At 42.7% G+C, this 144,179-nt stretch overlaps 1 protein-coding gene across 6 annotated transcripts; it reads left to right on the top strand.

Moving 5' to 3' along the window:
* Window positions 1–13,907: 13,907 nt before the first annotated feature.
* Window positions 13,908–104,619, top strand: hace1 (HECT domain and ankyrin repeat containing E3 ubiquitin protein ligase 1). Of its 6 annotated transcripts, none has more exons than XM_041188073.1 (24): window positions 13,908–14,116; window positions 23,918–23,972; window positions 25,973–26,062; window positions 28,584–28,688; window positions 30,325–30,400; window positions 34,055–34,186; window positions 37,748–37,830; window positions 47,561–47,657; window positions 55,404–55,505; window positions 58,375–58,481; window positions 59,205–59,451; window positions 62,944–63,290; window positions 66,353–66,421; window positions 66,503–66,590; window positions 68,372–68,483; window positions 71,946–72,043; window positions 73,116–73,203; window positions 73,425–73,574; window positions 76,507–76,703; window positions 80,751–80,882; window positions 86,448–86,546; window positions 88,018–88,088; window positions 94,389–94,502; window positions 100,823–100,931. In XM_041188073.1, the coding sequence occupies exons 1-24, from the start codon at window positions 14,026–14,028 to the stop codon at window positions 100,824–100,826; spliced, it is 2,754 nt and encodes a 917-aa protein (XP_041044007.1). In that variant the 5' UTR covers window positions 13,908–14,025; the 3' UTR covers window positions 100,827–100,931. The 6 variants fall into 6 exon arrangements, with proteins under 6 accessions (XP_041044007.1, XP_041044009.1, XP_041044005.1 ...); XM_041188070.1 differs by lacking the exon at window positions 100,823–100,931 and adding an exon at window positions 103,747–104,619 and having other exon boundaries at window positions 13,910–14,116; XM_041188072.1 differs by lacking the exon at window positions 100,823–100,931 and adding an exon at window positions 103,747–104,619 and having other exon boundaries at window positions 13,911–14,116; window positions 59,205–59,355.
* The last annotated feature ends 39,560 nt before the right edge of the window (window positions 104,620–144,179 follow it).

Raw genomic sequence — 144,179 nt, forward strand, 5'->3', positions numbered from 1 at the left:
TCTACTAGGTACAAGTCAAGAGTGTGATGGAATATTCCCCATTTGCCTGGATAAGTGCAGCTCCCAAAACACTTAAGAAGCTTGACACCATCCAGGACTAAGCAGCCCATTTGCTTGGCACCCAATCTCCAAACATACACTCCCTCCACCACTGACGCACAGTAGCAGCAGTGTGTACCATCTACAAGATGCACTGCAGCAACTCACCAAGGCTCGTTAGACAGCACCTTCCAAACCAATGACCACTATCATTAAGAAGGACAAGAGCAGCAGACACATGGGAGCACTACCACCTGGAAGTTCTCCTCCAAGTCACTCTCCATCCTGACTTGGAAATATATCACCGTTCCTTCACTGTCGCTGGGTCAAAATCCTGGGACTCCAGTCCTAACAGCATTGTGGGTGTAACTACACCACGTGGACTGCAGCGGTTCAAGAAGGCAGCTCACCACCAACTTCTCAAGGGCAACTAGGGACGGACAACAAATGCTGGTCCAGCCAGAAAAGCCCACACCCTGTGAATGAATAAAAAAAAACCTGTTAGGCTGAATGGCGTGTCTCTGTGCTGTAAAGTTCTGTGTAATTCCGTGAATCTTTTCCATCTCATTTGCTGCCTTCCATGGATGTTGGACATTGTGTCACCCTGTCTGGTATTCTCCCCCACTTTCATTTGTTATCAGGGGATATGTGTGCCACATAGGAATGCTACTATCTTTCTACTCTCTAGTTCTCGCATAGTAAAAGTTGTGATTATGTTAGTATAATTTAATACTTACAAGATGCTGAGTTGAATCGCAAAATAGTGCAGCGTAGGAGGAGTCCATCTGGTCCATCTAAATGCAAAGAAAGAGTGAATTAATGATATTAACAGTTGACTATAAATCCATATTCCCTATTTTACATCTGTTACTGTGTGGCAGGAAGCTGTTACATTTCCATGCATTCAAACCTATTTATTACCCCTTTCGACAATAAGTAAACTCAAAAATGTTCTTTAAGGTGCAATCTAAAGTTGAACTATGAAATGCTGCACAAATTATGACATCCACTTCCAGTGGGCACTGTCTTGCTTATATTTCAGAATTTTTAGATACATCTGCATGTTCTTTCCTCAGGTTGAAATACACTGTACTTCCGATTCTCGCAATTGTCATCCTATTCAAAACAGGTAGCATTTCTATTGCAAGTTATTTCCAACCATAATTTGAAATATTCAGTATTGCTTGTTTTGTTTTGCATTGCCTTTTTTACTTAGGCTATTTTGACAAATGCAATTTGAACTATTTTATTCCCTATCATTTCCTTGCAATTTAATCCATTGTTCACTAAATATTTTGGAACAGAAGGATGTAATTAGGTATCAAGAATGGTTTATTTATTTTTAGTCAAAAAATTATCATTTCGAGCAGTTCTGCATTGTGATATGAGTTAAGTTTTCTATGATCAATGCATGGGAAATCCGGGTGTGGAGCAGGTCATAAGATGGGAACTGGTTTGAGGCTAAAGGTCAAGGGAAGGGAGGTTGTTAGCCTGTTAATTGCCACTGGGAGCAAAACTGTTTAGGGTTGAGCTTGGAAGTTGAGAAGATCATGGGCTGACTTTGAGAGCCAGGGCATAAGTTGAGGCCAAAATCAACCCTGGGAAGAATGGTAGGGCCAGGGATATAATTATTTATGTATTTCATTGGTCAACAGAGCTTTCAATGAAATATGTTTTTTTGTTGAGTATGGCTGGTCAACACTTATCCAATCAGTTTCAGGAAAATAAACACATTGGACACAAAAAATGTAATTATATAAGTTCATTGATACATATGTACCTAGAAATTTGGAATGAAAAATGGCCTACCAACCCCATTCATCTAAAATCGTCATATGATTTTTCATAAGGAGTTCCTCATTTGCCCCACTGAACAAAACTGTTGATCTCCAATTCAAGAAATGTTAAAGGGTAATTAATCCACCATTGGGCCCTTTGCACACAACATTTTAGAATGATTGGAACAGAGGGAAGCTTATAGAGAATCTAGTTGATTCAGGTTTGATTTATTATTGGGAAATATTGAATATTAAATATTGTGAAGACTGAACCCATTGTTTTCAATCCCTGCTCCAAACCTTGTTCCCTAACTATCCTCTACCTGACAACAGTCTGAGATTAAGCCACTCTGTTCACAACTTTAGTGTCATATTTGATCCAGAGATGAGCTTCTGACCTCATATTCATGCCATCGCTAAGACCACCTATTTCCGCCTCTGTAACATGGCTCGATTTCTCCCCCATCTCAGCTCATCTGCTGCTGAAACCTTCGTCTATGCCTTCATTACCTCTGGATTCGACCATTCCAATATAATCCTGGCTTGTCTCCCACATTCTACCCTCTGTATACTTGAGGTCATCTAAAACTCTGCTACACGTCTCTTAACTCGCAGCAAGTCCCACTCCCCTGTCACCCCTTGCTGTCCTACATTGGCTCCTGGTTAATGAATTAGGAGCAAGAGCAGACCATTTAGCTATTCAAGCCTTCTCCACCATGGCTGATCTGATTCTGGCCTCTACATTGCTGTTTACTCCCTATACCATTTGACTCCCTTGTCAGTCAAGAATCAATCTAACTCAGCCTTAAAAATAATGAATGACCCAACCTCCAACGCTATCTGGGGAAGTGAATTCCACAGACTAATGACCCTCTGAGAGTGAAAACTTCTCATTCCACCTTACAGAGACATGGTTGCAGAATAACCAAAGCTGGGACCTAAATATTGAAGGGTATTTGACAGTTCGAAAAGATAGGAAGCTAGGAAAAGGTGTTGGGGTAGCTCTGTTAATTAAGGATGTCATTAGTACAGTTGTGCCAGATGACTTTGGTTCGAAAGAGTCCAATAGAAGGCATTTGATAATCGGCCAACTCAGAGGTTACTATAGAAGATAAGGTTATATGCTGTAGGGGGCAACATATTAGCATGGATAAAGGATTGGTTAGCTAACAGGAAGCAGAAAGTAGGAATGGCAAGCTGTAACAAGTGGAATGCCACAGGGATTGGTGCTGGGGCCTCACTATTTACAATCTACATCACTAAACTGGATGAAGGGACTGAATGTATGGTAGCTAAGTTTGCTGATAGCACCAAGATATGTAGGAAACTAAGTTGTCAAGAGGAGCTAGGGAGTCTGCAGAGGGATATAAACCAGAATGGCGGAGACAGAGGAAGAAGGAAGCCAAGCTGGGGCTGCGATTTCTACTCCCCTGTGCAAAAACGTGCCCCCAGTGCGAAAGAACATGTCAATTCAGAATTGGACTCCTCAGTCATCTGAAGTCTCACCAAGTCTGACGGATGTCATCCTCAATTCCAAGGGACCACCAATGATAGGTTAAATAAGTGGACAAAAAATTGGGAGTATAATGTGGGAAAATGTGAACTTGTTCACTTTGGCAGGAAGAATAAAAAAAGTATACTATTTAAATGGGGAGAGATTGTAGAAAAGGAATCTGGGCGTCCTGGTACATGAATCACAGAAAGTTATTATGCAGGTACAGCAAGTGATTAAGAAGGCCAATAGAATGATGGCATTTATTGCAAAGGGAACGGAATATAAAAGTATGGAAGTTTTACTGCAGTTGTATTGGGCCTTGGTGAGACTACACCTGGAATACTGTGTACAGCTTTGGTCTCCCTATTTGAAAAAAAGATACAATTGCATTAGAAGCAGGTACAAAGAAGGGTCACTCAATGCATGAAAGGCTTATTTGATGAAGAAAGGTTGAATAAGTTGGGCTTATACCCACTGGAGTTCAGAAGAATGAGAGGTGATCTTATTGAAACATATAAGACCCTGAAGTAATTTGATAAGGTAGATACTGAGAGGATGTTTCCACTGCGGGAGAGACGAGAACAAGAGAACACTGTTTAAGAATAAGAGGTTTAAGATGGAATTGAGGAGAATTTTTTTCTCTCAAAAGGTTATTAGTATGTGGAATTCTCTTCCCCAGAAAGCAGTGGAGGCTGGGTCATTGAGTTTATTCAAGGCAGAGTTAGATAGATTTTGATGGACAAGGCGGTCAAGGGTTATGGAGGGTAAAGTGGAGTTGACCACAACCAGTTCAGCCATGATCTTATTGAATGGCAGAGTAGGCCCAAAGCGCTGAATATACATAAGTCCTATGTAAATAGGAGATCCCTTATTTTTAATCTGTGCTCCCTAGCTCTCATCTCTCCCATTAGGGCACAAATCCTTTCAGCATCCACCCTGTCAAGTCCCCTTAGGATCTTATATGTATCCAATGGATACATGGAATGGGGGCATTCATGGGATGGGGGTGTCACTGGCTGGGCCAGCATTTATTGCCCATCCCTAGTTTCCCTTGAGAACTGAGTGGCTTGACCCCAGATGCCAACATAAAACAAAATGGTACAACAGTAACATTAATATGTGATTATTAAAGTTTGCACATTAAAGAGAAACACACATCATACACACATGAAAATCTGTGTTTTCAAACTATTTTGTGAAAATGTTATGTGATTACTGTGCCTAACTGTTCAGATCCAGGTTAGAAAAGCACCAAGCTAATGAGGAGCTCTTGAACCTTCTGCACAGGGCTTCTTCCTAGTCCCACCCCCTCACACCAACCCTCCAATTGCAGCATGATCTCTCTCAGCCATTTACTGATCTCCCCATTGATTGATGCGACCCTCTCATGTATGGAGTCACTTGAAGCTTCTCTCTCCTCCCCTCCCAGCGAAATGGGACCAGAAAAATATTGGGTGCGCACATGTGATGGGGCCTCGGACCGATCCCAGCCATGACCCTAATTGCTCATCCCATAGAATGATTTTTCCTAGGTTTTCAGCACTGCCGGTGGCCAATTAGACCATCATGGTACCAGCTCTTTGTGAGAGCATTTCAAACCTAATCCCAGTACCACGATCCGCCCTCAGCTGTGGTTCAGTTGTTATCGCTTTTGTCTCTGAGTTAGAAGGTTGTGCCAACAAGTTTGTTCTCAGTCCAGAAACCTGAGCACAAAATCTAGGCTGACACTTTAGCTTGGAACTGGGGGAGTGCTGCACGGTTGGAGGTACTGTCTATCAAATGGGACATTAGGAGACCCATCTGCCCCTCAGAAGAATACAAATGATCCCAGGAGGGTTTTTTTACATAAGAGGAGTTCTCCCCAGTTTCTTTTCTTTATTCATGGGATATGGGCATTGCTGGCTAGGTCAGCATTTATTGCCCATCCCTAATTGCCCTTGAAAAGGTGGTGGTGAGCTGCCTTCTTGAATTGCTACAGTCCATCTGATATAGCATACCCTCAGTCCCTCAGTGCTGTTAGGGATGGAGTTCCAGGATTTTGACCCAGCGACAGTGAATGAACGGTGATATATTTCCAAGTCAGGATAGTGTGTGGCTTTGAAGGGAACTTCCAGATGGTGGTCTTCCCATGTGTCTGCTGCCCTTGTCCTTTTCGATGACAGCGGTTGTGGATTTGGAAGATGCTGTCTGAGAAGGTTTGGTGAGCTTCTGCAGTGCATCTTGTAGATGGGACATAGTGCTGCCACTGTGTGCACGTGGTGCAGGGAGTGAATGTTTGTGGGTGGGGTGCCAATCAAGCGGACTGTATCGTCCTGGATGGTGCCAAACTTCTTGAGTGTTGTGGGAGTTGCATTCATCCAGGCAAGTGGAGAGTATTCATCACATTCCTGACTTGTGCCTTGTCGATGATGGACAAGGTTTGAGTAGTCAGGAGGTGAGTTACTCACTGCAGGGTTCCTAGCCTCTGACCTAGTGTCCTGGTCAATATTTTCCTCTCAACCAGCATCACTATAAAACAGGTCGTCTGAATTTATTGCATTGCTGTTGGTGGGAACTTGCTGTGTGTATGTTAACTGTTGCATTTCCACAACGGCAAAGTGGAGTTGAGACCACAATGAGGGCCAGGGAGAGAAATCATGGGCCAAAATCAAAAATGCTGGAAAAACTCAGCTGGTCTGACAGCATCTGTGGAAAGAAAGACTGAGTTATTTCCCCTTTCAGGATTCACCAACCAATTCACCAAACAATCACAGAAAGGTCTGAGGAAAATTAAAACACCCATTGTTGGCATCTGGTTATAAATAACATCTGATATATGCAGCAATTTTTTAAATTCATTCACGGTATGTGGGGGTCACTGGCTAGGCCAGCATTTATTGCCCATCCCTAATTGCCTTTGAGAAGAAGGTGTTGAGCTGCCTTTTTGAATTGCTGCAGTCCATGTGGTGTAGGTATATCCACAGTGCTGTTAGGGAAGGAATTCCAGGATTTTGAATCAGTGACAGTGAAGTGACAGTGACAGTCATATATTTCTAAGTCAAGATGATGAGTGGCTTGGAGGGGAGCTTCCAGGTGGTGGTGTTCTCATGTGTCTGATACTATTGTCCTTCTAGATGGTAGCAGTCGTGAGTTTGGAAGGTGCTGTCTCAGGAGCCTTGGTGGGTTCCTGCAGTACATCTTGTAGATAGTACATAGTGCTGCCACTGTGCGTCAGTGGTGGAGGGAGTGAATGTTTATGGAAGGGGTGCCAATCAAGCGAGTTACTTTGTCCTGGATGGTGTCAAGCTTCTTGAATATTGTTGGAGCTGCACTTGTCCAGACAAGTGGAGAGTGTTCCATCATATTCCTGATTTGTGCCTTGTAAATGGTGGGCAGATTTTGGGGAGTCAGGAGGTGAGTTACTCGCTGCAGGATTCCTAACCTCTGACTTGCTTTTGTAGCCACAGTATTTATATGGCTAGTCCAGTTCAGTTTCTGGGTCATTAATATTAAGAACAGCATTGATATAATGCAATGTTACCATAAAGGTGATCCCACCAAGTCTATGCAACAACCAGAGAGTACAAATTTTACTTTAACAACATTGTGCAATATTATTAATTTGACATGAAAATATCCCTTAGTTATTTATAACACTGTGCAGATAATAACACTGATTTCAGTGACTCCCTCAGCCCACATTAATATGTTCCAAACATTGCACCATATGGACACGGTGACAGTAAGTTCATACTTGGGGGAAAAGATTCAATACTTGCAACTCAGATAAATGACACAAGATCTTTTCCATTCTGTCGAAGACTTTCTGGTGCGTGATAATATTCAATGTAATTATTTTATACAAGGGGTGATGTTGGTTTCTATTTTATCAGTAATCTCCCAGGATAAAGATCAAATAATTCCTGAGCAACCAAGTTGAATGATTGAACAGCATTGGTCTTCATTGTCAGTGAGAAGCATTGGCCTTCAGGTGTCAGTGCAACACAACCTTTTAGATGCCAGAGTCAAAGACTGAAGGGTTCACAATTGTATCTATGTTTTCTTGATCACCAAGTCTGAAAGCTCTGCTGATTGCTGCTTCTCACTACAATATATTTTCAATGCACTATGCAACTCAACTTTATCATGATATTTCAACATCTCAAAAACTCATAAAAAGCACCATGATAGAGTGGGATAATAGGTAAGTCGACAGAAGGACAAGACTGAAGTCAATGGAAAGGACTCTTGAGAATCAAGTGCAATATAAAATAGATTACTAATTCATGATGTGCCCATTATGCACTCCTGTACTGTCAATCTCACCCCACAAAGCCTGCTCACAGTAAACTTTCATTAACAACAAAATAAACAGCACTCCAGCCATGATTCCACCCTCTGTTCGCAGGATAATTATGGTTGATAAAGGCCATCCAGCCCAGCTCATCTCTTCCATCCAGAATGACATGTGAACAGACATATTGGGAGTGGGAGGAAGCCTTGAGCCTACTCCGTCATCAGATAACATTGCCTACATAGTACCAGTGACAACAACTCAAAACTACTTAATTGGCTGCAATTTGGACACCATGAGAGGTGCTATATAAATGTAGGTTTTGTCTTTCTTTCATTACATCTGCATGCAGCAATAGTGAAATTGGAAGCCCAATGCTGAGTCTCTAAGGATAATTAATCACAGAGCTGCAACTGATGTTAGGAAAGTGGCAACAAAAAATCACCACATTTACAAAACAATTCAACTCTGTAGCCAACGCAGCTTTACCATTCGACTTCCCTGGCGCCAACCCAACAGATGTTTAAAAAGGGAGTGAATAATTACAGGCCAGGCTGTCTAACCTCAGTAGTGGGCAAATTATTGGAATCAATTCCGAGAGACAGGATAAACTATCACTTAGAAAGGCACAGATTAATCAAGGATTGTCAACGTGGATTTGTTAAGAGATCATGACTGACTAACTTGATTGAATTTTTTGAGTAAGTAACAAGGAGGATTGATGAGGGTAGTGTAGTTGATGTGGTCTACATGGATTTTAGCAGAGTTTTTGGCAAGGTCCCACATGGCAGCCTAGGTTAAAAAAATCTCATAGAATCCAGGAGAATGTAACAAACTGGATACAAAATTGGCTCAGTTGCAGGAAACAAAGAGTAATTGTTGACATGTGTTTATGCAACTGGAAAGCTGTTTCTAGTGGGGTTCTAGAGGACTCAGTACTAGGTCCCCTGCGTCTTGTGGTATATATTAATGATTTGGATATAAATGTAGGGGGCATGATCAAGAAGTTTGCAGATGATACAAAAATTGGCCATGTAGTTTTTTAGCAAGGAGGGTAGCTGTAGACTGCAAGAAGATATCAATGGACTGGTCAGGTGGGCAGAAAAGTGGCAAATGGAATTCAACCTGGAGAAGTATGAGGTGATGCATTTGTGGAGGTCAAACAAGGCAATGGAATACACAATTAATTGGAGAATACTGAGAGGTGTAGAGGAATTGAGAGACCTTGGAGTGAATGTCCACAGGTCCCTGAAGGTTGCAGGACAGGTTGGTAAGGTGGTTAAGAAGGCATATGAAATTCTTTCCTTTATAAGCCAAGTTTTGGAACATAACAGCAGGGAGGTTACTGTTTAAGTCATTAGTGTCATGAAGCAAAAACAGAATTACCTGGAAAAACTCAGCAGGTCTGGCAGCATCGGCGGAGAAGAAGAGTTGACATTTCGAGTCCTCATGACGTGAAGCTATTAATGTATATAATGTTATGGAAATTAATTTTTTTAAAGAGGTTTAGTTTGTGGGTATGTCTTAATTGGATTAAAGCCAGCTAGTCTGGGTGCTTTGATGTATAGTAGTTTTGAGATGTGAGCAGTAAGGTAGAGTGCATTTGCATTTTGTTGAATAGAGCATTCAAGAGTGGGAGTGAAATCTTGCACCCAGCTAGCAGACACCAAGCAATATGTTTATATTACTAATAAAATTGGTACTATGAAAGGGGTTTTATTGTTAGAAGAGGTGGAGTTCAAAGGCACTGATGATACAATGAGAATTTACATTCATAGAGATGTGCTGGGTATAACAGAAAGCAGTTTTGTGTGTGCAGGGCAGAGGCATGTAACATCAAAGCTGTTGTAAGCCTACAACTGTCTGCCAATGAACCAAAGTGAAAGGATCCTCATTTTGAATTTGTACAGTGAAAATGCTTTGCCTGATGTCTGGCTAAAGTCTATGAGTTGTTGTTGCTTTAGTGGAGATTAGTTTGGGAATTTGTTGTGATAGTAGTAATTTGTAGCCATATGTATATGTTTAACTTATGTAAATTAATAAATGTCTCATGTAGTTTGATATAAAAACCTCTTGAGAACTGGTGCTCTTATTCCTGAATTTAGAGTTGCAACTCAAAACATACCACTTGAAAATATAGGTTATGACAGATGTTAAGTTTTCCTCTGGGATTTTAAAAAACAGCGTTTACCAACCGCTGTGTCATAACATTAGTTAGGCAACAACTTGAGTACTGTGTGCAGTTCTTATCACCTCATTATAGAAAGGATGTCATTTCACTAGATATGGTACAGAGAGGATTTACGACGATGTTGCCAGGGCTGGAAAGGCTGGATAGGCTGGGGTTGTTCTCCTTGGAACAGAGGAGGCTGAGGGGAGGTTTGATTGAGATGTGCATAATTGTGAGAGGCCTGGATACGGTACATGGGAAGGGTCTATTTACCGTAGCAGATAGGCCAGTGGCTAGGAGGCAAAGATTTAAAGTGATTGGTAGAAATATTAGAGGAGAGATGAGGAAAACTTTTCAGTCAGAGGGTGGTAGGTGTCTGGAACTAACTGCCTGAAAGGGTAGTAGAGGGAGAAACACAATTCATTTAAAAGGTGTCTTGATATGCACCTCAAGTGCTGTAAACTGCAGGGCAATGGACCAAATGCTGGAAAGTGGGATTAGGCTGGGTGGCTCGTTTTTCAGCCGGCACAGATTGGATGGGCCAAGTGGCCTATTTCTGTGCTGCAAACTTTCTATGATTATAACCCACTATTGTACAATTGTGTTGTCCACTGTGAATTTACAGCCTATCCATTGGTTCCATATGATGTTACATTATATTTGTACTAATAAATGTACAAATAGTATTTTTTTAAATTCTAATTGTTGATTGAGAAACAGGCAAATTAAGTGGAAAAATGTAATTAATTACTAAAAAACTCTAACAGCAAAATGAAGTGTAACAGCAAAATCCTGAGAAAAATAATTTCTAGAAGCACTTAAGTCATAGGATTGGGTTTCTATAATGGCCCCTTATGGTAAAGGCTCTGGGATTTTAATGGATTTTTTTTTGCCAAAGTTAGTGGAAGATTGGGAATCCTCACCCCCAGAGAAATTTTAATCGCACAGTAGACCGCCTTCTGTTAGATTTTAAACAGGATGAGGTGAACCTCGGGTGGAGTAGCGATTTGTAAAACCTTTCTTTAAGCAATCTCTTTGTGACAAATAGGGATTTCATTCCCAGACTTTGCAAGAGTAGTAAAATGAGTGATAATGAGTCAACAGACTGTTTAGCATCACTCCTGGTTTTTTGTTTCTTACATTTATTTTGATTGGCCACAAGATTCTCAAGCCTCTGGTACATCGACACAGGATGTCATCAGAATTGTGTCTACCTTAGGGATAATGAAAATTTAGACTGTTATTTATGTGCTAGTTTAAATCCAAGAGAATTTTGAGAAGTGAACAGTATTTAATTTTTTTAATTCAGTTACGGGATGTGGGCATCACAGGCTAGGCCCATCCCTAATTGCCCTTGAGAAGGTGGTGGTGATCTGCCTTCTTGAACTGCTGCAGTCCCTGTGGCAGAAGTACACTCATAGTGCTGTTAAGGAGGGAGTTCCAGAATTTTAACGCAAGTGAAGGAACGGCGATATGTTTCCAAATCAGGATGATGAGAGGCATGGAGGGGAACTTCCAACTGGTGGTGTTCCCATGTATCTGCTGCCATTGCCCTTCTAGATGGTAGCAGTCGTAGATTTGGAAGGTGCTGCCTAAAGGAGCCTTGTTAAGTTTCTGCATTGCATCTTGTAGATGGTACTCACTGCTGCCAATGTTCATCTGTGGTGGAGGGAGTGTTTGTGGATGGGGTGCCAATCATGCAGGCTGCTTTGACCTGGCTGGTGTCAAGCTTCTTGAGTGTTGTGGGAGCTGCACTCATCCAGGCAAATGGGGAGTATTCCATCACACACCTGACTTGTGCCTTGTAGGTGGTGGACAGACTTTGGGAAGTCAGGAACTGAGTTACTTGCTGCACGTTTCCTAGCCTCTTGTAGCCACAGTATTTATATGGCCAGTCCAGTTCAGTTTCTGGTCAATGGTAACTCCCAGGATGTTGATAGGGGGGTTTCAGCAATGGTAATGCATTGAATGTTAAGGAGCAGTGGTTAGATTCTCTCTTGTTGGAGATGGCCATTGCCTGGCAGTTGTGTGGCACGAATGTTACTTGCCATTTGTCAGCCCAAACCTGGATATTGTTCAGGTCTTGCTGCATTTGGACACACATTGCTTCACTATCTGAGGAGTCATGAATGGTGCTGAAAATTGTGCAATCATCAGTGAACATTCCCACTTCTGACCATATGATGGGAGGTCATTGTCGAAGCAGCTGAAGATGGTCGGGGCTGGGACACTACTCTGAGGAACTCCTGCTCTGTGTCCTGGAACTGAGAATTTGACCCCCAACAACCACAAACATCTTCCTTTGTGCTGGGTATGTGTCTAACCACCAGAGAGCTTTCCCGCTAATTCTCATTGACTCCAGTTTTGCTCGGGCTCCTTGATGCCACACTCAGTCAAATGCTGCCTTGAAGTCAAGGGCAGTCACTCTCACCTCACTTGTGGAGTTCAGCTCTTTTGTCCATGTTTGAATTAAGGCTGTAATGAGGTCAGAAGATGAGTGGCCCTGGCAGAACCCAAACTGAGCATCAGTAAGCAGGTTATTGCCAGGCAAGTGGTGCTGGACAGTACTGTTGATGACCCCTTCCATCAGTTTATTGATGATGGACAGTAGATCGATGGGGTGGTAATTGGCCAGGTTGGATTTGTCCTGCATTTTGTGTACAGAACATATCTGGGCAATCTTCCACATTGCCATGTGGATGTCAGTATTGCAACTGTACTGGGACAGTTTGGTTAGGGGGCGCAGCAAGTTCTGGAGGACAAATCTTCAGTACTATTGCCAGAATATCGTCAGGGCCCATAGTTTTTGCAGTATCTAGTGCCTTCAGCCGTTTCTTGATATCACATGGGGTGAATCAAGTTAGCGAAGACTGGCATCTGTGATGCTGGGGACCTCCAGAGGAGGGCATGATGGATCAAGTCACTCCACACTTCTGGCTGAAGATTGTTGCGAATTCAGCCTTATCTTTAGCACTGATGTGCTGGGCCCCCCAATCACTGAGGATGGGGATACTAAACCTTAAAAGTGACAACCCACCTCCCAAACACCCTCCCCACACAACCGTCCTCCAATCTCCCCACGAACCCTCCCCCGCCAACTTCCCTCCATCACCCTCCAACCTCCCTTCAACTTCCCACCCATACCCCCACTACCACCATTTTTCAGCCAAGAGAACTCTCGTGGTAGTTGCTGCTGTGGACCATTGGGCAGCCTTGTGGTTTTTTTTGGTGCGCTTTTCAAAAAAGATGGGAGCCACGAATCTGCCCGAAGGCTAGAAGCAGGAGCGTAGCAACTCAGTGAAACTGTCCTGAAAGAACGGCTTTATAAAAATCATAACTGTCAGCCTGAGTGTTCCGGTTTTTTTTTAAGCCGGTGCTTCAGGCCTGAAGCACTAGCTGCTCAGGCTGATTGAAGGGAACTCTGTTTAAAACACCAAGCCTGGGTCGCCCCCACAAGCCCAGGGGCCCTAGTGTTTGGCACCATCTGCACCCGCCTCTCCTGGGCCCTGGCCACAACGAGATCAGCGGTGATCTTTTTGAATGGAGGAGCAGGCTCGAAGGGCTGAAAAGCCTACTCCAGCTCCTAAGTCTTATGACAACAATAGTTATATTTTACAAAGTACTTAATTGGTTGTAAAGTGTTTTAGGCCATCCTGAGACAGTGAAAGGTGCTATAGAAATGTAAGGTTTTCCTTCTTTCTGAAATCTACCTCTTTAACAAAGCTGTTGGTCACCTTTCCTCCGGTCTCCTTGTGAGGCTGTCTCAAATTTTGCTAACCCTCCTGTGAAGCGCCTTGGGACATGCAATGATGTTAATAAAGGTGCTTTGCAAATGCGAGTTGAAAATCTTCTGCGGCTCGACATCCATTACAGCACTTTTCCTTAACAAGGAGATAATGGAGGATGAGTTAGATGTGCCAATGGACAAAAATCCTCCTCTTCCCTGCCCTTCCCTTCCCTGGGGACCTGATGTGAAAATGCCAGTACTGCAGCCCCCAGAATGCCACGCGGCACGCTTCCGGTTTAACGTCCTCCAATCGGGTGGGCCGCTCAGGCCGGAAGTGGGTTAGCAGAGGGGAGCCTGGGTAACGGGTTCAACAACAAGGAGTTCGAGTTGTTTTTTGAACCGGTTTGTGGTGGTGGTGGAGGCGGAGGCGGAGGGGCGAGGTGGCGTGATGAGGCGGAACGGGAGGCAGCCGCGGTGAAGGTGAGGGAGGAGGTTCAGGTGCCGGTCGTGTGCGCTTTCCTCTTCCCGGCATCGCTGCGGCTGATGATGGAACGGGCGATGGAGCAGCTGAACGTGCAGCTGAACCGACTGACCCGTTCCTTGAGGCGGGCACGGACTGTAGAGCTACCCGAAGGTGAGTCAGGGAGATGCCCGGGGGGGGCGGGCGGAGAGACTGTCTGGGGGGGTGGGGGGGATCAACTTGTTCCCCGTCCGAAGAAAAGTCCCATTGGACTCCAACCGTTGACTCTGTATCTCTTTCCATAGATGCTGCCGGATCTGCTGAGTTTTCCCAGCGTTTTCTGTTTTTATTTGATTTTCAGCATCTGCAGTATTTTACTTTGATGGCATTGGCACGGTTGGAACCGTGGACAGTTCCTCCGTGTCCAGCGATTCTGGTGAGTCATATGGACTCGAAACGTTAACCGTGCTCCTCTCCTGCTGAGTTTTTCCAGCTATTTTTATTTTTGTTTTTGTTTCGGATTTCCAGCATCCGCAGTTTTTTTTGCTTTTATGCGCCGTGTCCACCTGGTTGTTGCCTTCAAAGAGCTTGAACACTTTTTTTAATCCCATGTTTAAGAAAGTATATACCTGCATTGGAGGCAGTACAGCCAAGGTTCACTAAGTTGGTCCCTGGGATGAGGGAGTTGCCCTGTGATGAGAGGCTGAGTAATTTGGGCCTATATCCTTTGGAGTGTAGAAGAATGAGAAGTGATCTCATTGAAACATACAAGATCCTGAAGGGGCTTGTTAGGCTAGTTGCTGAGATTATTTCCACTGTTCAGGGAATCTAAAACATGGGGCCACAGTCTCAGGATATGGGACTGATGATTTGGGACAGAGAAGGAGAAATTTCTTCACTGAAAGGGTTGTGAATCCTTGGAATTCTCTACCACAACCTGAGGGCTGTGGATGCTCCATTATTGAATGCATTTAACCTTGGATAGGCAGACTTATGGTGTCTCAGGAAATCCAGAGATATGGGGAGTGGGCTGGAAAGTGGTATTGAAGCTCAAGATCAGCCATGAATGTATTGAATACTGCAACAGGCTCGAGGGCCACATGATTTAGTCCTCCTGTTTCTTGTGTATTCCCTGTATTTTTCTGCAGAGTAAATAAACTCAGCTCCTGTATCTCTCTCAGCTGTGCTGTCTGATATCAAGTGAGATGTGAGGTGCCCTTTGCTCCTTGTCTGGTACTATGACATTCTTCCTTCAATATGGTGATCAGAATGGCAGAGTAATCTAGGAAGAAATAAATCCATTGCTGTAATTCCAGTAATTTTTGTTCCATGTACCAAACAGCCCAAGATCATATTTATAAAATCCAATGTACTGCAGATGCTGGAGATTTCAGATGATCCAAGATTATATTTGCTCTGTTTACCATTGTTGTACACAGTAGATTCTGGCTATCACTCTGTCCACCAATATTCCCAATATCCTTTAAACCATGCTGTATTCTATTGACTGGCACTGTTCAGCTTATCGTTCCAATGTTTGTATTTATTAACATTGGATTTCAGTTACGTTTCTCAGCTTAATTTTCCCTTTGCACTCCATCAGCCTGCTGTTAATTGTTTCCATCTTAGTGTTACTGACAAATTTTGGCCTTTTCTACCAATATCTCCTCTAGTGGATTATTGATGTCACTGTGAATAGTAAAGATGCTATTTCTGATTCTTGTGTCCATTGATAGTTTCTAATTCACTTCAACAACTAACCTTTTGTTTCATGTTGTTCTGCAGTAAGACCAATCTCCCATGTAGTCTTGTGTCAGAGTTCTTGCAATCCTGATAAACATTATCCATCCCTTCATCCACAAGCTCTGATATCCACAAAAAAAAATCAGCTGTTTGTTGAGCATGGCCTGCTGATGGACTTCATTTGTTTAATTGGTTTGTGAAGTCCATCTTCAGGACAACTGGTAGTTTAATCCATGACCGATGTTGGGATCATTAGCTTGTATTTTCTAAAGCTGTCTTTTTACCCTTTATATAGATAGCTGCTATGTTCCTTTCTCTCCAACCCTTTTGCCGATTGTCATGGTGCCATAAGGATCCCTACTGAAATCTGAACAATTTTTTACTTCTTTAAATACTTGTGTTTGTGGTTAAGCTGTCTTATCCTCATTCAGTGTCTTCATTATTTCCCTCATTTTAATTTTTTATCTAGCCTGTGATCAAAATTTAATTCCTGTCTATGACAAAATTGGATGGATCAGTTTATGAATACATTGAGTATAGCATGTGCTTCCTATAAATGAGTGTACTGAAATATTCCCTGTCACTTGTTGATAACTGCTCTATTATTCATAATGTACAATATCATGGGAGATGTGTTAGTATGTCTGAGAAAGTGTGATTTCAGTGTACTGATTTGACTTTGGCGTTTAGATAATTATGATTTAAAATAAACAGACTTGCATTTATTTAGTGCTTTTCACATTGTCAGAGCTTCCCAAAGTGCTTCACAAACAGTTAATTACTTTTAAAGTGTAGGCAAAGATTTGCATTATTTTGGACCAGCTAATCTGTTCTTGGTGGTGTTTATCATGCAAAGAATGTCTGTTAGGATATTTGAGAGCTTCTTGCTCTTTCAAAAGTATTGTGGGTCCATTTGAATACAAAATCTAGGCTGACACTTCAGATTGGTGCTGGGGGAGTGCCGCATTGTTGGTGGTACCAACATACCAGCCTCTGTTTGAGCTCACCTAAAACTTGCTTCCCACACCCTAACTTGCACCAAGTCCTCTTTACCTGTTACCCCTTTGCTCAGTTGGCACTCACCAGGGCCTTGCCCTCCTCCCTCTCCCTCTCCCTGTCTCTGTAACCTTCAGCCCTATAACCCGTTAAGATCTCTGCACTCCTTCAACCCTGGCATCTTGCATATCCCTAATTTTTCTTTTAGAATAGCCTAAGAATCCGAAGCAGTACAGTGCCTCAGTTCTCTTTCCAGTGTTAACATGATAGAAATGTCGAGTTTCCTAGTTACTTTTTTAAGATACTAAACTGGAGAGCTATTGAAGTACTTTGTACTGATTATTTTGAAGTTGGTTAATACTGCTCTGTCAAAGTTTTACATTGAGTGAAGGGTCTGTACACTATCGTTTACTTGCTGATCTGTTGATTTCGGCTGAGCCATAGAAATTTCAGCATACAAAGAAGCTGTTTGGCCTATCATGTCTTAAATTGTTTGAAACTGAATTCATTTTTTTTCACCTCTATAACCTTTCTTACTGGTAGTATTTATTTAATTTACTCTTAAGTGCTATGATTGATTTAGTTTTGTGCAACAAAGGGTTTGCAAATTTGGTGATTAATTTATTAGCTACATTAGACAGCAAGATCAAAGTTGCCAAAAATCACCAGTTTGTTACCAAAATCATTGAGATATCTCAACAACAGCTATTCACCCATCAGCCCTTTGCTTGCTGACTTACAATGGCTCCCAGTTGAGCAAAGCCTTGTGATTTTAAAATTCTCAACCTTGTTTACAAATCCCTCAACAATAATAAATTGCAAAATAAAAGCAAAAATACCTGGAAAAACTCAGGTCTGGCAGCATGTACGGAGAGGAGCACAGTTAACGACCCTTCAACAGAACTGAGTAAAAATAGGAATATAAAATAGGAATAATAAATTGCATTTATATTGTGCCTTCAACATAATAAAACCTTGCAAGGCACTTTGCAGGAGTGTTATAACGAAAACATAGACAATGAGCAACAAAAGACAATGTTAGGTGAGGTGGTGAAAAGCTTGATTAAAGAGGTAGATTTGACAAGGAAAGGTGAGATGTAGAGCTGGAGGGCATTAGGGAGGGACTTCAGAGCTTCGGGCTGATGCAACTGAAGGCACGGCCATCAATGCTGGACCAACAAAGATCTGGAATGCTCAGAGTCAGAGGAGCATGGATGGCTCCGAGGATTGTGACTGGAAGAGATCTCGTGGATGAGGGGATGAGACCATGGAGGGTTTAAAAATAAGTTTAAGATCAACCTGTTGCTTAACTGGGTACAGGTCTAGGTCAGTCAGCACAGGGCTAATGGATGAATGGATCTTGGTGTGGACAGCAGAGTACTGGGCGACCTCAAGTTTCTAGAAGATTGTGTGTGGAAGTCTGGTTAGGAATGTGTTGAAATAGTCAAGTTTAGAGTAAACAAAGCCATGAATGAGGGTTTCAGCAGCAAAACAGCAGAGGCAAGGGGCTTGGATTCAGGTAATCAGAGAGAGATGTAGGTAAGTGGTTTTGGTGAGGACACAGGTATGTGGCCAAAAAATTTATCTCAGGACCAAATATTACATCAAAACTTGTGATTTGACAAGTTCAGCTCTAACATTGGTCAAGGAGGGGGCTAGAGCCGATGATGGTCGAACAGTTTGGGTAGCAGGGACTGAAGACAATGGCTTTGGTTTTTCTAATATTTATTGAGAGGAAATTTCTGCTCGTCCAGCACTGGATGTTGGACAAGCAGCCTGATAATTTAGTGAGATTAGAGGAGTCGAGAGAGGTGGTGGTGAGGTAGAGCTGGCATGCATGTGAAAATTGATGCTATGTTTTTAGAAAATGCTGCCTCGGGGCAGCATGCAAATGAGAATCAGAAAGGGGCCAATGAATGATTAATTGGGAGCAACAGAGTTAACAGTGGAAGAAGGAAGAGAAGCTTCCCACAACCAATGGATCAGATTTAAGCTCTGCAGCCCTGCCACATCCAGTCAGGGATGGTGGTGGGCAATTAAACTACTCACTAGTGGAGGAAGCTCTACAAATATCCCCACCCTCAATGATGGGGGAAATCAGCATATCAGTGCAACAGATGAGGCTGAAGTAGTTGAAATAATCTTCTGCCAGAAGTGCTGAGTGGCTAATCCATCTCGGCCACTTCCTCTGGAGGTACCGAGCATCACAGAGGTCAGTATTCAGCCAATCCTGTTCAATCTCATGATATCAAGAAACGGCTAAAGACACTGGGTACAGTGAAGACTATAGGCCTTTGCAATATTCTGACAGAGTACTGAAGACTTGTGTTTCAGAGCTTGCTGCGCCCCTCAACAAGCTGTTCCAGTACATGTGTAACACTGGCATCCACCCGGCAGTGTTGGAAACTGCCCAGGTATGTCCTGTACTGCAAAAAGCAGGACAAATCCAACCTGGCCAATTACTACCCAATCAGTCTACTCTCAATCATCAGTAAGTAATGGAAGGGATCATCAGCGGTGCTATCAAGCAGCATATCTTGCATAGCAATAACCTGCTCACTGATGCTCAGTTTGAGTTTTGCCAGGGTTAGTTAGCTCCTGATCTCAATACAGCTTTGGTTCAAACATGATAAAAGAGCTGAACTACAGAGGTGAGGTGAGAATGACTGCTCTTGATAGCAAGGCAGCAGTTGATCAAATGTGGCATCAAGGAGCCTTGGCAAAATTGCAGTCAATGGGAATTGGTGGAAAACTCTCTGCTGGTAGGGAGGTGGTTGTTGGAGGTCAATCATCTCAGTTCTAGGACATCATTGCAGGAGTTCCTCAGGGTAGTGTCCTTGGCCCAACCATCTTCAGCTGCTTCATCTATACCCTTTCTTCCATCATTAAGGTCAGAAATGGGGATGTTCACTGATGATTGCACAATGTTCAGCAATATTCATGACGATTCAGATGCAGAAGCAGTCCATGTCCAAATGCAGCAAGACCTGGACAATATCCAGGCTTGGGCTGACAAGTAACGTTCATGCCACACAAGTGTCAGGCAATGACCATCTCCAATAAGAGAGAATCTAACCATCACCTCTTGACGTTCAATGGCATCACCATCATTGAATCCCCCATTATCAACATCCTGGAGGTTACCATTGACCAGAAATTGAGTTGGACTAGCCATATAAATACTGTGGCTAGAAGAGAGAAAGAGGCTAGTAATGCTGCAGTGAGTAATTTGCCTCTTGAACACCCCGCATTCTGCCGCCCGCCAAAGCCTGTCTACAATCTATAAGGCACAGGTCAGGAGTGTGACGGAGTACTCCCCACATACCTGGATGAGTGCAGCTCCCACAACACTCGAGAAGCTCCAGGACAAAGCAGCTTGCTTGCTTGGCACCCCACCCTCAAACATTCACTCCATCACCGATGCACAGTAGCAGCAGCGTGTACCATCTACAAGATGCACTGCAGGAATTTGCCAAGACTCCTCAGACAGCACCTTCCAAACTCTCAACCACTACCATCTAGAAAGACAAGGGCAGCAGATAGATGGGAACACCACCACCTGCAATTTCCCTGCCAAGCCACTCATTATCCTGACTTGAAAATATACCGCAGTTTCTTCACTGGCTGGGTCAAAATCCTGGAACTCCATCCCTAAAAGCACTTTAAGTGTACCTTGGACTGCAGCGATTCAAGATGGCAGCTCACCACCACCTTCTCAGGGGCAATTAGGGATGGCCAATAAATGCTTACTAAGCCAGTGATGCCCACATCCCATGAACGAAATAAAAAAAACCTAAATTTAGCTCAGCAGAATGGGTCGACAGGTAGCAAATGGAATTAATATAGAAAATTGTGAGGTGATGCATTTTAGGTGAAGGGACAGGGAGAGGTAGTGTAGACTTATTGGCATAGTCCTAAAGAGTGTGCAGAGGATCCTTGGGGTCCATGTGCATAGATCCTTGACAGTGGCAGGACATACTGTGAGAGTAGAAGATTATACGCGATCTTGGGCTTCATAATGAGAGGCATTGAGTACAAAAACAATGCTGAAGCTTTACAAGTGTCAGCTGTGGCTAAGTTGGTAGCACTGTCACCTTCAATCATAAGGTTCAAATCCCACTGCAGGGCATGAGCGCGAGAGTCGTGGCTGACACTCCTGTGCAATGCTGAGAGAGTGCCCCCTTTCAGATGAGATGTTAAATCATGGCCTCAACTGCATGCTTGGGTGGATGTAAGAGTTCCCACTATTTTGAGGAGCATGGGAGTTATCCTCAGTGTCCTGACCAATATTTATCCCTCAATCAACACCAGAATAAACATATTGGGAGTTAGTGTGTAAATTGGCTGCCGTGTTCTTACGTTATAATAGTGACTTCTTATTTCTTAAAAATGTATTCTTTCATGGGATTTGGGCATCTCCAGTAAGGCCAGCATTTGTTGCCGATTCTTAATTGCCCTAAACCTAAATGGCTTGTGAGGCCAGTTCAGAGTCAACCACATTGCTGAGAGTCTGGAGTCACATGTAGGCCAGATCAGGTAAGGATAGCAGATTTCCCTTCCCAAAAGCGCATTACTGAATCAGATGGATTTTCTACAACAATCAATGATAGTTTCATGGTGACCATGAAACTGAGACTAGCTTTATATTTCAGATTTATTAATTGAATTCAAATTTCACCTGCTGTCATGGAGAGCATTAGCCTGGGCCTTGGGATTTCTCGTCCAGTCTACTATGTCATCACCTCCCCCACTTCATTGGATGTAAGGATATCTGGTTGTCAAGAAATGCACTATATAAATGCAAATTTTTTTTTATATAAAGTCCTGGCTACTCGAACATTTTGTCCAGCTCTGGTCACCACACTTTAGAAGGGATGTGAGGATCCTTGAGAGGGTGCAGAGGAGAATGGGTCTCTAGAGATCTGAGATCTTAGCTACAATGTTAGGTTAGAGAAGCTGGAGTTGTTTTCCTTTGAGCAAAGGAGTTTGAGGGAAGTTTTGATAGAGATTACAAGATTATGGCAGGCTTAGATAAGATAGACAAAGAAAAGCTGTTCCCATTAGCTGCTGGTACAAGGACCACGGGATATAGATTTAAGGTTTTGGGCAAGAGATTCAGAATGAATGTGAGGAATATTTTTCTTTTAATGTTGCGGGTGGTAATCACCTGGAACTCGCAGTCTACGAGGGCGGTGGAAGCATTGATTTCAAAAGAAAATTGAATGGACATAAGAAGGAAATAAACTTGCAGGGCTACGGAGATAAATTGGGGGAATGGGACTGACTGGATTACTCTACAGATTCAGTGGGCAGAATGGCCTTCTATGTCGTTATGGTTCTGTGTACGTACAAGTGGTCTCGGCACCCATTTGATTTTCTTTGCTTTATTTTTCTTGGGTGTTGCGTACATTTCTGTGAGCAGCCCTCTTGCACATTACCCAAGTGAAGGAGTGTGATGGAATACTCTCCACTTGCCTGGATGAATGCAGACCCAACAATACTCTAGAATCTTGACACCATCCAGGACAAAGCAGCCCACTTGATTGGCACCCCTTCCACTAACATTCACTCCCACCATGACTGACGCGCAGTGGCAGCAGTGCATCTACAAGATGCACTGCAGGAACTCAACATGGCTCTCTAGACAGCATCTTCCAAACCCATGACCATTACCATCTAGAAGGACAAGGGCAGCAGACACATGGGAACACCACCACCTGGAAGTTCCCCTCCAAGCCACTTGCTACGCTGACTTGGAACTATATTACCATTACTTCACTTTAGCTGGGTCAAAATCCTCGAACTCCTTCCCTAACAGCATTGTGAGTGTAGCTGCATCCCATGGACTGCAGCAGTACAAGAAGGCAGCTCACCACCACCACCTTCTTGAGGGCAATTAGGAATGGGCAATAAATGTTGACCTAGCCAGCGATGCCCCCAACGCGTAAATGAATAAAAATAAATTTATTCGAAGAACTGAATGAGTGGCCGAAGGCACTTACCCATGGAAAACATTACTACAAAACCTGTTCCAATCTCCCATGCCCACATTTACGTACAAGTAGGAGTTACTAGAGTGATGGGGCTCTGTGTAGAAATGTTAATGATAATTGTGGTGTTGCACTTGTGCTGCATGACTGAACTCAGATTCTTAATTATGAGTCAACGTTGTTTAGTTCGGTTAAATATTTTACCATGTAGGCCATCTATTTGTTAAGGCATGGTTTTAATATTCTATGACTCAGTGTTGCCGGAATAGATATTGAATCAGGAACCAGCAGGTGAATCATTTTGGATTGTTCCAATTACACTGGCTATGTAATTACATTGGCAGAGCCTAGGGAGCACACTATTATTGTATTTTAGGTCAGGAAATAAAGCCAGACTATCATTGGGTGGGGAAGTGGGAAGTCAATTTAGCACTGGGTTTGTACACCCTGTTTCACAAATGTATTTATGAAGCTCTGCAGGCATCCATTTCAATGCAGCAGTTTACAGAACAGATAAATTGTTCAAAAGAAAAATTTCTTCAGCTTCAGTATGGAGATTAGAGCTCAACATCTTGAATGATTTTTAAAAATGTGAGCTTTTTTTATTTTCATTGAACCAGTAGCTCATTTTCTTTCCTCTTCCCTCAATGAAATCTGGCCCAGTTTATTTCGCCAAAATAGTCGAAAGGAATTCTAATTTCATAGAGTGGGCCAAATTGAAAGGAAACTGCTGCTTAACTTCAACACAGTAACCCCACAAACTACTACAAAAATTGTTATTTGCAATTTTACACAGCATTTTGGTAAAAGAAGACAAAGAAAAAGGGCAAATGGTGGAATTCTGAAACAATGTTGGAATTAAACAGCAAGTTTATAAAGAGAAAAGTTACGATGTAATATTTTGGATATGAATCTGTTAAAAGCTGCATGCCCATAAACTTGTCTTTTCTCTTCAATGAAACTGACCTAGCCTATTGTGCACTTCCAGCAGATTGTCTTTTTTCTTGAGTTTTGAAGAGGGTCTGATGGAAAGATATTGGAAATCAAAGAATATTGCTTTGATTAAGTTTTCCTGATAATTGGACCGTTCTACGTGTTTCTAATCAATGGTTTCCTCTTGTTTCTGTCTTATTTAATAATTTTGAGAAAATCGAAATGCACATTTAGCATGCGGCTGGTTGAAGATATTCAGTGGATCATCATAGCCAGGCTAGCAAATCATGTTTTGTTTTTCGTCCTCTTACAGATAATGAGACTGCAGTTTATACGTTGATGCCGATGGTAATGGCTGATCAGCACAGGTAAGCTTTGTTTTCAGTCTCACTTTCCATAAAGAAGTGTTGAAAAGGAAGTATGATTGTGCAATAATCTACTGGTAGGAAATCATAATGCCATTAATGGCAAAAGAATGCTGATTAGGTTTGTACCTCTTCATCTCGGAACAATAGTTCAGTTTTCATTCTACTTGGGGGTTTCATTCTCTTTTAGATTTGGATTTATAGTGAATGTAACTGTTATTGGGATGTAATGATATTGACTTTGGAAGATTAGTTGCATGTCACTATTCTAAAAATTGTTTTATAGGCATTTCAAGCATCCAAGTGAGGCATTTTTTTTTCCATTTGTCTGTGGCATGTTGGCATTGCTGACAAGCCACCATTTGTTACCCATTCCTAATTGCCTTTGAGAGAGTGGTGATGAGCCGCTTTCTTGAGCTCTTGCAGTTTATGAACTGTTATGGAGAGACTTCCAGGATTTTTACTCAGTGAGGATGAAGAAACAGCGATTATATTTCCAAGTCAGGATGGGGTAACTTGGAGTTGAAGATGTTGCTGTGTGCCTGTTGCCTTTGTTCTTCGAGTTGTTTGAGGCTGTGGATTTGGGAGATGCTGTTGAAGCAATTTACCAAAGTTTCTGTAAAGCATTTTGTAAGTGGTACATACTGCAACCACGTTGCACCAGTAATGGAGGGAGTGAATATTTAAGGTTTTGGATGGGATGCCCATCAAATGGGTTGCTTTGTTCTGGATTGCTCAGCTCCTTGAGTGTTGTTTGGGGCAGCAGTTGCCCAGGCAAGTGGGGAATATTCTGCTACACTCCTGAATTTTATCTTGTAGATGATACAAAGTGTTTATGTAGTTAGGAGGTGAATCAAATGCTGCAGAATGTAGAATTTTTGACCTGACTTGTAGCCCTGGTATTGATGTGGTTGGTCTAGTTAAGCTTTTGGTTAGCAGTGACCCCCAGGATGCTAATTGTGGGGCAGTGGGGGAGAGAAATGCAGTGACGCCATTAAACCTAAAAAAGGAAGTGGCTAGAATCTCTTGGAGATTGTCATTGCCTGGCATTGTGTAGTATGAATGTTCTTTGCCTCTTCTCAGATGTAGCCTGAACGTTGCTCAGGTTGAAATCCCTGCTGAGTGCCATCCCTAAACATAGAAACTAGGAGTAGGCCATTGGGCCCTTCGAGCCTGCTCCACCATTCATTATGATTATGGCTGATCATCGAACTCAATAGTCTGCTCCCGCTTTCTCCCCATACCCTTTGATCCCTTTTAGTAACTTGACAAAAATTTCCACTTTTCAGTTATTGGTCTTGATGTAAAAACCTTGAAAAATTTAGATCTTGATGAGGTGTAAGTGGGCTTTTAAAGGCTAACTAAGTTCATAACTACTGCCAAATGTCTTCGCTTGCCCTGAAAACCTAATTTTATATTTGTGGAATGTCATATTACTCCATTATGATTTTAAAAAAACAGATTTTTTAAAATTAGTGTTAACTTTCTAGTTTTCTGTCTGTCAGAATACTTCAATGCAATTGCTAACCTTGTTTGCTGAGATCTCTGTTGCTGGATGCTTGGGTATTTCCATGATTTGGTGCCACTGGAAAATTTAGCCTAGCATCAGGAAAGGGAAAATCCGTGCCACAGAGTTTACTACACCTTTGTGGGTAGCTGTCTTTCAGGTCAGGGTGAGCACCTTTGCTTCACTGCTGACCACAAAACTAGCCCATTGTATATATAGGTTGTGTTTCTTAAGATCCTTTTTTCCCTCCTCCTGATTTAAATTAAAATCCTCTTGGGATGCATGCTCCCAAACATCTATAACTCTACTTGCATTCCTATGGGGTTTGTTATTCTGTTAAACTAAGTTGCCTTTAATTCTATTAACTTCAAAGCTGAAGAGATTCTCAAAATAGAAGAATGAAGAAGTAATGTAAGACTTAATTGTGACTAATAATGAAATGTAATCTTTGAAGTCATTTAATGAAATAAATAATGTGTAATGTATTCCTTTCAAGGTCTGTTTCAGAGTTGCTGACAAATTCCAAGTTTGACGTTAATTACGCTTTTGGTCGTGTCAAGAGAAGCTTACTGCACATTGCAGCAAAGTAAGATTCTGAACAGCTCACTGAACGAGTTATGTGATAGAGGTATAAGCATTAGTCGTGTGATTATAACCACATGTTGTAACTGTCAGTCCCATCTTACATTCTCATTATTAATCATTGAATGTAGCTCACTGGTTTCTTGAGAACCTGTTGGGTTTTCTAGACTAAAGAAAAATAGCCAGGATTGGAGTCCTTGTCATCCTGTTAACTCGTGTTTCCTGGTAAATTCGCTATTTATTTCTGTGGACTTGGACCACCACATATTTCATAAACGAAGATAGAGGGCATGTAAATGCGAAGCGTAACGTGAACGACTTTTTCATTTTTTTAGGATCCTGAAATTTAAAAAAATCTTGGTGACCTTTCTTCTAGTATTTTCCCTTTCTCCCCCTTGGCTACCAAGCTGACATGCGGTCCTTGCAACCTGTGTTACCTTGCTCAAGTGGTCATTCTTTGTGTAAGATGGTGAGTTTGAACAGACCTGTTCAATTTAAAGGCAACATGGTGGATAACTTGATCCTGTTCTCGCCTGATATTCACATATATGTACTTTCTGAAGCAGTTAGCAGCAGGAATGGGAACTATAGTGTGATTTTGATTCTCATCGCCACCCCCTTGCTCCACTCTGCTACCAATGCTAAAATGCTAGTTTGATGACTTATAATGTCTTAAACTAAAAATCTAAACAAAGCTTAGTGTGCCACAAGTACCAATGTGCTGCACTAGAAAATTGTAGGACACGAGTTCTTGCCTGTAGCATTGATTTGGCAAGCCCAAATTGCAGATTTCCACAAGAGTTTCTGATCCTACCTGACACATCGGAGGTAGAGCACTTTCCATGGGATAAGGAGCAACATTTATGGATAACGAGCAATAATTTGTATTTATATGATGTGTGTAATATAAAACAATGTCTTATGTTGGCTCATAGGGTTGAGACAGAAATTGACACCAAGTCCCAAAGAGAGGTTTGTGCAAGTCATCAAAACCTGGTTAAGGAGAGAGATTTTAAAGTGTGCCATGAAGGAGGAGAATAAAGAGCCTGAGAGATTTAAGGAGACAATTCCAGAATCTGTGGCCTACACAGCCCAAAACACGTGTCCAGAAGAGGCCAGAGTTGGAAGAATGCAAAAATCTCAGCGTTGTCAGATGTGGCTCGGTTGGTAGCTCCCAGTGTACTACTGAGAGAGTGTTTCACTGTCAGTGGTGTCGTCTTTCAGATGTAACGCTTAACTGGGCCCTGTCTGCTCTCTCAGTTGGATGTAAAAGATTCCATGGCATTATTTTGAAGAAGAGTAGGGGAATTCTCCCTGGCATCTATCTTTCAGTTAGCATCACTTAAAAGAAACCCAGATTATCTGGATATTATTGCATTACTGTTTGTGGGAGCTTGCTGTGTGTATATTGAGTGTAGCATTTCTTACATTATATCAGTGACCACAATTCAAAAGTACTTCATTGATTGTAAAGAGTCTGGAGGTTGTGAAAAGAATTACGCAACTGCAAGCTGTCCATTGTCTGATCTGGAGAAGGCTGCAAGGATGGGAGAGCAAGGTCATGGAGGAATTTGAACCAAGGTTAAGAATTTTACATTTTGAAGTGTTACTGGACTGGAAGTCACTGCTGGTTATTGAGCAAGGAGGTTGGCGCAAGTTAGAATACAGGCAGCAGAGATTTGGATGAGCTCAAGTTTACAGGAGGAGGAAGATGAGGCGCCCACCAGGAGGGAATTGTTTGTTGTTGTGTTGGTTGAGGGATACATGTTGCCCAGGGCACCTGGGGGACTAAGCTTGAAATGGTGCCTTGGAATTTCTTTTATCCAGTTGAGGGGGGCCAGCTGGACATTGGTTTTAAATTTTACTTGAAAGGTGGCATTTTGGGCAGTGCAGCAATTCCTTAGAACTGCCTAGATTGTGTGCTCAATTCTCTGAGTGCTAATTGTGCCAAGCTTTCAGTTATAGTACAGATCAGCATAGCAGCTTGAAGAAAGTTGTACCCCATGTTTTTTCGTCTTTTGGCTGCTGTTAAAACTTTTGCATCAGATTACAGAAACAGCAAAAATTAATATGATACAGTACATTGCAAATATCAGCTGTTGTGATAGAGCAAATTGAATCATTAAAATTGAGCAGGCTTGGATGATCAATGAGTCTGTGTATTCACTAGTAAAGTTTCATTAATGCCAGGCAATAGTTGCTGGCTGGTGAAAAGCAGAAGTCCTTTGACATCCCAAACTCTCCAGGTTTAGCTGAAATTTAATTTGAGGGAATTTGAATATTAGTTGTGTAAACTATTTTAATTATGCCAAAATTATAAAATTAAAAAAAAAGGTTTTGCCTCCTGATTTAATAAAAGCAAAATACTGTAGATGCAGGAAATTTGAAATAGCAACAAAGTGCTGGAAAAACTTAGCATTCCTGGCAGCCTCTGTGGAGAGAGGGAAACAGAGTTGATGTTTTGAGTCCAATATGACTCTTTCTACTTCTATTGTCAACTGATTTGTTTTCTTTGTCTGGTACAGCTGTGGCTCTGTTGAATGCCTTATTCTACTACTGAAGAAAGGAGCAAATCCAAACTACCAGGATATTTCTGGGTGTACACCCCTTCACTTAGCAGCTAGGAATGGGTGAGTTTGCTAAACCATCTCAATCCTTGAGTTCTTTAAGAAATCACCAGTTTTTCCACATTTCTTAGAACATTTAGAAAATAAATCAGTGCAATTTCCAGATAGTCTCATAATACTCAAGTATGTGGTAATATTTTGTTAAAACAGGTCTTGTCATGGAACAGGTTTTTTTTCATTTTGGAAATCAAAAGAATAATTAACCACTGAATTGGGGACATTTTTCAAATGTTTTCATGCTATTATTTAATACTAAAAATAAATTAGAACACAAGTTTAATCTCAAGTTACTTTTAATCTTAGAATTTGTGAAGACGAGGACTGGCATGCTGATGATGTATTTGCAATGTTTCCAATAACTGAAACCTGAATTCTAATTTAATCCTAAAGTTTGGGATTGAACACTGCAATCTGGCTGTTTAGGCAAATCTTATTCCAACACAAGTGGGCATGGTCTGGAGTGTCAAAGTTATCTTTTGTAATACAGTTGATAGTGATGCAGCACAGAGATTATGCAGTTAGTGTTGGAATAGTTTTGGTAGAGTAATGAGTTGTTTAATAATTTACATTTATATAGAAAGACACTAAATAGTGAAGAAATGAATATTGAACAAGAGGGAAGAGGTAGAACACAAAATTTAAGCTCTGCCAACAGAAAGAAGTTTAGGGTGCTCTTGTGGACAGAAAGTTAGAAATTGAGGCAAAGGAAGTGGAGAGGTCCAGAGGATCGATGCAAAACCATTAATGGAGGTGAGGAGTAAGCCAATATTAGTGAAACAGAGGTTACCAATAACTGCATCACTGATAAGGTTGGAGAAAGAGTTTTAAATGAAAGTATCATTATAGAATTAACTCAGTGGAACCCGAGGGACTTTACAAGGACAACCGATTGGTGAAGAAGTTGATAAGGGCATGAGCTGCAGCAATCTGAATGAGTTATAATTTAGGAAGAATGGAACTCAGTATTTGAGAAAGTGAGCTCCAAGATGATGGGCATGGATTAGGATTTCTACAGCCTGAGAAATATGTAGAGGCAAATGATTTTGTATTGGCGGGAGAAAAATGGTTTTGGTAGCAGTGTATGTGGAGAAGGAAGCTGGCTACAAAGCACAATGCACAGTGCCTGCATCTCGAGACTGAGCTGTCAGTGAGCCAGTTTGATGGATTTGAGATTAGTCGCATGTAGGTGTGAGCAGAAGCTCAAGATGGTTGGATTAGATTTACTGACATTGAGATCAATCTTTTGACAACAAATGGAGACCGTAAAAATGGTCTTTGGATTGATGGGGGAAGTGGAGAGTTAAAGTTTGGTATTATTGTATGTGTGGAAGTTGACCCCATGTGTCAAGTGTAGTGTACTTTTTCTATCAGTAGGTATGTATGATAAACAAACATTGTTAAGGAATGGGGAGAGAGAAACAGTGTTAATGTTTCTAGTCCATATGATCCTTCAGAGCTAAAGAGCTCTCTTTAGCTCTGAAGAAGGGTCATACGGACTCGAATCGTTAACTCTGTTACTCTCCACAGATGCTGTCAGACCTGTTGAGTTTTTCCAACATTTTCTGTTTTTATTTCAGATTTCCAACACCTGTAGTATTTTGCTTTTATCATATTGTTAAGGAATGTATTCTCTTTGCAGGCAGAAAAAGTGCATGGGCAAGCTGTTGGAGTATAGTGCTGATGTGAACATCTGCAACAATGAAGGGCTGACTGCGGTAAGGTTGGAATTTTCATGGTTAAGGTTTTACCTTTGTCTCTATTTTTTGGGCAATATTTAATCTGGAACAATTGAAGTTTGATTACCTTTGTTTATCATCAATTTGTGTATTAAAATCATTTTTATATAGTTCCTTTCATGACCCTCAGGATATTGCAAGGTGCTTTATAGCCAGTTAAGTACCTTTTGAAGCTTAGGCACTGTTGTAAGATCTTAGCTTGTATAAGACAGATTTTAATTCGGGATAAGTCATATTTGATTCAAAATGTTAATTCTATTTCTCTCTCCACAGATGCTGCCAGAGCTGCTGAGTTTTTCTAGCACTTTGTTTTTATTCCAGTTAGCTCCTCGTTTCACTCCAATTTTTCTTATGACAATCTGAAATAAGGTTGCCTGTTTAAATGTATTTCACAATTCTTATTGCTTTTTCTCTTGAATATACAAACATGCATACACTGTTTACTATTTGAATAAATCAGCTTTGAACTTGGTGAGATTTCTTCAATAATAGCTTCTGTAAATAAAATAAAAATTGGGAGCATAAGAACCATGTATCTTAAAAATAAGGAAAATTAGACTTTGACCACCTTGATGATAAATAAAATAAAGGACAGAAGCTTTGAAGCTATTTCAGTTCAATGCTGAGATGGGCTTCTTCCAAGGCTTAACACATTTGAAACCCAACAGAAATTCTCAGGTTTCAAACTAGTCCATTAAGGTAGCTCAGCTCAGTTACAGGAGTGGGAGGGGTGCTCCCTCCAGAACTGCAGTAAATTTACTGAAGAGCAGGCATTCATTTTAACGAGATGCCCAGGATTCAAGCTGAAGCTACCTGATTGCAGGAAAATGTACTGAAGCTACAACTTCTGATGATTAGTAAATATTGCAGATGCTGGCAGTCTGAAAACAATGTGACAAAGCTGGACATACTTGAGTTCATCTGTGGAGAAAAAGGTCAATCTCCAGGGATAGTGTTAGAAATGAAATGTACTGATTGGCTTCAGTTTCTTCACAAATGCTTCCTGAGCGCACACTGTTCTAATTTTGTTTACCATTTCTGAGTCTTACCCAGGATTGTCACTGAGATTTGATAAATCCTTTCTCATTGGCCTCCGAACTCCCTTAGGTTTTTAAGTCCATTCATAGGATGTGGATGATGCTGGTGAAGCCAGCTTTTATTGCCTATCCCTAATTACCATTGAGAAGGTGGTGGTGAGCTGCCTTCTCGAACCACTGCAGTCAATGTGGTGTATGTACACCCACAGTGCTTTTAAGGAGGGAGTTCCAGGATTTTGACCCAGCGACAGTGAAGGAATTTCCAAGTCAGGATGGGGAGAGATTTGGAGGGGAACTTCCAGGTGGTGGTGTTCCCATGTGTCTGCTGCCCTTGTCCTTCTAGATGGTACATGTCGTGGGTTTGGAAGGTGCTGTCTAAGGAGCCTTGGTGAGTTGCTGCAGTGCATCATATAGATGGTACACACTGTTGCCGTTGTGTGTTGGTGATGGAGGGAGTGAATGTTTGGAAGAGGTGCATTCAAGTGGGCTGCTTTATCCTCGATGGTGCCCAGTTTCTTGAGTGTTGTTGGAGCTGTACTCATCCAGGCAGGTGGAGAATATTCCATCATACTCTTGAGCTTGTAGATGGTGGACAGGCTTTGGGGAGATAGCAGGTGAGTTAGTTGCCACAGGATTCCTAGCCTCTGACCTGCTGTCATAGTCACAGTATTCATATGGTTAGTCCAGTTCAGTTTTTGGTCAATAGTAACCCCCAGGATGTTGATAGTGGTGGATGCAGTGGTAGTAATGCCATTGAATGTCAAGTGGAGACTGTTAGATTCTCTCTTAGTGATGATCATTGTCTGGCACTTGGGTGTCGCGAATGTTTTTTGCCACTTGTCAGCCCAAGTCTGAATGTTGTCCAGGTCTTGCTGCATTTGGACATGGACTGCTTCAGCATCTGAGTCGTCGCGAATCTTGCTGAACATTGTGCAATCATCAGCGAACATCCCCACTTCTGGCCTTATTTTGGAAGGGAAGGTCATTGATGAAGTAGCTGAAGATGGTTGGACCTAGGACACTACCCTGTGGAACTCCTGCAGTGATGTCCTGGAACTGAGATGATTGACCTCCAACAATCAGAACTGTTTTCTTATGTGCTAGGTATGACTCCAACCAGTGGACGGTTTTCCCCCTGATTCCCATTGACTCCAATTTTGTTAGTGTGCCTTGATGACACACTCTGTCAACTGCTGCCTAGATGTCAAGGGCAATCACTCTTGCCTCACCTCACCTCGGGATGTCAGCTCTTTTGCCCATATTTGAACCAAGGCTGTAATGAGGTCAGGAGCTGAGTGGCCCTAGTGGAACCCAAGCTGAGAATCAGTAAGCAGGTTATTGCAAAGCAAGTGCCACTTGTTAGCACTGTTGATGACCCCTTCTATCACTTTACTAATGATGGAGAGTGGACTGATGGGGCGATAATTGGCTGGGTTGAATTTGTCCTGCTTTTTGTGCACAGGACATACGTGGGCAGTTTTCCACATAGCTGGGTAGATGCCAGTGTTGTATCTGTACTGGACCAGCTTTGCTAGGGGCTTGGCAATCTCTAGAGCACAAGTCTTCAATATTATTGCCGGAATGTTGTCAGGACCCATAGCCTTTGCAGTATCCAGTGCCTTTAGCTGTTTCTTGATATCATGTGAGTGAATAGAATTGGCTGAAGGCTGGCATTTGTGATGCTGGGGACTTCCGGCGGAGGCCAAGATGGGGCATCCACTTGGCACTTCTGGCTGAAGATTGTCGTGAATGCTTCAGCCTTATCTTTTGCACTGATGTGCTGGGCTCCCCCATCATTGAGGAGGGGATATTTGTGGAAACTCTTCCTCCAGTGAGTTGTTTAATTGTCCCATCAGCATTCTTGACTGGATGTGGCAGGACTGCAAAACTTAGAAATGATTCGCTTGTTGTGGAATTGCTTAGCCCTGTATATCACTTTTTGATTATACTGTTTGGCATGCAATTAGTCCTGTGTTGTAGCTTCAGCAGGTGGACATCTAGTTTTTTTTGTATGTCTGGTGCTGCTTCTGATATGCCCTCCTGCACTCTTCATTGAACCAGGCTTGGGGATCAACTTGAATTAACTTAGTAAACTTATGCCTCAGCCATTTAGACACAATTGCTGAAGTTCTTCCAGTTTTGTACACAGTTTTCAAGATTAGCAGAGTGATCTTCCCATCCGGGGTAACAGCTGTACAGTAAATCAGCGAGATTTTGTTAACAACAAAGCTTGCATTCTAGCAGTACAAAAAGGAAGTTGTCGTCAATTCAAAATGCAGATTGCTTGATTGCATATACTGGAATTGCATCAAAATTGATGCTGGCACTCATTAAAATAATTAGAATTAGCTGAACTTGAGTATATGTGTGCTTAGTTCAGTGAAGCAGGGGGAGCTTGAGGATAAATGTAGTGGTGTCCTGTGTTGCTGCTACAGAAACTATAACTCCAATCGGGAAGGATGTCATGATGACTTTGTTTAATTATCAATGGAAATAATGGTGATGTCGAATAAGCATGCTTATTTCGAAGGAAGGTCTTGCTTTATAGCCAATGACTACAGCTTGCTAACCGTATGAAACAAATCTATTGCTGCAGATTCACTGGTTGGCTGTTAATGGGCGTACTGAGCTTCTTCATGACCTAGTTCAGCATGTTACAAATGTGGATGTCGAAGATGCAATGGGTCAGACTGCTTTACATGTGGCCTGTCAGAATGGGCATAAAACAGTGAGTATATATGGTTTTAAGAAAATGGCTATCAGGCATTCATAACTTTTTTTCTGACCATCTGATAAGTTTTAATAGGCTGTTTAACTTCTTGGACTAAATTAGCATTTGGAGTCATTCTGAAATGCTTTTTAAACCCAAAGAACATGAAGCATTTATATTTGCTGTTTTTTTTTTAAATATGAGTGGAGAGCACATGATGTTCTAAAATTAAACTGGAATTTTTGCATTGGAAATTTTTTCTTGGTACATTTAAAAAAAAATGGCAGATGCATACCCTTTTTAGTTGAAGAGTCTTGTATACCAAACATGTGGTAGAGAACTTATATTAACTTAACACACCAGTATACCAGCCTGAATCTGTCCTAACAGATGGATTTCCATTGTCCTGTAAAAATATCTCTCCTCTATATTTGCTGTTGTGCTCTCGCTCACTCCTACTACAGTATGGCCTTAATTCCACCCTTGGAGTCGGGAGCAGTCTGGAAACAGATTGCCGACCGCGATCGGCCCCCGACTCCAATTTCACACTGGCTGGCCAATTAACAGCCAGCCAGCATGAAATGTGCACTGAAAAGTTGAGTGCTGCCGGGGTTGAGGTGGGAAGAGAGCAGGCGATGATGTCACCGCAGGTGAGTGCCGTGAGAGAACTCCCTGAAGGCAGACAGCTGCCTCAGGGAGCTGCAGACCTTTAAATGATTAAATAAAGATGTAAAAAGCTGCATTACAATCAAGCACCTGAAAGCACACCTCAAAAATACTGTCTACAAATATTTATTTTTATTTATTTCAAAACAGAGATGAGGTTTGATGAAAAATGTAAAGGCCGTCTGGCCGATTCACCCTTCCACCAACTATAATGTTGGACCAGACCACGGAAAATCCCAGACAGTTGCGCTGTTAATGGGACTTAATTGCCTGCTTAACTGTCGGCGGATGCGCATCTGACTTTTGCACACGCCTGCCATGCGAAATATCATGCGTGTGAGTAATGACATCAGGGCGCTTGCTCTATGTAATCTCACATGATTTTATGCCCGCTCGGGTCAAGCATGTGCCCATCCACAGGACGTAAATGCTGCCCTATATGTTTTGATCGCTCTTACTTTCAGCATTAGTAGGAATGCCACAGCCACTCCTCACATTGTTTCTTTGTCTTTCTCACTGCCTTCTGTAATGTGTGCTATGGCCATAGATCTCTTTCCAATTGCAAACACTGGTCCTCAGGAGAGAATGTCAACTGCTTAACTTGTATTTGCTGGAGGCAATAAAGTTGATAAATCAGTTTTAGTTTTTATTGTTAATATGGAAGACAGGGAAAAGTTTTGAAAAGATGCCAGTTGCATCAGCTCCCACCTTTCCTGTTCAATTTTTTTGATCGTGGCATTTTTACGGTTTTTACTCCAGATGGTTTTCTCTGGTTCGGTATTTCAACCGACATCTTTAGGATGCCTTTATGTATCTAGTATCTAGATCATTTGTAGGCAATCAGGGCTCAAAAAGAAAATCGTATTGTTCTGTGACTGAAAGAAGCTAATGCCATGACTAAAAGACAAAACCAAGTCTTCTATTGTCTGATGATGTCAGTTTTCTGTTTATGTAGAATTGAATTGTATTCATGGAATCAGAAAGACCATATTTGTGATAGTTAACATTTCTTACCAGTTAACATTTCTCATCAGATGTTGCATAGTTTTCCTAGATGTAGATCTATAGGCACTAGCCTAAGCTTGAACACAATTAATTTGGAGTTTTGTTTTGGCAGAAGTGATGCTGCGTTTTGAGTGAAGTGCTTCTTTGTGTCAGCCTTGGCTTAGTGGTAATAGATTTGCCTGAATTGGAAGGCTGTGAATTCAGTCCTCACTCTGAATCTGAATGCAATTTGGACTGCTACTTCACTGCAGAACTGTGCTTCTCTGTGCGAAACTATAGAATGACACAGTGCAGAGGGAGACCATTAGACCATAGCGCCTGAAAGAGCTATCCAGTTAATTCCACTGTTTTGCTGTAATCCTGCTAATTTTTCTCCTTCAAATATTTATCCAGTTCACTTTTGAAAGTTACTATTGAATCTGCTGTACCACCCTTTCAGGATGTGCATTCCAGACCATAACCTGCTTCATAAATTTATTTTCTCTCATGCCACCTCTGGTTGTTTTTGTCACTTATATTAAATCTGTATACTCTTATTACTCACCACTGCCACTGGAAACAGTTTCTCTTTTATTGACTCTATCAAAACGTTTCCTGATTTTTGAAAATCCCTGCCAAATCAGAGTTCTCTTTTGGGGTGAGATGCTAAGCCAACTACATGTTTTTTTAAAACTCAGCAGGTCTAACAGCATCTGTGGAGACAAAAAAAAAGAGTTAACGCTTCTTCAGCTCTGAAGAAGAGTCATGAGGACACGAAATGTTAACGCTGTTTTTTTTTCCTCTCCACAGATGCTGTTAGACCTGCTGAGTTTTTCCAGCATTTTCTGTTTTTGTTTCAGATTTCCAGCATCCGCAGTATCTGCTTTTATATACATGTTTGTCATCTCTGGTAGGGCCAAAATATCCCCAGGTAGTGCTTTATGAAGATCAGGAGATTTGTCCTGATGTCCTGGCTAACATTTATCCTTCAACCAATGTTGATAAATTATCTGTCATTCTCCTTGTGGAACATGCAGTGGGGAATTTTGCTGCCACGTTTAGTTACATTACTGAAGTAATTGCACTTAAAGGAGTCCATTTGCTGTGAAGCATGTTTTATTTTGTATGATTCTGAGATGTGTGCTTTACTAACAAGGCTAGGATTTATTGCCCACCCCTAATTGCCCTTGTAGGCAGTGGCCGTCTGCCTTCTAGAACCATTGCAGTCCTGTGTGCTGTTAGGGAGAGAATTCCAGGATTTTGACCCAGCAACGATGAAGGACAACCATATTGTTCTTGGTCAGAATGGTATCTGAATTGGATGGGAACTTGCAAGTGGTGGTGTTCCCATGCAGCTATTTCCCCTGCTCTTCTAGGTGGTAGAGGTTGTGGGTCTACATGGTGCTGTCGAAGGAACCTTGACCAGTTGCTGCAGTGCATCTTCTAGATGGTGCACACCACAGTTACATTCTGCTTGGGAGTGAATGTTTAGCTGATGGGTGGGATGCCAATCAAGTGGGCTGCTTTTCCCCTAAGGTATAAAGCTTCTTGAATGTTGTTGAACCTGCATTTATCCAGGTAAGTGGAAAGTATTCCATCACACTCTTGACTTGTACCTTAGATGTTGGACAGGCTTTGGGAAGTCAGGAGATGAGTTATTCTCTGCATATTTCCTAACACCTGATTTGCTCTTGCAACTACAGTATTTACATGGTTAGGTAAGTTTCTGGTTAACTGAGACCCCCCAGGATATTGATGGTGTGGGATTAAGCTGGATGTTAATAAAGTTAAGAGGGATGTTAATGAAGCTGAAATTCGACGTGGCTAGATTCTCTGCTATTGGAGATGGTTATTGCCTGGTACTTGTATGAATATTATTATATGGATGCTCACTGAGATTTCCTTTGTCATCCTTTTTTCTCTTCACAGACAGTACTTTGCCTTCTTGATAGTGGTGCAGATATTAACCGGCCTAATGTTTCTGGAGCTACCCCTTTGTATTTTGCCTGCAGGTATTGTGGAGTTTTTTTTTAGGATTACACTGCCCACTAATTTATTTAAATCTGTTCAGTTTCACATTAGATATTTGTAATTGTATTATGTTTGTAGAATAAGTTTGACTTTGGATTTAAAAGTTCTTGAACCCACTTTAGATTCCTTAAGTTGTGTTATGACACAGCAGTTAGTAAAGGCTGAATTGTTTAAACTGTAGAGGAAAACTTGAACAACTGTCATAATGTATATTTTCAATTCGTATGTTTGAGATGCAGCTCTGAATTCAGGAATAAGACCTCGAGGTGTTTTATATAAAACTAAATTAAACATTTATTAATTTAACAACAAACTAAACATATACACATGTCTACAAATTGCTACCATAAGAACTTTTAAACAAATCCCCAAATTAATCACTCCCAAGTAAACCTCCACCAAGGCAACAGTAACCCATAGATTTTAAACAGACACCAGGCAAAGCGCATTTGACCGTACGAATTCAAAATGAGGTTTCTTGCAAGTTGGTTCCTTTGCAGACACAGTTGTAGGCTTACAGGCTGGTTAGGTCTCAAATGCCTCTGCCTTAAAATCCTCAAAGAACTCTAGCAAATTTGTCAAACATGATTTCACTTTCACAAAACCATGTTGACTCTGTTTGATTACGTTAAGCTTTTCTAAATGTACTGCTATTTCTCCCTTAATAATGGACTCTAGCAAATTCTAATAGATTCTAATAAATTCTAATAAATTGATTTCCACTGAAATGGAATAACTGTCTGCTGAGTTTAAAGATGAACAGCTCTAAACAGGAGCTGTGAATAATGTCATCTATTCGTAGTTTTGAACAAAGTAAACCTGTGTTACTGTTTCATAAATACCAACAAGTCAAAACCAAAATCCATATTTGTATCATGTGTTTGCTCCAATAACATCATAGTAAAGTACTTACATCTAGTTATTAGATCGAAGTAAGCAACTAAACTACCATTTTGTATCTCTTATACTAGTTCCAGTACAGCTTGAAAAATCACAGAATAAGCTCTTTTAAAAGCTCTGACTGCAATGAAATTTTCTTTCAGCATTATATATATTGCTTCTTAATCACAAGTTCATCAATTTGTGAAACTGCCTTTTCAGAAGTGAAAGCTAAAACAAAAACTATAACCTTTCATGCAAAGTTGATAGGCCAAGAAAGTTACAGAACAGATTGAAGTCTAGGCAATGGCTATTGCCTCCATGCAGTTCATCAAAGTAGAAAGCTTATTCTGGGGCTCCAGCTTTTGTTGCAGATGTCAAGAGTATCTCTTAAAATGGAGATCTTTCAAGTATAGAAGCAGTTCATTCTAACTGTATCTTGCTCTAGCTTTTCTCTTGACTTTCTCTTGCCTAAAGTCTTTCATTTGACTGTCAGGTGCTGATCAATATTCTGTACTATCCTCAACTGTGCAGAGCCAGAACCTAAGCTGGTGGCTTTGATTTTCAGATCAATTCATGATGCTTCTCCATCAGATGTATGGTGTAGCTCTGTTCATGATGAGGCTGCATTAGCTGACCAGATGACTGTTTTTGGGTATCTAAAAGCATAAATGCAGAAAGGCCAGGGTATAAGTCAATTGGGGTGGGTAGAAAGCAAGAGCTCCATGGTCACAGCCATCTGCAGCTTGTATTTCATGTCAAATGGCAGGATGGGGGTGAGGTGGAGTTTGAGAAGAGGCATAAGGCTATCCTGAATGTTCTTGGCAACACCAGATACAGAGCTTCAGTAACAGCCGTCCATGTGATATTGCACACCTTCTCTCCTAGGGTGCTCAGTCAATGCAGATATGTCTATCTTCTGCCAGTTCTCACTGCTCCCTGTGGTTATGAGCCATCTTATCCTGCAAGAGAGTGGGAAGAATGTCAGTGAAACATAGAAAGATAGAAAATAGGAGCAGGAGTCGGTCATTCAGTATGATCATGAAGGATTTTGGGAGGAAATGAGGAGAAACTTTTTCTAGTGCCAGAAGGTTCAGTAACCCGAGGGCACATTTCCAGAAGAGCCAGAGGCAAAATGAGAATGTTATCATGCAGCAAATTGTGATCTGGAATGCATTGCCTGAAAGGGTGGTGGAAGTAGATTCAATAATGTTCAAAAAGTAATTTGATAAACACTTGAAGGGGAAAATTTTATTGGACTATTGGGAAAGGAGGAGAGTTGGAGTAACAGAGGGCGCTGGTGAAAAGTGACTGAAGCATTCTGGGAGAAGTCATCGCAGCTACTGCAACTCAGGAGGGAATCGAGGAGGACCCACTGTCAAATAACGGAATAGCCCCAAACATTATATTACCGTAGTGTTTCCATCCCTCCCTCCTCCTCAAACCTAAAAAAAAAAGGGAGGAAGAGACAGTGCCTTCAGGAGTGCACCAGACCTGCGAGGGACACTCTTCTGAAAGTGGATTTTAAAGAAAAAGCAGCTGATTGGTGAGTAAATCCTGGGAGCAGACTCAGAGGGAGGAGCACTGGAGCGGTGAGTATAAATCTAGCTTACCTCAGGGATTCGCGGCCTTGCCTCCAGGGAGCAGAGTCGGAGGGAGGAGCACCGGAGCGGTGAGTATAAATCTAGCTTACCTCGGGGATTTGTGGCCTTGTTTCCAGGGACCAGACTCAGAGGGAGGAGCACCGGAGTGATGAGTATAAATCTAGCTTACCTCGGGGATTCGCGGCTTTGTCTCTAGGGAGCAGACTTGGAGGGAGGAGCACCGGAGTGGTGACCTCGGGGCACAGTATAACTGAAGCAAAAACTGAAAAAGTAACGTCACAGGAAAACTGTGACCTGATTGGTTGGTAGGAAATCTGCACCAAATTTGAAAAAAAAAACACTGCAAAGCTAATTAATAAATTAATTATCTAAGTAGAGATGGCTGGGCAGGTGATGTGCTGTAGCTGTATGATGTGGGAGCTGGCAGATCCCATAGCGAGCCGCAGTGACCACATCTGCAGCAAGTGTTGGTTGCTGGAGGAACTCCGGCTCAGAATTGATGAGCTGGAGTTGGAGCTCTGGACGCTGCGGCACATCCGGGAGGAGGAGAGTTACCTGGGCGCTTATCAGGAGGCGGTCACACCCGGTAGATTAAGTACCACAAGTCCGGTCAATGGTTAGGGTCAGCAGGGTGTGACTGCAAGTGAGGCAGGTAGAGGGGTCCTGTGTTCAGGAACAGAGGAGCCTCAGCTCTTGACCTTGCCCAACAGGTACGAGGTACTTGCTTCCTGTGTGGATGAGGAACAGGGCTGTAGGGAGGATGAGCCAGCTGACCACGGCACCGTGGCACAGGAGGCCATTCAAGAGGGGGGAGCAAAAAGACCAGTGGTAGTTGTAGGGGATTCTATAATTAGGGGAATTGATAGCTTCCTTTGTAAGCAGGATCGAGAGTTCCACATGGTATGTTGCCTGCCCGGTGCCAGGGTGAGGGACATCTCTGACCGGCTTGAAAGGATATTGGAGAGGGAGGGGGAGGATCCAGTTGTTGTGGTCCACGTCGGGACAAATAACATAAGTAAGACTAGGAAAGAGGACCTGTTTGGGGATTATCAGGAACTAGGAACTAAATTAAAGAACAGGTCCTCAAGAGTTATAATCTCCAGATTACTACCCGAGCCATGTGCAAATTGGCATAGGGATGTGAGAATAAGGGAAGTAAACATGTAGCTAAAGGAGTGGTGCGGGAAAGAGGGGTTCCATTTCATGGGGCACTGGCATCAGTATTGGAACAGGAGGGACCTGTACCGTTGGGACGGTCTCCACCTGAAACGATCTGGGACCAATGTTCTAGCAAAAAGTGTAAATAGGGTGGTCAACAGGACTTTAAACTAGAAAGTTGGAGGGGGGCGGGAAGGGTAAAACTCCAAGAAGTATGACTAATGGGAAACAAAGCAGCAGGTTAGCGTGTGGGGGGGGTAGATTCAACTTCATGGAAAATTATGAAAAAACTGAAAAGAAAGGAGAGCCCAGGAGAGGCTATTAAAGTCTCCAGAACACAAAAAAGGACAGAGTGTTTGGAAAGGGCTAGGAATCTAACTTCAAGCACATCAGATAAAGGGACGGCAATGAGAAAGGGGACGGGAAATACAAGAATGAAGGTGTTGTATCTGAATGAACACAATATACAAAATAAGGTAAATGAGCCTGTGGTGCAGATTGAAATTGGCAGGTATGATGTGGGCATCACGGAGACATGGCTGCAAGGGGACAGGACTGGGAGCTAAATATACAAGGATATACATCCTATCGGAAAGATAGGCAGGTTGGCAGAGGGGGTAGGGTGCTTTGTTAGTAAGAAATGAAATTAAATCGATATCAAGAAATGATGTAGGGTCAGATGATGTAGAATCTGTATAGGCAGAGTTGAGGAACCGCAAAGGTAAAAAAACCATGGTGGGAGTTATGTACAGGCCTCCGAACAGTAGTCAGGATGGGGGGCACAAGATACACCAGGAGATAGAAAAGGTGTGTAAGAAAGGTAAGGTTACAGTGATCATGGAGGATTTCAGTATGCAGGTAGACTGGGAAAATCAGGTTGGTAGTGGATCCCAAGAAAAGGAATTTGTGGAATGTCTACGAGATGGCTTTTTGGAGCAGCTTGTGATGGAACCCACTAAGGAACAGGCAATTCTAGATTTAGTGATGTGTAATGAGGCAGATTTGATAAGGGAGCTTAAGGTGAAGGAACCCTTAGGAGGAAGTGACCATAAAATGATAGAATTTACCCTGCAATTTGAGAGGAAAAAGCTGGAATCAGATGTAACGGTATTACAGTTGAACAAAGGCAACTACAGAGGCATGAGGGAGGAGCTGGCCAGAATTGCCTGGGAGATGAGCCTAGCAGGAAAGACAGTGGAACAGCGATGGCAGGAGTTTCTGGGAGTAATTTGGGAGACACAGCAAAAATTCATCCCTAGGAAGAAGAAGCGTACTAAAGGGAGGACGAGGGAACCATGGCTGACAAGGGAAGTCAGGGACAGCATAAAAGCTAAAGAGAAAGCATACAATGCGGCGAAGAGCAGTGAGAAACCAGGGGATTGGGAAGCCTACAAAGACCAACAGAGGACAACTAAAAAAGAAGTAAGGAGGGAGAAGATTAAATATGAAGGTAAACTAGCCAGAAATATAAAAAAAGATTGCAAGAGTTTTTTTTAGATATGTAAAGGGTAGAGAGAGGCAAAAGTGGAGATTGAGCCGCTGGAAAATGACGCTGGAGAAGTAGTAGTGGTGAACAAAAAAATGGCGGAGGAACTGAGTAGGTACTTTGCGTCAGTCTTCACATTGGAAGACACGAGTGACATCCCCAAAGTTCAAGAGAGTCGGGGGGCAGAGGTGAGTATGGTGGCCATTACCAAGGAGAAGGTGCTAGGAAAACTGAAAGGTCTGAAAGTGGATAAATCACTTGGACCAGATGGATTACACCCCAGAGTTCAGAAGGAGATAGCTGAAGAGATAGTGGAGGCATTAGTGGTGATCTTTCAGGAATCACTGGAGTCAAGGATGTCCCAGAGGACTGGAAAATCGCTAATGTAACCCCCCTGTTTAAGAAGGGAGTGAGGCAAAAGACAGGAAATTACAGGCCGATTAGCCTGACCTTGGTTGTTGGTAAGATTTTAGAGTCCGTTATTAAGGATAAGATTTCTGAATACCTGGAAGTGCATGATAAAATAGGGCAAAGTCAGCATGGTTTCATCATGGGGAGGTCACGCTTGACAAATCTATTAGAATTCTTTGAGGAGGTAACGAGTAGGTTAGACAAAGGAGAGCCAATGGATGTTATCTACTTGGGACTTCCAGAAGGCCTTTGACACGGTGCCGCACAGGAGGCTGCTCAGTAAGGTAAGAGCCCATGGTGTTAGAGGCAAGGTCCTAGCATGGATAGAAGATTGGCTGTCTGGCAGGAGGCAGAGAGTGAGGCTAAGGGGGTCTTGCTCAGGATGGTGGCCGGTGACTAGTGAAGTTCCGCAGGGGTCAGTGTTGGGACCACAACTTTGCACTTTATACATTAATGATCTTGATGAAGGAACTGAGGGCATCCTGGCTAAGTTTGCAGATGATACAAAGATAGGTGGAGGGACAGGTAGTATTGAGGAGGCAGGGAGGCTGCAGAAGGATTTGGACAGGTTAGAAGAATGGGCAAAGAAGTGGCAGTTGGAATACAACGTGGGGAAGTGCGAGGTGATGCACTTTGGTAAGAGGAATAGAGACATGGACTAATTTGTAAATGGGGAGAGAATTCAGAAATCTGGAGTGCAAAGGGACTTGGGAGTTCTAGTCCAGGATTCTCTTAAGGTTAACTTGCAGGTTGACGTGGTAGTTAGGAAGGCAAATGCAATGTTGGCATTTATTTCGAGAGGACTAGAATATAAAAGCAGGGATGTGTTGCTGAGGCTTTATAAGGCTCTGGTCAGACCACATTTAGTATATTGTGAGCAACTTTGGGCCCCTAATCTCAGGAAGGATGTGCTGGCCCTGGGGAGGGTCCAGAGGAGGTTCACGAGAATGATCCCAGGAATGAAAGGCTTAACATATGAGGAACGTTTGAGGACTCTGGGTCTATACTCGATGGAGTTTAGAAGGATGAGGGGGGGGGATCTGATTGAAACTTACAGAATACTGAAAGGCCTGGATAGAGTGGATGTGGGGAAGATGTTTGCATTAGTAGGAGAGACCAGGACCTGAGGGCACAGCCTCAGAGTAAAGGGAAGACCTTTTAGAACAGAGATGAGGAGAAACTTCGTTAGTCAGAGAGTGGTGAATCTATGGAATTTATTGCCACAGAAGGCTGTGGACGTCAGGTCATTGAGTGTATTTAAGACTGAGATAGATAGGTTCCTGATTGGTAAAGGGATCAAAGGTTACGGGGAGAAGGCGGGAGAATGGGGTTGAGAAACTTATCAGCCATGATTGAATGGCAGAGCAGACTCGTTGGGCCGAATGGCCTAATTTTTGCTCCTATGTTTTATGGTCTAATGATATAGCTCTTTTGAAGTGTAGTATATAATGGGCTGGGTGGCCACCTTTTGTGCTGTAATATCTTCCAATTCTATGTTGATTGATCTGCAATACCTTTCCAGTATTTTCCAATTTTATGACCGTAAGCACTTCAAGGGTCCTTTAGTGATACCAGAACAGTGTAGACTTAGAAGTAACTAATGGACTTAAAACAAAGCCTGTCAAATTCTTGGTCTGGTAATGTCCCTATTGACTGAAAAAGTTAACATTATGTACAGACAGTAATGATGCAGAGGTATTTAGTTAATGACTGTCCAGTGAATACTGGAGCCAAAATGAATAGGTGTATTATTTGACTGTGGTGCATTGTTCTACCACTGAGTGTTTTATGTTTGAGAGCGATTTATTAAAGACATTTAAATATTGGAAATATTCAATAATCGCTGCACAAAGATACTGTGATTTGGAGACACTGTGATTTGCTGTCTCCAATGTAATCGGACACAGGTTCATGTAATTTTCCCTCTTCCTACTTGATTTTTTTGATTGCTTTTGGTGGGTTGCTGAGCAGCTTCCTTACTGTGAGAAGGTAGAAGTTAAGTCTTCCAGATCATTGCACAACTAAAAGTTCAAGGCCAGCAGTGGCACAGGCCTGGGAACAGACTATCTGTCTCATAGTTCAACTGAGTGTCAGTCTGTTGTTCAGAGAACTAAAAAGTAAGTATTCCCAGGCTTTTCTATAATATAGTTAGCTATGATTTTATATAGTTTATTGCATTGAAGTTCAGTTCATGGTATGTTGACCATGTTGTATTTATTTTTAAGAAAGCATTTTTTAAAAAAAGTTCTTTATATTTTAAATCAAGAGTTTTAATATGTAAGGTTGTTAACATTTAGTGTTTTTTACAGTTTGCAAGTACAGAAACTTTCTCAGTAAGAAAATTAGTTGAGCTGTTATTCTAAGTAGTTTCTCAATTGCTGCAGGGGAATTTGGGGTCACAATCATCCTACAAAATTCCATGACAATGTTTCAAGGTGGTCAGCCAAAGCAGCATTACAAGAACACTGAATTGAAAAATGTAGGCAATTTCTACTACCTAAAATCAATGATCTCAAGTAAAATGAAGCTTGATGAGGAGATAGCTGCTCAAGCTGGTAGCGCTACTACAGCATTTGGCGAGCTTTGGGCAAGAGCCTAGAAAAATTCCAAACTCTCAATTGCTACACGGATATGAATCTGTAATGCTTGTGTGCTAATTAGACTGCAGCATGGTGCTGAGCCTTGGGCTTCATATCAGAAGCAGGAAGGCATATTGAATTACTTTCATATGCGTTGCTTGAGAAAGATCCTTGGGATCCATTGGCAGCATAGCATCCCCAACACAAAAGTACTTCAGCTTTCCAACTCTAGGTACAATGGCATTTAGAGTGAGTTAAAAACAGAAAATGCTCAAAACTCAGCAGATCAGGCAAGCCTGATGAAGGGTCACCAACCTGAAATGTTAATGGTGTTTCTCTGTCTACAGATGCTGCCTGAGCTGCTGCGCATTTCCTGTTTTTATTTCAGATTTGCAGTATTTAATTTTGGGTTGTTTGTGGAATGGATGATGGTCGCCTACCAAACGATGTACTGTGTGGAGAGGTTGATGGTGCGAGTAGACACATTAGGTGGCCAAAACTAAGATAAAAGAATTCGTGCAAACGAGATATCATTTCATGCCAGATTGACTTCTACAGCCTGCATTTGACAGAAGCACTTGGCACCAAAATATCCACACTGGAGAATGGAAATTTTGAAGAACTACTTACTGCCACAGAAAATGCCATCACAGGAAGGAGTGTGCGGCAGTAGCCCCTGCATCAGTGAATGATGACTTGCAATGTACCCACTACGTACAACATTGCTTGAATTGGACTGTATCCCAACCTAAACTCTCAGCAGATGAGCAGTGGATATGAATGACTGGCAAGAATGCGAATTCAGAATAACAATCTGTATGGCATTTGTTTGTATGGCATTTATCTAGTTGAAAGTATTCTAGGCACTTTGTGCCTCCTTCATTTGGAGGTTTCTGTTGGGAACTACCACTGAAACAAAGCAAAGTGGATATTACTTGTAGTACTTGTTATAAGGTCCACCACTTAAGGTCTGCCCTTTGGCGTCCGATGTGCATATTCCCTGTTATTGGGACCATTGACATAGACTTCTGCTCAAATTTGCATTTATTTCATTGCTGACTTGCAAAAGAACCTGTACTCAGATTTTCCAGAGGCAATTTGGCAACAAGAAGAAGAAACTCCATTACTAAAAACAGTAATTTAAGGTACCATTGAATAATACAGGTTTCATGCAGTCCAGTTTTCTTGTTTTTTTTTCTTTTCCCACTGAGTACTGGAATTAAAAAAACACACACACTTTCATGCTACCTAGTCCTGATACTTATCTTGAACTTGCGATGAAACTGTGTATATATAGATCATCTGGTAGTGATTTGGAGTAGATATTCTGGCTGATTTCTTTTCCTCCTTCCCCAAAACTCAAGCCGCTCAGATCAGATTTAACATTCCAGTAGCAGAATGAGCATGGACCTAGGGGTGAACCATGGACACTCCTAGCTCCATATCATATCTGTATTCTGAATTTATTCTTGACTATATCATATATTTTCTACAAGTGAGTGCTACAAAAAACGAGCTGAGTTGATTTAAAGCACAATATAATGAATAGGCGTAAATTTTGAAGTTGACTAATTTACCTATCAATTTATTGCAGTCATGGCCAAAGGGACACAGCACAGATCCTAATTTCAAGGGGAGCCAAGTATTTACCTGACAAAAATGGTGTTACTCCACTGGATCTTTGTGTACAGGTACAAACTGAACTTCTGGCAATGTGATTAGGAAATATACTATGCTTTTAATTTTACAACCAAGGGAGGAATAGAAACTGGATTCTAGACTGTTGAAGAATATTTTTCAGCAGTAGAATAAGCTTTGTTACATGCGAACCAGGAGCAGGAGTAAACCATTCAGCCCCTCAACCTTGCTCTGCCACTTGATAAGATCATGGCTGATCTGACTGTGACCCCACCCCACTCTCCTGTCAGCCCCCCAATATGCCTTCATTCCCTGCCAATCAAGAATCTATTTGACTCTGCCTTAAAAATATTCAATAACCCTGCCCCCACGGCTCTCTGGGGACGAGAATTGCACAGGCTCACGATCCTCTTAGAGAAAAGATTTCTTCTCATCTCCATCTTAAATGGGGGAGACACCTTTATTTTTAAATGGTCTGTCCTAGATCTAGTCTCTCCCACAAGGGGAAACACCTTTTCAGCATCTACTCTGCCAAATTCACTCAGGATCTTATGTTTCAATAAGATCATCTCTTATTCTTTTAAACTCCCAGCAAGTACAGGGCCAACCTGTCCAACCTTTCTTCTTAAGATTATGTCTTCATCCCAGGAATCGTTGAGTGAATCTACTCTGAACTGCTTCTAAGGAAATTATATCCTTTCTTAAGTAAGGAGACCAAAACTGTATACAGTACTCCAGATGTGGTCTTACCAATGCCCTGTACAACTACAGCAAAACTTCACTACTTTTATATTCCATTCCCCTTGCAATAAATGACAACATTCCTTTTGCTTTCCTAATCACTTGCTGTATGTGCATACTAACTTTTTGTGATTCGTGTACCAGGGTTCCCAGATTCCCCTCTGTACCATAGAGTTCTACCATTTCTCTCCATTTAAATAATATGCTGCTTTTTGACTCTTCCTGCCAAAGTGGACAAGTTCACATTTTCCCACATTGTACTCCAACTGCTAAATTTTAATCCACTCACTTAACGAATCTGCATCCCTTTGCAGGCCCCTTATGTCTCTTTCACAATTTATTCTCCTACCTATCTTTGTGTCATCAGCAAATTTAGCAACCAAATGTTATATCCCTTCATTCAAGTCATTAATATAGCTTGTGAGTAGTTGAGGCTCCAATACTGACTCCTGTGGCGCTCTACTTGTTACATCTTGCCAACCCAAAAAGACCCATTTATGCCTACTCTCTGCTTCCTGTTAGCCAACTAATCCTCTTTTCATGCTAATATGTTACCCCATACATCATGAGCTCTTATTTTGTGCAATAGTCTTTGATATGGCACCTTGTCAAATGCCTTTTGGAAATCTAAGTACGCCAATCTACAGGTTCCCCTTTATCCACGTTGCTTGTTACTTCCTCTAAGAACTCTAATAAAGTAGTCACACAATTTCCCTTTCACAAAGCCACATTGACTCTGCCTGATTGCATTGAGATTTTCCAAGTGCCCTGCCAAAGCCTGCTTTATAATAGATTCCAGCATTTTCCCTATGACAGATGTTAAGCTAACTGGCCTGTAGTTCTTGCTTTCTGACTTCTTTCCTGAACAGAGGAACTGCATTCCCTATTTTCCAATCTGATGGGATCTTCTCTGAATCTAGGGAATTTTGGAGAATTAAAACCAAGGCATCTACTATCTCAGCAGCCAATTCTTTTGAGACCCTAGGATGAAGTCCACCCGGACCTGGGGACTTGTCTTTAGTTCTAATAATTTTTTTCAATACCCTTTCCCTGATGATTAATTATAATTTCTCCCTCCTTTTCACCTCTTGATACACACTTTTTTGGGTTGTTATTTGTATCTTCTGCAGTGAAGACAGATGCAAGACATTTGTTCAATTCATCCGTCAATTCCTTATTTTCCGTTATTAATTCCCCTAGACACTCTGTAGAGGACCAACACTCACTTTGGCTACTCTTTTCCATTTTAAATATCTGTAGAAACTCTTGCTATCTGTTATATTTCTAGCTAGCTTTCTTTCATTCTTTAAGTTTTCCCTCCTTATTTTTTAGTCATTTTTTGTTGGTTTTTATAATCCGTCCGATCTTCTGACCTGCCATTAATCTTTGCGGAATTGTACACTTTCATTTTGATGCTGTCTTTAAGTTCCTTAGTTAGCCTTGCATGGTGCATCCGACTCTTCCCCTTTCTCACTGGAATGTATCGTTGCTGAGTGTTATGAAATACTTTCTTAAAACGTCTGCCTCTGCATCGCTACTGACCTCTCCCTTAACCTAATTTCCTAGTACACTTTAGTCAGTTCTGTTTCAAACACTCATAATTGTGAACATACATACAAACATACAAATCAGGAGCAAGAGTAGGCCACTCAGTCCCTCGAACATGTTCCACCATTCAATAAAATTATGGCTGACCTGATTATGATGTCAACTCCACATTTTCACCTATCCCTAGTAACTTTTCATCCCTTGGTTAGCAAGAACCTATTTAGCTGTGCCTTAAAAATATTCAAAGACACTGGGCAGAATTATCTGCCTGTCAGGCGGGCGGGTCCAACCCAATCTCCGGCGGGCAGGGAGCTGATCTCTGCCGGAGAAGCGAGCCCCACTGCCGTTTCTCGTGGGCGGGCCAATTAAGGCCCGCCCAGTGTGATGTCCGGCAGGAAGCACTTTGCACTTCCTGTGCGGGCGGTGGGTTGGGGGTGGTGGGGGGGGGGGGGTGGTGATTCCCCAAAAGCGAGAGTGCGCTCTTTCGTGCATGCACACGAGGCTAAGTGCTGCCTCAGGGAGATCGCTGACACTTTTACAAATATTAAAAATAGAGAAAAAATTGGCCATTGACAGGTTGGCGGACCCTCAGCTGATTGGCCCGCCTTCCTGAAAATTTAAATGGGCGGGGATGACGTCGAAGGTTCCGCCCCACGTCATCCCCTGTCATTTTATGCGTCGGTGAGTGGGCCCTGCCCCCTGCTCGCCGAAGGCAATATTCTGCCCACTTTCTACCCCCTTTTGAAGAAGAGTTCCAACGACACATGACCCTCAGAGAAAAAAAATTCTCCTCATCTCTGTCTTAAATATGTGACCCCTTATTTTTAAACAGTGACTCCTGATTCTTTATTCTTTCCCAAGAGGAAATATCCTTTCCACATCCACCCTGTCAAGACCCTTCAGGATCTTATGTTTCAATCAAGACGCCTCTTAATCTCCTCAGCTCCAGTGGATACAAGCCTGTCCAGCTTTTCCTTATAAGACAACCCTGCCATTCCAGGTGTTAGTCTTGTAAACCTTCTCTGAACTGCTTCCAACACATTTACATCCTTCCTTAAATAAGGAGACCCAGTACTGTACACAGTACCCCAGATGTGGCCTCACTAATGCCCTGTATAACTGAAGCATAACCTCTATTTTTGTATTTGATTCCTCTCGCAATAAATAACATTCTATTAGCTTTCCTAATTACTTGCTGTACCTGCAAACTAACCTATTGTGATTCATGCGCTAGGAGACCCAGATCACTCTGAATCTCTGAGCTCTGCAATCTCTCCCATTTCGATAGTCTGCTTTTTTATTCTTTCCACCAAAAAGGACAGATTCACATTTTCCCACATTATACTCCATTTACCAGATCTTTGCACACTCACTTAGCCTAACCATGACCCTTTATAACCTCCTTATGTCTTCACAAATTAATTTCCTACCTTTCTTTGTATCATCAGCAAACTTAACAACCATACCTTCAGTCCCTCCGTCCAAGTCATTTATATAAATTGTAAAATGTTAAGGCCCCACCAATGATCCTTGTGGCATATCATTTGTTACATCTTGCCAACCAGAAAATGACCCATTCTACCATCCATGCCAGTATTTTACAGCGATATGTTACCTGACACCGGGTAGGCAACACAGCTTTCTGGACTCTTGCTCTTTGCTGCAGAGAACAATATCAATCCCCCTCACTATATTCCCTATTATCACTACATTCCATTCCCCCCCCCACCGAAATGGCTTCCTGTACCGCGGTGCAATAGTCAGTCAGCTCATCTACCCTAGCCCCACTCTCATCCAGACAAGTTAAAAGAACCTCAAAGCTGAGGTTCCTGCACTCCTGTCCTCTGGGTCCCCTTACCTGCTTCACTCACAGTTACACCCACCTGTCCCTGACCACTGATCAAATCAGAAGACCCTTTCCTAAGGGGCATGATTGCCTCCTGGTTCAAAGTGTCTAGGTAACTTTTGCCCTCTCTGATGCATTGCAGAGTCTGCAACTCCGCATCCAGCTCAATATCAGCTGAAACACCTCGAGCCACAAACACTTAATGCAGACATATTTTCCCTGGATCACAATGGCATCCAGGAGCTCCCTTATTGGCCTTGTTGCCCTTATTTAAGTTTAAAACACTACTCTTAGACCCTTTCTTCTCTCCCTCAAACTGTAAACCATACTCAGTCATATGATCAATGTTACCTAGAGGTGCCTTTACTCGAAGGTCATGAATTAATCCTGCCTCATTGCACATTACCAGATCTGGAATAGCCGGCTTTCTGGTTGGCCCAAGAACTTGTTGCTCTAAGAAATTGTCCTGAAAGCACCCTGGGCTGAATTTTTCTATCGGCAAGAAGGGGGCGGGCCCCGTTCGCTGACGCAGGATGACGGGGGGAATCCCCGACATCATCCGGCCCCATTTAAATCTTCAGGATGGCGGGGCCATAGCACGATCAGCTGTCCGCCTGCCGACCTGTTAATGGCCAATTGAAGCCATTGATAGGATATTTAAAACAATTAAAGGACCTGCCTGTCCAATCTTAAGCTTGCTGGGAAGGCCGGGAGCCCCGGCGGGCTTCTGAAAAAACATGAAACCTCATCCACTGGTGGGATGAGGTTTCGTGTCAGTTTTTAAAAAGTTTATTAAAGTTTTTGTGCAATTTATTAACATGTCCCATCTCGTGTGACATTGTCACATGAGGGGGACATGTTAATGACTTTTTTATTTTTCTATTTTTAAAGTTTGAAAACCTTTCAGCGATCTCCCTGAGGCAGCACTTTGCCTCTGGGAGATGTGTGCTCTTTCGTGCGCATGCGCACAGGAAGCGCATAGCGCTTCCCAGCCGACATCATGCTGGGTGGGCCTTAATTGGTCTGCCCACTTAAAATGGCAGCTGGGCTTGCTTCTCTGGCAGGGATCGGCTCCCTGCCCGCCCGGCAGGCAAAAAATTCAGCCCCCTATGAAATCATCTTCCAGGCTCCCTCTGCCAATCTGATTCATCAAATCCATATGTTTATTAAAATCTCTGTGATCATCACTGTGCCTTTCTTACAAGCATCCTTTTTTCCTGTATACCTTGTCCTACAGTGTAGTTACTATTCAGGAACCTATAAACTACTCCCACATGTGACTTCTTACCATTGCTATTTTTTATCCCTGCCCAAACTGACACTACACCTCGAACTTTAGAGCTAGGGTCATTTCTCTCTGTTGTGCTAATGTCACCTTTCATTAACACAGCTACCCCTCCACCTTTCCTCACTTTTAGTGTCATGAATCCTTGAATATTCAGGTTCCAGCCTTTGTCACCTTGGCTATTATTTCTATCTGAGTTGACAATTCATGCATCTTGTTACAAATGTTACATCACATTCAGATACAGAGCCTTTAGTTCTATCTTTTTACTATTTTTGCCACTTCCTACCCTTATCTGCTGGTTCACTCCTTAGTTTGTCTACTTTGTCCCTGCCTGCCATGATCTGATCATTATTACATGTAGTGAATTATGAAATGGTTCTCAATTCTGAACTGAGCTGTGGAGGAATGTACAGTACTGCTTGTCCATCTCCTATTACGTCTGTTGGAATAGATAATTTATGTAGTTTGGCCTAGGTGAGCCAAATAGCCTTTTTCTCATTTCTCAATCTGTGCTTCACAATGGAGTTTTTTTTCTGTGAGTGTCCCTCTTTGCTTTGGTGTGTTTCCTGGTATATGGAACAGGATTGATGGCATCTAAGCATTGGGTTATCCTTTGTCCCTTCTTCCCCGACCGACCTCCCTTCCCCTCCACCCCACTACTCAGCCAAATTTCTCACTACACATCTGGTATGTAATTACGATCCCCTTGCAGATTGAAATGTGTGTGTTACTCTTTCATCACCTTTGGGATAGGTTGTTTTAAGCTGTTCTCATTAGCCTTAGCTCTACCAACTTTGCCCAAACCCATGTCCTCTCCCAATGTTCATTTTTGCTGTGTTGACCTCTTATACCCTTCAGTTCATAGTATTACGCATTATTTATAGTACAGAACAGGCCATTCATTCCAACAGGTCTGTGATGCTGTTTAATAACACATAAGTCTCTTCCCCACCTTTCTTCATCTGGCCCCATGTTTAACATAGTCTTTAATTATTTTCTCAGTCATGTTTATCTAGCTTTCCCTTATATGCATCCACAATTAAGCCTTGTGCTACAGTGTTTCACAATCTTTACCCAGAAAGTGGTTAGAAGTTTCTCCTGAATTCTCTGTTGGATTTATTATTGACTTATATTTATTGCCCCTTGTTCATAAATGCTTATATATTTTTTCCATTTTACTTTGGAAGTCATGTGATGACAGTAGTTCAACAGTTATTTAACTAGCCTGAGCTGGCAGGCTTGAAATAAAAGTTGCTTGCAATAGAATATCTTTTAGTCCCTTATAGAAAATATGCAATTCATTGGTAAAGCAAATCTTGCTGATTAAAGCCCATGCAGTTAAAGGGGCAGTAGGTTCAAAATTGGCTACAAAACAGCAAGGAATAATGAATTATTTTTCAGACTGGAGGAAAGTGAATTCAAAATTCACCTTCTTGCCTATACAGTCCATTGGGGATTTGTTCCACTCTCTTGGCAGTTTTCTCCCACTCCATTTTGAACTCTCCTTTTCAAACTGTGATTGCTTGTTGCTCACTCATTGCACTCCACAATTGGGTAGGAGGGTGTGGGGAGAGGGTGAACACTGTCAGGGTGACAATTTCATTTCAAAACAGCGTAAATCAGTGACCTGGAGACAGACCTTGAAAGGGGTGTGTCTTCAGTTCATGACAAGGAGCCATGGCTTTGCTGGAACTGTGCTCGCCACTTGGGCTTCAGACTCCGCTCATCGCTAGAGCCAAGACCAGAAGGCTCTTGGTAAGTGGGCAGTTTAATTCGCAGTCACTGGGTGTGCCAGCTCGGTGGCTGAATGGAAGATCTGGGCCATTATGTAATTACATGTTATTAAGTTGATTGACGTGAACAAAGACAAGTTTAAAAAAAACAAAATGTAACTTTTCTATGTTTGCAACTTTTATTTTGGAAAGCACTACAGCTAGCCTTTTTCATGAGAACTATTTTTTAATTGGTGCACACGACCGATACCTTCTAGAGCATTGGTTATTTTCCTCCTCTTCCTGCAATGGTAACACCAGGCATGGGTTCGGTCTGTTCTGAAGGCACTACTGAATTCTTCTAAAGTCCTTCAAGACTTTAAACAGCTAAGAATAGCTTGCAAGTTCCAGTTGCTGCTGAACAGTTCTTTAAACAGCATACAAGACTTTAGCTATTTTACTAAGCCTTAGTTGATCAGAAAGAGGAGCGATTTAGATTATGGTACCATTGATGTTTGGCAATAGGCCAACTATGTTTTGTATATACAGGCCATTATCTTGGCCTTTTCACTAATATCTGTATGAAGATTTACAATTTTTTAAACTTATTTGAGAAACTAAATAATCAAAAATATAACTTCTTATGATCCTTTTGCCTCTTCAGGGAGGGTATGGGGAGACATGTCAAGTTTTAATCCAGCATCATCCCAGACTGTTCCAAACGCTTATTCAGATGACTCAGAATGAGGATATCAAGGAGAACATGGTAATGTTCTTTTAACTTAATTCATGAGACTAGTTACGGATTTTAAATGTCCTGTGTAACCTACTGTATAGAATAAAATATGCAAACAATGATGGACAGAAAAGATGCTCTTGTCCATCCAGTCTGTCCCATACAATATCACCTATACATTGTCCACACCAAGGGATCGCCTGGAAGTGGCACAAAAATGGATTTAAAAACTCAGGCCAATTTGGGGGAAAAATAAGAAATTCCCCTCCCCTATAAACAAAACCATAGCGATCAAAGTTTGTCCAGGAAATGGTCCTGGCCCCGATAATTCCTTGTACTATCTATCTTTTACCTCCCCAGTCTGAACAAATTCAACCTGTACTTGAAGGAATGCAGCAAATTTGATGGCCATTGCACGAGCCAGTAGCCTGTTTCCAGAGCCCACTATTCTGTGAATATAACCATCTCCTGACATCCAAACCTAGATCTGAGTTAATACAAATTAAAATTTTGATCCCCTGGTCCTTACCTCCTGGTATTTAACTGGAACAAATGGTCAACTTGATTGCCTTCATTATCTTATAAACATCAATCAGATCACCCCATAGCCTGTGTTGTCCATAGAGTCCCAGCTTTTTTCTGTCTGTCTTGATAATTAAAATGCAAAAAGTGGGTATTAGTCTTCTGGCGCTCCCTCTGTACCCTTTCTAAAATCTCAATATCAGGCACCTTGCAAAGAGTCCAAAATAGTTTTCCAACTGAGCCCTGACCAAGGTCTTGCACAAAAATAACTTGCATTCTAATTTAGCATTCTAAAAATACTAAAGCTTCCCCAGGTGCTTCACAGGAGCATTATCACACAAAGTTTTAACTTGAGCAACACAGTGGTCCAAGGGATAGGTTTCGAGGAGCAGCTTTAAAGGATAAAGGAGAGATAGATAGGCAAAGAGGTTTAGGGAGGGAATTGCAGAGTTTAGGGTGTGCACAGCTGAAGCCACAGCCAGCAATGGTGGAGTGATTAAAATCAGGGATGCTCAGGCCAGAATTGGAGTGCAGGTACATCAAAGGTTAGAGGGCTGGAGGAGGCTGCAGAAATTAGGGAGGGGAAGCCTTGGAGGGATTTGAAAACAAGGATCTTAATGTTGATGGCTACTGGTTAAGCAGCACAATGTAGGCCAGTGAGCACAGTTTAACTTTATTAAGGATGCAGGATGGGAGACAGACTGGGCAAACCATTGGAATAGTGAAGCCTACAAGTGACAGGGGCATGTGTGAGGGTTCCAGCAGAAGATATAGTGAGGCATGGATGCAGATGGGCAATGTTATGGGTGTGGAAATTGGCAGTCTTAGAGATGGTGCAGCTGTGTGGTCAGAAGAACAATTTGGGGTCAAATATGACACTGAGGTTATATAGATGGTGAGAGTAGTCTGGTTTAGCTTCAGACAGTTGCAAAGGAGAGGAATGCAGTTGGTGACTAGACAACAGAGCTAGTGGTGGGATCTGAAAACAGTAGCTTCAGTCTTCCCAATATTTAATTGTATGAAATTCATGCTCATCCAATACTGGACTTTGGACAAGCAGTTTGAAAATTTGCCAATCCTGGAGAAGTCAAGAGAGGTGGTGGTGAGGTAGACTGGGTTAGTGTACATGTAGAACCTGCTTTTGGACAGTGTTACTGAGGACAAAATAATATGCTCTGCCTTACAGTCAATAATCCTATAAATAAATACACTCCAACACCCTACTTGCTTTAGCTATTGTTTTATGGCACTGCTCATAAAATTCAGAGGTCTATGCACTAGAACACCCAGATCTCTTTGCCCATTTTCTTTAATGCTTTTCCCAAAGCATGCATACATGAATTCATCCTTCCCATATGCATAAAGCTACATTTTCCAAATTAAACATCTTTTCACAGTCATGAACCCAGTTCCCCCAAAACATCAAGATCTGCCTGAAGTAACTGAACATCGCCTACAGTCCTAACACTTGCACAGAGCCTGGCATCATCTACAGATTTGTCAATCATGTCCCCAAAAATTACATCTAGGTTATTAATAAAAAATAGTAAAGAACAGTGTTCTCAACACCAATGCCTGTGGGACACCAGTCTCCAAACAGATCCAAATCCATCTATAATTACTTTCTGCCTATGTTCTTCAGACAGTCCTCAATCCAGCTCAATTATTAACACTAATACCAGTGGCTTCTATCTTGTATAGTGAAGCCTCTTGTGTATTATTTTATCAAAAGCTTGAACAAATGCACCAAATCTCTGAGCAATATATAGTGCTGACACTGCTTAATGTAGCTAAGGCTTCAGATGTTAATTATAAATTCCAGTATGATTGATCTGTGTAATTTTTAATCTTTCACTATAATTTAGTATTACACCATCTTAAGAAAATCTTTGGGCAATGTTTTGTATTTTATGAATTTAATTTCACAAAATCTTTTAATAACCAAGTTTATAACCTGTAAATTCTGCTTTTTAAAAATTGTGGAATCTGATTTTAATAGCATTTGAAGTTAAACTTCTTGAAAATGGAAACCTCTAGGAGTGCGGTTGTTTTGATAGATATTCAGGAACTTTAAAAGCTGCTGCAATTTTTCAGTTAAAAAAGCCTGCAGCCATTACTTTTTAATTCTCTTTGGACCACCCATCTATTTCTGTAATTAGAACATTTAAGCAGGGAGACCTGTTCAATCTTAACTAACTTCAGAAGAAATCTGTTTCCTAATACTTATGCATCTTTGAGAATGATCAAGATGTATCAGCATTAAATTGTTGCAAGCTAATTTTAACTTTGAGCACCTGGTTACTTTGCAGAAAGCTTCGTTATTTGTCATTCATTTTGTGTTTCATAAGCATTTTAGATTGGTTTCTTTTCTTTTTAGCTGCGTCAGGTTCTTGAGCACCTGTGTCCACAGAATGAAAGTCAGTATCAGAAGATTTTGACCAGTCTTGCTGAAGTTGCTACAACAAATGGTCACAAGTTGCTTAGGTGAGTTAAGAAGTGCAGTTGGACCCAAATGCAGTTTTGACTCTAATTTCAGTCCCTTCAGCACGGCTTACCAATAGCATTTGAAGAGGAACCTGTTAGTGGAAGGTTAAATACTAAGTAATTACATGGATCTCTTATGGGGAATTGGCCAAATTTTTAATTTCAAAATCAGTTTTTTCTCGCTTGTCCATGCTTCTAATGCAAACCTGGGTCACTGGCCCTTCAATAATTCTTTTGTGCTGGGTGATCAAATTATCATTCTTTCTCCAGAACAATGGAGGGCCAAAGGCCGGTTCACTTACTCCTCCAGCTTAAAGTACTTAGATCTGATAAATCATTATGGTAAACAAAGAAGCTATGGGACTGGGTTGTAATAGGGAGCTTTGTATAGTAAATTTGTTCTAAAAAATTGTTTGAGCCATTGAATATTATGACTAAGATCAAGCAACAGTTTCTTTGCTAATGGCTCCAGCAGGAATAGTGTGGCATGCATCTGAGTTTGCACTGTTGTAAAATTATTGTAGGGAAGACTCAAATACCATAAGCTTGTTTTCATGTTGAATTACCTTTCAAACATGAATAAAATGGCCAATGTGTAAGATTGAACAATATCCATGCTTTGAGTACAAATTATTTACAGAAATTGAAAAATATTAATCTTTGCAAAATAATTAGTGTTGTAGGACAAAATATTAAATTTGACTTATTTTCCTCCTCCTTCAGTATATCAAGTAACTATGAAGCTCAGATGAAGAGTTTGTTGAAGATAGTGCGAATATTTTGCCATGTGTTTCGGCTAGGCCCATCCTCTCCCAGTAATGGAAATGACATGGCTTACAATGGAAATAAAACTCCGAGAAGCCAAGTTTTCAAGGTCAGAAAAATATATGACGTTATTAGGAAGATTGAAGTAAAAGAGATGAATTTCACAAAGCATGCAAACATTAATCAGACAACTCTTGAAAAAGAAGTAAGTTTGGTTGACGGAGTATATACACATTAGCAAACTATGTGAAACTTAAATTGTCACTTGCAAGTGCAGAACTTGAACATTGCTGGAAAAAGAGAACATTGATAAAGCTTTTCATCTTGCAATTAGCAGGACAAGAATGCCAAATTTCAAATGAGCTCAACAATTTATACTACCGGAGAAAAGGGTGCTGATTGGTTGACATGTTGACTCTGGCTGAGGTGTTGCCATGTAGAAAGTAATGGGGAACTATAGGCTCCCCAAGCTCCTGGATAATGTAACACAAACAAGGCTTGAACATATTTCTTTTGTTTGCAAAGAATAGGTCCCAGTGTATGAATGTATGTCGTTTCTGGCAAGCATAAATGAGCCATATTATGAGCTGGACTTCTTACCTTAAGTTATTTGTTAGTATAGGTATTAGAGCTCGCCAGGATTGTTCAAGTCGCAGAATTGCATCCAGCGGGAGACATTTTGTTTTGGATTTTGCAAGTGTGGGCTGGCTGAGTACGGACTGTAGTCTGTCAATTAAACGAGCAACCAAAGAAACACGATGTTGGATTTGATCAGCTAATCGTTGGGACAGACAGCCTGCGTATCTGGCATCTCGCCAGCAGTGAAATTATACATAATGGTGTTGAACTGTGTGGTGGCAAAATGTCTTTTTGGACTGACGGCAGCATCCTGTTCGTGGAAAATACCACACTCTGCTTTCTCCATGGCAATGCGTCAACCAATCAAAAGTTGACTTGCCAACCAATTAACAACCTTTTCTCCTATAGCATAAGTTATTGTGATTGTTTGAAATTTAGCATTCTTGCATTTGTCTTACTGAATGCAAGATGAAAAGCTTCAGCAACATGTCTCTTTTCAGCAATATTGAAGCTTAAATTCTTCTTTAAATGAACAATTGATTTTTGGTGTGGCCTCAGTTGGAAGTTGCTATGCCAATTTATCCTTTAAAAAATTACTATATGGATTTTTTAATGTAGAAAATCCTTTCTATTAATTTTCAAATTTAAATCTCTTCAGTTTCTTGGGTACAGCAGCTTGTAAATTTTGAAGCAGCCTTTAAGGATTTCTAATTGATCTACATTTTAAAAAAAATTTGTCCTTCGTTAATGTTGTATTACTCAGTTTCGTCCTGTGCATTAATACAATGCATACCTTTTTTCCCTTTATTTTTTGATGTTCAGAGCAGGGACACCCATCTGAGCTTTGTTTTGTCTTTATCCTTTTTTAGTAAGCTTTTATATTAACATTGAAGTTTGAGCCTTTGCTCAGAGGTATCGCTCTTGCCTCTGAGGCAGAAATTCAAGGGCTCAAGTTCGATCCTGGAGACTTGAACACCTAATCTAGGTTAACACTTCAGTGCACTTCTGAAGGATGCACAACCTCTGAGGTGCTCTCTTTCAGATGAGATGTTAAACAGGTGGATGTAGAAGATCCATGGTGATATTTCAAGGAAGAGCAGGGAAGTTCTTGTGGTGCTCTCGCTCATATTCATCCCTCAACCAACATCACTAAAAACAGACTTTTAAAAATCTATTCTTTCATGGCACATGGTGTCATTGGCAGGGCCAGCATTTGTTGCCCATCCGAATTGTCCTTAAACTAAGTGGCTTGCTAGGCCATTTCAAAGGACAGTTAAGTTGTGGGCCTGGAGTCACAGACGAGGCAAGGAAGGCAGATTTCCTTCCCTAAAAGACATTAGTGAACCAGCTGGCTTTTCACAACAATCGATGATAGTTGTCATGATCACCACTACTGATCCTAGCCTTATATTCCAGATTTATTAATTTTAAATTCCACCAGCTGCTGTGGTGGGATTTGAACCAATGACCTCAGCATTTGCCTAGTGCTCTGGATTACTAGTCCAAAAACATCACTATGCTACCATCTCCCCCTAACTGGCAGATTAATTAGTCATTATCTCATTTCTGTTTTGGGACACAAATGTGCACACATTGGCAGTCTTATTTTCTCACATTACAGTAGTGACTACACTTCAAAAGTACTTAATTAGCTAAGATGTGCTTGGACGTCCAAAGATCATGAAAACTGCCATATAAAATCAAGTTATTTTTTAGTAATTTAGTGCTAGAAAGAAGAGAAAGACTTATATAGATTTATAAAGACTCATAGTGTTTTCCATAACCATTGGGCAACTCAAAGCACTTTATAGCCAAAGTAGTACTTTTGAAGTGTAGTCATTGTTGTAAAGTAGGAAATGCGGCAGCCAATTTGCACACAGCAAACCCCCGCAACAGCAATATGATAATTCAGAATCTTTCTTTGTGATGTTGATTATAGGATAGATATTGGGCAGGACATGGGAGTAATTCCTCTGATCATCTTTGAAATAGCACTACGTGATTTTTTTACATCTACCCTAGTAGGCACATGGGTCCCTGGTTTACTCTCATCCAAAAGATGCCATCTCTGGCAATGCAGTCGTCCCTCAGTACTGCAGTGGCGTGTCAGCCTTAATTTTGTGTTCGAGCTGGACTTGAACCCAGAACCCTGTGACTCAGGAGAGAGTGCTACCAACTGAGCCATGACTGATGCAAACTGTTCTTTGACAAATTGTTGATAAGAGATATATAATAGAAAAAAGCAATTGTGACATTTGTGCACACTCAACTCCTCCTCTTGAACTTGCCCATCAGATGTCTTGATGGAAGGAACTTGCCTTGCTTGCCAGATACTACTTAAATGTTACAAGCTAGCACATTGTTATTATGTTTAGCATTGTGGTTCAAACAGGACTGTACCATCAAAATAATTGTGTAAAGCATACAGACCACCTAACGTAAACCTAGACTTTTATAGGACAACGTTAGTTTCATTTATATAGCGCATTTAATACAGGAAACTATCCCAAGGTGCAATAAGTGCACAATAAGATGAAAATTGTTTTATAAGCTTGATCAAAAAGGTAAGTTTCAAGGAGGGCCTCATTCTCTCCCCTTTCTCTTTTTTTCCTTTCCCACTCTCCTCAGCAGGCTGCTGGATACTGATGAAGGGTGATTTATCCTGTAATCCAAAGGTCATGAGAACAATTGTAACATTTATAGCATAGTCTGTGATTGAACCTGGGCCCTCCTTAATTCACCAGGCTGAAACTGCATTCACTAACTAATATCAAAAAAACAATCTTTGTGTTCCCCAGGAAAGCTTATTGTGATTTATTCTGGTTCCATATATTTTTGTAAACCTACCATTTAACATTATGGGAGCTGAAGCATTTCACTAGTGACAAAGTTATAAAGAGCTGCAGGCTTTTCGATTGTTTCTTCCCATTGCGTTACTATGATTCTAATTGCCACATTCTATACTTGCTAAGATTGAAGCAATAAAAGCAAATAGAATCAAATATAGTAATTAATTGGCATTCTTGCATTGTTACAAAATAATTTCCCAGATGACAGCTCAGTTATAAAATTAACTTTTCACAGTGATGGTAATATTTTTCTTTCTCTGTCTTCATAGCCTTTGGAACTACTGTGGCACTCGCTGGATGAGTGGTTGGTTCTTATTGCCACAGAATTGAAGAAGAGTAAAGAAGACTCTGAAATGGATGCCAAAAATATCACTTCCATTTTATTGAAACAAAGAGCTCAAGAGCAGCAGGAAGTTGTCACTACTCAGATGTTTAAAACTGTGAGAAAAGAGACCTTGGAAGACCAACATACAAGCTTGGAGCAGCTTGAATATGATGACAGCACTACACAAGATGCCAGTTCAGATGGTCTAGATGTAATTTCTATGACAGCAAACCGACTGAGTGCAGTCATCCAGGCCTTTTATATGTGCTGTTCCTGTCAGATGCCTCAGGGGTGAGAATAATTCAAAAGTTAGGTTGTTTTGAGTCATAGTCATTGTATTTCTTTATCCTCTGCCTACTGGATAAAATAGTCTGAATGTTGAAATCTCCACTGATTTGCACTTGTGCTGTATGTTACCAAATAGATTTCCTTTTCCCTAGTAACAGGCACAAGTTGCCTAGAGGGAGTTGTCAAAGACAGAAGTCTCGTTTTGACATTAGAACTGAAATCCAGTGTGCTAACTATGTTTCTAACTCTATTGCAGTATGTAGGAACTTGGGCATTTTTAGACCTTTCATCAGTTGATAATTTGTTCAGAGCATCAACTATTTATATAGCCTATTAAGCATAGAAAATATCCCCAAACTGCTTTGCAGAGGAATAGAAAAAATAAATAAAATTGATATTAGACAAATGCAATATGACTGAAAGCTTGGTCAAAAATGAATTTTGAGAAAACTTTAGAAGTAAAAGTGCATTGAGTTTAAGAAGGGAGTTGGAAAGTGTGTGGCTGAGGCTGAAGAGAGATGCACGGATTGTCAGAGTTTGAGCCAGAGGGGACACAAGAAAATGAAATAGGAGCAGGAGCAGACCACATGGCCTGTTGAGCTCCGCCATTCAATATGGTCATGGCTGATCTAGGGCTTCAACTTCACTTTCTGTCCTGCTCCCCTTATCCCTCAATTCTCTGAGAGACCAAGAATCTTTCTGTCCCAGCCTTAAATACATTCGTATGAGGTGTCCATTTTAGGTTTTTCTGCCTGCTTTAGCAGCGCCCACCTCTTCTGGTAGGGCTGCTGGCCTGACATCACTGTGAATCCTCTGGGCCTCTCACTTCCCTGGCTTGACTGTTGTTCTTAATTGCATGGTGCTTGGAAAGATCACGATCGATGTTAAGTCATGGCCCCTTCTGAGGTTCCAATCCAGGATTGTGGCTGACATTAGGATCACAATCCAGCTTAATTTTAATTCGTTCATGGGATGAGTGTTGCTGATTAGGCTAGCATTTGTGGTCCATCCCCAATTGCCCTTGAGGAGATGCTGGTCAGCTGCTGCCTTGAAATGCTGCCGTCCATCTGTTGTAGCTACACATGCAGTGCTATTACGAAGGGAGATCTGCATTTTTGTCCCAGCGACAGTAAAGGAATGGCGATAATAGTTCCAAGTCGGGCTGGTGTGTGACTTGGAGGCAAATTTGCCTGTAATGGTGTTCCCATGTATCTGCTGTCCTTTTTCTTCTAGGTGGTAGAAATTTTGGGTTTGGAAGGTGCTGTCGAAGGGGCCTTGGTGAGTTGCTGCAGTGCATCGTGTAGATAGTACACACACTGCTACTGTACATTGGTGGAGGCAGCGAAGCTTGCAGGTGGTGGATGGGACGCCAGTCAAACTGATTGCTTTGTCCTGAATAGTCTTGAGCTTCTTGAGTATTGTTGGAGCTGCACTCATCCAATCAAGTAGAGAGTATCCCTCATACCCCTAACTCATGCTTTGTAGTTTGTGAACAGGCTTGGAGAGTTAGAGGGAAGTTCGCAGAATTCATAGCCTCAGAATTTGGCCTCGTCAATACAGTGGCAAGCTTAATTTGACAGCAGGATTCCTGCGACATTGAGGGGAAATACTTATGACAAGTGCATTGAAGTTTTTAAATAGAAAATAGGCATTAATGGTAATCTTACTGGAATATGTAATGTTTGTGGTGCCATGAAAATCTGGAGAAGTATATACAATGTTGGCAACTCAAAAGGAGAGAACAGAAACAAAATTAGTTACTATACCTCACCCTAACCTTGAGTTAACTCGATACAGAGAGTGTAGAACTTATCCATTGTTTTAATCTTTAATGTTTGTTGTATTCAGAGATTCTATTCAAAGAGCATTGACCTGTGTTTGCAACAATTTTACTGTCGCTGCTAATTGGAATCGACTGTACGTTTAAGGTGACCACATTTTCTTTTTTTATGCAAAAGGTGATCCTTAGCAGTGGTCATTGGCAATGTCTCTCTGCTCCTTGACACAAAAAGTTCAAAACCCACTTGGGGACTTTGAATATGACATCCTAAACTGTCGTTCTGTCTGCTTGACCAATGATTTGCATTACAGTGCAGACTTTGTACTGGCTTGGTATTCAGAAGAATTTTTATTCAAGAGCTTATGGATTTTGATATGCAACATGTTCATAACTTACATGATGTTGAATTTGACCAATTATTTTTGGCTGCACCATCACACTTTTAATCTTGCTTCGGATTTTAGTTCTATTGTTATGCTGGGCGTACAACATTCCTCGTTTACTGTGCCCAGGTACACAAGGTGATGTTGAACCATGTATGCCTGCCTGAGGGTGTTGGTAGTGAGTTAGCATTTGCATGAAGTTCAGTGCATAAACTTTAGGACGTAGAAGTAAATTTCAATGCAACAAATTGAGCGTTAATACAAATCGCAGGGATTGGTTGTTAGCAAAAATTTGAAGTGATTTTACATTTTTTTTTGAAGTTGGTTTCTCATACTTGACAACACTCCAGTGTCTGCCTCATTGTAGAATTGTATTTGTCACAGGGTATTATAATCTTTGAGAGCAATCAGTGTTCGTATAGCATTTACACTATTGAGAATTCCCAGCAGGAGAGAAAAGTTGAACATTGTGTGGTTATATTTATTATCAAAATTGCTAGTTTAGTATGATAAACTGCTTTATTTTGAGTGCATAAGATTGAGGCTCAAGAGTTCTGTAATTTTATATTTCTGTTTTTATTATACATATATAATCTTAATTAGTCACAGTCTTAGCACAGAAGGAGGCCATTTGGAGTAATCGAGTCCTTGCCAGCTTTGTGGAGCAACCCAGTCAGCCCCATATCCTTGCTCTATCTCTGTGGTTTTGCAAGTTTATTTCCCTAAAGTGTCCATCCAGCTTATTTTTTAAATCGCTGATCGTCTCTGCTTCCACCACCCTTGTAGGCACTGAATTCCAGGCCATTACCATTTGCTGTGTTTAAAAAAAAAGTTCTTCCTCACATCCCACATTGAGCACATAATGTGCATGAAAAAGAACACGTGGCATTTTTCTTTTACAGAATGACATCGCCTCGCTTTATAGAATTTGTGTGCAAGCATGATGAAGTTCTGAAATGTTTTGTGACAAGGTGAGCTTGTGTGCTTTCAGATGCCTCTTCACTGTTGCATTATTGTAAGTGCCCATTTTAAAAAAAGATACTTTGTTACAGAAACCCTATAATAATATTTGACCACTTTCACTTTCTTCTGGAGTGCCCCGAGCTGATGTCAAGATTTATGCATATCATCAAAGCACAGGTAAGCTTTGGTTAATACTTATAAATGAAAGCTTTTTTCAGTGCCGCAGTAAATTTATATAATGAGTTTGCAGATTATAAAAATATCGAGTTTAGTTATCTCATTAAGTAGCTGATGTATTTGTAACAGGGTATTATACTCTTTGCAACCAATCTTTGATGGTCGTTGCATTTAACTGCTCCGTTATTTGGTTGGAAACGGGGAGATTGACTCAGATCATACTCTTAATTAAAATCCAGTGATTTTCTGCTGGCAAGGTATGGGTCTGGTGAAGGTAAGCTTATGCTTGGCTGCAATGCTGTTTCTCTGCTGATGCAATACATAATGGCCGCTTGGGAAAACACGAAAAGGCCACCTCTGCTCATTAAATTCTACCCTGGGCATGGATCAGCACTGAGGCCAATTTTCCCCTTCCTAACTCTTGTTATGTGCCTATAGTCACTCCAGCTGAAATTAGCTTTATTAATACCAATCTCGACTTAATCTTGGGACCTTCAATATGTTTATGACTCACCTACCAGCTGCCTTAACCAACCTAGATATGGGTGAAGCTTTTGTACAAACTCCTATTACTAACTGGCATTGTTGTGCTAAGGTGTAGCAGTAAATTGTTCTGCATGTGATTGCAAATGGTGGCCAAGGTATTACTATTCCGTTTTGTCTACAATAGGACAAAAATGCAGGTTGGAAATCTGGTTTGTAAAAAGCCCTTGTTAAAGTCCTTTCCTTGATCAGGTCATTGCTCACTGTGTATAGTACACACTCTCAAATGGGCCTAAGGCCGTCACTTTTAGATCTGAAAAGTGCCCAGTTTTCCTCAAGTTACCCTGGAAGGGTAAGGTATATCAAAAATTTGAGCCCCAGGCGAAACTGACCATTTCACACTGCCATTATGCAGTAGCAATGCTAGTGGTATTCTCCACTAACAGGATGCTGCTGTCAAGCCATAAAGATGTTCTGCTTACCACACAAATGAGTAATGTAGTATATGGATTTCAGTCCTGGTGCAATGCCAAGTTTGTAGGATGTGTCCCAATGACAGATGGATAGTATCAAATAGCACATCCCTTTGGCTGTTTGCAGTAGGCAAAGCCATACTGAACCAGGCCATGGTTACAAAACTCAACATAATATCTATGGTTGGATGCAATTCTGTGTTTGGACAGCACTTATTGAACAATCTCAAATGTGCTAACAATTACACTAACAACACATTTAAGATTAGCAGTCAGGCTTGCTAGAAGCCACATATATTCATGCGCAGGCACCGGTCCTGTGCAGGTAAAAGGAACATATCCAGGCACTGTGCTTTCTTTTTGAATTAAACAAAAGCATGGGAGACAATAGTTCAGTGGTGCATTTCCTTGGCAAATCAGAGTAGACTTGTCAACCAGTCAGCACCCTTTTCTTATGCCCTGTTTGAAATTTGGTATTCTTGCATTTGTCCTGATGAGTGCAAAATGAAAAGCTTTGACAACTTTTTTTTTAGTAATTCCCTTATTAAATAAATCATCTTTTCCTCCCTCTGTTTTTTCTTCCTCTTCTTAATCTTGCTATTATCATCTCACATTGTGAAACTTGTATCTTTACTCTGAACTAGCATTGAATGATAAGGGAAAATGGGCTATTGATTGAGGTCTAGTATAATGATGAGGAATGGGGACACAGAGATTCTGTCATTGTCTTCATCTCTATTTCAGTTGCCTATCTTTATATCCATTTTTTTTCTGAAAATTGAATGAGAAAAGGTATTAATTATATTTTTCATTCTCCTTATTTAGCCCTTCAAAGATAGATGTGAGTGGTTCTACGAACATCTTCACGCTAATCATCCTGACTCTGATATGGTGCACAGGCCGGTTAATGAAAATGATATCTTACTTGTTCATCGAGGTACAAATAGTTATTTTAGCTGTACTAATTAATTTTCATTTATAAATTTTATCTTGCAGATAAAATATTTTATTTCCCTCTTTCACAGCTCATCTCACTGTAAAAAAGACTGGATTAAGTCTTGTCGGTTTAATATTGGGTTTAAACCTATTGAGTGTCAGCTACTGTAACTAAAAGCACACTGCTTCAAGTTCCCCTCCAATGTGATGTTAGGATGCTTCCTTCAAATGTAAAATGGTAAATAACAGGAAGACCATGGATCTTAAAAGAAATTATATTATGCTACTGCTCAGTTTTGTTTGAATGTATTAGAAATATACTAACCAGTGATAGTTTTATTCCCATTCTAAAGATAGGAAGTGTTGGATTTTCCAGTAAATTAGGTTAACCATCAGAGCAAGCTTGGGCAGGATTTTCTGGTGGCTGTTGTGGCACTGAACCATTTCCTGTATGGGTGGGTTCTCCCAGCAGGGTGTATACTGCAAAGAGAGAGCCCATTGATGCTGTTGAGGGAAATAGGGATCTCCAAGCCGGTGTCCTGCTGCAATGCCTTGAAAAGGAGCAGGAATATTTATGGATGCAGGAGTAGCTTTTTTTTTTAAAGTAAGTGTATTTTTTAAGCATTTCTAAGAAAAAGTTTTAGTGAGTCACATCAAAGTAAAGGAGCCTAAGAGGGAGAAGCAGCCATCTCTAGGCTCTACATCCAACATTTGGAAGCCTGGCTTGGTCACTACCAGAAGAGGGAGAGCCATATACCCTGGGGCAATGACTGGGGTTTGTGATGGCTAGAAGGAAAATCTTAGGTTACTGTGCCCAGACTCTACCGTTGTTTCGACCTGTGGGACAGACGAGGAACCTGGCAGACTTCCTTCCTTGGGTAGAGGATGGACAGATTCTTAGTGACAATGTCAACATTGTAGTGATGATCCATCCCTTTTTTCCTTCACTTTGTGTTACTATATCACCTAATTTTAGATGTTGCAGCAGATCCACCACAATTCCTAGCTAGTCCGTAAATGACTAACTAATCACAAGCAACCCAATCTTTTTTGATCGTTATTGGCTCCATTTCCACCATTACATCAAATTTTTGTCCTCTTAAAAGCACTCCTTTCTTTCGCACAACTCTTAAAACAACAAAGGATAATTGCATAGTGCTTTTAAAGTAATAAACCGTTCCAAGGCGCTTCACATGAAACAAAATGAGACAGCGAACCATATAGGAAATCTTGGGTCATTTGACCAAAAGCTTGGCCAATGATGTAGGTTTTAAGGAACATTTTAAAGGAGGAAAGAGAGGTAGAGAGACAATGAGGTGAGGGAGCTAATTCCAGAGCTTAGTGCCTAGGCAACTGAAAGCTCGACCACCAGTGGTGGAGTGATTAAGATTGGGGATGCTTGAGGCCAGAATTAGATGAACGTGGATATCCTGGAGGGTTGTAGTATTGGAGTAGATTAGAAATAGGGGGCAGAATTTTTCCGTTGGCGAACTGGGGCCGGGGCCCGCTTGCTGACATGAAAACGACACAGGATGATGTTGAGGAGAACCCCCGACGTCATCCCCCATCATTTAAATATTCAGGAAGGCGCGTGGACAGCGCAATCAGCTGTTTATATCAGTTTATAAAACTTTCAGTGCTCTCCCTGAGACAGCACTTAGTCTCAGGGAGATGTGTGCTCTTTTGTGCACATGTGCAAAAGAGCGCACTCTGACAGATGGGGGAACCCCCCCCCCCCCCCCCCCCCCCGCCCCCCCCCACTCCCCCAGCACAGGAAACGCATAGCCTTAACTGACCTGCCCACTCAAAATGGCAGCGGGGTCCTGTTTTGGCCGAGGCGATCGGCTGCCTGCCCGTCGCCGAGCTGGTGCCACCCGCCCGCCCATCCAGGGCAAAATTCTGCCCAGGGAGGAGTGAGGGGAATTTGAAAACAAGGTTGAGAGTTTTAAAGACATTGCTTGACCCAGAGCTAATGTAGGTCAATGAACATGGATGATAGGTGAACAGGTTCTGTGTGAATAAGGATACAGGCAGCAAAGTTTTAGATGGCTTCAAGTTTATGGAGGGTAGAATATGGGAGATTGCCAGGAGGGTGTTGGGATAATTGAGTCTAGAGGTAGCAAAGCTTGAACAAATGTTTCAGCAGGCAATGAACTGAGGTGGGGTGGAGCCATCCACTGTTTCGAAGGTGGAAATAGGCAATCTTAGTGATGGTGCAGAAATGTGGTTGCAAGCTCATCTTGGTTAAATATAACACCAAGTTGCAACTGTATCCCTCTCCGCAGATGCTGTCAGACCTGAGTTTTTCCAGATATTTTTATTTTTGTTCTAGATTTCCAGCATCTGCAGTATTTTGCATTTATTTTAGTGCAAACAGCCTTGTTTAGTCTCAAGTTGTCAAGCCCACCTCCAACATTTAACTTTAATTTTATTCTCCTCATATTATTTATCCAGCCCTTTATGCCTTCCCAAGCATTTGATTTTTCGGACTCTGGTTTTCGGTACATTTTGCTCTCCTGAGCCCATTATCGACAGCAGAGCCTTCATCTATGTCTTCTGCACACCTTGAAACTTCCCTTAAGCTGTGAGCCAATCATCTAAAAAGTGCAGCATTCTGCACAGGGCATTTGAGACCTGTGTGCACAAGGCAAGCAATTGTGCATCTCCTTAACCAATCAAATTGAACATTGTTATTGAGCAGCACAGTCTGAACCAGGAAGTGCCAGTTAGAATATTGAATATGTGTTAAATCAGGTACAGAAAAGCAAAATAGAGAAAAATGAGACTTTTTACTTTTTAAAACCTTCAATAATTAAAATCCGAACTTATGAGAATCTGGCACTGAAAATTAACTTTAAGAGTAGAAGGGTTACTTGGCAATAATTAAGTCCCATGCAATTAAAAAGGTACTTACAATGGAATGAAGAAGTTCTAATTTCTTCTGGTGAGTTTAGTCTATATCTATTAGATAAGTATAGGCACCTCCCTGCCATTCAATTGGTTTGAATGGTGAGTCAGATGGCAAAAAATGGTTATCTTTTAGCTTTTGGAGGAGCAAGGAATCTCTGACAACAGCTTCCTGAATTTTCACATTTAATGGCATGGTTCCAATTGCCACGTAAATAATGATGAGGTCAGCAGTGGAGAGTTTCCGCACCTTTGGTAGATACATGAATACTCTGTCTTTACATGCCAGAGAAAATGATGGTAGTGGGAGCTAAACTGCTCTTTTACAGTTTATCTGCTGCTTCGAGTTGACTGAATGAAAGATAAAGAAAAGAGAGGGCTGAAATTGTGGTGACATTATGCATTACTTTTATAAGGTCAGAGCTAATTGATATATGAAAAGAAGGGGTATGAGGGGTATCAAAGCTCACCTTAGCGTGCTTTGTTGTGTGATTTGTGTCATGTATCTTGTCTTTCAGGGATGTACCATAGTGACATTTAGATTTTCTGTTTGCAGATTCAATTTTCCAAAGTAGCTGTGAGGTTGTCTCAAAAACAAGTTATGAAAAATTGAAACAAGGCGTTGCTGTACGTTTTCATGGTGAAGAAGGCATGGTATGTTTTTTTTTTCCCCCTCTCTTCAACTTGACTCTCTGATTAAAAGATGGTGACAACTGTGTTATTGTACCTATTTTTAAACAATCTTCATGAAAAAATATGTAATTGTTCTGGAAGCATGGAATAATCTTATGATATCTGTAACAATACTGGAATACGTAAATCAGTTTGCAATTATTTAGGAATACTCTAATGTTTCAAAGATTACCTTCTGAAGTTATTATGCATGCAGATCTTTGAAACATCGTGAGAGACAATTCTTTCTTTTGCAGCTTTGCAGTGCCAAATTAGATGAATTGTTTTATCCCAGTTTCATTTGCTAATTCTTTTTTTCAACATTATCACTGGACTAATACATATATCTATGTAGAATAGATTATTTAAAAAATTGTTTTGTAAATTGATAATATGTTGCATACTATTTGAATTCTGTGGGGAGATTTTCTTAAAACTGACCATAAGAAATGTCAGTTAAAAGTATAAAATGAATGGAATTCACTTATGTGGCAGCTGAGAATGGGAGCTGAGCAGTCACTTTCAGTATCTAGATAATGGTGAAAAGATATTTTAAAATCTAATGGAATTATCAGTGTTATAAATGTATCTACACTTACCCTTTTAGTATATTTAGTAGTTGCTTTTGACTGCTGTGGCTGCAAGACTAAAATATTGATTTATTTTAATGACAAATGAATCCTAAATAGGATTTGTATTAGCATCTGCAATCTCTCTGGTACTACTGAGTTCCAATTCTCAGAGCATTGATGTGGAGAAATGCTGGGTGCATTCCTGGGACCTTAGATTTGGCAGTGGTCAGAGCAAGGGAAGAGAGTATAAGTAAAGAAGAAACAAAATCACCAAGGAGGCTCTTGCAAGTTATTGTTGTACACACCAAAGTGACCTGTTCTAAATGAGACTGATAGATGCCTGCAATCAGTTTAACTGTGAAAAGCATTTGGAACATAGACTGAAGAGATAGTGAAATGGGGAGCTAAACTCTAGCATTATTCACTTTCATAAATGAATTAGTATGGCACCTTTCAGCCCTGTGTTCCTTTTCTGTATTCAGGGCCAAGGTGTGGTACGTGAATGGTTCGACATCCTTTCCAGTGAGATAATCAACCCAGACTACGCACTCTTCACTCAGTCAGCTGATGGTACATGTTTTATGTGGAGTTGAAAGGAAATAGTTTTATGTATGTAGCCTATTAGAAATCTTTAAAATCTAAAGCTGGAATCTTTCATTTTGCTTTCAACTCAAGTTGTCAATTAATGATGTAATGCAAACTAAGAGTTTTGTGTATATTGTTTTTTAATATTCATTGGTTTATCAATTGAACTAAAGAAACTGTGACAAAATACATCTATGTTCTTACAGGAACCACCTTCCAGCCTAACAGTAATTCCTCAGTAAACCCAGACCACCTGAATTATTTTCGGTTTGCAGGACAGATTCTAGGTTTGGCACTTTATCACCGACAACTGGTTAACATCTACTTTACGCGTTCATTTTACAAACATATACTCGGTAAGAATTGTTTCAGTTGAAAATTCATATTTTAATTTGTGCTACTTCTCTTTAGTTTCCTTGAATAACATTGTACTGAGGGAAAGCTGTACATTAGCTATATTGCAAGTAGTACATTTTTCAGACTTCGGTCAGCCATGAAATGGTGCAGGTTCAGATTGGGGTTGGTGTATCAGATAGTGTGCAGAGTAAGCAGAACCCAGCTGGGATAGAGAAATAAGATCCACACAACTGACCCTATTCAATAGGTACAATGTACTTGTTAACTGTGAGGATATGGATATGGACTGTCAGAAGGAAAGCCAAAATGTGGACCATGACACTGGAGCCAAAGGCTATAGGGAGGAGGAAGGAAAGCATGATATAGTAGTTGTGGGTGATTCAATAATTAGGTGGACGGATAGCATCCTTTTTAGGCAGAACAGTGTGTCCCACATGGTATGTTGTCTACCTCCTGCCAGGGTAAGGGGCATCTCAAACTACTGTGAAAGGATATCGGATGGGAAGGATCCAGTTGTTACGATTCATGGTGAGATAACACAGGGAAAAGTGCCAGTAACTAGGAGCTAAATTAAAGAACAGGGTCCCAAGGATTAAAATCTCTGAACTACTTACCTGAGCCACATGCAAATTGGCATACAGATTAGAGAGGTGAACTGGTGACTGAGGGTGTGGTGTGAGCAAGAGGGATCCCATTTCATGGGACACTGGCACCGGTACTGGATCAGGAAGGAATTGTACTGTTGGAATGGGCTCCACCTAAACCATAGTAGGACCAGGGTTCTAAAGGAAAGGATAAATAAGGCAGTCACAAGAACTGTAAATTAGTAAATGCTGAGGGGAGGGCTATAACTGGTTGGGGTGTGGGGAAGGGATGGTTGAAGGTGGAGCAGTGTTCCCGTATAAAAGATGGTATAGATAATAGTTGCAAAACAAATGAAGGGGAAGATAATTGTCAGAAATTGTACTTGCAGCATTACAGGTGAAGGGAAAGCTAGATGATATGAAGTATTGAATCCAGGAGGAAGAATTTAAATATCATGTGACTGAACGTAGCATATGAAATAGGATCAGGAGTAGATCTTATGACCACTTGAGCTTGCCCCACCGGTCAGTATGATCATAGTTGATCTGCCTCAAATCCAGTTTCCTGCTTGCTCCTTATCCCTTGATTCTCTGAGACTCCAAAAATTTGTCCACCTCAGTCTTTTATATGCTCAGCCATAGAGCGTCCGCAGCCCTCCGGGTTTCATGATTCCATAGATTCTCAAACCCCTGAGTGAAGAAATTTCTTCTCACCTCAGTTCAGAATGATCAAACTCTTATCCTGAGATTGTGTCCCTATCCTGGATCCACAATTAACAGAAACAACCGTTGTGCCTAGCCCTGTCAAGTCCCTTCAGAATCTTGCATGTTTCAGTGAGACCGTCTCATCTTTGAAGAGAGAAACAGAGTTAATGGCCTGAATTTTCAGCTCGGTGGATGGGTGCGATTGGCGGGTCCAGAAGTGGTCAGGCAACAGACTGCTGACTACGATCGGCCCCCGACTGCGACTTCACGCTGGCTGGCCAATTAACGGTCAGCCAGCATGAAGTGCGTGCTGGTATGATCAGCACTGCCTGGGTTGGGGGCAGGGGGAGGGCAAGCGCCAAAGTTGGTGGGGGGAGAACGCGGAATGAAAGCTCCCTGAAGGCAGAGAGCTGCCTCGGAGCTGAAGAATTTAAATACAAAAAATAAAGATCTTAAAACTGGGAAAAATGTCCACGCATCAGAATCAGTATGGATGGTGAAAATTCTGCCCAAACATTTTTTTAAATTAATATCAGAAACCACATCCTGCCCTTGGATGAGGTTTCCTGAAAAACGCAAAGGCAGCCTGGCCGATTTGCTCGCCTGTCACCTGTAATGTTGGATGGGCAGTGAAAAATCCCAGTTAATTGCGCAGGTAATGGGCTTAAGCCCTCTTAATTGTCGGCAGACGTGCTTCCGATTTTAGCAAGTGCACAGTGACTTTGGGACGCTCGCGCAACGTCATCACGCACTATTTTTGCACTTGAGCGTGTCGGGCACATGCCGAGTGAAAAACTTAGCCCATGTTTCAAGTCTATGACCTTTCATCAGAACCGGGAAAAGTTAGAGATATAATAGGTTTTGAGCAAGGGGTGGGTAGGACAAGGACAAAAGGATTGTCTGTGATAGGGTTGAAAATAGGAGAGATAGAATGACAGAAGAGTTAGTCACACAGGGCCAAAGAGAATGATGATGCGAAAAGAAAACAAAACGATGTGCCTAATGCAAGTATGCTGCCCACTAATAGCAAAAATGAGAGAGAAAGTGAAATGTGCAAAGACCTGAGCTTCCTGTGGCCTGTCATTTTAATTCGCCCACTTGCTCTCATGCTGACATCTCAGCCCTTGGACTGCTGCCCTGTTCCAGTGAAGCTCGATGCAAGCTTGACAAACAGCACCTCATCTTCTGACGATGCATTTTACAGCCTTCCGGACGCAGCACTGAGTTCAACAATTTCAGGCTGTAAACACTATTTTTCCCCCAGTGTGCCCAACTCACCACCCACCCCCCCATTTTGATTCCTTATCTTTGCATGAGAAAAGGCAAATAAATAGAAGAGGATGTGAGAAATAAAGCCAGATGTATTTACAAAGGAAAGCTAAAAATTAAGAAGTGACTGTTTCCCTACAGAAAAGTGTGTGATTGGAAAAGTTGTACAATCTTCAGTTAAATCCCAAAATCTCCCCAGAAGTGGCATATGTGGCTGAAGGTGCAGAAATTGCACTTTTATATATAGGAATTTGGCTTTGTATTTTAATACGTGAGCTGGGCATTTTACATTTCTTGCTTAGTGTTTCAAATATTTACATTAAACCAATGCACTTGGTCTGAAGATTTTTCTGTTGTGAATACATGTTTTCAGGTATCCCTGTAAACTACCAGGATGTAGCCTCCATTGACCCGGAGTATGCTAAAAACCTCCAATGGATTCTGGACAATGATATTAGTGACCTTGGTCTGGAACTTACTTTTTCTGTCGAGACTGATGTATTTGGTGCAATGGAGGAGGTGCCTTTGAAACCTGGTGGGATAAGTATACTTGTTACACAGGAAAATAAGGTAAGTTATTTATCTTTTAATCTTTTTTCCTGTTTTCACAGGTGCCAACAGTACCCCGCTATATTATCCAAGTAGTTGCTCTTTTTGTGTCAGCTTTGGCACTGAGTTCCAATGACTATTTAACTGCAAAAGAGGGCTTAGAATTCCAGCTGAGCAAACCTAAGGCAACATAGGGCTTCCTGTTGGGTCACACTGGGTAGTGATCAGGAGTGAGCACCTTGTTTAATTCACCCTATCATGTGAGGCAGCATGTTTACTTGCCCCACGACTTCAGCGTGTTAATTTTTATAATAATTACAGAATATTCCTTGCTTGCCTGCACACTTTGATTCTTTTTTAATCTCTGCTGCTGCCGGCATTCTATATTACATGCGCTTATTAAAATCAGCAATGTCTTAAATATTTAGCATTTTAACGGTATGGCTAAACTGGGTTATTTTATCAAATTGACTCTTACTGTGGCAAATTCTGTTTGGTTTCAAGAAGTCCAGGTGTGAACAATATTCCAACATTAGTCAGCACCGTCAGATCTGTGCATTTAATTCTGTTTAATGCGCAGTTTTAATTAAGTTTTCTTAAAAGAAATGCAGTGTTGCCTGAGAAAAAGATTATCAAAAATTAGATTTAATGCTATCATACAACAACAGAACCACTGATTGCTCCTATATACCAATTTCATAGTTGCTAGATCTAAAAGTACATTTTATTGGCACTCCAGTTTTAAAATTGTTTTTGTATGTATTTTAGTGCATTTGGGACTTTTTGGCAGAAAATAATGCACTATGCTTGAAGAATTACGATAAACATTTTTAGATACTGGCCAGATTTTGGTGCAAGAGATTGACTTCAGTCAGGAATATATTATGCATTAAAAGATTCAGTGGCTGAATGACCATTCTTATCAAAGACTTCTGTTCTTGTATTGCATGGCTCTCTATCTCTGCTTTTAAATTGGATCTAATTTAGTTAAGTCATTTTTACAGCATTTTATTGAAAGTTAGAGGGTATTAACTATTTTATGATCTTGATTGAATGGCATGCCATTCATCATTGCTACTTTTTGTACTCTTTCTCCTCTTGCTGTTCGTCAGTGGTTGCACTTGGCACCCTTCAGAACTGAGAACCGAGGTTGTTAATTGTGTCGACACAAGCTAGTTCTGAGTGAGTGTTGCCATTCCCAATGCTACATACTGCTTGGTTGTGATTTGAAATCTAATCCAGTTTAATCACCTTTCATCATGTTATGTTGCTTGGATATATTGTGCATCAAAAAAATTTTGTGCTGAGTCTTCTCAGAAAGTTTAATTTTGATAGGCAACAACTCTCCTATTTAAATTTGTGATGGAAGCTGAGGAAAAATATTAGTAATTCATTATATTCAGGGCAACATACCAATCTGTTGGACTAGGTCTTAACAGAGAATACTAGCCTAGGACTTCCAATCTGGGTCGGAATCCCTGTTTCTGACCCAGATGAGACAAATTTTAGCTACTTGCCTTCCTATGATTGTTGGGGCCCATCTTCCGATGGAGGGTTGTTCTAAACTCATGCAGCGCAGCAATCCTCATAGGGAGCAGCAGAGAGAGTCATTGTAGAAGCCGCACCCCGATTTTACGGCACAAGCTGCCATGTTCCAGTAAGTAGAGCGTTTAGAGGTCCCAAAGCCACTTTGAGAAGTTACAGATAGAAGGTAAGTGTGTAAAAGTTAGTGAGGGGGTAGGTGGTGGGTGAGTGGGTAGGATTGCAGGTGGATGGGGTTAGGGTGACGGTGTCAATAATGTAGCTACTCAGGAGTTAGAACAGGTTTTTAACCCTTCCAACTTCTCCTGGTAAACTATTAAATCTATGCCCCCTGGTTAGTGATGCCTCCACCAAGAGAAAAAGGTTCCTTCCTGTCTACCCTATCTGTGACCCTCATAATTTTATACACCTCAATCATGCCCCCAATCTCCTCTGCTCCAGGGAAAATAACCCCAGTTTATCCAATCTCTCCTCATAACCAAAACCCTCCAGCCCAGGCAACATCCTGGGAAATCTAATTAGTGAAGCTCAACGCAAACTGGAGGAACAGCACCTCATCTTCCGACTAGGCCCTTTACAGCCTTCTGGACTGAATATTGAGTTCAACAATTTTAGATCATGAACTCTGTCCTCCATCCCCACCCCCTTTCCGATTCCCCCCGCCACCCTTTTTTTCTCAATAACTTATATAGATTTTTCTTTTCCCACCTATTTCCATTATTTTTAAATGTATTTCCATGCATTGTTTTATCTCTACCTTTTAGCCTTTATCGTTTCCTTCACCCCATCCCACCCCCATTAGGGCTATCTGTACCTTGCTTGTCCTGCTTTCTACCCTTAATTAGCACATTCCTTAGATTATATCACCACCTTCAACACCTCTTTGTCCTTTTGTCTATGACATCTTTTATCTATCTCCACTTACCACTGGCCCTCTATCCAGCTCTACTTGTCTCACCCCCCCTTAAACCAGCTTATATTTCACCTCTCTTCTATTTTTCCTTAGTTCTGTTGAAGAGTCATACGGACTCGAAACGTTAATTGTTTTTCTTCACAGATGCTGCCAGACCTGCTGAGTTTTTCCAGGTATTTTTATTTTTATCCTGGTAAATCTCCTCTGCACTCTCTCTAGTGCAATCACATCCTTCCTATAATGTGGATTCCAGAACTGCACGCAACATTCTAGCTGTGGCCTAACCAGCGTTTTACACAGTTCCAGCATAACCTGCCTGCTCTTATATTCTGTGCCTCGGCTAATAAAGGCAAGTATCCCATATGCCGCCTTAACCACCTTAACTACTGGTCCCGCCACCTAAAGGGACCGATGGACATGCACACCAAGGTCTGTCTGATCCTCGGTACTTCCTAGGGTCCTACCATTTATCGTGTATTCCTGTGCCTTATTTGTCTTGCCCAAGTGCATCAACTCACACTTATCCAGATTAAATTCCATTTGCCATTGACCAGCCTGTCTATATCCTCCTGTAATCTAAGGCTATCCTCCTCACTATTGACCACCCCACCAATTTTCATGTCTTCCACGAACTTACTGATCAACCCTCCTACATTCAAGTCTAAATCTATGTTTTAAGGAACATCTTAAAGCAGAAATGAGAGGTGGAAAGATTGAGAGAAGAGATTGCTGAGCTTCAGACTTTGGCAGCTGAAGGCATGGATGTCATTGGTGGCGCAATTAAAATCGGTAATGCTCAAGAGACCAGAATTGGCACAACACAGAAATCATTTTAATCGCTAAAGTGAGCACTGCATATTGGCAAGGTGCTCTGTTGACGTGTGTTAAGAATTCCGTTTATCGTTTATATTGCAGAATTTGTGAAGATTTCCTCTGTATTTTTAGTAAAGCTATAAATCTGTGCTTTTTAAATGCTATTAGTTTCATGAGTGATGCCAAACAAAGGGAGCCTTCACAATTGTGTTGATTATGATCCTTGATTGAATATTGAAAGTAGCTCTCTCCTCTTTTTCCTCACAGCTCCCACCTTGACCCCCAAATCCCCCACTCCAAAGTGTGGATCTCTGACCATAATTCAAGAAATTAGGAAATGGGAATGTTTCTGTACTACATTGTTGAGTACCCAAGTTGCTGCTACTATTGGACCTTGCTGTTCTGGCGTAGGATTTATCCATAAATAAGATGATACTAATTCTAACAGAATAAATTGGCAACTGAGCAGTATATGCACATGGCGCTAAGTTTCCCAGACTTTTGAGACCTGCATGTGGTCCTCAGGCCAAAGTTTCGACTGAACTTGATTTTCTTAAATGGACCTAGTCATTCCGAATATTTCCAGTAGGTGTCACTTTTTAAAAGGGATTGTTTTCAAAATAAGGTTTTCAACAGATTGTTCTTTGTACCTTGGGAAGTTTTTTTTACTGAAATGCAAGGAGTTTATGTTTGTGTGTTAACTACATTAGTAACCTTTTGCATCTATTATTTCATTCCGTTAAATGTTTTGGTAAAATGTTATCTTTTTCAGAAGATTAAACAGCTACTTTTCTTTTCAGGCTGAGTATGTCCAGCTTGTTACTGAATTAAGAATGACGCGTGCCATTCAGCCTCAGATAAATGCATTTTTGCAAGGCTTTCATCTGTTCATTCCACCCTCTCTCATTCAGCTTTTTGATGAATATGAGCTGGTAAGAACACTAGTATGTACAGAACACAATGTAGATGCTGATTAATTGTGTTTGTGAATGTAAGGGATGGAAAATGATGGAAATGAAGGAGAGGGTGCAGCACAATATGACGTGCAGAATTCCCATATTTTTAATAAAAGAAAAGTTTTGTATGATTAGGATACATGCATGACAGTAGTTAACTGGCAATGATTATAATTGATCTGTACACTGATCGAGCTGACTGACTTGGATGACCAATGTTAAGCTATTTCAGCAGAGGTGAAAACAACAAATGTAATTGCTCTCTGAAGAGACTAAACAAATAAACTCAGTGGTAATAGTGGTATTGCACAGTACTGGTGACCATGAAACTAAAAAAAAATGTTTTGCTTCTCAGCTTGTATTTATTTGTGCTGCAACACCAAGGACTGCACATGTGTAGTGTCAGTGTGTTAGCTGGCTGCATTAAAATGAACAAGTTAGCTTGATACATACTAACAATAAAGTCCAAGTTACACATTTTTAGGTCTGTGTAAATTCTTGAATCTAGCTTACCTATCATTTATCACCGTTCCCTCTGTAGAACATGCCTCTGACAATTCAGAAAATGATGAAGATATGTAGTCAGGACATTTCAGCCGATGAGATTCCTAACTTCAATGAGTGCAAACTGTGGATGAAGTATTTATTCGTTTTTACCAAAAAAAAATTACAAACAATTTTGAACAAAATATTTCAGAAAAATTTCATTACCTTATGTAGGATTCAAAACATTGACCCTGGGGTTAAGAATCCCATTATCTACCAGCTGAGCTACCTAGGCTGTGTAGCAACTGCCTACACAAAACCTTAACATGCTGGGGGCTGTAAAAAAAAAAAGGCATTTAAAAATTTTGAACCCATTTATTTTATTTTCATGGTCTGATTTATTATTGATTGTGGCAAGTTAATTATTGTTCTGTGTGTGGGGGCGGTGGGTGGTGGATGTGGTGGGGGGGGGGGGGGGGGGGTGGTGGGGGGGGGGGTTGCTGTTTAAACCCCTTGTAAATGCAGCCTTTACTCTTTCAAAGCCCATGGGTTTTAGAGCCAGAGCGGAATGGGTGAGGGGCATGAAGTGTCAGTTTACTTTCGGTGATTAATTGAACAATCTCAAACTCAAGATAATTGTCCAGCAGTTGAGCAAAAATTCCTTCCTACTGCTGACTGGAAAGGCATAAGGAATGGTTTTGCATGTGGTTGTAGCTGCAATGTGGGTCAATTACGCATGCACAATGATTCCTGATGCCTATCTGGTTCATAATGGGAGTTAGTGTCCCTAATATCCTTTAGAGAAGAAATCTGTCTAGCCTATATATAGTTCAGATCCACAGCAATGTGGTTGACTCTTAACTATCCTCTGAAATGGCCTAGCAAGCCATTCAATTAGAGATGAACATTTGAGATGACAGCGACTCCCACATGCCATGAATAAAAAAAAAGATTGGTTTATTTCATATCTCTTTAGCACTAGATTAACAAATACAGGGTAGAGTGAAAGCAGTTGCTGTGGTTAATCTAAAAAGACACTCTTTTGCAGATGAATAAGTTTGGTCCGGCATTTTTAAATAGTGGTTAATTTCTGGAACTGGTACAATCAGGCTGTTAGGACCATTTTTCCCCCTTTAAAATAAAAAAGTCAATTGTCCTATTAATAACTGATATGAATATGCCAATCATTGAACTGTCAGCAATGAGATAGTGGCATAGTGCTTTTGCCACTGGACTGGTAATCCAGAGAACCAGAGTAATGTTCTGAGGAAAACAAAAACAAAAACAGAATTACCTGGAAAAACTCAGCAGGTCTGGCAGCATCGGCGGAGAAGAAAAGAGTTGACGTTTCGAGTCCTCATGACCCTTCGACAGAACTTGAGTTCGAGTCCAAGAAAGAGTTGAAATATAAGCTGGTTTAAGGTGTGTGTGTGGGGGGGCGGAGAGAGAGAGAAGTGGAGTGGGGGTGTGGTTGTAGGGACAAACAAGCAGTGATGGAAGCAGATCATCAAAAGATGTCACCAACAATAGAACAAAAGAACACATAGGTGTTAAAGTTAAAGTTGGTGATATTATCTAAACGAATGTGCTAATTAAGAATGGATGGTAGGGCACTCAAGGTATAGCTCTAGTGGGGGTGGGGAGAGCATAAAAGATTTAAATTTTTTTTTTTAAAAATAATGGAAATAGGTGGGAAAAGGAAAATCTATATAATTTATTGGAAAAAAAAGGAAGGGGGAAACAGAAAGGGGGTGGGGATGGGGGAGGGAGCTCACGACCTAAAGTTGTTGAATTCAATATTCAGTCCGGAAGGCTGTAAAGTGCCTAGTCGGAAGCTGAGGTGTTGTTCCTCACTGGAACAATGCAGCAAGCCAAGGACAGACATATGGGCAAGAGAGCAGGGTGGAGTGTTAAAATGGCAAGCGACTGGGAGGTTTGGGTCATTCTTGCGGACAGACCGCAGGTGTTCTGCAAAGCGGTCGCCCAGTTTACGTTTGGTCTCTCTAATGTAGAGGAGACCACATTGGGAGCAACGAATGCAGTGGACTAAGTTGGGGAAAAGCAAGTGAAATGCTGCTTCACTTGAAAGGAGTGTTTGGATCTTTGGACGGTGAGGAGAGAGGAAGTGAAGGGGCAGGTGTTGCATCTTTTGCGTGGGCATGGGGTGGTGCCATAGGAGGGGGTTGAGGAATAGGGGGTGATGGAGGAGTGGACCAGGGTGTCCCGGAGGGAGCGATCCCTATGGAATGCCGATGGGGGGGTGAAGGGAAGATGTGTTTGGTGGTGGCATCATGCTGGAGTTGGCGGAAATGGCGGAGGATGATCCTTTGAATGCGCAGGCTGGTGAGGTGATAAGTGAGGACAAGGGGGACCCTATCATGTTTCTGGGAGGGAGGAGAAGGCGTGAGGGCGGATGCGCGGGAGATGGGCCGGACACGGTTGAGGGCCCTGTCAACGACCGTGGGTGGAAAATCTCGGTTAAGGAAGAAGGAGGACATGTCAGAGGAACTGATTTTGAAGGTAGCATCATCGGAACAGATGCGACGGAGGCAAAGGAACTGAGAGAATGGGATGGAGTCCTTACAGGAAGCGGGGTGTGAGGAGCTGTAGTCGAGATAGCTGTGGGAGTTGGTGGGTTTGTAATGGATATTGGTGGACAGTCTATCACCAGAGATTGAGACAGAGAGGTCAAGGAAGGGAAGGGAAGTGTCAGAGATGGACCACGTGAAAATGATGGAGGGGTGGAGATTGGAAGCAAAATTAATAAATTTTTCCAAGTCCCGACGAGAGCATGAAGCCGCACCGAAGTAATCATCGATGTACCGGAGAAAGAGTTGTGGAAGGGGGCCGGAGTAGGACTGCAACAAGGAATGTTCCACATACCCCATAAAGAGACAGGCATAGCTGGGGCCCATGCGGGTACCTATAGCCACACCTTTTATTTGGAGGAAGTGAGAAGAGTTGAAGGAGAAATTGTTCAGCGTGAGAACAAGTTCAGCCAGACGGAGGAGAGTAGTGGTGGATGGGGATTGTTCGGGCCTCTGTTCGAGGAAGAAGCTAAGGGCCCTCAGACCATCCTGGTGGGGGATGGAGGTGTAGAGGGATTGGATGTCCATGGTGAAGAGGAAGCGGTTGGGGCCAGGGAACTGGAAATTGTTGATGTGACGTAAGGTGTCAGAGGAATCACAGATGTAGGTGGGAAGGGACTGGACAAGGGGAGAGATAAGGGAGTCAAGATAACGAGAAATGAGTTCTGTGGGGCAGGAGCAAGCTGAGACGATCGGTCTACCGGGGCAGTTCTGTTTGTGGATTTTGGGTAGGAGATAGAAGCGGGCCGTCCGAGGTTGGGCGACTATCAGGTTGGAAGCTGTGGGAGGGAGATCCCCAGAGGAGATGAGGTCAGTGGAAACAATGGCTTCAGTGGTGGGGTCATGGTCCAGGGAGAGGTAGGAGGAAGTGTCTGTGAGTTGACGCTCACCCTCCACGAGGTAGAGGTCAGTACACCAGACAACAACAGCACCACCCTTGTCAGCGGGTTTGATGACAATGTCAGGGTTGGACCTGAGAGAATGGAGTGCAGTAAATTCAGAGAGAGACAGGTTAGAATGGGTGAGAGGAGCAGAGAAATTGAGACGACTAATGTCGCACCGACAGTTCTCAATGAAAAGATCAAGAGAAGGTAAGAATCCAGAGGGAGGGGTCCAGGTGGAGGGAGAATATTGGAGATGGGTAAAAGGATCCGTTGAACTGGGAGAGGACTCCTGCCCAAAAAAGTGAGCCCGGAGACGAAGATGGCGGAAGAAGAGTTCAGCATCATGCCGAGCCCGAAATTCATTGAGGTGAGGGCGTAAGGGTATGAAACTAAGTCCTTTGCTGAGAACTGAACGTTCAGCATCGGAGAGGGGAAGGTCAGGGGGTATAGTGAATACACGGCTGGGGTTGGGATTGGAAGATGGGGTGGGGACGGAGGGACAGGCAGGGGTGGAGGGTCCTAGATGGGTGTTGGTGTCGATGAGTTGTTGGAGCTTGCATTCCTTAGCACTTGAGAGAAAGAGAAAAAGTTTCTTGTTGAGGCGTCGGATGAGCCGAAGGATAAGATGAAACTGGGGGCACGCGCAGCTTTGAGAAAGGGTACGGCGGTGCTGCTGGAGGGAGAGGTCGAGTGTGTTCATATGGCGGCGCAAGGCACTGAGTGTGGATTTCAGAATGTGACGGGAACAGCAGTCCGAGAAACGTTTTCTGTCCCGGAAATACCTTTAATCCTGGGTGGGTTCGAAACATGAGGGGTGGAATTTGAGTTGAAATCCACGTGGGGTAAGTCGGAGATGGAGACAGTCACTGAGAAAGGAGATATGGCTGTGAAAGCGGGTTTTAGTAAACACCTTGTCCGATGCTGCCAGACCTGCTGAGTTTTTCCAGGTAATGTTCTGAGGACCTGGATTTGAATCCCACCACGGCAGGAATTTGACTTTAATAAAAATCTGGAATTACAAGTATGATGACCATGAAACCATTGCCAACTGTCATAAAATTCCATCTGGTTCACTAATGCCCTTTAGGGAAGGAAATCTGCTGTCCTTACCTGGCTTGGCCTACATGTGGTTCCAGACCCACAGCAATGTGGTTGACTCTTAATCCCTTCTGAACAAGGCAGTTAAGGATGGGCAATAAATGCTGACCTAGTCAGTGATGCCCACTTCCCATGAACCAATATAAAAACTGCCTTAATTAACTGAATAATAGGATTTTCGGGATTATTTTCAACTGATCAGAGACCATGTAGGTTCCTGCAGAAGAGTGATCGTTGAGAGACTTGGGAAAGTTAAACAATTTGCAGTTAACCTTTGAATAATTATTTTAAGTTAGAACAGGTTATGAAAGTTGGAATAAAAATGTAAAGCTAAGATGAATAGTATTGGGGAGCTGATAAAACAGGAGTGAAGAAAGGGATGAGAAGAATTAAAGCGATGAGCACAGTTCCAAAAATATTAATTTCAACCAGAAGTAAAATTGATAGTATTTGGCAACCCATCTCTTTTGTTCTTTTATCTCTAGGAGCTACTGCTCTCTGGGATGCCAGAAATTGACGTGGCTGACTGGAAACGGAATACAGAGTACACGAGTGGCTATGAAAAAGATGACCCAGTGATACAGGTACCAGTATCAGCTTGAAAAATAGAAAACTTAAAATAGAATCCATTTGATATGTATGTGTTCTACGACGTGGTTATATTTAGGTCTCAATATACAAAAATACAAACTTAATTCCAGATACTTTCAAATCTTACATAACACATACTTGAACTGTGCTCATGGTTCATGACTTTAGCTAAAGTTTCTTGATTATATAACTATTGTATCTCAGCGTGCAATAACGCATAACGTGTTATATTTGCCAGAATCAAAGATCAAATTGGATATCGAAATAATACCAGTAATCAGTAATACCGAAACAAGATTAAGTATTGTAGATTAAAGTAAAGTAATTGAATATTTGCTATTACAGTTCAAATCGCTAGTGATAATTTAATTAGTTTTGAAGCCTCAGTTAGATTTTGTTCAAGTATAACCTGTTGCCTGTGAAATTCGCTACCACAGAAAGTAGTTGAGGCCAAAACATTGCATGTTTTCAAGAAGGAGTTAGATATAGCACTTGGGGCGAAAAGGGTTCAAAAGATATGGGGAGAAAGCGGGAGCAGGCTATTGAGTTGGATGATCAGCCATGATCATAATGAATGGTGAAGCAGGTTCAAAGGGCCAAATGGCATACTCCTGCTCCTAGTTTCTATGTTTATATTCAATATTCTGGATTACAATATGGTTTAGAAAAAGGAAAAAGACTTGAATTTATATAGGTCTCTTCACCAGTCTTTCAAGCACTTTACAGCCAATGAAGTACTTTTGAAGTGTAGTCACTGTTAGCAAGGTTAGGTTTACAATCTGTATTCAAAATATCGATAGTAGGTTCCAGTATTTAGACAGTCCCTCTCAAGTGCATGCATAGCCTTGTCCACTGCAATAGATTGACTATTGTACATTGGTAGTTCTTGTGTTCCCAAGGATACTTTGTATAGTTTATTCTTTAAAGAAATTTATTTTAAAACCTTCTTTGTTCACCACATGGGTACAATGTCAAGTGGTGAGTAGTGTCAACAGAAAATGCTGGAAATACTCAAACAGACCAGGCAGCATCTATGGACATATAGAATTAATGTTTAAGGGCTGTAACCTTCTGTCAGATCTGGGAAATGTTATAGATTTAACAGGTTTTAAACAAGTACAGGTGCAGGGAAAGGGAGGAACAAAAGGTCTATGATAGGGAGAGAAGCAGGTATGCTTTAGTAAAAAAGCAAAATTCCTGGTCTACTTGCAACATTTTTTGTTTATATTTCAGCATCCACACTATTTTGCCTTTTGTATAATGGCAGTTTAGTGGTTGTGTTCCTGGACTAGTAATCCAGAAAGCAAAAATTCGAATCCCACAATGATAGTTTGAGAAATTGAATCTGCATGTAAATATAGTATTAATAAGAGAAATTGATCGTGTACCGAATGACTAGTTTTGCCTCAAGTTCTGCATGCAAATATTAATTTGTCGTTGCTGTTAATCTTTATATTTTTCAAGTGGTTCTGGGAGGTTGTAGAAGCACTCACCCAAGAAGAATGTGTTTTATTATTACAGTTTGTCACTGGCAGGTAAGATATTCTGAGATTAAAATATTTGAACGGAATCCATAATGCATTTATTTGAAGACATTTAGATCTGATTTAATCAGCATTCTTGGTGCAAATTATTGCTGCCTGGCATTCATATTTCTCCATGTCAGAGTTGTTCAAGGTCCATTTTATTTAAATTACTGCTATGTGAACTTCAGTGTGATGGTTTTTGTTTTAAAATTACTTTCTGAAGCAGTTGTTTATGACCAAGAAATTGAGAGGCAGACACCATTGCATCTTTTAAGGAAAAGTGGATAAGCATTTAAATCAGAGTCATATGGACATGGAGAGATAGGGTAGTGAGATTAGTTTTGGATTACTCTAGCAAAGAGCTGACATAGACATGATGGGGTGAATGGTTTCCTTGTACGTTGTTAACTTCTATGTTTTTTCAATACCATATAGTACACTATAGCATGTGAAATGGGAAGAATGGTGGAAGCTCACTTATACCATTACTGTTGGATTGAATACAACAACCACTTGCATTTATTTAGCACCTTTAACATAGTAAGACACCTCAAAGTGCTTTTGTTTAATAAACAAAATAATTGTCACTGAGTAATGTAAGAAAATAGTAGGACAGATGACCATAAGCTTTGACAAAGCGAGAGGATTTATGGAGCACCCTAAAGAAGGAACTCTGCACTGGAGTGCTGCTTTGGGCTGCAATAGAGTGCTTAAGCTGGATTTTGGTGAGAGAGAAACTTTTAAGGGTTAATTTATATCTAAAGTCTAAGCTACCTTTAATTCAGCAACTGACTAAAAGTAGGTGAGCTTTAGTCCAGCTTTAAAACAGGGGTTATAAAGGCTGTGCTTGCAGCTAGTTAATTAAATAACTGGTTTAAACAGGTTTTCAGAAGCTAGATTCAGACAGCATAAAAGCAGGCCATCTACAGTGCTGCTTTGGGCTGCATTGGAGTGCTTAAGTAGGAGCTTGGTGAGGGAAAGAGGGATTCTTTGATTTTCTACCTTTCCTCAGAAAGAAGAGCGGTGAGTATTTCTCCTGTCCTTAATATTCTCTAAACGAGAAGAGGTAAATGTAAAGGGAGTAATTTAAGGGTAAGTCATGGGAAGGCAGTTCGGCCAAGTGGAATGCTCCCCCTGTGCGACGTGGGAAGTCGGGGATACTTCCAGTGTCCAGGGCGACCACTTGTGCAGGAAGTGCCGCCAGCTTCAACTACCCGAAATCCATGTTTCAGAGCTGGAGCTGCGGCTGGAGTCGCTTTGGAGCATCCGTAAAGATGGATAGCACGTACAGTGAGGTGGTCACACTGCAAGTAAAGAGTGCACAGGCAGAAAGGAAATGGGTGACTGCCAGACAGAGAGAAAGCACTAGGCAGGTAGTGCAGGAGTTCCCTGGGTCCATCTGCCCCTCTAACAGATTTTCTGTTTTGGATACTGCTGGGGGAAATGGTTTCTCAGGGGAATGCAGCAAGAGCCAAGTCTGAGGCACCACAAGTAGCTCAGTTGCACAGGGTGGGAAGGGATTAAAGAGTGGGAGAGCAATAGTGGTAGGGGATTCTAGCATAAGGGGAAGAGAAACATTTCTGTGGCTGCAGATGTGACGCTAGGATAATATGTTTCTTCTTTGGTGCCAGGGTCAAGGATATCACTGAGCGGCTGCAGGACATTCTGAAGGGAGAGCGTGAACAGCCAAAGGTCATGGTCCTTATTGGTAACTCTGACCATACTCTGAAAACAGAGTATCAGAAGCTAGGATATAAATTAAAAAACATGACTTCAAAGGTCTCAGGATTAATCTCAATTAGGATTAATCAGGATTAATCAAATCAAGTGCAGTGTGCTAGTGAGATCAGGAATAGGAGAAAAGACTAGATGAATGCGTGGCTGGAGAGATGGTGTAGGAGGGAGAGATTTAGACTCCTGAGGCGATGGGACCTGTATAAGCTGGACCGGGACCAATATCCTCACGGGTATTCACTAGTACTGTGGGGAGGATTTAAACTAGAGTGGCAGGGGATAGGAACTTGAGCGGGGAGACACGAGAGGGAAACAAAAATAGGAATGAAAGACACAAAAGTAGAAAGCAAAAGTGGAAGGCAGAGGAAACGAGGGCTATCAGCAAATAGGGGAAAAGTGCAAAAAAAGGGTAAAAATTGTTAAAAAGACAATCTAAAGGCACTGTATCTGAATACACGGAGCATTCACAATAAGGTAGATGAATTAACAGCTCAATTAGTTGTAAACGGGTACAATATAATTGTGATTACAGAGACATGGCTGCAGGGTGACCAAGGCTGGGAACTGAATATCCAGGGGTACTCTTATTATGAAGGACAGGCAAAAAGGAAAAGGAGGTGGGGTGGCGTTGTTAGTTAAGGATGAAATCAGTGCAATCGTGAGAGAGGATATTGTCTCAGAAAATCTAGATGTAGAATCAGTCTGGGTGGAGCTAAGAAGCAACAAGGGACAGAAAACATTAGTGGGAATTGTGTATAGGTCTCCAAACAGCAGTGGTAAGGTAGGGGACAACATTGAACATGAAATTAGAGATGCATGTAACAGAGGTGCGACAATAATGATGGGTGACTTTAATCTGCATGAAGACTGGGCAAACAAAATTAGCAATAATACTGTGGTGGATGAATTCCTGGCAGGTGTACGAGATGGCTTTTTTTTTAGACCAGTATGTTGAAGAACCAACTTAGGGAACAGTCTATCCTAGATTTGGTATTATGCAATGAGAACAGTTTAATTAATAATCTTGTGCGGGGTCCTTTAGGGAAAAGTGATCATAACATGATAGAATTATTCACTAGGATGGAAAGTGAAATAGTCCAATCTGAAACTAGGGTCCTAAATCTAAACAAAGGAAACTATGAAGGTATGAGGCGTGAGTTGGCTAAGATAGATTGGGGAACTTCATTAAAAGGCATGATGGTGGATAGGCAATAGCTAATACCTAAGGAACCAATGTATGCATTGCAACAGTTATACATTCCTTTCTGGCGCAAAAACACAACAGGAAAAGCAGCCCATCCGTGGCTAGCAAAATAAATTCAGGATAGTATTAAAGTAGCAAGCCTGAGGATTGGGAGCAGTTTAGATTTCAGCAAAGGTGGACCACGAAATTGATTAAGAGGGGAAAAATAGAATATGAGAGTAAACTTGCAAGGAACATAAAAGTGGACTGTAAAAGTTTCTACAAGTATGTAAAAAGAAAAAGATTAATGAAGACAAACATAGGCCCCTTACAGCCTGCAATGGGAGAACAAGGAAATGGCAGAGCAATTAAACTACTACTTTAGTTCTGTCTAAAGACACAAATAACTTCCCAGAAATGCTAGGGAACCAAGGGTCTAGTAAGACGGAGGAGCTGAAGGAAATTACGAGTACTAAAAAAATTTGTCCTGGAGAAATTAATGGGACTGAAAGCCAATAAATCCTCAGGGCCTGATAATCTACATGCCTGGGTACTAAGGGAGGTGGCCATGGAAATAGTGGATGCTTTGGTTGTCATCTTCCAAAATTCTGTCGATTCTGGAACAGTCCCAGCAGTTTGGAGGGTGGCAAATGTAACCCCACTATTAAAAAAAAAGGAGGGAGAAAACTAGGAATTACAGACTGGTTAGCCTAACATCAGTAGTAGGGAAAATGGTAGAGTCTATTATAAAGGATTTGATAACAGGGCACTTAGAAAAGATCAGCGGGATTAGACAAAGTCAACGTGGATTGGTTTGACAAACCTACTGGAGTTTTTTGAGGATGTAACTAGCAGAATAGATAAGGGAGAACCAGTGGATGTGGTGTATTTGGAATTTCAGAAAGGTCTTGATGAAGCCCCACGTAAGAGATTAGCGTGCAAAATTAAAGCACATGGAATTGGGGGTAATATGTTGGCATGGATTGAGAGTTGATTAAGAGACAGGAAACAGAGTAGGATCTTTTTCAGAGTGGCAGGCGGTGACGAGTGGGGTACCACTGGGATCAGGGCTTGGGCCTCAGCTATTCACAATATATATCAATGATTTGAATGAGGGAACCAAATGCAATGTCTCCAAGTTTGCTGACAACATGAAACTTGATGGGAATGAGAGTCAATGAGGATGTTAAGCGGCTCAAGGCAATTTAGACAGGTTGAGTGAGTGGGCAAATACATGGCAGATGCAGTATAACATAAGTGTGAAGTGATCCACTTTAGTAAGAAAACAGAATGTCAGAGTATTATTAAATGGTGATAGATTGGGAAATGTTGATGTACAAAGGGGCCTAGGTGTCCTTGTACACCAGTCACTGAAAGCAAGCATGCAGGTGCAGCATGCAGTTAAGAAGGCATGTGGTATGTTGGCCGCCTTTGCGAGAGAATTTGAGTACAGGAGCAAGGATGTCTTACTGCAGCTGTACAGGCCTTTGAGAGACCACATCTGGAGTATTGTGTGCAGCGTTGGCCTCCTTACCTAAGAAAGGATATGCTTGCCATAGAGGGAGCGCAGCGAAGATTCACCAGACTGATTCCTGGGAAGACAGGATTGTCGTATGAGGAGAGATTGGGTTGACTAGGCTTGTATTCACTAGAGTTTAGAAGGGGATTTCATTGAAACATTTAAAATTCGGACAGGGCTGGACAGACTGGATGCAAGGATGATGTTTCCTCTGGCTGGGGGACAGTCTAGAACAAGTGGCCATAGTCTCAGGATACAGGGTAGGTCATTTAGGACTGAGATAAGCAGAAACGTCTTCACTCAGAGGGAGTTGAACCTGTGGAATTCTCTACCACAGAGGGCTGTGGAGGGCAAGTTGCTGAATATATTTAAGAAGGAAATAGTTTTCTGGATTCTAAAGGCGTCAAGGAATATGGGGTGAGAGTGGGAGTATGGTGTTGAGTAGAGGACCAGCCATGATCATATTTAATGGCAGAGCAGGCTCGAAGGGCCAAATAGCCTACTACTTCTATTTTCTATGGGCTGAATTTTCTCCCCGTCGGGGGGGGTTGTTCAGGGGCAGGCTGGAGCGAGCGTGAACCCGATTGGCTCCCTCGATCGGGTGCACGCTGCCATTTTACGTGGGTGGGCCAATTAAGGCCCGCCTAGCATGACGAACACCGGGAAGCGCTGTGTGCACCCTGTGCAGGTGGTGGCGGGGCGAGGGGGGAGATTTCCTGAGTCAGGGCCTGCTCACGAAAGAGCGCAGAAGTTCTAAAAAATGTGATAAAGGAAGAAAAAAATTAAAAGACATGTCCCCTCTTGTGAAACTGTCACATGAGCTGGTACATGTCCATTAATTTTTTCAAAACATTTTATTTAATTAATGAACTCTTCATGAAACCTCATCCCGCCCGTGGATGAGGTTTCATGAAAAATACGAAGGCCGCCTGAGCTCTTCACCTGCCCGCCAACCTTAAGGTTGGACAGGCAGCATTCTTAACAGTTTTAATTACTTTGTTAATGGCCTTAATAGGACTTTGACAGTCCGGCGGGGGCGCAGATGACGCGGCTGCACGCCCACTGAACTGATAATCTAAATGACACGCGGAGACGGGATGCCGGCTTGATGTCACCGTGCGTCAGTTTACATGTCGGCGAGCGGGCCCCAACCCTGCTTGCCGACAGGAAAATTCTTCCCTATGTTTCTATGAAAGTGAAGTGGAGAGGTTTAGGGTTGGAAATCTAGTGTTTTTGGCCTCGGCAGCTAAAAGCATGGCAGCCAGTGTGGAGGGATTAAAAATCTGAACCCATAGGTCTTTTGTAAAATGCCCCAATTTACTAGTGCGGGAAAGAAGTCCCGTTGAAGATAAATTATTCGTAGCAACAAGACTAAAAGCCTAATTAAATTATGAACCTTTCACTGGATAAGGTAATGTCAGAAATATGAAGATTGTTGTATAAATTCAGAACTTTTTTTTTTATTCATTGTGGGATGTGGGCTTCGCTGGCTGGGTCAGCATTTATTGCCCATTCCTAGTTGCCCTTGAGAAGGTGGTGGTGAGCTGTCTAATTCAATCGCTGCAGCCCTGGTGGTGTAGTGGGTTTGCTTGGACTAAACTTCTTTTCACTGTGTCTTTAATGTTTTCTTGGACTGCTAAGGTGTTTGTCCTACCTGTTACTACTGACTTTGAGCCTGTTTCTGGAAATTGTAAGGATACAACTTGTATCCCTATTCACTAGTGGTGAGGATGATGAGAGTTGATGCTGTAAACCAAAGTGACATTTTTATTTTAATTTGAAGTACAATTGTAAAATCACTTATGACAATGATATGGTAATGTTAAGTTATTTATTGAAAATGTTGCTTAATTTCTATGTTTGTGTTCTCTAGCTCCAGAGTCCCTCATGGTGGCTTTGCATATCTCATGGGTGGCAGTGGGTTGCAGAAGTTCACAGTAGCTGCAGTACCATACACTTCAAACCTCTTACCAACATCCAGTACTTGGTATGTACAGTTCATATGTAAGACAAAACATAGTGAGCATGCGTTTTGTATAATTTGAAACAGTAAGGGCTTTCTTTAATCTGTTTAGCAGCTATACAAATGCCTCATGCAATTTCATAAAATGTGTTGCCATTCATGAGATTTCAGGCTTTTCTACACTATGAAAGGAAGATAAATGCTGACAACAGTATTAATGCATATGTGGTCAATTAGCATCACAAAGAAATGGCGTAATATTTTTGAAGTGTTCAAAATCCTGTGAAATTCTGCAGTCTGATTGCAAAAATCTCCTCAAAATATCAGTTAAGTCCACAAAAAAATAGATTGAGCTGTATTTGCATTTAGCTGGCAGTCTTACCACCTTTTTAATACATGGGATATGTACTTTCAAAGGCAAAGCATTTATTGCCCTTGTGGACTGTCACATGGTTAAAATAGTAAGCAGTAATTTACTTCAAATGGATACCAGAATAAAGAAATGTGCAGAAACTATTCATATTAATGGTATTTGCGGACTATTTGGCATCAGCAAATCTGATAAGACATGAAATGTTCTAAGCCCAGAGGTTTATTTTAGTTCAAGGCAGTGTTTTGGGGCATCGATCATGCTTTGTAATTAGATCTTACCAGTTGAGTTGGAGTTATGACCTTTTTTTTTTGAGATGCTTCCGGGAACTGCAGACAACTTTTGAATTTTATGCGTACATAATTGCCACCTGCTTTCATGAGTAGGGCTGCTGAGAAGGAATGGAATTTCTTTTAAAACATTCAACAGTAATAACCTTTTACTCTTGTTATGGACAAGAGGGGGTTTCTGATTTCTCCTCTCACCACTTGTCCGTAAACAGAAGGGTGTTTTGATTTTAATTTTTCCCTTTTTAAGCGGGTGGTGTATTTTCCCAACCACTCAGTTTTGGTGTGGTCCAATTTCTATTAATAACCTCACAGGAAACTTGAGATAGGGTAAACTCAGAGGGTTAGTTCATTTGCATACACTCAAGCATGGGAGGAGGGTAGCAATGTTGCCTTCTTTTCACTCATACAATAAACGAGGGGAATAGAGAAAGAAAGATTTACAGGGCAGAGACCACAGGGTAAAAAATTATTGTTTCATGTGAACCCAGAATCAAAGTTCAATGGTGTATCCCTTCACATGGGTCAGCAGGTTGAATGCTGCTTTGCAACCGCTTGCTAGCAGTAACATTGGGTGAGTCACCCTTCAACTTCCTTTCCATCTGAGGGACTACGTGGTCTTCAGGTAGCTTTTTGCTTTGGTAATGTCACAATTGGGATTTTGGGAATCCTGTGAAGGTAAAAGTGGAGATTTAATAGTGTTATTCAAAATCTTGATTTTTGATAGCGTACATAATGAGAAACTTTCTAGTGGGATAAGAATTGATAATTTGATTTAAGATAATGTATAAAGAACTAGAGGCAAGGTTTTTTTGTTACGCTATGAGCTATGTACATGCTAGACAGAGTTAAGTGCACAGCCAATGGATCAGATCAAAACTCTACAGTCCTGCCACATCCAACCGTGAATGGTTGTGGACAGTTAAACAATTAATAGGAAAAAGCGATACCTCAATGATGGCAGTGACCAGCACATGATTGGTAAAGACAAGGCTGAAGCATTTACAACCGTCTTCAGCTGCAACACTGGCCTTTACCTGACAATGTGGAAAATTACCAAGATGTGTCCTGTCCACAAAGAGCAGAACAAATCCAAACCAGCCGAATATTCTCCCCTCCCCCCACTGCTCCTCCCCAATCATCAGCAAAGTAAAGGAAGGTATCATCTACATTACTAGCAAGCGATACCTGCTCTCCAGTGCTCAATTTGGGTTCTGCCAGGCCCATTTAAGACCATAAGGCATAGGAGCAGAAATTAGGCCAATCGGCCCATCGAGTCTGCTCTGCCATTCAATCATGGCTGATAAGTTTCTCAACCCTATTCTCCTGCCTTCTCCCCGTAACCTTTGATCCCCTTACCAATCAAGAACCTATCTATCTCGGTCTTAAATATACTCAATGACCTGGCCTCCACAGTCTTCTGTGGCAATGAATTCCATAGATTCACCACTCTCTGGCTAAAGAAGTTTCTCCTCATCTCTGTTCTAAAAGGTCTTCCCTTTACTCCGAGGCTGTGCCCTCAGGTCCTAGTCTCTCCTACTAATGGAAACGTCTTCCCCACATCCACTCTATCCAGGCCTTTAGTATTCTGTAAGTTTCAATCAGATCCCCCCTCATCCTTCTAAACTCCATCGAGTATAGACCTGGAGTCCTCAAACGTTCCTCATATGTTAAGCCTTTCATTCCTGGGATCGTTCTTGTGAACCTCCTCTGGACCCTCTCCAGGACCAGCACATCCTTTCTGAGATACAGGGCCCAAAATTGCTCACAATATTCTAAATGTGGTCTGACCAGAGCCTTATAAAGCCTCAGCAGCACATCTCTACTTTTATATTCTAATCCCCTCGAATTAAATGCCAACATTGCATTTGCCTTCCTAACTACCGACTCCACCTGCAAGTTAACCTTAAGAGAATCCTGGACTAGGACTCCCAAGTCCCTTTGCACTCCAGATTTCTGAATTCTCTCCCCATTTAGAAAATAGTCTATGCCTCTATTCTTCCTACCAAAGTGCGTGACCTCACACTTCCCCACACTGTATTCCATCTGCCACTTCTTTGCCCATTCTCCTAACCTGTCCAAATCCTTCTGCAGCCTCCCTGCCTCCTCAATGCTACCTGTCCCTCCACCTATCTTTGTATCATCTGCAAACTTAGCCAGGATGCCCTCAGTTCCTTCATCTAGATCATTAATGTATAAAGTGCAAAGTTGTGGTCCCAACACTGACCCCTGCGGAACTCCACTAGTCACCGGCCGCCTTCCTGAGAAGGACCCCCTTATCTCCACTCTCTGCCTCCTGCCACACAGCCAATCTTCTATCCATGCTAATACCTTGCCTCTAACACCATGGGCTCTTATCTTACTGAGCAACTTACTGTGCGGCACCTTGTCAAAGGCCTTCTGGAAGTCCAAGTAGATAACATCCATTGGCTCTCCTTTGTCTAAACTACTTGTTACCTCCTCAAAGAATTCTAACAGTTGGTTTCGCACCACAGTACAACTTTCAACCAAACTGAATTCCAGTGGTGAGAGTGCCTTTAATATTGTATAATGTCCCAAGTTGTTGTGCAGAAGTGTATAATCGGACCAAATTTGACACCAAGCATACAAACTAGTACAATACCAAAATATTGCTGATATCGGAGATCGGAAATAAAAACAGAAAATTCTGGAAATGCTCAGCAGGTCAGACAACAATGTGGAGAGTGGAAAAAACAAAGTTAATGCTTCAGGCCGGTGACCTTTCATCAGAACTGGAAAAAGTTAAAGATGTACTAGCTTTTAACCAAATAGAAAAGCAGGCAAGGGTGGGAGAAAGGAGAGCAAAAGGGATAATCTCAGATTGGAAAGCAGGTGAGCTTACATTGCACCATTGTCCCTTTTGTCATTTAATCTGTGTCAGTTCTTAAGATCTTAAACTTCGATCAAATCTCCTGTTAACTTTTTACATTTCAAGAAATACAATTGCAGTTTGTGTTATCTCATACTTTAACTCTTGAAGTCCAGTATCATTCCATTAAATCTATGCTAAATTTCTTTCAAGGCCAATATATAATTTCTAAGGTGTCATTCCCAAACTGCTCACTGTGTTCCAAGTATGCTATAACCAGGACTTTGTACAGCAGAACTGCAGCACCCTTGTATCCTACTCCTCCGGTTATGTTTTCTGCACATGTTCATGACATTTAGCGATCTATAAACATGGATCCCAAGGACAGAATTTTACAGCCTCCTGCTGGCGTATTTTTTTATTCATTCAGAGGATGTGGGCTTTGTTGTTTAGGCCAGAATTTATTGCCCATCCCTAGTTGCCCTTGAGAAGGTGGTGGTAAGCTGCCTTCTTGAACCGCTGCAATCCATGTGGTGTAGCCACACCCACTATGCTGTTAGGAAGGGAATTCCAGGGTTTTTTCACGGCGATATATTTCCAAGTCAGGATGGTGAGTGTCTTGGAGGGGAACTTCCAGGTGGTGGTGTTCCCACCTGTCTGCTGCCCTTCTCCTTCTAGATGGTGGTTGTTGTGGGTTTGGAAGGTTTAAGGAGCCTTGGTGAATCCCTGCAGTGTATCTTGTAGATGGTACACACTGCTGGTACTGTACGTCAGTGGTGGAGGGATGTTTGTGGATGTGCTGTCAATGAAGTGGGCTGCTTTGCCCTGGATGGTGTCAAGCTTCTTGAGCATTGTGGGAGCTACACTCATCCAGGCAAGTGGAGAGTATTCCATCACACTCCTGACTTGTGCCTTGTAGGTGGTGGAGCCAGGAGGTGGGATACTCGTAGCAGGATTCCTAGCTTTTGACCTGCTCTTGTAGCCACAGTATTTATATGGCTAGTCTAGTTTAGTTTCTGGACAATGGTAACCCCCAGGGCGTGATAGTGGGGGATTCAGTGTTGGTAACGCCATTGAACGTCCAGGGGTGATGGTTAGATTCTCTCTGGTTGCAGATGGTCATCGCTGGACACCTGAGTGGCACTTGTCACTTGTCAGCCCAAACCTGGATATTGTCCAGGTCCTGCTGCATTTGGACATGGACTGCTTCAGTAACTGAGGAGTTGCAAATGGTGATGAACATTCATCAATGAACATCAACATGAACATCCCCACTCTGACTTTATGATGGAAGGAAGGCCATTAATAAAGCAGCTGAAGATGATTGGGCCGAGGACACTACCCTGAGGAACTCCTGCAGTGATGTCCTGGAGTTGCGATGATTGACCTCCAACAATCACAACCACCTTTATGACTCCAACCAGTGGAGAGTCTTCCCCCCCGATTCCCATTGACTCCGGTTTTGCTGGAGCTCTTTGATGCCACACTCAGTCAAATGTGGCCTTGATGTCAAGGGCAGTCACTCTGATCTCACCTTGGGAGTTCAGTTCTTTTGTCCATGTTTGAACCAAGGCTGTAATGAGGTCAGGAGCTGAGTGATCCTGGTGGAACCCAAACTGGGCGTCAGTGAGCAAGCTATTGCTAAGCAAGCGCTGCTTGATAGCACTGCTGCTGACCCTTCCATTACTTTACTGATGATTGGGAGTAGACTGATTGGGTAGTAATTGGCCAGGTTGGATTTGTCTTGTTTTCAGGCAGGTGGGGGTTAGTGAAACCCCTCTTATGGCCTTCCTGCCATCCTCTTGCCTTCCCCCGACCTGTCTGTAATTTTTTGGTGGGTGCGCGAGGCCTATGGCAACCTGTCGGCCCTTGCCTGAATTGAGGTCATTAAGTGGTCACTTATTGGCTACATTAGGGTGGCCTTCTGTCTGGCCTTGATTTTGATGCTGGCAGGAGGAGTTCAGGGTGGGGAAACTCTTCGGGTGGGAAGATACGGGGTGCAGAACGGTGGGTGCCTTCCTTATTGGTTCCCTTTCGACATTTCCCCACCAAATCCTTGCAGTGGTCCTGAACTCTGGGACTTCGAATCTGGAGAATGCTTGTAGTTCAGTGTTGGTCACCTCTGCTGGTGGCACTGCTGGGACTACAGAGCTGTCAGCCAATCAGATTGACCAGCAGATCTCTGAGGCTGGGCTTCCACCTCAGTGAGGGGTGAAAGCCCTATCTCCAGCCAATTTATGCTCCTCGGAGTGTTAATTGACTGCGGGACTGCTGTGTTCCCCGCTGATTGTTTGGGGTTTCCGAAAACTCCTGCCCTAAGTCCTTTTGGACCTCCACTGTTCCTAGTTTTTCACCATTTAGAAAATACCCTATTTTGTAATTTTTTAGGTCCAAAGTGGATGACTTCACATTTGCATTGAAATCCTTTGCCACAGTTTTGCCCATTCAATTAAATTTTTGTTACGACCAGGCCAGGAGGAGGGAACTGACTCCTCTTTGTCTTACTCCTGGTTGGTTATTACAGAGAGTTTGAATTTAAAAAGGTGATATTGCCAGTTCAACATATATACCTAACGATGTGTAGCTCAGTTTTCAAAATAAGCCAGTCAGGTTCCCTAAGCTAAAAATAAAGAGTTAGTTTGATTACTAAAACTTAATCAGGTAAAGATGCAGAAATTATGAACGAAAGGTTTAAAATGTACAAATATGTCCAACTACCCATTAATGCAGTAACAACACATTCAACCACCCACAATTATGCAAAAAAAGAAATAAAACTCTGCATAATATCAGATTTTAAAACTTGGCCAAGTAAAAAGTAAAGTCACAAAAAAATTGTCCGAATCCTTTTTTGCAGCTGAAGGGCCACTTTTCCACAGTAGCTGCTGGTACTTGGATTTCTCACTTGAGCAGTGGCTGATCATTCTATTTTCTCTTGGAGACAGTGGTTTGATTCGGACTCATCCATTAAGAACTCTCGATTTGCTCAGCTTTGAGAGAGGTTTCAGAGAAAGAGAGATGGGGTAAGGCAGTTTCTCTAACGGTTCAAATCCAGTATTTTTTTTACACCCAAATTAAAAAAAGGTCCGAGAATGAGAGGGCACGGATTTAAAGTGAGTTACAAAAGAAGCAAATATGAGAAAAAACTTTTTCACGTATTGAGTGGTTGGGGTCTAGAATGCATTGCTGGGAAGTGTGGTGGAGGCAGGTTCAATTGAGGCATTCAGAAGGGCATTATGCAATTATTTAAATAGAAACAATGTGCTCACTTACAGATGAAAGGCAGGAAAATGACACTGAGCCGTAACATTCATTTGGAGAGCCAGTGCAGACATGGGTTGAATAGCCTCCATTTGCACAGTAACAATTCTGTGATTCTGATTCTGAAGAACTGGGTCATGTGACCTCTGTGGTTTCAATCTGGGTTTATCTTAGCAACTACCTCTCAGAGCTCCATGTACTGTCTTCATAAAGCAACTTATGTCCTTTGGAAATGCAACAAAGCAGCTGTTGTAGGCCGGTATCCTTTGCTTATCAAAAGTGTCTTTTCAAGTTCTCTCTCTCTCTCTCTCTCTATTGGAGATATATATCCAGCTGATAATTTAATATTTTATCAAACACATCTTCTTGACACTAATATCTCTTTGTAATTTCATACTTCCCTTTATAGAGTTAATGTTGCCAATCATTATCATCAGCAAACTTAGATATGTGGCTTTCTATTCCATCATCTAAGTTGTTGGCAAATATTCTGAATCCTTGAGGCCTCAAAACATTGTTGCAGGACACCATCAATAGCACCCTATCCAACAGGAGTACGTGCTTATTATCCTTTTTTTTCATTTGTTCATGGGATGTGAGCATCACTGCCAAAGCCAGCATTTGTTTCCGGTCTCTAATTGCCCTTGGGAAAGTGGTGGTGAACTGCTGTCTTGAACTACTGCAGTCCATGTGTAAGTATACTAACCATGCTGTTATGAAGACAGTTTCAAGTTTTTGACCCAGTGACAGTGAAGGAACAGCGATAAAGTTCCAAGTCAGGATGGTGCATTACTTGGAGGGGAGCTTGTAGGTGGCAGTGTTCCCATGCATTTGCTGACCTTGTCCTTCTGCACTCATCCACAAAAGTGGAGTGTATTCCATTACAACCCTGACTTGTGCCTTGTAGATGGTGGACAGGCTTTAGGAGTCAGGCAGTGAGTTGGTCGCAGCAGATTCCTGGCCTCTGACCTGCTCTTGTAGCCAGTCTTTATATGGCTGTTTCAAGTTCAGTTTCTGGTCAGTGATAACCCTAGTATGTTGATTGAGGGGGATTCAACAATGGTAATGTTGTTGAAGTCGAGATCTTTTATTAAAAAATATGTATTCTTTCATGGAATGTGAGCATTGCTGGCAAGGCCAGCATTTATTGCCCATCCCTAATAATGGTGGTGAAGCTGCCTTCTTGAACCACTGGAGTCCGTCATGTGTGGGTACACCAAAATGCTGCCAGGAATGAAGTTCTCTCTAGTTAGGCTCTCTCTCGAAATGATTTTGTAAATGATTTGTTTAATGTATTTCCTGCCACACAGTGAATTTCCTAACCAGGTCAATAATGTGCCTTCAGTTCCATGAGCTTCTCTTCAGCTGACAGCCTTTTATGAGGGACTTTATCGCACATTCTGAAAATTTGTATAAATTTTAAAAAATGCCTTTCACAACCTGAAGACACCAGAAAATGCTTTACACTTCACATGTACTTTGTTGGCTGTAAACACTGTTGTAATGAAGGTAATGCAGCAACCCAACATCTAGAGACATTTCTTTGTCCAGTCATTGAATAAGTCAGAAATTCACTGACAAAGTGTTTATAAATTGTGTATTAAGGATGCTAAAGGAGAATTGACCAAGTTGATCAAGGTACCTTGGTCACCGAGCCAAAAATTCCAAATATTGGAGGACACAAATATTCTACATAAATTACTTGGATGCTGAATAAGAAGCTCATTAGAAGAGACCAAGATTTGCATAATATTCAGATTGGTGGTGTAGTTGAACAGACAAATGGCAAATTAATTTCATTATTGGCAAAGTATGTCAGTTTGGGCAAAAAGTATGCAAGATAAGTATTAGAAATGAGCCTGGGAATTCTAGAAAATATGTTGCCTTCAGCGTTCAGACAACGTAGTGAAACAATTAAGCAAATAGAGCAAAATTTTTTTGCAGTTATGCTAAAACTTGAAACAGCCCTAGTCAGAATACATAATGTAGTGTTTGTTTCTGGTAAGCACGAAACAGAAAGGATGTACAAAAATTAAAGAGGGTGTCAAGCAGGTTAGCGAGAATGGTACTGGTGGGAGGTTAGCTGGAAACCTTTTCTTCAAAAGACAATAAATGTGGATGGAGCAAGTTACCAGAGGTATAAATGGCTTTAAGAAACCACTATTTCATTTGTTTCTGTAGAGGGAAGATACAAATATTTGCGGTCTATTAAAAATACTTGGGGTTTAATTGTGTTTTCCTGGGTTTTAAAGATGATTCATTTGGAGAAGTGTTTCTTTTTTAATAACATTTATGGCGGCTGGCTCATTTTATGGCTTGAATCCCCTCACTTAAATGCTATAATGTTATTAGAACTCTGTAACATGAGCACATAGTATATCCGTTTATTTCATCTGTATATTCCACAAATTCACATGCTTGTATACTATTATGTTTGAGTAGATTAATGGGTATAAATGAGTTTTTTTGATACAGATTAATGTAATGTGGCTTGTAATACTTTAAAAATATATATTTCAGCATCAACATGTTAAAATTGCCAGAATACCCCAGCAAAGAGAACCTGAAGGATCGAATTCTTGTTGCATTGCACTGTGGCAGCTATGGGTACACCATGGCATAAATATGTCTGAAAACTTGAAAGTGGCACCTGAAAAGACCTTCACTCCTTAATACTGTTTAATAATGCTTCTGATTTTTAAGTGCTCTCTCCAGATTCATATGCACATTTGTGTTGTAGCACATCTGTATAAGCATGGCATGCATTGCCTATGTCAAGCATTTGCATTTAAAATCATTATGTTTTCATGTAACTAATCACGTACTTGTGATAAAGTATAGGAATTTGCAAACTGCTGCACGATGTGAAAACATGTGATATTCTGAAATGGAAAATGCCATGTATGCGGGTGTACTCTCTGTACGTTTGAATCGATAGCTGGGGTGTATAAGTTCTATTGCCAAGCTTCATATATTTATGGTGAGGGGAGGGAAAGAGGAGAAACCAGTTGTTCTCCAATGCCAAGATCTCATAATTTTTTTGTAACATGGGGAACATTTTATATTTTTTGTGAAGATGTAAATGTTTAGTTTATTACTCACTTAATAATTTAACATCACTGAAATGGAGGACATTCAGTAGAAAGGGCAGAATATATTGTATTGCCTGCCCTAACAGCCAAATTATTTTGCAGAATTTCTGCAATGCAATATTAGCTAGTTTAAAAAGATTAATGTTTCATATGAAGGTATTTGTATATTGTGAAAATTATGCACTGTATATATTGCTTGAAGTCCTGTATATTTGTATTTGTAGAGTATGATGCAGCTGCTTATGTATCTCTGTTGTGCATGTCTTTTTAAAAAAAAAACTATTAAATTTTTTAGAATTAATTCTTTTTTTCTTTTACGTTTAATGTAAGAGGGATAATATTGTGACAGCAGTACATTAGTCATCAATTGAGTGGCTTCTACTCTGGACTCTCCTTCGCAACTTATTTTCTCCTCCGTCTTTTGTAATCATGAGGACAGGTCATACAAGATTTAGTAATGACCCAGATTTGGCTGATTAGATTACTACCTAATCATAATTGAATTCAATGGAAGGCTTGGAAAGAGAAACATAACACCATTACTATGATTCTAGATTTTGTTAAGGCTAATTTTAATGGAATGAGACTGATGACAGAAAATGGGGAAAAACTGCAACCTGGCAAAACTACAGATGAGCAGTGGGACTTAATACGAGACCAGTATATACCCCTAATGGGCAAGAGCTCTCCTTACCAAATAAAGCAATCATGGTCAACAAAAGAGGTGAGAGATAATATAAAATTAAAGGAAAGAGCATACAAAAGTACACGGAATAGTGGAAATCCAAGGGACTAGGGGAGATATAGAGAACAGCCAAGGAAGTAAAAAAAAATCTAAGTGCAAAAAGGAATATAACAAAGAACCTTGAAGAATATCAGTTGTATAATTATATTAGAAGAACAATGGTAGTTGAATAATCACTTTGTACGAGTCTTCACAGAAGAGGATGATATAATTGATATTCCAGGGAAATTAATAATAAATCAGTAACTCACTAAAATAAAAGAAGCTAGAAAAACAGTATTAGAAAAAAATACTGGTACTAAAGACTGACAAATCCCCAGGACCTGGTGCCTTCCACAATAGGATTATAAAGGAAGTAGGTAAGGAAATTGCAGATATTTCAGCCATAACCCGCCAAAGCATGCTTGATTCAGAAGCTGTCCCTTTAGATAGGAAAATTGCAAATATAATTTCATTATTTAAGAAAGGTGAGAGAGAAAAACCAGGATGTTATTGGAATCTAAGAAGAAAATTACTAAGCAATGAGAGAAATTTGAGCTGATTAGAAATATCTAATAAGGATTTGTAAAAGGTAGGACACGTCTAACAAAACTGAGGTTTTTTTTTCAGAAAGTAACAAAAGCAGCAGAGAAGAGAAAGTCTATGGTTGTTTATATGACTTAAGACATTTGATTAGGTTCCAAGTGAAGTTTTTAGCTCACATGAAAACCCAAGGAATTGAATGCAAATTATTGACCTGGTTGGGCAGTAAAAGGCATAGAGATGGGATAATGGATAATGTACTCAATTAAAAAGTTGTGACACATGTCCTATAAAGATCTGTGCTTGGATCTCAAATATTCATTCTACTTATTAACGATTTATATATAACAATAGTGTCATATACAAGTAAACTGATAGTGTACTTGGCGGACTAAGTAAGGAATGTTGACAGGAGCATAAAATTAGAGATATTGATCGATTCAGTGGGCAAAACTGCCATATTGGTTTCAATGCAGGTAAGTGGGAGGCCATCCACGTTGGACCATATGTGTCTGCAAAATCCTGCAAATTAAATGCCAGAATAGGTGTTCCAACATTGAATTGAAGGGCTCGTTAAGCCCCTTAACTTGCTAAAACAAAAACAGAATTACCTGGAAAAACTCAGCAGGTCTGGCAGCATCAGCGGAGAAGAAAAGAGTTGACGTTTCGAGTCCTCGTGACCCTTCAACAGAACTGGGTGAATCCAAGGAGAGGGGGTGAAATATAAGCTGGTTTAAGTTGGGGGGGGGTTTGGGTTGGTGGGGGGGGGGGGGTGGCAGGGAGAGAAGTGGAGGGGGGGTGGTCTGGTTGTAGGGACAAGCAAGCAGTGATACGAGCAGATAATCAAAAGATGTCACAGACAAAAGAACACAGGTGTTGAAGTTGGTGAAATTATCTAAATGAATGTGCTAATTAAGAATGGATGGTAGTGCACTAAAGGTATAGCTCTAGTGGGAGTGGGGGGGCATAAAACATTTCAAAATAATGGAAATAGATGGGAAAAGAAAAATATATAAATTATTGGAAAAAACAAAAGAAAGGGGGAAGAAACAGAAAGGGGGTGGGGATGGAGGAGGGAATTCAAGACCTAAAGTTGTTGAATTCAATATTCAGTCCGGAAGGCTGTAAAGTGCCTAGTCGGAAGATAAGGTGCTGTTCCTCCAGTTTGTGTTGGGCTTCACTGGAACAATGCAGCAAGCCAAGGACAACTGTGGGCAAGAGAGCAGGGTGGAGTGATAAAATGGCAAGCGACAGGGAGTTTTGGGTCATTCTCGCAGACAGACCGCAGGTGTTCTGCAAAGCAGTTGCCCAGTTTATGTTTGGTCTCTCCAATGTAGAAGAGACCAAACGTAAACTGGGCGACCGCTTTGCAGAGCAACTGCGGTCTGTCCGCAAGAATGACCCAAACATCCCTGTCGCTTGCCATTTTAACACTCCACCCTGTTCTCTTGCCCACATTTGGCCTGCTGCATTGTTCCAGTGAAGCCCAACGCAAACTGGAGGAACAGCACGTCATCTTCCGACTAGGCACTTTACAGCCTTCCGGACTGAATATTGAATTCAACTTTAGATCTTGAATTCCCTCCTCCATCCCCACCCCCTTTCTGTTTCTTCCCCCTTCCTTTTGTTTTTTCCAATAATTTATATAGATTTTTCTTTTCCCACCTATTTCCATTATTTTTAAATCTTTTATGCCCCCCCCCACCCCCACTAGAGCTATACCTTGAGTGCCCTACCATCCATTCTTAATTAGCACATTCGTTTAGATAATATCACCAACTTCAACACCTGTGTTCTTCTGTCTGTGACATCTTTTGATGATCTGCTCCTATCACTGCTTGCTTGTCCCTACAACCACACACCCCCCCCCTCCACTTCTCTCCCCCCCACCCAAACCCCCCCCCCCCCCCCCCCCCCCCCCCCCCCCCCCCCCCCCCCCCCCCCCACCTTAAACCAGCTTATATTTCACCCCTCTCCTTGGATTCACCCAGTTCTGTTGAAGGGTCATGAGGACTCGAAACGTCAACTCTTTTCTTCTCCGCTGATGCTGCCAGACCTGCTGAGTTTTTCCAGGTAATTGTTTTTTGTTTTGGATTTCCAGCATCCGCAGTTTTTTTGTTTTTATCCCTTAACTTGCTAATTGTGTATGATTTTGAGGGGCCTGTACGAACTTTGGATTGGCGCACGGGCCCAACGGGCGGGCGGGTAGGAGATTATTTAAGAAAACTTTTGCAATGTCAGGATATGTGGACTCACAGGGGTTGTTCATGTTTTTCACAAAGTTATAATTGATGAAAGTGTTTAAAACATAGCTGTGTGATTGTTAGTGGTTCTCATCGATGTCCAAGAGGTTTTTATGTAAAATGAAAGTATTCTGCAGACAGCATTCTTTTTCGGCCTTGCAGCTTTCCGGAGGCCTTCATTTAGCCTGGGGCTATGGGTCCTGATCTTTCCAGTGGAGGCAGATCCCCTGAGGAGGAAGAGAGGGCTAGTATCAGCCTCCAAGGGAGGCACCTTTGGGTGTTCAGGCATAGGCACAGGTGCAGGGCCAAGAGGTTGTCCAAGGTGGAAGGGGCCACAGACAACGCCACTATCCTGCTGCCAGAATATACAGGTGGCGAAGCAGCTACCTCAGTATGACCGAGGTGCAGTGCCGAAGGAGGCTCCGACTCTCAAGGGAGACAATCAACTATATCTGTCAGATGATTGGCCCTGAGATCTCCCCTAACTGTGTGGGAAGACACCCCATGCCAGTGGTTCTGAAGCTCACATTTGCCCTCCGTTTTTATGCCTCTGGCTTCTTCCAGGGCTCGGTGGATGATCTTTGCGGTGTCTCCCAATCAGCTGTCCACACTTGTGTCAAGCAGGTTACAGGTACTCTGTTCAGACAGGTATCCACCTTCACCCACTTGCGCCTCGACCACACAAGTCAGGCGCAGTGCACTAGAGGCTTCGCAGCCATTGCTGGCTTCCCCTGCGTCCAGGGTGCAATAGACTGCACACATGTGGCCATCAAGGCACCAGCAGGTGAGCCCGGTGCCTTCGTCAACAGGAAGGGTTCCCACTCCATGAACGTGCAGATAGGGTGTGCTCACAGGATGCTGATTCTACAAGTCTGTGCAAGGTACCCAGGCAGCTCCCATGATGCATGCATCCTCAGACACTCCCAGGTGCTGGGGCTCTTAAGTGCTCCAGCTCGGCTAGATGGCTGGCTGCTGGTTGACTAGGGCTATCCCCTGCGAAGGTGGCTCATGACGCCAGTACGCTGTCCAAGAACGGAAGCTGAGCATCGGTACAATAGGAGCTAGGGCACCACAAGGGCTGTGGTGGAGAGAGCCATCAGTCTTCTCAAGATACGCTTCTGCTGCCTGGACCGCTCAGCGGGCGCACTCCAGTACCCCCCAGATCATGTCTCTCTGATCGTGGTAGTCTGCTGCGCTCTGCACAATCTTGCGCTGGAAAGGGGGGATGCAATTGACGAATTAGACCTTGATGCCCTGGATGAGGCTGTACATGATGTATCCAGCAGTGCCCCAGAAGATGAGAAAGCACAAGGCGATGATGAGGGCCACAACGACGACCCGTGTTTACACCAAGGAGGTAGGGACACCTGGGACAATTTAATCCAAAGAACCTTCAGCTAGCTCCACACACATGGACCAGCAGGAGCAGCATTGCCTGGAACTTCCACACGTGGGACTAAGGTACTACCTCTTCCACCTGATCAGTTGCAAATAAAGCCTTAGTACAGAAACATCAATCTCCACTCTAACACTCATGATAATTACGTGAAAATGAAAAAAGCACCACTATGAAAAGATGCTCAGCCATGGTAACAAAGGTAGACTTTATTCTGTCCATAATTAAAGTCCACATGATTATTCGACAATGTTACAAAAAGGGGTCCCTCTTCTAAGGCCAACAAAAAATCACCAGTGAAATACCCGGGGAGTGCCTAAAGTGCCTTATGTTTTTGTTTTCGGGTGCTACGTTTAGGTACCGCCCCGTCGCTCGGACTGGCTTGTGAGCCAGCCTGCTGACTCTGCTGTCCTGTTGGCCTCGATGACCTTGGCGGGCATCCTCTGGCCCGTGGAGCCTATGATGGCTCCGCCTGGGAGGGAGTGGCCGGCTCCTGAACTAGCACCTACCCAGTTGTTGCAGCCTCAACGGAAGAAATGTTGACTGGCAGAGGGGCGGAGGAGCTGCTGCCCTCATCTGGAGCACCATGAGAGGAGCTCGCAGAGACGAGAAGCAGCTGCTGCATCAACGTGAGGTCCAAATCTACCTCCCTGCCCACCGCAGATGCATGGGCACTGAGTGCCGGCGCTTGGTGCCCACAACATCTCCCACAATGGAAAACACCACTTGTGGCCAGAACCACTGTGAGGGCTTGCAGGTCAGAGCATAACCCAATCATATTTTGATTCATTTGGTGGAAGCCCCTCTCTATGAGAGTTGCCAATCTCTCATTGAAGGAATCCTGATGCTCTGCCCTGAGGGCGGATTCTTCACGCGCACTCTGCCTAGACTCCTCCATCGCAGAGAGCAACTGAACCATTTCCTCATGCAACCCTGCCAGATACAAACGCACTTCCTGCCGCCTTTTCTTGCAGCTGCTGCAGTGGGGACAACTCCAGGGGCACGTCATCAGTGCCGGACTCAGCATGTGCCTCGTCCCCTGCAGCCCTCCGGCTGCTGGAGTCATCGGCACTCTCTGCCCCTACCATCTCCTCCAGCGATCATGATGTGCCCTCTCCACTGTGACCCGGGACATTAGCCGACGGTAAAGACCCCACCGAGGTATGTGTGTCTGCGCTGGTGCCTGGCTGGCTGAAATGATGTGTCACAAGTTGCACTTGCTGGCCCTCAGGTGTGGAGGGGGGGCCGCGGGTTCGAGGTGCGGGTCACTTTGGTGGTGATGCTGAAACTAACAACAAGGACAGTGCATCAGTTAGCGCACATTCAGTACAACCTTTCATCCCTTCCCCCTCCCCTCCAGCCTCATAAGTAGCTCATCCTTCAAGACCCTTAAAAGAAGAACATTGGTGAGGTCCAAATGAGTCAAATGGGCCCCGAGCATTAAACGCACATGCAAACAGGCTGGTTAGATGGCCTCAGTGATGGCATGTTATGAGCCATAGGAGTGGGGAGAGTGCAGAGGTATCTGATGTGGATGCATTGTTGCCTGGATAGTTGCACGGCTGAGGAAACATTTCAAACAGTTGTCATTTTCCACCAAACTCAGGAGATTGACAGGTCATATTATTGCCCTTCATTCTGTAAGGAGGGGCATAAACCAGGTGGCCAGAAGGCAACATTTGCCCTTGGCGCAGGGATGAGTAACGTGGTGGCATTCCTCTAAGTTGAGTGCCATGAGGTTCACAGCTGAGGACCTTATGGACGAAGTAATGTGGGGCGCACTGGCTGAAAGGATGCAGGAGGTCCCAAACCCCTGAAAATGGAATAAGTCTTTGGGTGTGCAGCGGCAATCCAATGGCATGTGAGACCATGGTGATATGGTCACAAATGGGATAAGGTGACTTTGGAAGGCGGTAGAGAGGCTATTCCTCAAGGGGATGAAGGTCCCTTCTGTATGACCCACACATCAGAATGTCTCAGTCTGTGAATGAGCAGTGTTCCAGCATTAACGATTGCAGCAACCATCAGTGGTTTGGATGGTGGGCACACAGAGTGGATGGGACTGTGGACCCCAAATACCTGCCCGCTGGATCCCAGCCTCGCCGCCCCCGGCCGCCCTGGCCTCCTCTCCAGCTCCATGGCCCGCTCCTCGAATGGGGTGAGGTGCTGGAGGAGGGCATGCCCACCACCAGTCCTCAGGCGCTCCTGGGCATTGTGGTTACTTTTTGCCTGCAAAGCACACAGGATTTATTGGGGCAAGTCGTTCATGTACTCTGCACACACATGCTGCATCCCAACCACAGTGGGCCATCTGAGGCTTCCAGCGGCTCCTGTCCACACTACTAGTGATGAGTCCCCTGAAGATAGTACAGCTGGTCCCAAACCCCTCTCCCACTGGTCGCCTTGGACACATTTGGCGTCCATCACTTTGAATAGCACAGGGGTCCTAGCGCCCATGGAAAGGAGGATCAAATAGGTGCAGCGCTGATGCCAGCAGATGGGACTTGCCCAAAAGACCTTGAGGCACCCCTTGGATTACCATCAATATGACGTGTGTTGGAGTTCTGAGTATGTGTCTAACGGCCTCCCCCGCAGCTTGCCCCCAAACCACTCAAATGCCACAGAAACCAACATATGCTGCGCAGAAAGCCCTTCTTCTCCTCAACCACTAAGGCTGATGTAAGCTTTGTCAGTACCCATTTGCCCACCCAGCGTGCGACAGATGCCCTATGCAGTAACAGCAGCCATACATGGCGGTTGAGGGGTGGTGGGGGGCAAAGGCTATGGTTGCTTTCTGCCTCAAATAGCCCAGACAGACATGGTACTCACCCGTCTGGAGCGCAGCAAATCATTGAAGCGTTTTCGGCACTGTGTGCCAGTGCATCTGACGTTATTATGGGCACTTACAGCCTCGCCCACCTCCTCCCTTGCCTGGCTGGTAACATGAGGGGCCCTCCTCCTCCCATCCTCAGGATACAGAGCATCACGTTGCCGGCCCACCTCTTCCAGGAGGACAGCAAGGCATGCATCCGAGAATCTGGGTGCACAGTGGCCCCGCCCCGCTGGCCTCTCCTGCAGTCTGCTCCCCGCCCCCCCCCCCACCCTCCTCCTCCACCTCCTCCTCCTCTGCCCTCCTTGGAGCATTTCTACCTCTCTGAGTGGCCATGGTGCACCGCTTCAAGCAGGCTGCCTGGCCACTCTTTAAACAGGCTGCCAGCTCCCCACTGGAACCAGCAGTCTGAGGCCGCTCACCCCGCAACTATTTTCCCGTTCTCCACAGGAGTCCCTAGCCCGCTGGGCAGGCCTTAATTAACCCACACCCGCGGAAAATGGTGGTGCGGCCCATTTTGCCAGCGGCAATCAGCCACCGCCAAGTCGGTCAGGCCCGCCCGACGAACGTAAAATTCTGCCCATAGTTTATTAGTTAAACTATTAATTAATAAAACTAGCCTAGAGAAACTATACCTTGGTCTTTATTGTCCAGCAATTCCTATATTCAAATTCCTATTGCAGAAGCACTACTGTTATTGTAGAAACGTCGAAAGGTTAAAATTGAGTAGTGTTTCAGTTTCAAGCTTGAACCAAATCTTCATTGGAGCTATTTAATTCAATTTTGCTGCTCACTTCCTGTAGCCTTTAACATATTTCAGTCTAATTATATCTTAAATTAACTTGGCTCCAGTGGTTACTTGCATACTTTAATAATCTATTCGAAAATTATAGGTAGTACATTTTTTTCATCACTACCTCGCTTACTGTTGCGGGCAATAGACTATCTTGGTTCAGAAGTGACTTTATTAACTTCTAAGTTCACCCTTTAAAAGTCAGTTTCTCTATTCCATCCCCTGACCCTGCTGGTTTAAACTCACCCACAGCTGTATCCCTTCTCCCCCGAGCTTGCTGGCTTACATTCACCCACAGCTTTTTCCCTTCTCTCCCGAGCCTGCTGGTTTAAACTCACCCACAGCTGTATCCCTTCTCCCCCGAGCTTGCTGGTTTACATTCACCCACAGCTGTATCCCTTCTCTCCCGAGCCTGCTGGTTTAAACTCACCCACAGCTGTATCCCTTCTCTCCCGAGCCTGCTGGTTTAAACTCACCTACAGCTGTATCCCTTCTCCCTCCCCTGACCCTGCTGGTTTAAACTCACCCACAGCTGTATCCCTTCTCCCCTGACCCTGCTGGTTTAAACTCACCCACAGCTGTATCCCTTCTTCCCTGAGCTTGCTGGTTTACATTCACCCACAGCTGTATCCCTTCTCCCCTGACCCTGCTGGTTTAAACTCACCCACAGTTGTATCCCTTCTCCCCTGACCCTGCTGGTTTAAACTCACCCACAGTTGTATCCCTTCTCCCCTGAGCCTGTTGGTTTAAACTCACCCGCAGCTGTATCCCTTCTCCCCTGAGCCTGCTGGTTTAAACAGCTGTATCCCTTCTCTATGCTGGTGTGGTTCTGATGGGAAATTATCGGCAACTATTGAGATGAAGTTAAACTTTGGTGGAGGTGAAAAACAAAGATTGGTGGATTGTCCACCTGTTGTACATCCTGAGGAATGGTGGATTATCCATCTGTTTTACATTATGCCAAATTTGTCTTAACATGATTATCTGCTCATTTAACTCATTTGCTGTTTACAGATCTTGGTGTGTGCAAACTGGCTGCCATGTGACACAGAATTTACAGCACAGAAACAGGCCATTTGGTCCAGCAAGTCTATGCGACTGTTTATGCTCCGTACGAGCCTCTTTCCTACATTACCTCATCTCATCCTATCAACACATGCTTCTGCCCTTTTCTCCTTTGTATGTCTAGATTGTCCTTAAATGCATCTGTGTTGCTTGCCTGAATTGCTCTTGTGTTTTTGTGGATTTTTTTTATACATTCAAGGGATGTGGGCTTTGCTGGCTAGGCCAGCATTTATTGCCCATCCCTAACTGCCCTTGAGAAGGTGGTGGGGAGCTGCCTTCTTGAACCCCTGTAGTCCATGTGGTGTAGATACACCCACAGTGCTATTAGGGAGGGAGCTCCAGGATTTTGACCCAGCAACAGTGAAGGAACGGCGATATATTTCCAAGTCAGGATGGTGAGTGATTTGGAGAGGAACTTCCAGGTGGTGGTGTTCCCATCTATCTGCTGCCCTTGTCCTTCAAGATGGTATTGGGCATGGGCTTGAAAGGTGCTGTCTAAGGAGCCTTTGTGTGTTTCAGCAGTACAGTTAATGAAAGGCTTTGGTGAGTCAGGAGGTGTGTTACTTGCCACAGAATTTCTAGCTTCTGGCCTGCTCTTGTAGTCACAGTATTTATATGGCTAGTCCAGTTCAGTTTCTGGTCAATGGTAACATCCAGGAAGTTGATAGTGGGGGATTCAACAATGGTAATGCCATTGAATGTCACAGGGCAATGGGTAGATTCTTTCTTGTTGGAGATGATCATTGCCTGGCACTTGTGTGGCACGAATGTTACTTGCCACTTGTCAGCCCAAGCCTGGATATTCTCCAGGTCTTGCTGCATTTGGAAGTGGACTGCTTCAGTGTCTGACAGTTGCGAATGGTGAACATTGCGCAGTCATCAGCGAACATTCCCACTTCTGACCTTATGATGGAAGGTCATTGATGAAGCAGCTGAAGCTGGTTGGGCCTAGGACAATGGACTCCTGGGTCAAATTTTATACTGTAATCCATGATTCCCAATAGGTGTCTTTGCTCATCAATATTTCATTCCAGCTAACTACATACACTTAATTGTATAATGTCATCAGTGTATTATTCAGTGACCATGAGGATCAGTTCCTAGTTTCATTGACCACCTTAAAATTAAGGGAATGTAAGCCATTATACTTTACATACATTATCAGTTTTATTCTCAGCACCTGCAGCTCCATGTGCCTGCTGTTAATGGCATCCAAAACTCTCTGCGCAGGTAACAGTGGTCCCCAAATGCAGAACGGTGGAATTCAAATGCACAAGACCCAATGGAGGTGCATTTCTGCGGCACCAGATAACTCCTTGGAATCTTACTATGCAGGGAGGTGGGAGGGGAAGAATGGCCATCTTCTCCTAACATGCCCCCTTGATGCCAGAGGGAGTGGATGTGCCTACTGAACAACAGCAATTAATTTTCTGAGAGAATGAAAAGTGCTTTATAAATGTTTGTTCTTTCTTAGCTCACTAAATAAAACCTCTGATTTAATAATCATCTTTGAAATGTGCTTTTGTATTATGTTGCTGAGGGGGATGGGGTGGGTAGTGGCTCCTTGCCCTGGGCTGGAGGGGACATTTGTGCTGGGCAGAAATGCTGAGCTCACATCTTTTGATTAGGCTTGGAGCATGATGAATAATTTACTGTTTAAAGTCCTAGTCATTGGAGATTCTATGATGGGCAAAACCCCCCTTCTATGACAAAGAAACTAACTAATAAGGAGAGACCAAAGAAGGAACAATTAAGCAAATCAAAAGCAAATACTGCATTAATAAGATGTGTTTTGTTTTAAGCTGTCAGTCATGTGGCATAGCTTCAGTAAATCTGCCCTATTATAATGATGGATGAGCAGTTATAATGTTAGACTGCAGTAGGACCCCAGTAAATATCGGAAATCACACATTACCTCTAAACAGTGCCATGCGAAAGCTTGTAATTGTGTTAACATATGAGGTTGTGGTTTAAAAAAAAATCACAATATTTATAATCCACAAAGCCATGGGAGTGTATTTATTTGAGTATTTTCTTGTTTGGTTTCTATTTCTAAAGTGATGTAACAAGAGGAAAATGAGATTGACCAATCAGTAATGACCTGCTGTCATATCAGGATAAAGTTAGGGCAATCTCAGCCCAGTCAACCCTGGGAGAACTGTCCCACATACTTGTCAAATGACCTAATTGTACTCAGAATCATGTTTACTAGCTACTCTCGCAGGGCCCCCCATCTCCATCTTTGATATGCCCTGGATAGACTGGCCAGAGGTGGGGGTGCTGCAGTCAGCTGGCAATGGACCTGGGAGTTCTCAACATCTAGGGATTCACTTATATAGGACATTCCAGGAGCAGCACCAGGAATACCTTAGAAATTGTTACAAATGTAGTGAAGCAATAAAAAATAAGCAATAACCAAGAGGGGGTTCGTCTTACTTTCTTCATTCAACCCCTTTTTTGTGTTTGAGATGTATTATTTCCTTTAATTGACAATTATGGTTTTGGTTATGCTTGAAGAATCACGTAAATTATATATAGAAACAGACCCAACCAGTCTGTGGTGCTTACCCTCCACACAACTAGAGGTCTAAATCCAAAATGCCTGTCATGTTCCCATCTCGTTCCCTCTTCTTCAACCACCTATCTAATCTACTTTTAATGGCATAGTTACAGCTTCAATTGCCACCTCTGATATTGCGTTCAGCAGCTTCACAACCCTCAGCCTAAAAACGTTTCTCCCTGCTCTTTGTGCGAAGCCTCTATATTAAATCTTATACCTTCTACTAGGTCAATCAATCGTTGTCACCTTTATCTCCATTCCATCATCTTATCAATATCCCCTTACAGCTTATTTTGGTTTCAGAGATATTTACTATTCATCAAATGCAAATCTGGACACCAATACTTGTAGTCATTGAAATTCAATGATATTGGAAGGATCTTTTTCTCTGTATGTGGGTTGATATGCTATATTGTTTAAAGTCTCAGCATTTTACTAGAATTTGTATTGTGCCCAAATTGAAAGTCATTTACACAATTTTAAAAGTAATTAAATATGCACACATTTGATGCATGATATTTAATTTGAAAAATGTTGGACACCTTGGAGAGTTGTTTGCTAGACATCGTGGAGATTTAAGGGTTAGCAATCAAACTTCCCTGTAACAGATCCAGCCAGACGGTGAAGTACGGAACAAGATACTGATCTTTTCCTTGAAAGTAGGTTTATTCACAGGATGCAGGATTTCTGCCTCCTAACTCCCTCCCCAATGTCCCAGCTGACTCTCTTTAAACTCTTTTGAGTATGCCAATAAAATAGAATAGACTAATTAACAAATTAATTAGCTAATTGACAGACCCTTATAGGCACACGGTAGTGAAAGACAAAACTTTAAAGGAAACCGAACAAAATAAGTTTAAAACAAAACAAAAATACCTGGAAAAACTCAGTAGGCCTGACAGCATCTGCGGAGAGGAACACAATTAACGTTTCGAGTCCTTATGACTCTTCAACAGAACTAAGGAAAAATAGAAAAGAGATGAAACATAAGCTGGTTTAAGGGGTGTGGGACAGGTCAAGCTGGATAGAGGGCCAGTGATAGGTGGAGATAGCCAAAAGATGTTATAGACAAAAGGACAAAGAGGTGTTGAAGGTGGTGATATTATCTAAGGAATGTGCTAATGGTGACATTAAGGGTAGAAAGCAGGTTGAGCAAGGTACAGATAACCCTAGTGGGGGTGGGGGGATGGGATTGAAATAGGCTAAAAGGTAGAGATAAAACAATGGATGGAAATACATTTAAAAATAATGGAAATAGTTGGGAGATATATATATATATATAGATATATAGAAAAAGGGGGATCAAAAAGGGGGTGGGGATGGAGGAGAGAGTTCATAATCTAAACTCAATATTCAGTCCGGAAGGCTGTAAAGTGCCTAGTCGGAAGATGAGGTGCTGTTCCTCCAGTTTGCATTGAGCTTCACTGGAACATTGCAGCAAGCCAAGGATGGACATGTGAGCATGAGAGCAGGGTGGAGTGTTGAAATGGCAAGCAACAGGAGGTCTGGGTCATGCTTGCAGACAGACCGAAGGTCTCCCACAAAGTGGTCACCCAGTCTGCGTTTGGTCTCTCCAATGTAGACGGAACCGCATTGGGAGCAGCGAATGCAGTAGACTAAATTGAGGGAAGTGCAAGTGATATGCTGCTTCACTTGAAAGGAGTGTTTGGGCCCTTGGACGGTGAGGAGGGGATAAGTAAAGGGGCAGGTGTTGCACCTTCTGCAGTTACATGGGAAGGTGCCGTGGGAGGGGGTTGAGGTGTAGTGAGGGGGTTGATGGAGCAGTGGACCAGGGTGTCCTGGAGGGAATGATCCCTGTGAAATGCCACCAGAGGGGGTGAAGGGAAGATGTGTTTGGTGGTGGCATCTTGCTGGAGTGGCGGAAATGGCGGAGGATGATCCTTTGAATGCGGAGGCTGGTGAGGTGATAAGTGAGGACAAGGGGGACCCTATCATGATTCTGGGAGGGAGAGGAAGGTGTGAGGGCGGATGTGCGGAAGATGGGCCAGACATGGTTGAGGGCCCTGGCAACCACCATGGTGGAAAACCTCAGTTGAGGAAGAAGGAAGACATGTTAGAGGAACTGTTTTTGAAAGTGGCATCATTAGAACAGATGCGACGGAGGCAAAGTAACTGAGAGAATGGGATGGAGTCCTTACAGGAAGTGGGGTGTGAGAAGCTGTAGTCAAGGTAGCTGTGGGAGTCGGTAGGCTTGTAACGAATATTGGTGGACAATCTATCACCATAAATTGAGACAGAGAGGTCAAGAAAGGGAAGGGAAGTGTCAGAGATGAACCATGTGAAAATGATGGAGAGGTGGAAATTGGAAGCAAAATTAACAATTTTTTCCAGGTCCAGACGAGAGCATGAAGCAGCACCGAAGCAGTCATTGATGTATTGGAGAAAGAGTTGTGGGAGGGGGCCAGAGTAGGACTGGAACAAGGAATGTTCCACATACCCCATAAAGAGACAGGTATAACTGGGGCCCATGCGGGTACCCATAGCCACACCTTTTATTTGGAGGAAGTGAGAGGAGTTTAAGGAGAAATTGTTCAGTGAGAGAACAAGTTCAGCCAGACGGAGGAGAGTAGTGGTGGATGGGGATTGTTCAGGCCTTTTTTCAAGGAAGAAACGGAGAACCATCAGACCATCCTGGTGGGGGATGGAGGTGTAGAGGGATTGGACGTCCATGGTGAAGAGCCGGTGGCTGGGGCCAGGGAACTGGAAATTGTTGACATGATGTCGGGCGTGAGAGCAATCGTGGATGTAGGTGGGAAGAGACTGGACAAGGGGAGAGCGAATGGAATCAAGATAGCAAGAAATGAGTTCCGAGGGGCAGGAACAGGCTGACACGATCTGTCTGCCAGAACAGTCCTGTTTGTGGATTTTGGGTAGGAGGTAGAAATGTGCCGTCAGAGATTGGGCGACTATCAGGTTGGAAGCTGTGGAAGAAAGATCTCCAGAGGAGGTGAAGTCAGTGACAGTCCTGGAAACAATGGCATGATGTTCAGTGGTGGGGTCATGGTCCAGCGGGAGATAGGAGGAAGTGTCTGCGAGTTGATGCTCAGCATCTGCGAGGTAGAGGTCAGTGCGCCAGACAACAACAGCACCACCCTTGTCAGCAGGTTTAAAATAAATTAAAATGTTGTTTTGGGGGCTGATAATGCACTCCAGCCCCTGGAGTGCTCACTGGTTGCAGAAGGCCTCAAACGTACCAGTGAACACCACGTGTTTCCTCTCCAGGGACATCCGGGCGCAAATATAGCCACGGAAGAGGGACAGACAGTAGGACCAGATGACCTGACTCTCTTTTGGGTATATCAGTAAAGTAAAATTGGCTAATTAACAATTAAACAAATCAACAGCCTCTTAAAGGGGCACTGTAACAAAAGACAAAACTTTTAAGAAAACTTATATAATTAAGATATTGGTCGTTAAATACAATGTTTTTTTCTTTCCTTTTTGTAAAGTTATCATTTTTTCTTTTTCTTATCATTAATAATTGTTTAATAAAAATTGTTGTTTTCACACATTATTTGGTATTGAGTCACTCAACCCTGTTACATCCAGAATACGGCTCTGACCCTAAGTGAGACTCCACAAGGGACTCTCACACACCCCTATGGATTCCTGGAGAGTCATGCATGAGCCCAAAAATGAACATGGATGAGGCTAAGATTAAAGGGGAGTCCAGAGAAGGACTGTTGTACAATCTTAAAATTGATGCATAATATTTAATTTGAAAAATGTTGGACAACCCGGAGAGTTGTATGCTACACATCCTGAACTCATTGAGTCATAAAATGCTTTAAAACTCATCTTCCTCATGAGGAATTTCAGCTCCTCTCTTTCGAGAATCATCCATCAGAAGCAGCTATAGCCAAACTGGAAGCTCTCTTGCTTCTTCTGCCTACAATGAGTTATCAGGCAACTGGTCTCCAGCTCAGACTACGCCAATGACTGCTCACCTCCCAGCCACTCAACCATTTCATCTGAGACTGTGTCTCACAGCATTTGCCAGGCTGCATTACAAAGTCTATACTCAGGTACAGTTCCAGCTCCCCAGCTGCGCTGCTATCAATGACTGCTGCCAACCTTCTTCCCAGCTGCACCGAGCCACTACTGCTCCCGGGCTTCTCTGACCCCCAACTCCCAACTGCACTGAGCAACTGCTGAGTTGCATCGAGCCAATGCCTGCCATTCAGCCTCAAGCTCCCACTGCTTGCATGGCTGCTCCGAGATTGCGCTGCTAACCTTCAGCTCCTGTAGCCTGGACTAACCTTGCCACATGGGCTTGTTTTTGCACTGAATGTCCTCTCGCTTTGTCATTCTTTTCATACCATCTCCCCAGGTCCTGTCAAAAGAAACCCAGGACTGAGCATGCACAGCCCGGCCCCCTGGCACTGCCTGCATTTGCGCCAGAACCCCGAGCATGCCTAGAGCTGTAGTCCTCAGGCTCTGCCCTAAAAACACACAAAGTCCAAAAAGATGTACTCCCTCACAATAATATTAGATGAAAAAAAAGGCTTATAATATTGCAAAGAATGGTAGTAAGTCTGAGGTGTTTTAGCAACCAGTAAAGGATCAAATAAAAGTTGATAAAAAGGAAGTATTAGAAGAATATAAATTAGCCATGAATATAAAAACAGATTACAAGAGCTTTTGCAAGTATATAAAAAGGAGTAGCTAAAGTAAAAGTTGATTCCTTAGATGCAGAGACAGGGGGAGAAATTATCATAGGGAATGAGGAAATGGCTGAGACATGGAACAAATATTTTGTGTCTGTCATCACAGCAGCAGATGCAAATTACATAACAGAAATAGGGAGCAAACTAGGGGTTAATAAGAGTAAAGAACTTAAGGTAATTAATATCAACAGAGGAAAAAGTATTGAAGATACTTAAGGGACTAAAAACTGCCAAATTCCCAGGCCTTGATGGCCTACATTCTAAGGTTCGAAAAGTGATAGCTGCAGAGATAATGGATGCACTGGTTATGATTTTCCAAAATGCCCTAGATTCTAGAATGGTCCCTGTGGATCAGAAGTTAGCAAATGTAATGCTGTTGTTCAAGAAAGAGTTTCAAGGACATCAGCTGTTGGAAAAGTACTGGAAACTATTTTTAAGTATGTCTTAACAAGACACTTAGAAAATCAGAGAAAGATCAAACAAAGTAAACATGACTTTATGAAAGGGAAAATGTGTTTGACAAATTTATTGAAGTTTTTTGAGAATATAATTAGTAGGGTGGATAAAAGGGAACCAGTAGGTGAAGTACATTTGGATTTCCAAAAATATTTAACAAGATACCACGTAAAATGTTAACAAAAAGATAAGGGCTCCTGGAGTTGGGGCAATACATTAGCATGGAGAGACTGTAGAGTAACAGACAGGAAGCAAAGAGTAGGATTAAACAGGGCATTTTCAAGTCAACAGGCTGTGACTAGTGGGGTGTTGCAAGGATCAGTGCTTGGGCCTCAGCTATTTACTATTTTTTTTTCATTCATTCATTTATGGGATGTAGGCTCCGCTGGTTGGGCCAATATTTATTGCCCATCCCTAGTTGCCCTTGAGAAGGTGGTAGAGAGCTGCCTTGAACTGCTGCAGTCCATGTGGTGTAGGTACACCACAGTGCTGTTAGGAAGGGAGTTCCAGGATTTTGACCCAGCGACAATGAAGGAACGGTAATATATTTCCACGACAAGATGATGAGTGACTTGGAGGGGAACTTCCAGGTGCTGGTGTTTCCATCTATCTGCTTCCCTTGTCCTTCTAGATGGCAGTGGCCGTGGGTTTGGAAGGTGCTGTTGAAGGAGCCTTGGTGAATTCCTGCAGTGCATCTTGTAAATGGTACACACAGCTGCTACTGTGCGTCGGTGATGGAGGGAGTGAATGTTTGTGGGTGTGGTGCCAATCAAGCGAGCTGCTTTGTCCTGGATGGTGTCAAGCTTCTTGAGTGTTGTGGGAGCTGTAGGCAAGTGGGGAGTATTCCATCACACTCCTGACTTGTGCCTTGTAGATGGTGAAGAGGCTTTGGGGAGTCAGGAGGTGAGTTGCTCGTCACACAATTCATAGCTCTGATCTGCCCTTGTAGCCACAGTATTTATATGGCTAGTCCAGTTCAGTTTCTGGCCATTGGTAACCCCAGGATGTTGATAGTGGGGGATTCAGTGATGGTAATGCCATTGAGCATCAAGGGGTGATGGTTGGATTCTCTCTTGTTGGAGATGGTCATTGCCTGGCACTTGTGTGGTGCGAATGTTACTTGCCACTTGTCAGCCCAAGCCTGGATATTGTCCAAGTCTTGCTGCTTTTTGACATGGACTGTTTCAGTATCTGAGGAGTTGCAAATGGTGCTGAACATTGTGCAATCATCAGTGAACATCCCCACTTCTGAACTTATGATGGAAGGAAGGTCATTGATGAAGCAGCTGAAGATGGTTGAGCCAAGGACACTACCCTGAGAAACTCCTGCAGTGATGTCCTGGAGCTGAGCTGACTGACCTCCAACAACCACAACCGTCTTCCTATGTGCTGGGTATGACTCCAACCAGTGGAGAGTTTTCCCCTGATTCCCATTGACTCCAGTTTTGCTAGGGCTCCTTGATACCACACTCGGTCACTTGCTACCTTGATGTCAAGGGCAGTCACTCTCACCTCATCTTGGGAATTCAGCTCTTTTGTCCACGTTTGAACCAAGGCTGTAATGAGGTCAGGAGCTGAGTGGCCCTGGCAGAACTCAAACTGGGTGTCAGTGAGCGGGTTATTGCTAAGCAAGTGCTGCTTATTAGCACTGTTGATGACCCCTTCCATTACTTTACTGATGAAGGAGAGTAGACTGATGGGGTGGTAATTGGCCGGGTTGGATTTGTCCTGTCTTTTGTGTACAGGATATACCTGGGCAAATTTCCACATAGCCTGGTAGATGCCAGTGTTGTAACTGTACTGGAACAGCTTGGCTAAGGGCATGGCACCGGTCTTCAGTACTATTGCCGGAAAATTGTCAGGGCCCATAACCTTTGCTCTATCCAAAGCCTTCAGCCTTTTCTTGATATCACATGGAGTGAATTGAATTGGCTGAAGACTGGCATCTATGTTGCTGAGGACCTCTAGAGGAGGAGGCCAAGATGGATCATTCACTCGGCATTTCTGGCTGAAGATTGTTGCAAATGCTTCAGCCTTAACTTTGCACTGCTGAACTCAGCTCCTCCATCATTGAGATGGGGATAATTGTGGCGTGTCCTCCTCCAGCGAATTGTTTAATTGTCCACCACCATTCATGACTGGATGTGGCAGGACTGCAGAGCTTAGATCTGATCTGTTGGTTGTGGGATTGCTTAGCTCTGTCAATCACTTGCTGCTTATGCTGTTTGGCACGCAAGTAGTCCTGTGTTGTAGCTTCACCAGGTTGAAACCTCACTTTTATATATGCCTGGTACTGCTCCTGGCATGCCTCCTGCACTCTTCATTGAACCAGGGTTGATCCCCTGGCTTGATGGACAGTGCAGTGATCACTCCTACTGATACTGTCCTGGACAGATGCATATACGGCAGGCAGGTTGGTGACGATGAGGTAAAGTATGTTTTTCCCTCTTGTTGGTTCCCTCACCACCTGCTGCAGACCCAGTCTAGCAGCTATATCCTTTAGGGCTCAGCCAGCTTGGTCAGTAGTGGTGCTACCAAGCCACTCTTGGTGATGGACATTGAAGTCCCCCACCCAGAGTATATTCTGCACCCTTGCCACCCTCAATACTTCTTCCAAGTGCTGTTCAACATGGAGGAGCACTGATTCATCAGTTGAGGGAGGGCGATACGTGGTAATCAGCAGGAGGTTTCCTTGCCCATGTTTAACCTGATGCCATGAGACTTCAAGGGGTTTGGAGTCGATGTTGAGGACTCCCAGGGCAACTCCCTCCCGACTGTATACCACTTTGTCACCACCTCAGCTGGGTCTGTCCTGCTGGTGGGACAGGACATACCCAGGGATGATGATTGTGGTGTCTGGGACATTATCTGTAAGGTATGATTCTCTGAGGATGACTATATCAGTCTGTTGCTTGACTAGTCTGTGAGACAGCTTTCCTAATATCTTTATATTAGACAAAGAGACAGAGAGTATCTAAGTTTGCGGACGATACAAAACTAAATGAGGATGTGAGCTGTGAGGAGGACACAAAGAAACTGCAAAAAGATTAACTGAGTGGGAAACAAGGTGACAACCTTCACAAGGGCAATTAGGGATGGGCAGTAAATGCTAGCCTAGCCAGCAAAACCCACATCCCATGAATGAATTTTTAAAAATGGAGAATAATGTGGGGAAGTGTGCAGTTATTCACATTGGTAGTGAGAATAATAAAGCAGAATACTTTTTAAAAAGCTCACTGTCCTTCAGTTTGGATTCTGCCAGGGCCACACTGCTCCCGACTTCATTACAGCCTTGGTTGAAACAAAAGAGGCGAACTCCAGAGGTGAGGTGGGAGTGACTGCCCTTGACATCATGCAGAATTTGACCAAGTGTGGCAAAAAGGAACCCTAGTAAAACTGGAGTCAATGGGAATCAGTGGTAAAGCTCTCTGCTGGTTATAGTCATACCTAGCACAAAGGAGGTAGGTTGTGGTTGTTGGAGGTCAATCATCTCAGCTCCAGGACATCACTGCAGGAGTTCCTCAGGGTAGTGTCCTAGGTTCAACCATCTTCAGCTGCTTCATCAATGACCTTCCTTCCATTATAAGGTTAGAAGTGGGGATGTTTGCTGGTGATTGCACAATGTGTTGATATTCAGAAGGACTTGAGTGTTCAAGGAGCACAGAAAATTAGCATGCTGGTACGGCAAGCAGTTAGGAAGACAAATAGCATGTTGGCCTTTATTGCAAGGGGATTGGAGTGCAAGAATAAGAAAGTCTTGCTACAATTTTACAGGGCTTTGGCAAGACCACACCTGGACTGCGGCGCGCAGTTTTGATCTTGACATTTAAGGAAGGATATACATGCATTGGAGGTGGTACAGCAAAGGTTCACTAGATTGGTTCCTGGGATGAAATGTTTGTCCTATGCTGAGATGCTGAGTAAATTAGGCTTGTACTCTCTGGAGTTTCAAGGAATGAAATGTGATCTCATTGAAACATCCAAGATTCTGAAGGGTTTTGATGGGGTACACACTGAGGGTTGTTTTTCCTGGCTCATAAGTCTTGAATGTGGCGGCACAGCCTCAGGTTAAGAGGTTGATCATCTAGGGCTGAGATGAGGAGAAATTTCTTCACTCACGAGTTGTGAATCTTTGCAATTGTCTTTCTCAGGTGGTTGTGAATGTTCTATTGTTGAATATATTTAAGGCTAAGATAGGTGCATTTTTGGTGTTTCAGGGAGTCAAGGGCAGGGAAGTGAAGTTGAGCTGAATATCAGCCATGTTCACATTGAATGGCAGAGCAGGCTCAAGGGCAGTGTGGTCTACCACCACTCCTATTTCTTTTATTCCTGTAAAATATATTGGTAAAGGAGTGACACCACTTTCAGTTTGCATTCTTTATTCCATGGTTCTGCGTTAACTAAATTCGGTTTTCTGCGAGCAAATACACATTCTTGATCTGGTAGAACTGAATAGAGACAATTTTAATTCCTTCCATTTAGCACTAATGGCTTGAAAATCACCTTCGCCTACTTCCCGCTGCATTTACACTGCCGCTCTGACCTCTGCCATCTCGGCTTCTGAGGTGGGTAGCCAGACCACCCACCTATTTCAGGTGGGACGCCTCTTGTAACATGGAAATTAAATAATTAAATCCTATAATGTCCTATGTGACCCTGATTATGATTTTGTGGTACAAATGGGCGAGTTGTCATTGTGTCAGGTGGTGAACTACTTAATCAGCACTCCTGAAAGAAATCTGGTGCCACACACAGAAGGGCCCAGGGAATGTTACTTTTGATGAAGCCAGAAGCAGGATAAGTACTCCTCCTAGGGCCTGTTTGGCACCTGCATCTTGCCTGAACTGGATCAGGTCTCAAACCAGAAAGAATGAGTGAGTGCAGGCATGCTGCATCTGCCTACCTATTCTCTGCCTGAGGTTAAAATAAGCCTAGTTGTGTCTAATCACCTTGTTACCTAATGGCTATCTAATTCAAAAGGTCGCAGCGAAAACATGCAAATAGATGGTTATCTGATGATATTCTGATCCAATACTAAGTAACAGCAGAATGATAGAATGATTATCATCTATTGGTCACATTCTTTCAGTGTATGAAATAACCTGTTACCAGAAAGCTATTTGGTAAGTTTCCACTTCTGACTAATGATTAACTAAATTTGATAATCTAAATGTGTAAGTTGTCTAAACCAAATTACTGCCAATACTCCTCTGTTATAGAAGATGCAATGCAGCACTGCCAAAGTCAAGGACTATTTGCCACTATTGATAAACACAATTAATATTCCACAAACCACATGCTTCGAGGTGTTTTGGGTCAATGATCTTTCTCATTACTCTATTGGCAATATTTGCATATTATTATCTAAAGTAAATTATTAACATGATTCAGAAAGATGTGTCTGCTCAGACGGATAATGTGCACTGGAATGAAATGTGAAAGCACTACTCACCCATTTTGTTTCACATGGGTATGTATGACTGAAGTGTGATATATCTTTCTACAGTTTTCTTCATAGAACAAGCAATGACTTTCACTTGTGGAGGGTAGCTGTTTATTCATTAAACATTATTCACAGTGCCATATTCCTTATTTTAAGCTTATTTTATCTCCTTTGAAGAAGACATTAAAGGATCAGACAGAACAGTTTTAGCATTTATATGCCAAACACTGTAGTTGTACAATTACAAATATTCCACTTCCCAGCAAACACTGAGATGATGTTAATGATAAACAAGGACAATTTTATAAAGGTATTTTTGACATAGACAAAATGCTTCAATAGATCCATTTTACTTTGGCTATGATCACTCAGTGATTGTATTATGGGGAGCAGAGGAATACCCAGGTTATTCTAAGAGTGAGAAATGGCTGGTAACCCATGAGTAATGAAGGAAGATGGATTTTGCACTGCTCCTCATTATGTATTCTGCTAATTGTGTTTGAAATAAAATGATGCTTTTTAATTAAGATTTAATGGAGATTATTGCAAGGGTGGAAAATATGTTAATACTTCTCATTATCTTCTGTGAGCTGCTTCTTCCTTCTTTCCAAATGTAATTGGCTTCCACTTTGAAAATCCCATGAGCAAGGAAGAATTATGCTCATGAGGCATCTTCATGCCAGCACCACTGTTATAAGTCAGTCACAGAGCTGGTCTGGATATGCAGCTCTGGAACCCAGCATGGAGACAAAAAAAAAGATTGCAGCTTATGAATTGTGCCAATGGGAGCAGTAGAACACGAACAGCTGATATTCCCCCTTTAGTTTCAAACCGTAGTACCTAAGTATTGCACTGTTCGTGTAAAATGACTCATTTTGCAGATTTGTATTCTCGTCACAACGCGAATAACCTCTTAGCGTGTTTTTTATGCATGAAAGCCTGTAGTAACTGCTCGATTTAATAACACATTGATGTAACAGTTTTGTTTTTAAACGCTCTGCTGTCTTGAGACAGTGCTACCTCGTACTGTCACTGTGTGAAGCGTGGCCACCTGGGTTTGGATCCAGCGATGGTTACCAACTGTGATGGCAGATTAAGAGACAGGTGGCTGGCCGGCTGAGCTTTCTTTGGTTGCAATGGCTACAGAAGTAAAAGAGGGTGGGCAGAACAATGATGGATCAAGCTGAATATATAAAAGTACAATATCATTACCTTGGAAAGATAAAAGCATCATAAGTGCATTCAGACGGATGGCACAAGAACAGCTCGAGAAAGGTTTGAAAGTGAAGTGAGGTTATCAGATTCAGTGGTCAAAAGGATAGGTTTTGCATTCCATACAGGTGTCAGGAGGTGAGCTCATGTGGACCACCCAAAGGCCTTGCTGCAAAGCCTCGTCCATTGTGAGGGCTGGGTCTCATTTGCTTATGTGACATCAAAGTTGCAAGCGCTGTGCTAGTGTTCACATTGGCCCCACAAACATCTTTGAAAGAAAAACTTACCTGTTTTTTGAGTTACCTCAGTTGTCCCTGTTATAGTCCGAGTTGGTTGGGCCACTCTATGCCCACTGTCAATGGGTGGAGCATACACAATTCTTGGTCCCCTGTTAGTACTTCAAAATCATGCTGGAGTCTGACATCCATCACAGGACCCTGATTAACATTCTATATTGGGGAAAAACTCCCCAATGGTTGGAATCGTACTTAGCACAAATGAAAATGGTTGTGGTCGTTGGAGGTCAATCTTCTCAGCCCCAGGATATTACTGTAGGAGTTCCTCAGGATAGCGTTATGGACAGGAGGAGGTGTTAATGAGAGATTTCTCCTCTCATTACCCATCGTAAACAGAAAGGTGATTTTTGAGTTGCTTTTCCCCTTTATAAGTGGTGGCGTCTTTCCCAACCCATCAGTTTTGGTGTGATCCAATTTTTATAAATAACTCCACAGCAAACTCGAGATAGGATGAACTCAAGAGGGTCAGTTTATTTCCATACACTCAAATGCAGGAGGAGGGTAGCAACATAGCCTCCTTTTCACTCATACAATAAAGAGGGGAAGAGAAAGAAAGATTTACAGGGTAAAGACGACAGAGAAAAGAATTATTGTTTCACGTGTCCAGATTCCAGAATCAAAGTCCAATGGTGTGTTCCTTCATTGGGGTTGGCGAGCTGAAGTGATGCTGGATAATTCATTTTTCTAGTGGTGTTGACTTCCACCATGAGATAGGAACGCAAAGATGAATCAGTCTTGTAGGCGATGATGCAGAAGTTCCAGTTGAAACAGTGTAGATGGGGCCAGGCATTCAAACCTGGACAGAGCCCCTTTTCTGTGCTGCTGCTAGGTAGATGGAAAGATGGCAGACTGAGCTCCCCAAGGCAACACTACTGGTTCCACCAGCTGTGGAGTGGGTGGGTGGGTGGGGGGGTGGGGAGTGGGGTGGGGGTCATGTCAGATGATTCACACTTCTCCACTTTGGCTCTGACAAATGGTGGGTGTTCCTTTGTCCGGGTCCCTGAGATCGTTAATGTTCCAACCATTAGCTCTTAAAGCAAGGTTGCGGGGTCCTTTGTCCTAGCAAACCTGCTCTGGTTGACCAACCTGGCTTATGAAACGTAGATGGTCTTTGCATAGTTTGCTTTGAATTTGGTCTCTGCAACCCATTGGGGGTTGGCAGGGTCACTTCAGAGATAACGAGGTGTGAATTTCCTTGATGATGCCAGATTAGCTCCTATTGTTTGAATGTCACTGACAGGCATATCTTCAGCCATTTTAAAAGGCCACGGTCCAGTTTTAAAATTTTAGAAATTGGCCACGAGAATATATATATTATAAAAATATAGGGTGTGAGATCTTAGCCCCCTGGCAGTAATGTCCTAGGTCCAACCATCTTCAGTTGCTTCATCAATAAGACCATAAGAACATAAAGCATAGGAGCAGAAATTAGGCCATTCGGCCCATCAAGTCTGCTCTGCCATTCAAGCATGGCTGATAAGTTTCTCAATCCCATTCTCCCGCCTTCTCCCCGTAACCTTTGATCCCCTTACCAATCATCTCTATCTTAAATACACTCAATGACCTGGCTTCCACAGCCTTCTGTGGCAATGAATTCCATAGATTCACCACTCTCTGGCTAGAGAAGTTTCTCCTCATCTCTGTTCTAAAATGTCTTCCCTTTACTCTGAGGCTGTGCCCTCAGGTCCTAGTCTCTCCTACTAATGGAAACATCTTCCCCACATCCACTCTATCCAGGCCTTTCAGTATTCTGTAAGTTTCAATCAGATCCCCCCTTATTCTTCTAAACTCCATCGAGTATAGACCCAGAGTCCTCAAACTTTCTTCATATTTTAAGCCTTTCATTCCTGGGATCATTCTCGTGAACCTCCTCTGGACCCTCTCCAGGGTCAGCACATCCTTTCTGAGATACGGGGCCCAAAATTGCTCACAATATTCTAAATGTGATCTGACCAGAGCCTTATAAAGCCTCAGCAGCACATCCCTGCTTTTATATTCTAGTCGTCTCAAAATAAATGCCAACATTGCATTTGCCTTCCTAACTACCACGTCAACCTGCAAGTTAACCTTAAGAGAATCCTGGACTAGGACTCCCAAGTCCCTTTGCACTCCAGATTTCTGGTTTCTCTCCCCATTTAGAAAATAGTCTATGCCTCTATTCTTCCTACCAAAGTGCATGACCTCACACTTCTTCACGTTGTATTCCATCTGCCACTTCTTTGCCCATTCTCCTAACCTGTCCAAATCCTTCTGCAGCCTCCCCGCCTCCTCAATACTACCTGTCCCTCCACCTATCTTTGTATCATCTGCAAACTTAGCCAGGATGCCCTCAGTTCCTTCATCTAGATCGTTAATGTATAAAGTGCAAAGTTGTGGTCCCAACACTGACCCCTGCGGAACTCCACTAGTCACCGGCCGCCATCCTGAGAAGGATACCCTTATCCCCACTCTCTGCCTCCTGCCAGACAGCCAATCTTCTATCCATGCTAGTACCTTGCCTCTAACACCATAGGCTCTTATCTTACTGAGCAGCCTCCTGTACAGCACCTTGTCAAAGGCCTTCTGGAAGTCTAAGTAGATAACATCTATTGGCTCTCCTTTGTCTAACCTACTCGTTACCTCCTCAAAGAATTCTAACAGATTTGTAACGCATGACCTCCCCTTGATGAAACCATGCTGACTTTGCCCGATTTTACCATGCACTTGCAAGTATTCTGAAATCTCAACCTTAATAATGGACTCTAAAATCTTACCAACGACCGAGGTCAGGCTAATTGGCCTGTAATTTCCTGTCTTTTGCCTCACTCCCTTCTTAAACAGGGGGGTTACATTAGCAATTTTCCAGTCCTCTGGGACCCTCCCTGACTCCAATGATTCCTGAAAGATCACCATTAACGCCTCCACTATCTCTTCAGCCATCTCCTTCAGAACTCTGGACATTTGGTCCAGGTGATTTATCCACCTTCAGACCTTTCAGTTTTCCTAGCACCTTCTCCTTGATAATGGCCACCATACTCACCTCTGCCCCCCGACTCTCTTGAACTTTGGGGATGTCACTCGTGTCTTCCACTGTGAAGACTGACGCAAAGTACCTATTCAGTTCCTCCGCCATTTCTTTGTTCCCCACTGCTACTTCTCCAATGTCATTTCCCAGCAGCCCAATGTCTTCTTTTGCCTCTCTCTTACCCTTTATATATCTAAAAAACTCTTGCAATCTTCTTTTATATTACTGGCTAGTTTACCCTCATATTTAATCTTCTCCCTCCTTATCTCTTTTTTAGTTATCCTCTGTTGGTCTTTGTAGGCTTCCCAATCCCCTGGTTTCCCACTGCTCTTCGTCACATTGTATGCTTTCTCTTTAGCTTTTATGCTGTCCCTGACTTCCCTTGTCAGCCATGGTTGCCTCATCCTCCCTTTAGTATGCTTCTTCTTCCTAGGCATGAATTTTTGTTGTGTCTCTCAAATTACTCCCAGAAACTCCTGCCATTGCTGTTCCACTGTCTTTCCTGCTAGGCTCATCTCACAGTCAATTCTGGCCAGCTCCTCCCTCTTGCCTCTGTAATTCCCTTTATTCAACTGTAATACCGTTACATCTGATTCCAGCTTTTTCCTCTCAAATTGCAGGGTAAATTCTATCATATTATGGTCACTTCCTCCTAAGCGTTCCTTCACTTTAAGCTCCCTTATCAAATCTGCCTCATTACACATCACTAAATCTAGAATTGCCTGTTCCCTAGTGGGCTCCACCACAAGCTGCTCCAAAAAGCCATCTCGTAGACATTCCACAAATTCCTTTTATCACTGACTGCTTGTCCCAATAAACCCCAACCCCCCCGCCCCCTTAAACCAGCTTATATTTCACCCCTTTCCTAATTTTATTTAGTTCTGTTGAAGGGTCATGAGGACTCGAAACGTCAACTGTATTCTTCTCCGCCGATGCTGCCAGACCTGCTGAGTTTTTCCAGGTATTTCTGTTTCTGTTTTTGTTCCTCTTCTTGGGATCCACTACCAACCTGATTTTCCCAGTCTACCTGCATATTGAAATCCCCCATGATCACTGTAATCTTGCCTTTCTTACACGCCTTTTCTATCTCCTGGTGTATCTTGTGCCCCACATCCTGATTACTGTTCAGAGGCTTGTACATAACTCCTATCTTTGCAGTTGCTCAACTCTACCCACACAGATTCTACATCATCTGATCCTACATCATTTCTTGCTATCGATTTAATTTCATTTCTTACTAACAAAGCAACCCTACCCCCTCTGCCAACCTGCCTATCTTGTCGATAGGATGTATATCCTTGGATATTTAGCTCCCAGTCCTGATACCCTGGCAGCCATGTCTCCGTAATGCCCACCACATCATACCTGCCAATTTCAATCTGCGCCACAAGCTCTTTTACCTTATTTCGTATACTGCGTGCATTCAGATACAACACCTTCAGTCCTGTATTTCACATCCCCTTTCTCATTGTCGTCCCTTTATCTGATGTGCTTGAAGTTAGATTCCTAGCCCTTTCCAAACACTCTGTCCTATTTTGTGTTCTGGAGACTTTAATAGCCTCTCCTGGGCTCTCCTTTCTTTTCAGTTTTTCATAATTTTCCATGAAGTTGAATCCACCCCCCAACACACTAAGCTGCTACTTTGTTTCCCATTACTCATACTTCTTGGAGTTTTACCCTTCCCTCCCCCCCCACCACTTTCTAGTTTAAAGTCCTGTCGACCACCCTATTTACCCTTTTCGCTAGAACATTGGTCCCAGATCGGTTCAGGTGGAGACCGTCCCAATAGTACAGATCCCTCCAGTTCCAATACTGAGCCAGTGCCCCACGAAATGGAACCCCTCTTTCCCGCACCACTCCTTTAGCCACGTGTTTACTTCCCTTATTCTCGCATCCCTATGCCAATTTGCACGTGGCTCGGGTAGTAATCCGGAGATTATAACTCTTGAGGACCTGTTCTTTAATTTAGTTCCTAGTTCCTGATAATCCCCAAACAGGTCCTCTTTCCTAGTCTTAATTATGTTATTTGTCCTGACGTGGACCACAACAACTGGATCCTCCTCTGCCCTCTCCAATATCCTTTCAAGCCGGTCAGAGATGTCCCTCACCCTGGCACCGGGCAGGCAACATACCATGCGGAACTCTCGATCCTGCTTACAAAGGAAGCTATCAATTCCCCTAATTATAGAATCCCCTACAACTACCACTTGTCTTTTTGCTCCCCCCTCTTGAATGGCCTCCTGTGCCACAGTGCCGTGGTCAGCTGGCTCATTCTCCCTACAGCCCTGTTCCTCATCCACACTGGAAGCAAGTACCTCGTACCTGTTGGACAAGGTCAAGAGCTGAGGCTCCTCTGTTCCTGAACACAGGACCCCTCTACCTGCCTCACTTGCAGTCACAGCCTGCTGACCCTGACCCCTGACTGGACTTGTGGTACTTAATCTACCAGGTGTGACCGCCTCCTGATACTAAGCGCCCAGGTAACTCTCCTCCTCCCGGATGTGCCGCAGCATCCAAAGCTCCCACTCCAGCTCATCAATTCTGAGCCAGAGTTCCTCCAACAACCAACACTTGCTGCAGATGTGGTCACTGCGGCTCACAATAGGATCTGCCAGCTCCCACATCATACAGCTACAGCACATCACCTGCCCAGCCATCTCTACTTAGATAATTAATTTATTAATTAGCTTTGCAGTGTTTTTTTTTTCAAATTTGGTGCAGATTTCCTACCAATCAATCAGGTCACAGCTTTCCTGTGACTTCACTTTTTCAGTTTTTGCTTCAGTTATACTGTGCCCCGAGGTCACTGCTCCGGTGGTCCTCCCTCCGAGTCTGCTCCCTAGAGACAAAGCCGCGAATCCCCCAGGTAAGCTAGATTTATACTTACTGCTCCGGTGCTCCTCCCTCCGAGTCTGCTCCTAGGATTTACTCACCAATCAGCTGCTTTTTCTTTAAAATCCACTTTCAGAAGGCAGGTCTGGTGCACTCCTGATGAATAACCTTCCCTCCAGCATAAGGTCAGAAGTGCAGTTGTTCACTGATGTTTGCACAGTGTTCAGTACCATTCACAATTCCTCAGATACTGAAGCAGTCTGTGCCCATGTGTAGCAAGTCTTGGACAATATTCAGGCTTGAGTTTAAAGGTGACAAGCAACATTCGTGTCACACTACTGCCAGGCACTGATCAGCTTCAACAAGAGAAAATGTAATTATCTCTCTCTGACATTCAATGGAATTACCATTGCTGAGCTGTTATCATCAACATTGAGGGGGTTACCATATAACAGAAACATAACTAAACCAGTCACATAAATACTGTGGCTACGGGGGCAGGTCAGAAGCTGGGATTTCTGCAGTTCTGTCCACAATACACAAGGCACAGGTAGGGAGTGTGATAGAATACTCTCCAGTTGCCTGGATGCAACTCCAACACTCAAGAAGCTTGACACCATCCAGGACAAAGCAGACCACTTGTTCACCACCCACCATGTTAAGCATTCACTTCCTCCACCACAAATGCACAGTGGCAGCAGTGTGTACCGCACACAAGATGTTTTGCAGCAACTTGCACAAGTACTTTGACAGTACATTCCAAATCCGTGACCTCCACAACCTAGAAGAAGAAGGGAGAAGCTGCATGAGTACATCACCATCGGCAATTTCCCTCCAAGGCACAAACCATCCTGACTTGGAACAATACTGCCGTTCATTCACTGTCACTGGGTCAAAATCCTGGAATGCTCTATCAGCACTGTGGGTGTACCGACGCCATATGGACCACAGCAGCTCAAGAAGTTGGCTCATCACCACATTCTCAAGGGCAGTTAGGGATGGGCTAGTGATGTTGACCTTGCCAGTGATGCCCAATTTCTATGAGTGAATATAAAAATAACATGAATTTACTGTTGACATGATTTTTCCTCACTCAATGTTGATTCTTGTGTCAAGCTCATCTTGCTTCTAGTAGTTTCTTGCGTCTTGCAGTTTTCCTGACAAGATTTATGAGTAAATGAATGGCATGATTTGACTGTTCTCGGAAGGACTGTTGTTGTGTTTGGGTAAAACCTTCCATCTAATCCAGCTGGATCAGTGAACTAGAGCCAGTGTACAAATTGCGCATTTAAGCTGAAATTAAAATTGATACCAAGCTGGAGGAAGTGTGTACTGAGGGGATTTGGCTAAGAGTCAGCTCTACCATATGCTGCAGTGGAACATGGCAACTTTGATTCTCAAGAGGCTTTCAGCAGGTGAAGAATGCAAAGGAAGAGTGCTAAAGTGTTCTGTAATTCTGCATGCTGAATGCAGTTTCCATTTGAATCTCATGGCAGCAATCACTCTATTCGAAAATCAGTTAACAAATTACTGTTTGAAGTAAATTTGAATATAGGAGACTGGCTTCAAATAACAACGGCGATCTTTAGAGGAATGACACTAATAAATTAATATTCAGTATGTGAGTGTGTGCATACCCTTTATCAGAGAAATCAAGAAAGTAACCTATTGAGCAATGTACAAGATCAGTAAGGCACCTCGCTCCAAATAAAGTGACTAAAGAAAAGTGGGACACAAACTAAATATAAAATCCCTGCACATTTGAGGTTTTGAATTGGAGTTTTAATACGGCATTCATGCAACAGAATAAGCACATATGGTTCCGACAGGATTATGCGGAGGATTGATTAAAGTGCAACATGTCTGTTTGTACTTCAGTGGGAAAACAGAATCCTGATCCATGCCAGCTTTCAGCAACTTCCACATTTATTCCTCATTTGTGTCATCGGCAAGTCCGGAGAGGTTCTTGCGAAAATGTCAAGAACATCTTACATAGAAATACATGGGGCAGAATTTTGAGGTCGCCGGTCTGGCATGGTGGGCGGGCCCGAGAGTGGGTATGAAATAGCCTGCCGCTCGCGATCAGGCCCCGACGGCGATTTCATGCTGGGCGGGCCAATTAAGGCCTGCCCAGCGTGAAATGTGGCTCTGCACAGGCCGGGAAGGGCCGAGCAGGGGCGGGGGGGTGGGTGCTGGGGGCCGCTGGGTCCAATGGCAATCCTGATGAAGGTTTAAAAGCGGCCCAGGCAGCCTCTGGAAGGCTGCCATGCAAGGATGTCTCCTGTACTTTCGCAATAGATTTGAGTGCAGTTGGACACGGCAGGCCGGGGGGGGGGGTCAGGTGGGCACTTGGCATCCCCCACCACCCCACCACCCCTCCCACTCCCGCGGTCCTCCCGGAGGAGGTGGCTGCCAGGAGGGATACCCTTGTCCCCTGAAATGGGAGGAGGTGCCACTGCACCTCACCAAGAGGGCATGGGAAGAGTTGGCAGCAATGGTGAGCAGCCTTGAAGTGGTGCAGCGCACCTGGTCCAGTGCCGGAAGCACTTGGAATGACCTGCTGTGCTCAGGAAGGGTGAGTACCATGTTGGCATGGGTCAGCGTGCAGATGTGTTAAGGTGTGGCTGTCCCCCTGTGAGCCTCAGGGGTGCTAGAGTCTGAGTGCCAACTGTCAATGATGCTGGGGCTGGCCAAGGGGGTGAGCCCTGGCTGCTTAGACTGAGTGCCTTGAAGCTCGAGGCCCACAACTTGGATGTGTCTTCCAGGTTCTCCTCAGCTGGGGCTGGCCAGGTTGTAATGGCGCTGCAAGTAGAGTGTGGACTAATCAATGCTCCTCTGTTGTTTCAGGAGAAGACAGTCCACAACAATATTGAAAGGTCGTGGACTGGAGAAGGTCTCGTTAGTCTCCTAATCATTTCCAGATACAAGCAAGATGCCCTGGAGCTCAAGAGGCAGCATGCACCCTGTGTAACTGGGCATGGAGAGGTGGGGGGTGCCAGATGAAGGTAAGAGTGCAGTGCACAGAGGTGAGAGTTTCGGTTTGTGCAACCATTCTAGTTTAGTCTCTTCATTGATGGGAGCCTCGAGCCTGAAGTCCCAATTGATCACTGGAAGACGATGGCACTGTAATGCAGATCTCCATTGCCTCACCAGCATGCACAGTGATAACATGATGACTTTAATTAATGACATGTCCTTGTTCTTCCTCTTAGGTTTGCCAGCAGGTGTGCACTCTGTGGACCCTGCAGGGCCATCCCTGACACCGGAGAACCACCAAGCCTCTGCTGAGCCTGTGTCACACCTGCTGTCTGAAGCAGGTACCAGCGCAGATACCAGCATCTCGGTGGGCATTATAGTGGTGGCTAGTATTTTGGAGCACATTGGTGAGGGAACTTCACACTTGCTTGAGGTGCAGGCAGAGGCAGAGAGTGCCCTGGGCGCTGGCAATCGGAAGACTGCTGGAGACAAGGATGATGCTCAGTCAAGGGCGGATGATGAGAATCTGGAGTCATCCATTAGGCAGCAGATGCTGGATGTCCAGTGAAATGAGCGGGAGGATCTGGTGGAGATTCATGACGGTCTGCATGCAATGGTTTCCATGATGGAGGAGCCCATGCAGAGCATGAGCACTGTGTTGACGTAATGGCCAAATGCGTTGCCTCCTCCATTGACTGAGTAGCGACTCTCCTGGAGATACAGCTCCAAGAACAGAATCAGGGGTTCCTGGGATTGCGCTCAGACTTCCAAACCCTCACAGAGGCACTGACCTCAGCTGGTCATTGTCTGTGAGGGAGATGGATGGGGCACCCAGTATCCCAGCTAGGTGCCCGTCCATCAGTGGTGAGCAGGGAGGTCCAGAGTGACCTCATGTTGGTGGATGAGTTGCCAGTTGTCTCTGCGGGCTCCTCTCAGGGCTCTCTGATTGATGGCAGCAGCTCCTTTGCCCCTCTGCCAGTGACCGTGGCACCCGATGAGGCTGTGGGTACTGGGGAGATGCCAGCCATGGCACTGGCCACTCCCTCCCAGGTGGGGCCAGCACAGGCTCCACTGGCCAGAGGATGTCCGCCAAGGTCATCAAGGCCAACAAGACAGCACAGTCAGCAGCTGTCTCCAATGCTGGCGCCAGTGAGGGGGGAGCACCAAGACGCAGCAGTCACAAACATAAGTTAAAGGCACCATGAGCACAAGAGGGACAGGTCACAGGTGATTTTATTTTCATTTATGTTTAATGCATGTAAAGTGGTCTGGGAATGACAACCAGAAATGTTTATGTAAATATTATTGAACCATCACAAAGAGATAAATTGTGTTTTTGTCATCATGGTCTGAGTATGTAACGCTGGATATATGTAGCTCTGAACTTTGTTGCACAGACATTCAGTGTTCTTTGTGTTCAAATTAAAGGGCCCTTTCAGAGATTCGGAATGGAGGAGGCAGTCCTGGCACGCGGTTGAAGCTGACCTTAGTAATCTAGCTGGATCAAGGCATCCCTGGTATCCCTGGCTCCCTGCAGGTTACCAAGGTCTGTCTCCATGCCCTCAGTGTTCTCCTCACTGTGCTCCTCTTCGGACTTACTACTGGACTCATCATCTGTGGCCTGTGGAGCTGCATCAAGATCCCCTTCCTCCAGTGGGTCCCCCCTTGCCAGTGCCAGATTGTGGAGAGTGCAGCATGCAACCACTATCAGTGACACCCGTTCTAGGGAGCGTATTGTAGTGCTCCCCCTGAATGGTCAGGCATCGGAAGCACATCTTGAGAAGTCCTATGGTCTTCTCTACCACTGCCCTTGTGGAGACATGACTTGTATTGTAACGCTGCTCTGCCTCTGTTCTTAGGTGGCAGAGAGGCGCCATGAGCCACCTCTTCAACAGAAAGCTACTGTCACCCAGCAGCCATCCATCCAGTCGGGCTGGAGCACTGAATAGCCTTGGCACTTGGGAGTGTCTCATTATGTAAGTGCCATGGGAGTTGCCAGGGTACATTGCACAGGCTTAAAGAATCTTCTTCCTGTGGTCACACACTACTTGCAAGTTCATGGTGTGGAATCCCTTCCTGTTAAGGAAGGCACCCGGCTCACCCGCTGGTGCCTTGATGGCCACATGTGTGCAGTTGATGGCACCCTGGAATTGGGGGAACCCAGAAATCGCTGCAAACCCTCTGGCTCGCTCAGCCTGGCTGGCCTCAACCATAGAGTAAAGAATGGAGGTCAGGACCCACCTGAACAGAACTTCTGTCATCAGCTTGACACAACTGTGAACAGCTGACTGGGACGCTCCACACAGGTTCCTCACTGAGCCCTGGAAAGAGCCAGAAGCATAGAAGTTCAGGGCCACTGTGATTTTCAGAGCCACGGGCATGGGGTATCCACCCACACAATCAGAGCTGATCTCAGGCCCAATCATCTGGCAAACGGAGGTCACAATGTCCCTTGAGAGGCAGGTCCTCCTTCGGCATTGCACCTCAGACATATTGAGGTAGCTGCATTTTTGCCTGTAAACCCTGGCAGCAGGATAGTGGCATCTTCGGCAGCCCCTTCCGCCTTGGACTTCCTGCTGGCCCTGCGCCCCTTTTGCCTGCACCTCTCCTTGCACAGATCCCTCCCCTGTAAGCTGCATTGGGACATGTGGCCTCCTCTTCTTTCTGCCCCTCTCTTCCTCCTCAGAGGAGGTGCCTCCAGTGGAGACCACAAGCCTCCATTACCAGGGTAACGGAAAGCTGTCTGATACCCGAAAGGGTCCACACTGACTGAATTCTCCAGGGGCCTGGCAGACAGCAATAAGTCCTGAAATGAAGTCTGGAAATGCTAAGAACGAAGCCCCTAACGGGGATAAGGCTGCCAAGTACCAATAAAAAACCAGCTGCAAAATATCTCCAAAACTGCTTACCACTCACACTGGCAATGCTGCTGATGCTTTTTATCCTTGGATGAGCTTTTTGAAAATGTCGGCTGGCCGCCTGCCCATTTTGCCCGTGAGACAAATGTGAAATCGCAAGGGCAACAAAAAATCCCCATCAATTGGACTGTTAAGGGACTTAAGCGGCCTTTTAATTAATGATGGGCACGGCTTCGGCACCCGTGCATGCCTGCCAACCGCAATATCACACGCAATTTTATGCCCGATCGGGCCGGGCGCCCGCGGGACTTAAAATTCTGCCCATAGAATGAACAACTCAGGAGCAAGCTGTTTGGGCCAACTGGCTTATCCAATGTTTATGTTCCAGATGAATTTCCTCCCGTCGTATTTCATCTGACTCCATCACGATATCCTTCTATTCCTTTCCCTCTCATGTGCTTTTCTAGCTTCCCCTTAAACATGTGGGAGGTGGAGAGGTGTCATGATACTGTCACTTGACCAGGTTATCTAGAGACTCGGGGATAATGCTCTGGGGACCGGGGTTCAAATCCCACCACAGCAGATAGTAGAATTTGAATCTAATAAAAAATCTGGAGTTAAAAGTCTAATAATGACTGAAACCATTGCAGATTGTCATTAAATACCCATCTGGTTCACTAATGTCCCTTCAAGCAGGAAATCTGTTGTCCCTACCTGGTCTGGTCTATATGTGACTCCAGACCCTACAGCAATGTGGTTGACTCTTAAATGCCCTTTGACCAAGGGTGATGGGCAATAAATGTTGGCTGAGCACCTGATTCCCACATCCAATGAATGAAATGTAATAGCAAGTTCAACATTTTAACCACTCTCTGGGCAAAGAAGTTTTTCCTCAATTCCTTATTGGATTTATTAGTGACTATCTTACATTAATGACCACTAGCACTGGTCCTGCTCACAAATGGAAGCATCTTCTCTCCATCTACCCTATCAAACCTTTCCAAACCTTAAAGACCTCTTCAGGTTACCCCCCCACACTTTTCTAGAGAAATGAGCCAGTGCTTGAGCAGTCTGTTCTGTTCTTAGCCTAGGATATCGTTGCAGGAGTTTCTCAGAGCAATGTCCTTGGCCCAAATAGCTGCTTCAGCTAGACATTCCCTCTCTCTTAAGGTCAGAAGCAGAAATGTTCACTGATGATTGCAGCGTTCAGCTCCGTTCGCATTTTCTCAGAAAATGAAGCAGTCCATGCCCATGTCAGCAAGAGCTGAGCAACATCCAGGATTGAAATAATAGGTGTCAAGTAAAATTTGTGCCACACAAGCACCAGGCAATGATTGCCTCCAACAAGAGAAAATCTAACCACATCTCCTTGACATTAAGGTGCATTGCCATCGCTGGGTTCACTATTGACGGTTTGATCGGCAGCCCATCCACCACCTGAGACATTCAATCCCTCCACCACTGGCCCATACAGGCAGCAGCATGTAGCATCTACAAGGTGTACAGTAACAACTTGTCAAACCTTCTTTGACAGTACTTTTGAAGTCTACAACTTGTACTGCCTGGAAGAATGAAGGCAGCAGCTGCATGGGAATGTTAGCGCTTGCAAGCTCCCTTCCAAGTAACGCACCATCCTAACATGATAATACATCGCTGCTCCTTCACTGTCGCTGCGTCAAAATCCAAGAACTTCCTACTTAACAACACTGTGGGAGTGCCTTCACCAAATGGATTTTAGCCATTCAAGAAAGCTCAGGCAAATAAATGCTAACCTTGCCAGTGATGGCCACATCCCAAGAATGAATATAGTCGCAATGTTGTGGATTCTGTTGTATTATAGGTTTGTTTGATGTCTCAATGATGGGATCTCGAGACTTGTATGTTTAAACATGAACTATTTATTGTTAATCTTTACTATGTACAGATCCCAGTTAATGGCATGCATGCTGCTGCTACCAACTGTCACCAAATGCCACCAGCTGCTTCGAGAATGTTCCTTCTGAGCCTAATGCCATGTGACTCTATACATCATCCAGTGGGAGGTGCTATTTTCCAGTTCACCCTTGCTCTGCCAAGTACCTTACATCATAATGACATGCAGGCACATACATCATACAATATCCCCCTTTCTTAAAAGAAAATGTTCCTCCTTTCCAACAGAGTATAACTAGTTATGAAACAATCTTTATTTGCTATCCCTCCTCCCTCACCTCAAATCTCTGACTTTATGAGTTCAGATGGTCCTGAGGCTTGACAGTTCTTTCACACCTTTGTCAGGTTTGGAGGAATAGTGGTAGTATTCTATGTTTCTGGTACTTGCTTAGCTCCATTTGATTTCCTTTTTGTGCTCCTTCAAGCAGAATTTCCCTTTATTAACAACTTGCTTACTTTTTTCCAACACTGTGGATTTGTCCTGCCTCTTCCAAGGGGAATGTGCACTCCCTTCATTCCTAGAATGGACTTGAATTTTCTTTATCCACGGTGTCCGCCATGTCCTTGCTGGAGGTAAACATTTCGCAAATGGAGCCTTCATTTCCACTTGTTTCACAATCTCAGCTAAATATTTGCTTGCTGTTTTATTTTCAGATGGTTTTGCAAGCTCATGAAACTTTTCATTTTGCTGAATGGTTCTTGGTGTGTCCGAGGCATCCAGTGCTTTTTCTTCTCCTAGTTCCTTGTGCTTCAGTGTTGGATTTACATTTTCTGACCTTATTTCTGTTTTTCTTTCTCTGCCTGCAACAGAACATTGTCCTTATCTTTCATTTTGGTTTCACTGTTGGTGTGGTCTGTCTCCAGCAAAGTCTTAACTTGTCTCAGTTCTATAATTGGCTTCATTATCCGCTCACAGCTTGGGAAGTTCTACAGCATTTCCATCCAATGCCTCCTCGGTTTCATCCAGCTGCTTCTTCAGCTCTTCAGTCTGTCTCTTGCAGCTTTCAGTTTCCTCTTGGAATATGGAACTTTGTTGAGTCTCCTCTTCCAATTGGAGTTTTAGGAATTGTCTTCCTAAAAAGGTGGCTGAGGCAGAGTCCTTGAATATCTTTAAGGCAGGGATGGATTCTTGATGAGCAAAGCGGTGAAAGGTTATCGGGAGTAGGCAGGGGTATGAGGTTAAAATCAGATCAGCTATGATCTTATTGAATGGTGGAGCAGGTTCGAGGGGTTGAATGGCCAACTACTGCTCCTAATTCATGTGTTCATATGTTCACTTGGTTCTTGAATTTGTTCAGTGACATTAAATTCATTTTGCTTCTTTTTGCAATTTTCCAAAGAAATAAATTTTGTTCTGAGGGATTGTTGTAGTGTGTGAAGGTTCTTCAACAGGTTTTCATGTTCTTTGTGAAGCTTGCTTGCTTCATCTTGAGCTTTCCTGTAATTCAGTAGAGTCTAGTTGAGTTTCTTCTGCTATGCTTCTATTCTGTTGCTTAAGACAGTCTTCATTTCTTTATGTTGCTGAATGGTTATGCATTCCTTTGGCATTTGATCTTGAAGGACAATTGACTGTTCTTTCAACTGTTTATTTTCTTGTTTTCACCCCCGTGCCAACTCAACCTGGGCTCTAATGCATTGTTTTGTTGCTACTGGTAGTCCCAATGCAGCCTTTTCTGAATATTCAACACCTTTTCTTTAGCTCCTCGAGTTTTCCCAAGGTAACATATTGATTCTGCAAGGAGTCTTTCAGGGTTACAACTTTTTTGTGTGCCTTTTCTGCCTGCTGTTTTGCCTGGTTGAACATCTGATTGAGTTTTCCCAACTCCTGCTTTGATCTACTAACTGTGGAATTGAGAGTCATTATGACACCTTTGTGGCATCTCTGAATTTTTTTTGTTCAGATCTCGAACAGTTTGTTTCATTGAAGACTTCAGTTTATCTTGCCTTTTTAAAGGTATAGAATCAGCTTGAATCTTGTACTTCGAATTTTCCAGTTCAGCTCTGATGCAA

The sequence above is a fragment of the Carcharodon carcharias genome, chromosome 5 (assembly GCF_017639515.1).
Source record: "Carcharodon carcharias isolate sCarCar2 chromosome 5, sCarCar2.pri, whole genome shotgun sequence".
Classification (NCBI taxonomy): domain Eukaryota; kingdom Metazoa; phylum Chordata; class Chondrichthyes; order Lamniformes; family Lamnidae; genus Carcharodon; species Carcharodon carcharias.

What these genes read in the sequence shown, in the direction of transcription:
- hace1 (XM_041188070.1), top strand. Translation starts at nt 14,026, where the DNA reads ATGATGGAACGGGCGATGGAGCAGCTGAACGTGCAGCTGAACCGACTG. An exon ending in ATTTTACAAACATATACTCG is followed by an intron (nt 73,575 to 76,506) that starts GTAAGAATTGTT and finishes ACATGTTTTCAG; the next exon opens with GTATCCCTGTAAACTACCAG. An exon ending in TTACCAACATCCAGTACTTG is followed by an intron (nt 94,503 to 103,746) that starts GTATGTACAGTT and finishes TATATATTTCAG; the next exon opens with CATCAACATGTTAAAATTGC.